We start from the raw sequence: 144,179 nt of genomic DNA, 5'->3' as shown, positions 1-144,179 counted from the left end.
TATGACCTCCAAACAATGGAACAGTATTCAGCACTAAAAAGAAATGATCAAGACATAGAAGGACCTTAACTGCATGTTACTAAGCGATAGAAACCAATCAGAAAAGGCTATATACTGTATGATTTCATCTATATGACATTCTGGAAAAGGAAAAACTAAAGACACAGTACAAATATCAATGGCTGCCAGGGGCTGGGGGAAGTACCTTCCTTGATTCTACATCCTCACCAGCATTTGGTGTTGTCAGTATTTGGGATTTGGGCCATTCTAATAGGTATATGTAGTATTATCTCGTTGTTCTGTTTTGTATTTCCTTGATGACATATGGTGTGGGGAATCTTTCCATGTGTATATTTTTCATCTGTGTATCTTCTTTGGTGAGAGTCAAAGTCCTTGGCCCATCTTTTAATCAGTTTTTTTTTGTTTTGTTTTGTTTTCTTATTGTTGGGTTTTAAGAGTTCTTTGTATATTTCTGATACAGTCTTTTATCAGATGTGGTTTTTGCAAATATTTTCTCCCCCAGTTGGTGGCTTGTTTTCTCAACCTCTTGACACTGCCTTTCACACAGTAGAAGCATTTAATTTTAATGAAATCTAGTTTATCCATTATTTTTTCATGGATTTTATCTTTCATCTTGTGTCTAAAAAGTCACTGTCAAAAGTATTTTAAAAAAACTAAAAAAATAAAGTCACTGTCATACCCAACATCACCCAGATTTTCTCCTATGTCATCTTCTAGGAATTTTGTAGTTTCATGTTTTATATTTAAGTCTGTGATCCATTGGAGTTAAACAATGTCATTTTACCAGTGGACAAGTTGGATAAAAATATCATAGAAGTAATTACTTCCTATGTTTAGAAATAGTATCTATATGTAAACTATGGCTCAAGTAGAAAATCAAACTGAAAAATAATAATGCTATATGTCCAAATTTATAATATATTGTAAAAGCAAAATCCAGAGAAATGTTTGTAGTTTAAAGTATTTTTTATTGAGAAATATAAATGGTAAAAAAGATAGTAAGTGTTCAATTTAAGATGTTAGAAAAAAGACAAAAAAGCAGAAAAAAATCCTCAAAGTGGAAAGAAAGGAAGCAATAAAGATGAGAGCAGAAATGAATAAAATAGAAACCAGTTACAGTAGAGTAGAAAGAGACACAGAGCCCAAAGGTCAGTCTCTGAGAAGAAAGAAAGCAAGAAAGCAAGGAAGCAAGAAAAAGAAAGAAACATTGGCTAATATGACTAAGAAAACAAAAGGCACAAATTAGGAATTTAGGACTTTAAAGGAAGGTGTCATTATGGAAATAGCAGAAATTTAAAAGAAAAGTAATAATAATTGAATAATGTAAGTTAATAATTTTGAACAGAAATAAAATACACACACTATATGAAAAAATGATCTAATCAAAACTGACTTAACTAATGTTTCCATAAAAACTATATATATTTAATTCTGAGTTAAGATTACTTACACTAAGAAAATATCACATCTAAGCAATATTGTCAAATGCTATCTTCAAGGAACATATTCCAACCCTATAACAATTCTTCCAGAGGGAAGGAGGGAATAATCTCAATCTCATTTTGTGAGATTCTTATAGTCATAAAGCAAACCAGACAAGGACAGTATAAAGGAAAGAAAATTGGAGGCCTATTTCATTCATGAACATAGGTGTAAATGTCCTAAGCAAAACATTAGCAAACCTGATCCAGCAATGTTTAAAAGAAATAATGCATCATGACCAAGTTGGGTTTATCCCAGTAATGTAAAGTTGAATCATATTAGAAAATCTATCCATAAAATTCCTTACATTAATAGATAAAAAGAGTAAAACAAAATATCTCAACTGGAGCCAAAAAATTATTCGATTGAGTGCTACATGCATTAAAGATTAAAAAAAAAAAAAAACTATCAGGGAACCTTGAATAGAAAAAGCAAAAAGAAAGAAACTGCCTTAACCTAATAAAGCCTTAAATTAAAAAAGCAATAGCAAAAGCCATATTTCATTTTAAACTGTTTAAAACAGTCCCTTTAAAGACAGGAAAGAAAGCTTGGGTCTTGCAATACTCTGGTCAACATGGGGTCACTCAGCTTAAAACCCAGTCTCCACTGCCCTTGGGCTAGAATTCTAGCACAGGGGTCTCTGGGTGACATGGGCTCTCATGGATTTACCCTCTCACTCTTGGGTGCCTCAGACCTTCCTCTATGACTCTCCTCAACTTTCCTCCTATCAGCTGAACCCAAGTACTTTACTGCTCTGGGTTCTCAGTGATGTTCAAGGGCAGTCAGGGAGGACTGTTTATCCCCGCCAGAAGATGGTTTCTTTCTCTCTGCACACCCACCCTCTACAACTGTTCTGAGGGGTCACAACTGTGTGCCCTCTCATGCATACCTTCGTGCCCTGCCTTTCCGTCCTCTCCCCTCCCCTCCCCAAGCTCCCACACCAAGAATCTACCACATCCTTCTGAAAGGATGTTTGGAAGAGTCTCTGGGGGTGGATGTGTAAACGGACCGTGGAGGTAGTTCCCAAAGGTGTGTCCCAATATCTGTTGACTATTAAGCAAAGTCTCATATATAATAAATATATAGCCTCCCAAGGTGACTGAAAAATAGTATTTATTTGGCTGTTTATTTTCCAGCAGGTTTATTTTTAAAAACAATTCACAATTCCCACAAAGCTATATCCACATAGAAGAAATTTCTCTTGCTTCTTAATGCTTACAGTACTTTGTCTATTTTATCAATGCCTTACTGACAACCCTGATCACTTTTGACCTTTTATTATAAATGTTTTATTTCTAAGTCTTATCTCTCCTGTTAGGCACTAAGTTCTCTAGTTAATCTACCTTTACACATTTCAAATAACCTTACCAAACATGGCCAACATTCAAATCATGTTGACATGAAAACTAATAAAACAACAGATAACATATATTGGATACTTAATATGTTTTATGTGCTGTGATAAGCACATTACCTCTATTACACACAAGCACACCATTTTAGGTGGATACTATTAGCACCCCCCACTATACTGATGAGGCGAAAGACACCCAGAAAGGTTAAAAAGCAACCTTCCCCGAGGTGACATGACTGTAATGATCAAAAACAGTATTTCTACAGCAGAAGCTATCACACAGCAGTAAGCTTAACTCCTATGCTATTTTGTGTCCCTAGCAATGGTCCTATAAGGGATAGCAGTGTGTGTGGCAAAGCCCCCAGCCTTGAGATCATGAATTTCAAATAAAAAAGGAAAAAAAAAAACAAAAAACTGAATCCTTCATCTAGTTCTGCCACATAAGGCATATTTGGGAAATCACTTACTTTAGTCTCCCAAACTTTAAAATGAGGGATATTTAGGCCAGCTTGAAAGTTTCTTTCCCCCATGGCTCTATGTGCTACCCACCTTGTTTACCCATAAATTTCTCCAGCACAAACACACTCTTGCAGAGATTCCACACTGTCCTTCATGCACACTCTAGTTAATTGTACCTCCATCCCTTTTTGCTGTGTCTTCCCATTTTGAAACACCCTGTTTCTTTCTCTTGGCTCCCCATTTCCATTCTCCTTTAAGATGCCATCTCAGCTCTATTTTTTCCTATGAAGGACACAACAGCCTACGTAAGTCATCATTTGCCCTCAAGGATGTAGCACTTCCCATTTTCTATTGCTCTCTAGTTGTTTGCTGTATGCTGTTTTGTGTTGGCATCTAAAGTGTAAGGTCCTTAAGTTTGCAAACTATGAATTTCACTTTTTGTTTTGTTTTGCTTTATGTTCTACAGCATGCACCACAATCATGGACATAGTATAAGAGCTCATTCACATTTGATTGTTTTTTTTTTAGAAAAAAAATCTGCTGCTTATTTAAGGGGAAACTCAGTGGGAAAATTCAGAGTTTACAGAATCAGTTAGAAGTTTTGATACTGTATACTTCAAGGCCAAGATACATCAGGAGTCTGAGTTAAAGTGAATTGTATTGAAGTCACGACCTAGAGAGCAGACCTCGGTCAATGTCTTCTGTTGACAAAGTGAATGATATAAAACTAAATGAGATGAATGCTTATCAAAATCAGCAGTCCTGAAAAAAAAGTTGGCTTAAAGAAAATACACATGCATGCACACGCGCGCGCGCGCACACACACACACGCGCGCGCGCCAACTTATAAAAGGAAAACTAGAGGGAAATTACAGTAAATTAAATTATTAAAATCATAGTACAAGTAGTGATAAGCACTACTTTTGCAAACATAGTTTATGTAGAGAAAAGATTGACAGCCCAGGCTGTCGGAAAGAGCTGGTTCTTGGGTCATTTCCTCTGTAGTCATGTCTGGTTGGATACTGGCCCATGATTCATAATCACCTCTCAAAGGACAATCATTTCCACCTCATCTTCTCCATAACTTATTCTGGGCAGATAAACACACTTTTGGTTCACCACGAAAATTGAAACCAAGAAAAAGAACTTTCTCCATTACGTGGCTCTGTTTCCCCTCTTGCCTCCTCAGAGACATTCCCTCTTTCAATTATCCTCAGATTATTTTCGATTTCTCAGCTATATTTACCTCTCCCACCCTGCTTTCTCTCCTAACAGCATTCAAAGAGTTTCAAAGCCTCTCCTTTCTTAGCGAAAAGAAGTTCCTCCATCCTGTATACCGTTTCTCTTATTCTACCTCTTCTGAGCTTCATTGTCAAAATGAATAAAAAAATTAGCTAAAATTTGCTTTATCTCTCTCTCTCTTTACTCCCCCTTATCTATTTTTTTTTTAATTTTTTTCAACACTTATTTATTTTTGGGACAGAGAGAGACAGAGCATGAACGGGGGAGGGGCAGAGAGAGAGGGAGACACAGAATCGGAAACAGGCTCCAGGCTCTGAGCCATCAGCCCAGAGCCTGACATGGGGCTCGAACTCATGGACCGCGAGATCGTGACCTGGCTGAAGTCGGACGCTTAACCGACTGCGCCACCCAGGCGCCCCTACTCCCCCTTATCTAATTAACCAGTTGCAATCTCACTCATGATATCAACACTCCCCTGAAACAGTAAATAGCACTCTCAAGGTCAATAAAAACCTCTTCTTTGGTCAAATTCCATGGGTGGGGGAAGGAGCTTTGGGTTCAGGTACTCTAAGATGTGAATTCCAGCTCCTTCTAGGCTATTTGACCTTCTGGTGTTACCTCATTGCAAGCTTCATTTCCATCTATATAAAATGAATACAGGAAATGCTTCATCAGAAGACTGTCATGAGGGAATACGTATAATGAATTTAGCTCAGGTCCTAATATGCTGTCATTTACTGAAAGCTTGCTATTGTTGATGTCTGTAGCTTTGATCCCATTGGTGCTTTCCTCCTTGACCTTCTATTTTCCCTCAATGTCTAGTACTGTGAGTTGTTCCTGCAGTGTTAATCACGTACTTCCCCGATGAGTTTTGAAAATATGAGAAATATAATAGGAATCAAATCAGAATCAATACATTAGGTTTACTGCGGGAAAACTATTGGAGGCTTTACTTATGGCTAACATGAGATTTTCACTGCTTTCTTCAAGGTCCCAAAGTTTGAACTCACATGAAATCATAGCTCCCTCTGTCTCAGCCAGTTAACAGTTTATAATTGCAGACCCCTCCCCCTCTTGCTTCTGCCTCATCACAGGCAGCTTGGCCAAGGTATGATGGAGAGAAGACACTTGGCCTGTGGTCATGTCAATCCTGAGAAAGAGACAAAGTCCAGAAAGGCTGAGATGAGCTTACTTTTGCCAATCTCACCAACAGAACAATGAGTAAGGGTGTAGAGGTTCCTGTCTTAGAGGAAAAAGGAGGCCAGGAGAGGAACAAAGCAGTGCATCCCATCATATTCTGCTGCTTTTCTTCCTCCTTTGCTGGCCAGCCCCTTCAGCTTCTCTTCCTCTTTTGTCTGTTAAACATCAGTCTTCTTTAAGAATTTGCTCAGGCCCTCTCCTCATTTCTGGGTGCATGCAGTCTTCATGTTTAATCTCACACACCCTGTGGTTCCAATGATCACAAGTGTTCTGATGACTCCAAAAACTACATTTCTATTTCTGTGTAACAAATTTATTTATTCATTAAAGTGACACAATTTATTAGAGGTTTCTTGGCTCAGAATTCTGGACGTGGCTTAGCTGGGTCCCATTGACACAAAATGACACACAAACCTTTTAGAATTTCTTTAAAAAACAAAAAAGAAAAAGGGAAGAGAGTCTTATTCCAGCCAGAGTGAGGACAGCTGCCCGGGATACACAATCTTCACAAAGAAGAGAGTGTTGCACAGAAGGAGAGTTTAATACGGGGTTATAGATGGCTTAGTTGTTGTTGTCGTTGTTGTTACATCAAGAAGTTACAAACCATCATGACAAAGGATATATCAAAAATTACAAGTTTTATCGTATGCTTTTAGTATGTGCAAGGTTGCAGGTTCGGAGCTATGGGACTAGGACTTGGGGAGATTTTTACTCTTTAGTTTGAACTGTTTCCTATAGGTTATTTGCTAATGAAGCCAATGTACAATGTGTGCTCCCAGCATAGGGTACCTCGGTGGCTCATTCGGTTAAGCCTCCGACTTTGGCTCAGGTCATGATCTCACGGTTCATGAGTTCTAACCCCTGTGCTGACAGCTCAGAGCCTGGAGCCTGCTTCAGATTCTGTGTCTCCCTCTCTCTCTGCCCCTATCCCGCTCATGCTCTGTCTCTCTCTCCAAAACAAATAAACATTAAAAAAAAATCTTAAAAAAAAAAAGTTTGCTGCAGTCATTCCAATCTTGGGAAAAGTTAAAGTATAGCTTCTTGGGATCCCAGGAGTAGGGCCCACAAATATTGAAAGTTGAGAATTTCCTTTGTCAGTCTGACTCAGATTCTCACTAGGCTGACGTCAAGCTGGTGGCTGGGGCTGTGGTCCTACCTGAGGCTCGGTGTCCTCTTCCAGGTACACATGGTTGTTGGTGGCTAAGTTTGATTTCTTGCAGCTGTGGTTGATGTGCCTGTTTTCCTGCTGACAGTAGCCAGGGACCACTGTTATCTCCTAGGAGGCCATCCTCGGGTCCTTGCTCTGTAGCCTTCTCCATAGGTTTTTCTCACCAAATAGCCACTTAGTTCTTCAAGGCCAGCAGGAATATCTCTCCGTTCAGCAAGGACCCAGTTCCTCTTTTCAGGGCTCACCCAGTCTAATCTCCTTTTGATTAACTCAGAGTTAACTAATTAGTAATCGAGTCACAGACTTAAAATACCAGTGGACTCACAAGTCTCACTCACACTTAAGGAAGGGGCTTATACAGGATGTGTACACCAGGAAGTGGGCATCTTAGAGACATTCTAAAGTGGCATCCTGCCTAAAGCACAACTCATGGCCACGAACTCCTCCTGAGTTCCTTTATACATGCACACATCTCTACAAGTGCCTGTTGAATGGCTCCAGTTTGAGGTCCCAATGGCTTCTCAAAGCAAACATAATCCAACCCAAATTGTCTTTCTTCTTCACTCCATTGCAGATTGCAGTGAAGTCCATAAGGCCTCGCCACACCTGTCAGTCACATTCCGCCCTTCTGAGAAGAGTAACTTTGATCAGGAGTGATTAACATTCATGACACCAAAATGGAAGGACACCGCCCTACTATTCTAACCAAAGATGACTGGATGGGGAATTTGTGCATATCCTGAAGTCAAGCCTATACGAACCAGAAGCCAGCTTCCCCTGAAGAGGGTGCGTAGCTATAAAAAGACATTCACATGGTAAATTGACCTTGTCTAAACTATTTATTGAGTAATGTAATAATTATTTCCCAACCAAGGAAATTATCTTTCTGAAAATTATCATATTTAGGAAAATCAGTCTTTAATATTAAGATACCATAATTAATGCAAAGTAAAAGGGAAAGTTATTTCAAATGGACTAAAATATTCATATTAATATGATGGTAAATAAAAATTTCAAAGACTTACATCTCCCTTTAAAAAATCAGATGAAATAGCATTAAAATTTTTCTTCTCTTAGCCATGAAGAATAAAAGCTTGCCATTTGCAAAAACATGGAAAGACCTACAGGGTATTATGCTAAGTGAAATAAGTCAAACAGAGAAAGACAAATGCTGTATGATTTTGTATGATATGTGGAATCCAAAAAAAAAAAACAAAACCAAAAGAAAAAAACAAAACAAAGAAGAAACAGATTCACAGATACAGAGAACAATCCAGTGTTTGTCAGATGGGAGGGGTGGGAGAATGGATGAAATAGGCCAGAAGAATTAGAAGGTGCAAAGTCTCAGTTACAGAATGAATAAGACAGGGAGGTGAAAAGTACAGCATGGAGAATATAGTTAATAATATGTAGCACCTTTGTATGGTGACAGATAGTAGCTAGATTTATGATGGTATTACTTCCTAATGTATATCAGTGTTTTACACCTGAAACTGACATCATATTGTACATCAACTACACTTCAATTTTTAAAAAAATCTCTTGGGGCGCCTGGGTGGCTCAGTCACTTAAATGTCTGACTCTTGATTTTGGCCCAGGTCATAATCTCAGGGTCGTGAGATCAAGCCCCGCCTCAGGCTCTGGGCTCCATGCTGGGTGTAGAGTCTGGTTAAGATTCTTTCTCTCTGTCCCTCCCCTGCTTGTGCATGTGCTTTCTCTCTCTCTCTCTCTCTCTCTCTCTCTCTCTCTCTCTCTCAAAAATAAAAAAAAATCACTTGTAACTTTTTTTGTTGTTTTTTGTTTGTTTGTTTTTCTGAATCACCTTGTTAAGTTGTTTAAGAAACATTGCTTCATATTGCATGACCTGCCCAGGGGGATTTTCTGACAAGTTACATTGTGGGAAACAAACAAAAAATCTTCCTTTTAAAGCTTTCAAACTAGCCTTTCCTGGTTGGAATCCAATGTTTTTGACCTCTATTCTCTTGTTTTGCTTTTGTGACTCATGGAAAAATAACAGCTTGTCCTTTACAGAAAATTTATTGAAGGAGTCTGATCTTCTGGTTACAGCCTAGATCTGGTCTCCAGTTGATGTATAAGCAGGTAGAGCATAAATGGGGCTTTCCTTTCTTCACTATACCCAACTTCATTTAGCAGACCACACACTTTCTATGTCACCCAGCCATGGACACTTGCATTGAGGCTTGCAAGAGTGTGAGGCTTCTGGAGCTTCCAAATATATATATTGGTCCTAGACCTGCCTCTAAAGAAATAAAAGTCCAAAGAAATAAAAAATAAAGTCAGGAGCAAGAAAACAATGCTTGCAAGTCAGATACAATCAATGGGCATCTGCTTAAATTTTATTGAGCTATTTCACTGTAGTGCCATATGCAAAACCTTCTATGGTTTTCTTTTGTTTTTCCATAGCTTGCAAGCAGAGTGCCAATTCTGTAATGAACCAATCCTCAGGCTATCTAACAATATATTTGGTTTATGTTAGAAGCATGCTTCAATTTGCCTCACAGATTGTGTTTCAAAGAACTTCTGTTTGCATCAGAATTTCCCTAATTGAAATATATTTTAAAAGTAGTAGGGATGGAATACTCAATAAGCAGTTAACAGTATCTGAGTACTGAGAAAATAATTCTGGAATAGAAATTATGGTGTTTGTATTCTATTATCCATTCGGACACTACCTGGCTACATAATCTTAGCTATGGACCAGTGATAACCTATATAGCCTTTATTTAATTAAGGGTGAAATAAGAAGTTTTGATAACTAGACTCTATCCAGATTTATAAATTCTTTGACAAAGCATTCAGTGCATACCTATTTAATGAGTTTTGGCTGAGGAATGTGAGAGTGTGTTAAAACCAAGCCTAAATTATATCTTTTTTGCATATATTCTAGAATTGGGAACTCACCTATCCCCCCCACCCCACCCCATGAGCAGAAATATTACCAAAACTTTGCTTCCTAACATTGGAGAGCTGCTTTGTGAAACTCTATCTAGAATATACTACCTTTTCCTCCACTAAAAATTTTTACAGAAACAAATCTTTTGGCTGTAGGGAAACCGACGTCAGCATCAGCCCTTGACCAATTGGGTCAGACCCCAGGGAGAAGGTTCTCAGTAGCAGGCAGCCAGACAGAGGCCTCCTGACATTCACTGCACTCAGGTCAATATGCAATTACAAAACAAAACAGCAGGATGTGGAAAGTTTGGTTTAAAAGTGGATTCTTAATCCCAAATCTGACTTCTCATGGAGGAACAGAGTCCCAAAGGCAGCATTCTGCTAGGTGACTGGGCTGCGTGTGGCCGTCCAGTCCTACTCAGTGGGAAAGAACAGATCTCAGAGCATATGTGATTTCTTAGAGTTTCCCATAACATTTAACATTAAATTTATGACAAGGTTCTTCTTACAATAGGTTAAAAATCATGTCATGTACAGTATTGAAATCCAAACCACTCAGTCAATGGGCATATATCTTGCAGGTGCTGTGTCTGGCACCTGTGGTAAGTGCTCTGGATATAGCTATAACTGCAAAGCTGCAGGCTCCTGACCCTCCCCAGGAACAACCTATAATACAGTGCCTAACATCTAATACAATATTGATACCGATAAATATTTAATGACTGTGGAAAGAACAGATGGATTAGTCTAATTGCATATGACCTAGGAAAGTTACTTAAGCTCTCTTTGCTTTTGTTACTTCATCTGATAAAATGGGGATAATAATAATGCATGTGTTTAGAATTATAGGGAGGATTAAATGAATTAATACAGGAAAAGTGCTCAATAACTGCTAGCCTTTATAATCAGTTGGGATAGAAGATGTGCACATACATAAAACAAATGAAATTCTATAGTGAAATAATACCTTACCCATTATAGCAAGTAGGAAATAAGGGAACTATGTTGGAATGGGTTTTCCTGGGGTGAAATAGACAAAGCATAAAGACAGAATTGAGTAAGAGAAGTGTCAGTAGGGACTGGAGTCCATAGTTGGATGGGACCTGGGAGGATGACTGGGTAGTGGACAGACAGATGGAGCACAACAAAATGGTAAGTTGTGACTGTCGCTTGAGTATCAGTTTACTTTACCCGTGAATATTTATGTATTCCAACTAATGTTAAAGGTGCCATAGAAATGTACACACAGAATATCCTAATGACTGTAATCCTGCATAAGTTAAGTTATTGGAAAGACCCTATACTCTTGTTATTGTACATGCATTCACATAAGAACAAGTGTCCTAACTTTAAAATGCATACCATTTAACAGATCCAAATCACATTCTGCCCAAGATTTCAGGGTCAAGGGAAAAATATGATCTAATAATTGCAAACATTTGATTTTAATAACACTAGGTTGCATCCTAAAATCTGTCCGGATGTTCTCAATGTAATCAAGCATGCAAAAATGTAACTAAGATAAGATAAGGGTGTAATTTAATATTTGCGTCATGTCATAGATTTGGAAGTAATTGCATACCCAGAGAGAGGATCATTTGAAGGTATCAGCAGTGGTACAGGAAGTAGAAGAGGGGCTGTGTGACAAATGATTACAATACTCCTAAGGGTCACCTTGAAGAAGAGAATGGGCTGAAGTGCTAACATAAAAGAGAGTGGGGCTCTACTGGATCCCCAAGTGTCATGATAATGTATTACATTCATATTTATGTGCTGCCTATCAGTGTTTGCTATGTGACTTGATTGAGATCCAGAACAAAGTAGAAATAAACACATGTCCAGCCCAGTTGTTTAATCCTGCCTTACATGATTAAGTGGATGGCACCTTTGTAGACTGTGAAAGGGATGCACAAAGAGCACTGAAGGCCCCTGTCTGTCCTGGGGGTGCAGAGTGAGTGAAGGGTTCATTAGTATAACAACTATGACCACCCATGCAATTGGAAAATCCTCCCGCTCTTTTCTGAGAGGAAGCCAGGAGACAACTTGGCTATGATGAGACCATGTTAACAACCAGGCTTACCTGTGTCATTCACATGTGTCCTTCTGGCATAGCCAGAGAGACTTGCAGGGACCATCTGACCATGCCCCGCTCTCTAACACCTCCTACTCATGGCCGTTTGGATGCCCAAACACACACACACACACACACACACACACACACACACACACCCATCCACCCACCCACCCACACACACCCACACACACCCTCCAAAGCTTTCTCTTATTCTGGTGCCAGTACTGCTCCACACCCTCTTTGAGAACACAGGCAAAAGACAGAAGAGTCCTCAGTTCCTTACAAAAGGATAGGACTGTGTGTGACGCCCTGCAGGAATTTTTCCATGTCTTTCCAGCATTGCCTACTGGTTCTCTCAACATCTGATAGGTAGGGACAATCTTCCAGGCTGGGATGAAATAGTCCACAGGGCAACCCAACAGTATATGTTATATATTCTATGCTCCTCAAGCAATTTCTACTTTCAAATGATAAATCCAAGCAAATACTTATTGAACATCTAATATATCCCAGTGTTACACTTGCACCGAACAGCACAGAAATCAACCAAGGTACATACAGCCTAGTGAGGAAAATGCCCTTTAAGCAGGTAATTAGAGGGTGCCTCACACGAGGGGTGCCTAATGCCTTGAGAACATACGGTAGGGGGATGCTGCAGTCTAGGGAGTGAAGAAGGGCCTTCCTGTGGAAGTGATTCTCAAGCTGCAGGATGAGAGGAGTTTAGTTGAGAGAAAGGCAGAGGGCAGGAATAATGGTGCTCCAAGCAGAGGGAACACAGAGGACAAGAGCAAAGGTGGAGGGTTGGGGAGATGCCCTACTCAAATATTTCATTTCAAGGAAGGATTTTGTTTGGTTATAAATACACTTCCTGTGAGTTTGGTAATCATGAACACGTTCTCCAGCTCAATTATCACTGAGCTGCTGACCATCAAGAGTCGGATCGGGGTACTGGTTGACTGCTTGAGTGACCGTGTGCATGCATCAATGGGCTGGCATTTTCATCTTTCCTCATGTCTTCATTTGGAAGAAGTGATGGTTGATCAGGTGTACATAAATTCAGTCATATTTTAGGGACGAGATGGCAAGGATTTTGCAATAAACCCCTTTTAGCATGAGGACTTATGAAGAGTAGGATGAGGATTTGTATAATATGTTGCAGGCAGCACCCCTTTTGTTTATCCAAGTCTCTTCAGCTAGCCTGTACTTCATTCTCCTTTTCTCAGTGAACCTGCTTGTTCTTAATCATTGCCAATGGCAAATCTCCCTCAGAGGCAGAAATATCTAAATTGTAGCTGATTAAAACATAGGACCAGGGGAATCTTTTCACTCTGTGAAAATGGGGCAAAAAAAAAAAAAAAAAAAAAAAAACAACCCTGAAAAGAAATACAGGAAATCCCCAGCATCAAACAGGGAAAAGACCAGAAGAGGGAACCCTAAAATGTGAGGGTAAAAATCCCGGGATATTTCTCATCTGTGCACTATTCAGAGAAACTCTTTTCCAAGTGCCCCTCATTGGTCAAGAGTGAGCACTACTCTGGTACTAAGGGAGTTGGACACCAAGAAAAATCAAGGCACCTCTCTTGGGAAGTGAAGCAGGAAGTAGCAGGTAGTCCTTTCCTTTTATGAGCAACATTAAGGAAAATTGTCTCAATGGCATTTCCGTCTTAAGAAAGCATTCAGGGCCTACCTGCAAACTGCTTTCAGCAAATATTACCTAGAATTTAACATTCTCCAGCCTCATCCCCAGCTGGATCTTAAACCTCTCTACATTTGATAAATACTGTTAGTAGTTAACCCAAAACTTAGTTGCCCTTCTACCTTAGGATAACTATGACAGATGTCTTCCGTCTGCCTCTCTAGATCCTTTCTTCTCCTGTCTCCATTGTGATACAGGCCTCAGGATACTAACCTATATGGACAACAGCAAAAGGTTTGTCCTCTGGCTTCTGTTTGGTTTGGCCAATAGGGAGCTTGGGCAGATACCAGAGGAAGGGTGGAAGGTAAGAGCAGGTTATCAGTCCCTTCTCTTTTTCTCTCTTAGTTTGCCTTGGGCTGATTATGTCCTTTAACCAAGTTAATGGTTCTTTCAAGGTGGAATTCTTGACTTACTCCAACCCTTCCTGGTTCTTCTGTCACTCTCCCTTCATCCCTTTACACTTATGCATGATCTGTAACCAGTCCCAGGTTACTGTATCAATCCTTCAGAATGCCCTACACTAGCCATCCTATTGTGTGCAATCTGTTTATAGTCTTACCATCTTCATTTGGATGTGCCATCTTTTTCCCACTGGATACTGACTGATACAGTTATAGAGCCAAATTCTGTTCAGGATAACAACGTGATGATCTCATAACCAAACCCCAAACTCAGTTTATTTTCTTGCACTCAGGAGTAGTCATGTGACCACTGAAGCCAATGAGAGGCAACCAAAAGTTGGGAGTGGGTGAGAGACTCTTGGAAATGTCCTTTAAAGGGAGATAGACTCAGCTGGTTTGCCTCTCTGTTTCCTTAGCTTTTTAGCTTCTTCATTCATGGACAGTGGGCACCATGCCCCATTTTCTGCATGACCATATGTTAGGGATGGAGGAGCAAAAAGCTAAGGTATCTGGGAGCCTTAAGACATTGAAGTGGTCACAGCACCAGCCCTAAACCTCCAATTTCCACCTTACTTGTTACATAAGAAAAGTAAATCCACACTTGGATGAGTCACTGTGGTAGGGTTTCTGTCACATGCAGCCAATGCATCCTAACTGATATGTAGCACTTGCTTCCAATTCTGCTTGCTTTATGCAGGCTATTTATATAATCATCCTGACTTTTTTTTTTTTTTTTTTTTTTTTTTTTTTTTTGCTCCAATGTCTCGGGTTTGGAACTGTTCATCAACTTCTAGTTTTTGATTATCCTTCCTTTCTGCTTCCTATTTCCAGGTACCCCAATCTGTGCATTTTCAGACCACCCACCTAGGAACTAGACCCCTTTTCTTGACTACAGGATACTTTCTGATAAACCTCCTTTGAGTTCAGTCCTCTGAAATGGCTCCAGAAGCCAAGACTCTAAGAAGAAAGTGGAACATGGCAAGTTAATGGAGTAGAATACTCATAGGAGCTGAAATCAGACAATGTGTGGTTATTTCTCTATTACTTTTTGCTTTGTGACCAGGGGCAAGTTAATAATCTCTCTTAGGGTCAGGTTTTACCATGAAAAAAATGGGATAAATGGTTTTACCTATGCAATAAAGCTGTTATGAGATTCAAAATCAAATAAAAATGTTTTCAGTTTTGAAAAAAAAAAAACACTGTTCCACGGTCAGCATACTAATTTAGGGGTTATTGGAATCTTAGAGATACAGTACCAGAGGATTGGATGGCGGCCAGGATGCCCAAACAACTGTGAGCCTAGAGGAGTCAGTTAACCTTCTGGTATTTCAGAGCCTTCAATAGCTAAATAATGATATTATTAATATCATCTGCCTCAGAGTTTTAGGATATTCACTACCCCCAAACAAGGCTTTCACATGGACACTTGACTTTTTTTTCCCCTCTCTGTTGAGAGCATAGCTAGTGGTATAATTGGCAGTGGGGGGAGGGTATAGATAAATTAGTTCAGAAACTGCCTCCTTATTGCAGGATAAAAGAATCTGGATATTTGTTGCAGTGCAGTTTATTTCCTCCTATGGAGCTGGAAAAAGGAGGCATCTGGCAGATATTTCCTTTTGTCTGCATCAGGCTTTCTCTTCAGTTCATTTGGTGACCTCACTAACTACCTGACCAAAGTCACGGCAAATTAACGTCAATCCACCAAATCACTGAAGTCCTATGCAATATTTCCTCAGAAATTAATTAAAAAAAGAAACGAAGCTCCATCTAGCTTTTCCTGCAAGTTGGTCACCAAAAGGACTTAACAGAAGTGAGTATTGTACATGCACCTAATGTTCATAGGACCAAGGCTGGTCTGGTTTATGTGAAAGGTGATATGGTATTGCAACTGAAATGTCTGGCTTTGAATCTCATCTGTGCCACTTCTAATTGTCATGACCGTGGGTAAGTCACTTAATCTTTTTCATGCTTTGCTTTTCTCTTTTAAAAAATAAGACTGATGAGAGTTCCTACCAATAAGAGTTCCTCTCTCATAAGTTTGTTGTAAAGATTACATTACTTTATAAACAAAATGCTTGGAACAGTGCCTGGCACATGGTGAGGTTGCATGGGATTTTCTGTTTGTCACCCATTGTAGCTGAAGTGGGAATATGGGCCCAATGTTCTAGATGATTCAGTTATTTAAGAAAAGCTAGATGTTGGGTTTTCATTGTGGTTTGAAATATTGACACCTCATTAGAAACCGTGAACACTGAACACACACCAAAAATATATGGCTGAGGGTAGAATTCAGCCTATAGGCCTCTACCTTTTCTGTGAATTAGAGATACCTATAGTAGATATAGAATTTCATGTAATGATTCCCCAATTCTGGGTCCCTAATCCTTGGAAAAGTTGACTTGAGCCAGGGCCGCACCTAGATCTTGAATGGAGTAAATTGGTGTGGGAAAGAGGAAAGTATCTACTGTGTGCCAGTTCTTTGCCAGCACTTGACAAATAGGCTTTTATTACCTTTTCACACTAATGTGAGTGGTGGTGTGATACTGATTTATAATAAGAAATATACTTTTGGTCATCATGCCTGTTCTGGTACAAAGCTCCTAAAACCCTTGGAATTTCCCATGTGTTGAGATCTTAAGAGCTATAAAGGTGTCTTTTGTCAAGTGAATGAGCTGACTTTCTGGACAGCTCCCAAAGATGGGGGCCAAGAAAACCAGCCATGTAACTAGAGGGTTGGAACTTTCAGTCCCAACCCCTGACCTCCAGGAGGGGAGACAAACAGGAGGTTGAATGGATCTCCAATGGCCAATAAATTTAATGAATAATGCCTATGAAATGAAGTCTTTACAAAAACCTAAAAAACAGAAAATTCAGAAAGCTTCTGGGTCAGTGAACACATAGAGGTGCTGAGAGAGTGGTTCTGAGAGAGCATGGAAGCTTTGTGCCCTTGCCCCATACTTTGCCTTATGTGTCTCTTCATCTAGCTGTTGATTCATATCCTTTAATGTCCTTTGCAATAAACCAGTAATCTAGTGAGTAAATGGGTTTCCTGAGTTCCAAGAGCTGCTCTAGAGGACTAACTAACCTACAAAGGGGATCCTGGGAACCTCTGACTTATCACCAGTCCATCAGCAGCACCGGTGACAACCTGGACTTGTGTCTGGTATCTGAAGTGGAAGCAGACTTGTTGGACTGAGCCCTTAACCTGTGGGAGCTGATGCCATCTCTGGGAAATAATGTTAAAACTGAGTTGAATTGTGGGATCCCAGTTGGTGTCCAAGAATTGGTGATGTGGGAGAGAAACAAACACCCTGGAATTGGTACCAGGCACCCTTCAGGGGGCTTTGTCATCATCCTTTTACAGATGAGAAACCAGAGACTCAGAAAGGTTCAGCAACTTGCCCAAGTTTGCACAGCCACGATAGGCAGATCAGGGATTCAGATTCAGATCTATCTGACACCAAAGCCCGTGTGCTTGACCACTTTTGAAAACTACATGTCAATTCAACCAAAGAAAGGAAAGTAATATGTGCCACAGGTATAATAGATAAATTCCAAAATCTAGTGACTTACCCAAGTAGGAGGTTATTTCTCACTTGTATAAAATCCAAAGTTATGGGGACTCCTGGGCAGCTCAGTTGGTTGAGCATCCGACTTCAGTTCAGGTCATGATCTCACAGTTTGTGAGTTTGAGCTCACATCGGGCTCTGTGCTGACAGCACAGAGCCTGCTTTGGATCCTTTGTCTCCCTTTCTCTCTGCCCCTCCCACCTTCTGGCTTTCTCTCTCCAAAATGAATAAACATCAAAAAACAAAAACAAAAACACCAAAAAACCAAAGGTGTGTATCTGATGAGTGGATATCTTCTGTTCAATCATTCAGAAACCTGACTCTTTCTCTTCTAAATTGTCTTTGTTTTTTTACATGTTGTTTCCAAGGAAGGGAGTGTGGGAAAAGAGCACAGCGTATATCAAATCATAAGTATTTATGGGCAGGGCTTGGAGGTCATGCGTCTCACTTCCTATCACATGCCCTGTTCCACATCCAGTCACATGACCACACAGAGCAAGAGAGGAGTCTGGGAAATGTAACCCATCTATGGCCCAGAAGGGAGAGGAAAGTGGTTGGTAAACATCTAGAAGTTTCTGCCACAGAGGTTTGGCTGTCACTATTCCCATCTGATATGTGGTAATTATTTTTACTCACTTGGATCCAGTGGATTCTTCCTGAGTGGGAGTGGAGGTGGGTCCTCGAAATTAGATGATAGGATTGTCCATAGGATGATGATGAAGTCTCATAAATAATGATTTTCTCAAGAACATGTTTGGCTTCTTCTGTATTAGCATATTACAGAGGCCATTTCTTTCAGATAGTTTATAACCTTAAAAAAGTTATGATGTGGACATTTCTTTAAATCCCATAATCCATCATCAACAGTAGTATTATGTAGTAACTCCCACTTTTAAATTGAATTTTAGTGCTCCCCATTAACAGTTCACTAGAGAGAAATGACAAATAATTTCATGGCTCAAGAGCAGCAGACAGATTAGTTCAGCAAAAACGAGGTCTGGTATCAGTGCGGGGGGTGAACAAATTGTGTAGCCTCCAAATTAAGGGTATTTGCTTTTCATTCTTCCAGCTGCATAATGTAGCATTGCTAAGGGTCATTAGCCCATTGCTTTTAGATGAGCAACCCAACAGGATGTGTCTCTTTGTTGCCATTGTTCCTGGTTGCTCCATGTTTGTTTTACAGCAGTGGGTACAGGAACCTTGGAAATTTAAACTCTCTACTTCAAGGTAGGAACCAGTTTCTCACTCTCATTTAAAAGGAAGATATTCCAGATACCTAATTTTCCCCTCTGAGATTTTTCTTTCTTTTTAAACTCTTCCAGGAAGAACAGCACCTTAGCCTCAGTTTATTGGAAAGATTTGTAAATACATCTGGGATTTGGTTTCCTCACACAATGTCTTTTTTTCATGCATGGAACATCCCCCTAAGACATGGTATGTGCTTAGCCCAGCTGCCTCTCTATTAGCCACAGAGGAAGGGAAGGGCTGGATGGCTGTCTTATGTAAGCTCTATCTTGGGGCCTCTGTAGAAGGAAAAAAAAACTGGTAAAATTTTGGCAATTTATCCTTATTCTCCAGGAGCAAGCCCCCACCCAAACTATAGGGACATCTACTCCAGGGCATACTGTTCCTTGACCTCCAGATACTCTGGCTTCTGTAGGGGCTGAGAGCAGGCTGCCTCAAATTTGTGCCACCTTGGCATATGATAATTTTAAATAAAAGTTGCTTGAGAGACAGACTGTGCAAGAAGGACACTCAGACTGCCCTCTGTCCCCCTGAAAGGAGGAAATAAGTCTCCCCTGTGAAAGGTACCCTCATTGTACCAGGAGGTAAAGAGACACCTTACCACCCAGAGACAGGAAATTTACAGCCAAGAAGGCTGTGTAAATTGACTACCCCAGCCCAAATTCTGTTTAGAATTCTTTCCTAATGGAACCTCCTAAATTTAAGTTTTCTTTGTCTTGTTGATCCCTCACAGATTTATTGTCTCTTTGTCTAAAAAGTGTGAAAACTGCCTACCTTGGTCATTTCTTTGGGTCTCCATTTCATTATTGGGTCTCCCTGTGCACCTAATAAAACTAGTTTTTTTTCTCTTGTTTATCTGTCTCATGTAAATTTAATTCTTAGTCCAGCTGGAAGACCTTGAGGGTAAAGGAAGAATTTCTTCTTCTCTACACAACTGTGTAGGAAAGGGAAGTTTAATTAAACGACAGGAAAAGCAAATGGCATAATTTGTTTAGCACTAGGAAGTAAAGAAACGAAAATTCCTGCCATCCCCTCGAGCCTCCTAAGAAGCTATCCTCTGCATCACTTTCAGTCATGGAGGGAGGTTATGATTTCATCTGAGTCCACAGAGGTCTGTGGCATTGCCATTTTACTGTCCTCTGTCAGAAAATCATGTCATCCACCCATTCCAGAATACCCCAGACCTTCTTTCTCTGTTGCTATACTTCGCCCTGAGAAGGAGAGCTTGGCCCTCTGACTGCTGCAATGTGGTAACCCAAGGATAAAAGCTCAGAGAACCCAAGGAAAAGAGTCTTCCCCCTTCCAGAGCAGTTATGCATCTTTAAAATTATCTACTCCCCCCAGAAAAAATATCCTTGCTCTGAAGAACTAAGAGGCTGGCAAGTCTGAGAGCAGAGTGCCAGTGTGGTTGTTTCCTGGTACAGCCCTCTCCTGCAGACAGCCATCTTCTTGCTGTGTCTTCTCATGGTGAAGTCTCCAACCTCATGCCCTAATTGCCTACCAAAGGCCCCATCTCTAAATATCATCACACTGGGGATTAAGCTTTCAACATGTGAATTTGGAGAAAACACCGACATGCAATCTTAAACAACAACTTCAAACCACAGCGAGATACCACTTCACACTCACTAAGAAAGCCATAATAAAATTAAAAAGAAAATAACAACTTTTGGCAAGGATGTGGAAAAATGGGAACCCTTATACATTGCTGGTAGGAATGTAAAATGGAGCTGCTATGGAAAACAATATGAAGGGTCCTCAAAAAATTAAACACAGAATTACCATTTGACCCAGCACTTCCGCTTGTAGGTATATACCCTAAAAGAATTGAAAACAGGTACTCAAGCAAATATTCATACATGGATATTCATACCAGCATAATTCACAATAGCCAAAAGGGTGGAAATAATTCAAACGTCCATGACTGGATGAGGTCAATGAAATGTGGTTTATATACACAATGGAACAATATTCATTCATAAAAAGGAATGAAGTGTTTGGAAACACTATGTTAAGTGAAAGAAGCCAGATATGGAAGACCACATGTTGTATGATTCCATTTATATATGAAATGCCTGGAATCGGTAAATCTATAGAGACAGAATGCTGAGTGCTGTTTGCTAGGTGCTGGGGGGAGGGGAGAATGAGAACAAACTGCCTAATGGGTATGGGATTTTCTTCCGGGAGGATGAAAATAGTTTGCAACTGGATAGAGATGGTGGTTGTACAACACTAAGAACTCATGAAGTATCACTGAATTGTAAAATTTTAAATGATAATTATATGTTATGGAAATATCGACCTAAAAAAAGAGGCAGAATTAAAATAAAACAGAAGCATTTATTTGAGGCCTTAGAACTACAATTCAGGAAGCACGGATTCGGGTATCAACACAAATCATCTCCTATGTGGGAGCAAGAGTCAAGGGTTTTTTAAAGACAAAAAGGGACAAAGAAGGGACAAATTTTGTTTGGTGTTGGTATCAGAAAACTAATTTTGGCTACCCATAATTGCTTGCTAAGGCTGTCACAAAGCAAAAGGCCATTACTGTAGGAAGTTGCAGGTGTGTTCCTGCACAGCCCTTGGAATATTTGTGGTTTGGGGCAGTTCAAAAGTTAATGGTTTCCCCCAGGGAGGACATGCATAAGGCCCACCTCCTTGGGGTCTCGGCTCCATTTTAAACACTTTCACATAAATGAGTACATTTTATTTCATCTTTCAGTCAAATTTCACTTCAAAAAAAAAGATTTTGGGGCTCCTGGATGGCTCAGTTGGTTAAGTACACAACTTCAGCTCAGGTCATGATCCCATGGTCTGTGAATTGGAGCCCCGCATTGGACTCTGTGCTGACAGCTCAGAGCCTGGAGCCTCCTTCTGATTCTGTGTCTCCCTCTCTCTCTGCCCCTCCCCTGCACAAGCTCGCTCTCTCTCTCTCTCTCTCTCTCTCTCTCTCAAAAATAGTAAACATTAAAAAAAATTTTTTGGAAAATAAAAGGGATCCCGTGTATACTCACAAACCCATGTGAATTTTTCTATTCTGATGCTATGTGACCAGATCTCCCAACACTTACATTTCCTTTTCCTTCCTTTTCCTGTGTGTTATAGGCTGGATGTTTGTGCCCCACCCCCACCCATTCATATGTTGAAATCCTAACCTTAAATGTGATGGTATTAGAAGGTGGATGCTCTGGGAAATAATTAGGTCATGAATTCAAAGTCCCCATGAATGATCTAATAAAAAAAGGACACCGCCAATTAAAAAAAGTGGGCAGAGGATCTGAATAGACATTTTTCAAAAGAAGACATACAGATGACCAACAGGCACCGGAAAAGATGCTCAACATCACTCCTCATCAGGGAAATGCAAAGCGAAACTGCAATGTGCTACCACCTCACACCTGCCAGAATGGCTATTATCAAAAAGACAATAGGGGTGCCTGGGTGGCTTACTCGGTTGGTCGTCCAACTTGGACTTCTGCTCAGGTCATGATCTCACAGTGAGTTCGGCCGGGTAGGGCTCTGTGCTGACAGCTCAGAGCCTGGAACCTGCTTCGGATTCTGTGTTTCCCTCTCTCTCTGCCCCTCCCTTGCTCATGATCTGTCTCTCTCTGTCTCAAAAATAAATAAAAACATTAAAAAAAATTAAAAAAAAAAGACAAATAAAAAGTGTTGGTGAGGATGTGGAGAGAAGAGAGCCCTTGTGCAATGTTGGTGGGAACGTAAATTGGAATAGCTACTATGAAAAACAATATGAAGTTCACTCCAATATTAAAAATAGAACTACCATATGATACAACAATCCTACTCCTGCATATTTATGAAAAATGAAAAAGAAAATGAAAAATGTATGCACTCACATGTTCATTTCAGCATTATATCCAATAGCCAAGATATGGAAACAACCTAAGAATCATCAATGGATTAATGGATAAAGAAGATACACACACACATACACACACACACACACACACACACACACACACAAAATGCAATATTATTCTGTCATTCAAAAGAATGAAACCTTGTCATTTGTGATAACATGGATGAAACTTGAGGTCATACTAAATGATTTCATTTATATATGGAATCTAAAAAATAATGGGGCGCCTGGGTGGCGCAGTCCGTTGAGCGTCCGACTTCAGCCAGGTCACGATCTCGCGGTCCGTGAGTTCGAGCCCCGCGTCGGGCTCTGGGCTGATGGCTCAGAGCCTGGAGCCTGTTTCCGATTCTGTGTCTCCCTCTCTCTCTGCCCCTCCCCCGTTCATGCTCTGTCTCTCTCTGTCCCAAAAAATAAATAAATGTTGAAAAAAAAAATAAAAAATAAAAAAAATAAATAAAACAAAATCCAATCTCATAGATACAGATTGGTGGTTGCCAGAGGGGAGAGGGGTGGGAGGTGGAAGGTGGATGAAATGGGAGCGAAGTCAAAAGGACAAACTTCCAGCTATAAAATACAAAAATATAATATACAACAAGTTAACTATAGTTAATGATACTGTATTGCATATTGGACAGTATTGGAAATAATACTGTAGTTTTCAATTGCATTGAAAGTTGCTAAAAGTGAATCTTAAACACTCTCATGACAAGAAAAAAATTATTATAACTATGTATAGTGATGGATGGTAACTCAGCTTATTGTGGTGATTGATCGTTTTGCAATTCATATTATGAAAATTAATAAAAAGAAACTTCATTCAGAAGGAGCCTGGGAAGCCAGCACAGGGAGCTTTCATGCCTTACCACCACCCCTCAATTGCAGGCCCAAAAGGGAAAGAGACCTTACATGTAGATATCACTTTACATGTGGAAGGTTACTTCTTCCCCCAGCAACAGCCCAGCCAATAAGAGATAGTCACAACTCAGCCAATGAGAAGCCCCTACGCCCCTATACATTGAACTCCTAGTTTACTCCAATGGACTTTTTGTTTACAACAGTCCCCCCTCCTATAAAAGAGCATTCCCTTGCTTTGTTTTGTGGCCTTGCCTATGATTTTGCCATAGCCTGCTTGTCCCAGGTTACAGTTCTCTGCTATTCCTGAATAAACTCACCTTTTGCTGGTAAAACAACTGGCAGTTTATTCATAAGATTACAGTAATATAAAATCTTGACATTGTACACCTGAGAGTAATATAATGCTATAGGTCAACTATACCTCAACCAACTCAAAAGACCCCAGAGAGCTCTCTCATCCTCTAGCCCTCTCCACCGTGTGAGGATAGGAGAAAAAACATCCCAGCAGAAAGCTCTCACCAGCACCCAACCACGTTGGCACCCTGATCTTGGATTTGCAATCTCTAGAACTGTGAGAAATACATTTTCATTGTGGATAAGCCACCAAGGTGATGGTATTCTGTTATAACAGCCAGAATGGACTCAGAACGCCCTGCCACGTTGCTGCTAGCCCCAGTTCCCATGTGGGAGTGCAGCAACTCACCCTCCCATCTTCACAACCTTGACCCACCACTGGCACAGCCTACACATAGTGGGAATGCTAGGGGCAGGACAGTTAACAGTTCCATTGACTGCCAAGGATGTGCACACTGATAAGCAGCCCAAAATAACCAGGGCAGGCAGAATGTTTCTAAATAGAAATGTGATACACTTGCAAGTGGGCATGAAGCAGAACGTGGCAGAGCCCCAGAAAGACAGCAGATGGGTGGTTTAGACACAGCTGCTGTCACGGGAGGTGGGGGGGAACAGACTTGCTGATTACCATAGAGATAAGGGGCAATGAGAATTTATTTGGGGAGAGTGTTTCAGGGCATGAAGAATATAAATAGTCACTTCCCACCTAAAACTCAATACGGAGATTATAACATCAGATTCAGGGTGATGGAACAGGAATTACAAGCTGTTAAAATGCATAGCTTTGGGGTGCCTGGGTGGCTCTGTTGGTTAAGCATCCAACTCTTGGTTTTGGCTCTGTCATGATCTCAGGGTCTTGAGATTGAGCCCCCTGTCAGGCTCCACAGCCTGTTTAAAATTCTCTCTTTCCCTCTCCCTTTGAGCCTTCCCTGCTCACTCTATCAAAACAAAAACAAAAACAAAAACAAAAGCAAAAACAAAAAAATGCATGGCCTGAAGGTTAGGAATACTGGAGCAAGGAATGCAGAGTATCCATAACATTGAGCACACTGCTAAAGTAGTGACTGATCCCACTATAGAACCTGAAAGGATTTAAGAAAGAAATATACATGTTAGAGCCATTGTTTCATTTTTCCTTAAACTGTGGAACAGAGCAGATAATTTAGTCACTTTCAAGTAATTTTCATCCTGTCAGACTCATCCTTCTCTCCAGACTTTCAAGGGGACTTCTGTGGCCTCAAGCTTGTGTGTTTGGCCCTGGGGGGTGGGGTGGGGGGGCGCAGGGTAGGATGGGGGAGGTTGCACAGAGCCAGGTCTGCACCTGTTCTCTGTCCTTGCCAGCATCTACTGAGAGGCAACTCAATGCATCTGATCTTTGGTCATCTGCAAATTTTGTTCAGAATGCTAGCACCTCCATGGATTCTGTAATTTACTTAAAATTGCATCAGCCTAAACCGTGTGATATTATTTGTGCTTAGTTAAAACATTTTAGAGCAGACAGTTGCTTTATTCTGAGCTCACACTCCTAGCCTTGTAGGCTGGTGCAGTTTAGGGGAGGTTGTTAGTTTTTTCTTTCATTTAAAGTGAACAAATCCATGTTAACTTTATGCCATGTACTGGGAAAAATGTTTTGAAAATACCAAGTCATATTAATGCATAAATAATACTACACACAGTTTAACTATCTCTATCTGCCATCAACATCAGAAGCTTTAGGACTTAGCATAATGGATTCTCATAGATGGTGATATTCAATATGTATGTTTAATTTAGCTAGAATATCATAGCGACACCCCTCACTTTTTGCTTAGGCAACTAACCAACCAGCTTTGCAATCATTTGTGTAAGAAAGAGCACTTGAAGCTTGATTTCTCTATGGTCCTGTGACCAGCTTTAGGATAGAAGATTCTGGTTATGTAATACCTACTTTACTGATTAACAGAATCCTATCTCTAGATAGGACTTAATACTGAATTGGTTTGATTAGCTTTAAGGACAGAAAGCTGGAAATTATCACTGTTTTATGCCTACTTGCTAACAAGTGTTTATTTAGTGAATGTGCAAATGTGGGGAAGAATTTAGTCTAAGACTTTCTTTCATTATAATCCCATAGCATGATTGTGGAGCTATAGCTAATCCTCATCCATCTCCTACTTTTTGGTGGCTACCACCATCCCCCAGAAATAACCCAGACTGGCTTAGGGAGGGTCAAAACACCAGGTCTGGATCTGGAAGAAGAATAGTCCTTATACCATCTGCAGCTACATTCTCTCACCACAACCATGGACTTGCCTGAGGCCCTCGCTCGCCCAGGATTGTAACATGGCTTGTCTCAGACACATCGGAAATGATTCCACTCTTCCCCATGGGCATGTGGGACCTTATCTGTAGAATTTTTCTCTTATTCTTCCTTGCTATTGTGGCAGGAGGAGGACTGTAATGGTGGCTGTTTTCTTGGGATCCAGAGAGAACAATTATTTCTCCTCTGACAGCTTGTACTCTGATGGAACTACACAACACATGTGAAGCTCCTAATACCCCATCTTATGCTACATGTGGTAGTCAGCGTCTAAGGCAACCCCGTAATCTGTGTCTCCTGGTAGTCACATAGTTGGGTAGTCCCCTCCCATATTGCTTCAAGATTGGTCTGTGAAACCCATAAAACACAATGAAAATAATGGTATGTCCCTTCTAAGATTAGGTAATAAAAGGCACTGGTTTCCATTTTGATTGCTGTCTCTCCCTTTTATGGTTCCACCAGACAACCCACCAAGGGGAAAATAAATTTCTTGTCATGCGAGTGCAGGATGGTCATGACCCCAGGAAGAGAGCTGTAGAGCATAAAAAAAAAAAAAAAAGTGTCCTGAGGACTGCTGGTAAGGGACCACGGTGGGAATCAAACATTTACCCAAATGGAACTAGAAAGCCAGGTGCCTGAATACCACTCACACAAACTTTCCCCTTCATCAAGAAGTGAGGTGGTTGCTGTCATTGTGTGAATGGCAGTGATTCAGCAAATTCATAAATTCATACGCCAACAATTCCAGTGCCGGCCATGGATAGACTAAAGGTTTCATGTGTGCCAGATGGTCTGGTAGTAGAGGTAGGGTCTTGTGATCGGGTGCAAGTACTGTTATGTGTAATGGGGAGAGTGCTGGCCCTTACAAGTTCCAGGCTTGAATCTGGTCACTTACTATGTGACTTTGGGAAAGTCATATAGTCTCTTTAAGTTTTAGCTTTATCATCTGTAGAATAGATATAATAATCCAGGCTCTTCAGACTTCATAGAGTTTCTAAGAGAATGAAATGAGTTTAAATTGTGTGAAAGTGTTTGATAAACTATGAAATGCTATATAAATATGAAGAATTATTATTATTTACCCATACCAATTCAAAAAACCCAAATGTAAATTTACAAATTAAGAAGTCATTATGTGCTAAAAATATTGTTCCAAACCTAATTAAATTAGAACAATGGTTCATTTGTCAATTTATATGCTAAGTATCCACATAGCAATGGTATGGAATGTACCTAATGAACAGGAAAAGACCAAAATAATGAGTTTGTTATATAGCTAAAGCCACTATCTATATTTTAGCCAAGTCTTAAAAACAATCTTACTCAGAATTCATTTTTTGAAAGACTGAAAATGAGTGAATTATGAACATGTGGGTTGCTTGGGCTCCTTAGACACAGTGTTAAAATGTATACAACCTTTTTATTTGCGTTGCACGTAGTTTTCACAACACTTATAATGCGTTGTCTCATTTGATTATCATAAAATGCTCCGAAGCTAACAAGAACACTTCTTATCCCCAATGTATATGTAAGTGAAGAAATTCAGCTTCAGAAAGTACGAATGTCATTCCAAGGTCATACAACTATTATGTAACTGGTTCAGCTAAAATTCACCTGCAGGTTTTCACTTCAAGTTCCATATCCTTTCTATTATACCTCAGATACTGTGAACTCTATGGATGGGCAATTTTGATTGTTCAGCTTCTCTTCCCACCCTGGCATCTCAAGCAAAGACACAATCTCTTCTCTCTCAGCAAATCGGCTTAAATCTCCACTTCATTTTGGCCCATGGGGAAAGCTTCACTAAGTTCCCTTTGGCCAAGTCTGAACTGAGAAACCTTTGCAAATCATACTAGCTTTTTCTCCTTCTTTCTAAATATACAAAACGAAACTTTGTGCTGCCCCCAGTCTTTGTACTATTTGTAGCATTTGTATTTGTAGTATTCCATGGGGCTGGTGTGGAAATGAATTTAGCCCCAGGAGCTTCAAGGAGCAGGGGTACCTGGATGGTCCTAGAAATACATCTGTAGCTGGTAGGACTGATTCTGTAAACCCATGACACGACCAAAGAGAGTAGCAAGGAAGGCTAATTCCTGGCATCTATCTCCTTGGTGGACTCATAAATAGAAGAGAGAAGCTGAATTTCCTTTTTCTTTCTTTCCTTCACTTTCATTTTTATTGTTATTTTTAATGACTTTAAAATGTGTATTTTTAATACATGGTTTTCTACTAGCCTCTCCTTCTTCCCCTTACCTCCCAGAAGCTAAGATTCACAATTTTGAGAAGAGGTGGGGGTAAAGTCTGTTTGTCAGACTTTTGTTTCTACTGGATTGATCAGCTGTTGCCTGAATGACCCGAGTTTGGAGGGCCATGCTGTGTAGACGTGCACTGAAGTCCTGTACTCACTTTACTGAGGGTTTTCCATCCCCCTGATTGTGAGTTTAATCAGGAAATAACCACATGGGCCCTCTTCTCCCCCATTTCTTTTCTGTTGCTGTTTAAAATAGAAAAGAAATACAGCTTCAATGATTCTATTTACTCTACACAATAGAGATAAAGCCCATGGGTGGCAGATTTCTTCAGGGAATATAATCAGCAGAGAGTAGAAGGTACTGCTGGGAGCATTTATTTCTGGCAGACAATTCTTCATTTGATGGGGGATGGGAAGAAATGGAAATAAGTGAATATATTTGCATGAGGCCTTTAAAACAAAATAATGATTTGAGGATCAGGCTTGTGAAAGAGTGGATATTCACTCTGTGGGACAGTGAGGGGATGTGGGAGGTGCTGGATAAACACACAAGCACACAGACCTGTGTGCAGAGACCAGCAGCTCTCAACTTAAAAATGAACTTGGAGATGCCAGCTGCATATAAATCAGTGTTTGGAGCAACTTTTCATGGAAACAATATTCCACAGCACAGTTAGCTGGCTGGCACAAGTCATATGGGCCTATTTGAGCTCATATGTTCTAAAACACATACGTTCTTGTGATATGCTACAGTGTCCCTAAGGGAAAATGCCTTCAGCAAGGACTAATTACATGTAAACCACAGTGGTTAAGTAAGGTGGTAAAAGTTAAAAGAATTCTAATCATGACGAATTTTAAGTACAATTAGTGTTTGACAAATTTTGGATTTAAATTTAATTTATTCTGGGGCGCCTGGGTGGCGCAGTCGGTTAAGCATCCGACTTCAGCCAGGTCACGATCTCGCGGTCCGTGAGTTCGAGCCCCGCGTCAGGCTTTGGGCTGATGGCTCAGAGCCTGGAGCCTGTTTCCGATTCTGTGTCTCCCTCTCTCTCTGCCCCTCCCCCGTTCATGCTCTGTCTCTCTCTGTCCCAAAAATAAATAAAACGTTGAAAAAAAATTAAAAAAATAAATTTAATTTATTCCAATAAATGTTCATTGACCAAACGTTATTATAAATTGACCACAGCCTGTCCTCCCTCCTCTGTGATACCCAGCTTTGACTTCAATGAAGGCTTTGACTTCACAGTCTGGCCTTCAGGTGGAGGCCAGAAAGCGGTATAAGAATACTTCTTATTATAGGGGCACCTGAGTGGTTCAGTCAGTTAAGCATTTCACTTCGGCTCAGGTCCTGATCTCACGGTCCGTAAGTTTGAGCCCCACATCAGGGTCTGTGCTAGCAGCTCAGAGCCTGGAGCCTGCTTCAGATTCTGTGTCTCCCTTTGCCCCTCCCCTGCTCACGCTCTGTCTCTGTCTCAAAAATAAATAAACATTTAAAAATTTTCAAAAAAATAAGAATATTGCTTATTATAAACATGGATGTTATGTTAATAGTTCAAAGGGAATTTTTTGTTTCTTTTTAGAACTTTTCTTCTCTTATATGTGTGATCCTCAAGATGGTCCCTCAACATCAGGCTCCCTTGGATAAGGAGGCACTTTTATACATGGCCCTTTGCTCTTCTTCTGGGTTCAAAACTATCCTGCACTTGAATTTCAGGCAACTTATTTTCCTCTAGGAGGGCTGTATGGTCCAGCCATAGAAATGTCTCCACGTTGGTGTGCTGTGTAGTCATCTGAAACATATCAATCAGCTACATGGGTTAGTTGTTTCAGCCCCACTGTGAAGCTTCTTCATTGTTCTAAGATGAAGCCAGTAGCTACCCTGTGTTCCCTATGCTTCCTCTGAAACCAACTATAGATGTCCACCTCTTCTGTTTCAGAGTTGGGGTCCCCCACCATAGATTCAATGGAAATGACAGGCATATCTTACTTCATGCTCTCAGCCTGAGGAACATTCCTAATTCCAGCTTACCCACAGATGATTAGTCTGTCTATGGTCCAAGAAATAATCAATTCAGCCTGATCCAATCCCCAGTTCCTTTTGAGGGTTGATTTATGTGTTCACCCACCCATCCCATAGCTTTTAAAATAGTTTCATTTTGAGTTAGCAGATACAATTTTAAGCAAGAGGAGAAGAGGTAACTTCCTCAAAGAAGATTGTCTCCATGATACTCTGGTAAAGCAGGACCATGCCTAAATTGATGCTCTGTGGCCAACCAGGCCTCAGTGTGAGAGGAAAAGTGTTCTGTTGAGTTTGCAAGACAGAGACTCTGAGTGTGTTTGACCCCAAGATCTGCAACCAGTCAGATTGTGACTCTAGCTAAGTATTTGTTTCCTCTCCAATCTGTCAAAACGCCCTCATAATCTCATAGTGATGAGTGAAAGTAAATGAGAATGTGCTTTAAAAAGTTAGAACTTGATATAAATATCAAGTGTTGTTGTTTATGCTTATATCTAGTCCAATATTATAGCTTCAATGAAATTCACTGATCTATTTTTCCATCCACAGCTACATTCCTTTTAGTATATCACTTTATGTATGTGGCTGTGTGTCTAAATGCAGACATAAACATATTCATAAAGAAGGATGGCTGTGACTGTGGTTATAAATGTGCTTTTAGCTTTTTTATCTCCCTTGTGCAGATGACTATGTGTCTTAAACCCCTCAAGTGAGCTATGTTTTGCCTTAAAAAGCTGGTGCTCCAAAAATAAGGCTGGGACTGAGTCATCAAGCCCTGAGTTAGGGAGAGGATGTGATTGAGGAAGAGTAGGGAAGCTTTTTCAGTGAGGATGCACTTAACAAAGTGGGAAGACTGTCCCAGGGATTGGCAACTGATGGCCCACAGGCTAAATTTGCCCCTCTGCCTATTTTGTAAATAAAGTGTTAGTGAACCACAGCCACCTGCATTCATTTAGATATTGTCCATTGCTGCTTTTGTGCTCCAATAACAGGGTTGAGTAGTTGTAATAGAGGCTGTTTTTGGCCTAAAAACCTAAAATATTTGCTTTCTGGCTCTCCAAATAGTTTGCTCACCCCTTCTTTTTCCTAATTTCTGCAAACATGACATATTTTCCACATTGTTCTATACTTTGATTCATTTTAGCAGTGTAATACCCTAATGAGGTAGTTGTGTGTGTCTTCACACCCAATTTGCTGATGAGGAAGATGAAGCTTAGAGAGGTTGTATGACTTGCCCCCCGTTCTATCATCTAGAACTAGCCAGGAGGGACTAGAACTATTTCTCAGTCCTCTGTGCACTCCTACACCACATCAGCTTCTGAATGGGGGCCTTTCTATTATGTATGCTTGGGGTGAATAATCTATCTCATCTCATCTCATCTCATCTCATCTATCATACATCTCCATTTTACTGAGATACATAGAGATGAAGAACTCAAATTCAAGTTATTAGACCTGTCTTAAACTAGAGTGTAAAAGAACATGGTTTGGGAATCTAAATTCTTATTCGACTTCTAGCTAACTGAGAGACTTTGGCTAAGTCACTTGGTTCTTCTGAGTCTGAGTTATCCATCTATAATGTAAGGGGGTAAGTTAAAAAAAATCTTGAAATCACTGACAACTTGAACTTACTACAAAGGACCCTAGTTAATCTCCCTCTCTACTACCATGTACGACAGCATTTCTTTATACGGTGTCTCATAGTGCCAGCAATGCCTGGTACCCACACAGTGGGTAAGTTGTGCAAGGGCTGCAGAGGCAATGGACAGTAGGAGGGGATGGTGGTCCTAGGATTTTCTTCCCCTAGCTTTGTCTCTTCCCCCTTCTCTGGGTCTTCTTACATTTCCTGGAAAACTGCAAATCTGCAAAGAGTCTGGTGAGGGGGCTGGTGTCTGTATAAAAAAGGGACAAAGAGAACAGTCACTTGTTTTGTTACCAAAGAGTCTTCCTTTTTTTTCCCTTTTAATGGAATGTGCTATTTTTAAGTCCCTGTCAGCCTGCAAGTGCATGTGCAGCAATTGCCCTGAACACATTTGAATAATGTCTCCGCATCCTTCTGTGATGTGGTGCAAAACGACAACTTTGTACTTTGCATTTTTATTGTGATGAAGATATTTTATGACAGTATTTGAATCCCCACAACAAAAAAAAATCCTGAAAACAAGACATTTTTTTACCAGTTATAACAGAAGGAAGGTGGTCCAGACCAATCCCCTCTTGGGAATTTGGGTTGGGGGTAGGTCTGGTCCCCTCAGTAGTAGGAAGCCCTGGGAAATCTGTGGAAGTCAGTGAGCACTACATTTGGAGCCTCTGATTGCCTCACTCAGCCCTTTGCCCGCCTGGCAGCATCAGGGTCAATCCGGTTAAATTTGCCTTTTTGTTTGTATCAGGCAGGTGTTAGCCAATAGAAATATTTTAGTACAGGGAAATAGAAAATAGTGTAGAAGCTAAAATTCACAGAGGGTACTGTGAGGTAACCCTGAGATTGGCAATATCAGGACACTACTATCAACCCTAGAGCTGGAGAAACACAGAGAGGAGATGCTGTTATCAGAACTTGGAGCTAAAGCTATTCAGGGAAATTTCATCCATGTCGGGGCCACATGTAGGAGCTGGGCCACAGGGGAGATTTTTGTGGCATGGTGGTACCATGGTGGACACATAGTCACTTCCAGAGATACAACCCAAAGCAGAGGGCATGGGGAGAGATACTCCCTGGCCTCTCCCTTCCTTCTACGCTCCAGTCTTCTGCTAGTGACTCCCATTAATGGACTCAACAAATCAGCAAGATAATTTTGGAAATGTAGTTTTCACATTTCTTGGAATCACGTCATAGTAGAAAAGGGGTGGGAGAATTAATTTAAGATAAACAGGGAAAAAAAGGGTACTTTAGACATAGGTTCATTCTGTCAACTGCTATGACCCTTAAAAAACTCTTCACTGTCTTGGGAAAAGTGCCCTCTGCACATGTCATGCCTATGACCCAAGGTGACAGAAGCAGAGTCAGAGAAACTGAAGTACCTACAAACCTGGGTCTAAGTAATGGTGGGGGGTGGGGGTGTGCAGTGGAGAGGCAGGGGGCACACGGACTTGTCTTGGTATCTGGGGATACAAACCAATAGTATTGGTTAAAAAAAAGAGGCTGCAGCAGAAATAAAAATTATAGAAGATTGTTATGATCAGACATCATGATTACATTGTGCTTCCTGGTGGCCAGATCATATTTGGGCTTGATTCCAGCTAGCAGCTAGTAGTTTAAGGAACAGGTTTCCTGAGGGAGGGATTGACATGCTGTGAACCCAGAATTTTGGCCTCCATCAAACAGACAGGGCTTAAACCTTGGCCCCAGTCCCTGCAGTGCCAACCCAAGCCTGGTCCTTTATACCAAACCAACACATTCATGTACAATAGAAGCCAGCTTTGAAGACCAAACTGCATTAAAACAACTGTCCAGGTTGTCTACGTGGTTTGCCTCTAACTTGTGTTTCTTGGTCTTCATTTTCTGATTCCAAGATTTGACTTTTATATCTACCTCTGGGCCTTCAGACTTCTTTTCTCTGCTGCTTCTGGCTTAGTCCACTTCTGTCACCCTAATACTTCCCATTGTCTTGGGAAGAACTCCTCTGTCCTGGCTCCTTGGCTTACAGAATGCTTCCCCTGCCCCCGTTCTAATGCCCATCCTCTGCCCAGCTAGCTAGCCCTCACCCTGCATGAGGGAGGGTGCATTCTGAAAAGCAAAGAAGCAATATGTCAGGCATAGAGAGGAGAGAGTTTCTGTTGGATAGACTGAAAAAAACACTGTAGAGGCGATGCAAGACTGAGGTCCCTAATATACTCATCCTGGTCAGTTAAGGAAATGTGGCTGTCAAAGCTTAACAGATTATCCTTTTCCACATATATCACAGGTTTCCTCTTCAGTCAGTGATATGTGTGCCTCTTCATCTACCCCAGAAATCCAAGGAAATCTGTCACGTACCCTTTCATTTCCAAAATGGCAACTACTTCCTCTGTTTTCAGGAGTTTCTTTGTTTGTTCAGAGGCACTAATTCAAACCTTCTGTATTTAAATACCATCATTGACTACCCCTGTGACTTTAGAGAATAATTTAACCTCTCTAAGACTCAAACTTCACATCAGTAAGAGAAACATAATCTCCCTTACAGGGTTGCTCTAAAAACACCTAAATTGAGCAATTCCATAAAGAACTTAATACAGTAAATGCTGATTGAATCATCATTATCATCATCATCATCATCATCACCACCACCTTCCAAGACTGAGCAGTAAAACTAGTCTTCCTGGCTCTCCACTCCTTTGATACGTCCCACAATAGCATTATCAGCTTGTTTTTAATAGCTTTTACACATCACTGTTGGACAAAAGATAGCAGGTGCCATATTGGTCACTAAATGAAAAAAAATTCTTAAAAAGTCCTCATTTTCATGATCCCTGGTCAGTAATTCCTACATTCTTATTTCTTCTGGGTCTCAATAGACACTTTCTGTCTTCTTATTTCTTATCTGGAAACATCAGAATGTCCTTGTTTCTCCTTCTAACATATGTTAATTTTTTGCCTCAGAGAATCTGACTCTCCAGTATCCACTTTTATCTATGTTCCAGTTCACATTTTGGTTTCCTTATGTCTCATCTGTAGATGACCACTTGCCTCCTAGGTCTCTCTCATCCTCTTACAAACTCAGCTTCCAAAAGTTACCAAAGAGAATAAAATTCTCCTTTTCAGGAGTTTGAGGCAAAAAAAGAAGATATTATTTATGAAAATCTGAAACATGGCTCATTTGAAATTAGGTGTCCCCTGGCTATCCGCTGAATCACACTGTGGTTGATTTCTATGCACAGATCCTTGTTTTTCCAGCATATTGTTCACCAAATCAGGCCTTGAAAATGTGGATAATGAATTGGCAAAGCATATATTTATTTATATCTGGGCAATCTTGCATTTCTTATTGGTAGTAGAAGAACCCAGAAACTCAGACTCAGCTCAGTGGATTTCTCATGTGATGTGCTCACAAAAAGATTTAAAACCTCAGTATTTTAAAACAGATTGAAAATGGACCATAAATAATAGAAAGGAGAAGGAAAGAAAATGTACTTATGGCTCTGACACGATCTGATCCCACAGTTAAGAACTAAGTGGACATACTACCTAAATTCAAGTTGTAGCTCTAATGCATGACTTTAAACAAGTTTATTAATGGCCCAATGCCTCAATGTCCTCATCTGCAAAATAAATATATCTACCTTGTAAGATCAAAGTGAGGTTTAGATGAATTAATACATGTAAAACAGAACATTTCTGACTGGCTCAGGAAGTAAGTAATCTGGCATAACAATTGCAAAATCTCAGTGGCAGGCAATAAATAATAAGCATTCATTTCTCATATGGCTGTGGATCAACTAGGGCAACTCCAAGCTGCAAGTTACATTGGGGCGCTCCATGTTTCTCTCATCTGCTTTGGGCCAGTTGGGCAGAAATACTCTTCTATGCTTATGGCATGAAAGGGCAAGCCCAAGCAACTAAACACACTAACCCCCTGCTTCTTTCCTATCTGCTTCTTTCTTATCCTGTTGGCCAAACTGTTATGGATGAGCCCCAAAATCAAGAACCAGGAAGATATATTCTCTCTTTGTTGGAGGAACTGGGAAGTTACATGGTAAGGGACATGGGAGGAAGTATGAATAATTGAGACCAATAATTTAGTCTACTACATTGGCATATAATAAAAATATAATTAATATTAGCTATTTCTAGTAGTATTATTCCTAGACAATCTTGAAAGGAGGTTCTGTTTTTCTGCTATGTCTATTTAATACCCTCTTTCTCTTCCTGAGTCCTGCCTTTATATACTCCCACTACTCGCTGTTATGAAGTGACTCCCTGATGGCTCCATCTTGTTTAGGGCCTCTATACCAGTGACCAGGCAGGCTGACATTGGCAATACAATTTCTCACATCAACGTTTCCCCTAATGATACTTAATTGGCCTACATCCCATTTCTCCTCTTCCCCAAGATAGGTGCAAGTTGACAGAGAATCTGAAGAAAAGCTGGCAGCTTTATACATGAACAGTGCAAGTGGTCTATTTATTTTAATAGAGGTCTCTTGATAAAATTTTTAATGACCAAAAATTCAGACATTATGAAAGGCTTGCAGAGGGAGTTATTTAGGGGTCTGGGAAACATGGGCCAATAAGTACATTCAAGAGGATATCATGTTGACTGTATTGTGTCTGTGTATTAATCATTGGAAGTAGCAAATATGTCACATTATATAGCAAAAGGGACTTTGCAGTTGTGTTTAAGTTAAGGATCTTGAAATGGGGGAGATTAGCTTTTCTGGTGGGTCCAATGTAATCAGAAGGATCTTTACAGAGGAAGGTTGTAAAATTGGAGTTAGACAGAAGGCATTGTGGTGATGGAAGTAAGGGGACAGAGAAAGAGAGAGAGATGGGAAAATGTGGAAATGGGAAGATGTCACATGACTGGCTTGGAAGATGGAGGATGGGGCCACAAACCAAGGAATGCAGGAAGCTTGTAGAAGTTGGAAGAAGTGAGGAAATAGATTCTTCCCTGAAGTCAGAGAGAACACTGCTCTCATGACCCTTTTAGTACTTCTGACATTCAGAACTATGAGAGAATACATTTGTGTTATTTATAATCAGTAAGTTTGTGGTAATTTCTTCCAGCAACTACAGGATTCCCATCACTTCGGAAAAATGAAACTGGGAAATAGGCTATATAGTATCTGTTGTCACACGGTCATAACTAAAACTGGAAAAGAACTAGAATTTTCTCTTTGTTAAGCCATAAGACTTACACCTTTCATCAATGACACTGATCCTGTGCTTTTGATAAGATAAAGAGTTAGGGGACCAAGCATCTAGGCACCATAGACTGCTAGCAAGCTGGCTTAAGCACAAACTTTCCTAATGTCTGCCTGTCCCATCTCTCAGCCTATCAACAGCCCAGCAGACCTAGGGGACCTGTGCATAGCCTGCTTTGCTTGAAGTATCATGACCCATGTGATCTGTTTCCTAGTTTCTTCTAAACTTGGGTTTTTAGAATCTTCATTCTCTGGGTGCCTGAGTGACTCAGCTGGTTAAGTGTTGGATTCAGTTCAGGTCATGGTCTCATGATTTGTGAGTTCCAGCCCCACATCAGGCTCTATGCTAACAGCTCAGAGCTTGGAGCTTGCTTCAGATTCTGTGTTTCCCCCTCTCTCTGCCTCTCCACCACTCGTACTCTGTCTCTCTGTCTCTATCTCAAAAATAAATAAACATTTAAAAAATTAAAAAAAAAACATTTAGTATCTTCATTCTCAGGGACTGCTCAGGCTGGAAGTTCTATGACCACTTAGCTCTGCACTATGGATAGGCAATATAAGTAAGCAATGATTTGTGAAGTGTGAAGGCTGCTACCATGTGAGACTTGATTAATCTAAAGATGATAGAAAATACCAAATAGCTGAAATAAAATGGATTTACTTCCTCTATCTTTTAAAAGAAAAGAAAAACTGATCCCACATAAGGAAGATTAATATGTAGGCATGGTTAGTAGGGAGGCAACCTCTCTCTATCTTTCTGTTCACCATCTTAGAGCATTGCATCATACTCAAGGTTGATTTATTGGCTAAACTGATTGGCAGAGCTCCAGCCATTATCTCCATCTTTTTGGCAGGAAGAAGGAAAAAGAGGAAATACAAAAGAGCATGCTTCTCAGAGGAATCATTTCCCCCTTTAATTAGCTTTCCTGGAAGACCCCATGACCACCATTTACATTTCATTAGCTACCCTTAGCTTTAAGGAAATTTGTTAAAAGTAATCTTTCTCTCTGTCTCTCTCAATAGGGCATTGTCTGAAAGAAGAACATTCAAGTTCTGTTAGAAAGAAAGAAGGGGAGAATGAATACTGGTGAGGGAACTGTTTCTGGCATAGTCTACCCCATCCCTATCCAATCAATATCCATAAAGACTATGTGTAAAAGACATTTACCACTTCCGTGAAAGAGCCAGTTCCAAAATCTTATCAAATTGCTCTATCTAGGTCAAAGTTCAGGGTACCTAGACAATATGCAATTCTTCCCATCATATATGGGTGTTTATTCTTGTGGTCCAGTTGCACATAAACCACAAAGCAAGTTATCTTCTCTACCGATGCACCAGGATGAAGAAGAAATGGGATATTGCAATACAAATAAACAAATAATAAGATAACACCCCTCTATTTGGAAAAGCAAAGAATGAGAAACACCAGTCCATAGCAATTTTAAATCTTTGGGGTAAAAATAGCAAGGACTCCTAACCCCACCAGCAGAAGATTTCAGTAGAGTATGTGGTGAGTTAGTTTATGAGGCAGCTTCAGTTCTGCTCTCTGGGAAGAACTCTCTTCCCTGTCTCTCTTCTTCTGTTGCCCTAGCCTGGAATGGTAGAAGTCTTCTTATTGTTCGTTATCCTTTATAACCAACTGTGAAGTACGTGCTGGATAGTATTCCCTTGCGGGGGGCTGTGTGTCTCTCTTAGCCCACTTGCTGCTGGTGCAGTTTTGGATGCCAGAGATTGCTTTGAAGATAGAAAAGTCTCAGGCTGCTGCTGATCCTGTTTAGGTATATTATGTTTCTTATCTTGTTTTCTCTAAGGTTGACCAGGCTCCCAGTCTTCTCACTTCTACTCAGGTGTACACAAAGTAATTGTAGGCTAAAAAGAGCTTTTAAGCAGGAAAGGTCTCTCTCATCTTTTATTTTCCAGCCTCTGTGCTCTGCTATGCCTTGCTTTTCCAAATTAATGGTCACTTCCTGGATTCATCTGAAATAATGAGCTTGGACAGGAGTGTAATGCCTTTAATCCTATGTTTTCAGCAGGTTTCTAACTTCCTATGAAAGGATATCAGTCTTATGTACTATAAATACAGCAACTTTACAGTTACTACTTATAACTGCTTCAATTTGAGGAACAAATCCATTTGGCCTTTTCAACCCTGAAAGATCTAAATTATGAGACTCCTATTCTACCCATATTGCAGACTATAGGCAGGACTAACTCCATTAGTAAATTGATATTTCTCTCGATCTGTGTTTATAGTGTGGCTAGCTCCATTCTAAGCTTTTTTCTTTTTTGTAGGACTGTGCAGAGAGCAGCAGAAGAGACTAGCACATATCAACATTTTAATTTGCCCTACCATGCTCCCAACACTTCAACCTTGGGCAGCATGCGGTCTGATTTCCAAGGTACAGTAGGCAACAGATTGACAAAATTTCCTCATTGCAGTAACAAAGACAGCATGGTTTTCAGACTACAATATTGGACTCCTTAATATCTGCCTCCCCACTTCCTCCATTCAGCTGGGTTGGTATTTTGGGTTCTGTTGTCTCTGGCATCCTCTTTCTAGCAATCAAATTCTGTATCGATTATGAAATATGTTTCAGCTGCATGCAGCAGAAAACCCACATCTGCGATCTGAAGAAGATAGACATTCGTTTTTCTCTCACGTGAAGGAACTTGGTGGTCTAGGATCGATATAGTAGCTCCGGAGATTTGGTGGGACTATATTGCCTGTTCCTTTCTGCTCCATCATCCTCAAGGTTCCTTTATTGCCTGAAGTGTTTGCTGGCTCTCCAGCCATCACCTTCACATTTCCAGCAAGAGGAAGGAGAACGGAAGAGAGGTGCTAAACAAAAGTAAAGCCTGCCAGCTGAGTCAGCTTGATTTAAAATTCCTTCCTCTGGGTTTCGCCAGTGACTCTTACTTACATCAATTTGGCGACATCTAACTACATGGGAGCCTGGGAAACAGCTTAGCACACGGCCATTCAAAATAAAATTGGGTTTCTGTTAGCAAAGAGAAAGAAAGAAGAATAATGGGCAGTCAACTATCTGTTCTTTCCACGTTTTCCAGAAATTCTGTGCTCCCTTGCCTTGTCCTGCTGGGGAGATGGCCAATGCCTCATCTGCATTATAGCTGATTGCCAGAGACTTAAGCTAAATATTTCATGAGTTGGGGGAGGAACAATGATTGTGAGTCATCTGCACCCTCATGCTAATGCATTTCATGTCATTTCCTGATAGTGATGTGATGTAAGAGAGGGACAGAGGTGAAGGGGAGGCTACAATAAGGGCTCCACCACCAGAGTAGAGGAAGGGATAGGAAATGGATACTAGAGTCCATCTCATCAGTTTTTCTCAGGTGTCCTCATGCCATGGCCTTGAGCTTTTCTTTCACATCTTCCTACCACGATTTGGGTCACAGTTGAAAAGCATGTTTTCTCTCCTGCCTATCACCCCTCCCTAAGCAGCCTTCCAGATCACTTTTGCTGCACCATCTTGCCTCTAAGCATTGGAGTGGGGCAAGGGGAATGTTGGGCAGTGCCACAGTCTAGCTCCTTCTTGGCTTGTCAGAGAGAGGTGGTTTGACACAGGAAACATATTGTCTTTATGATGAAATGGTCACTGTACTCCAGGATGTCTTTCACACAGTGCTGTCATCTCTTAGCAAACAATACACCAGACCTGGAATATCTCAGTTCCTTCCAACAATGGATTTGTCCCCAGATTGCATGACCAGATAGTATTAAATGGTCAGAGTCTGTGAGCACCCATTGTTTGGAAGTTCTGGTGCACCATCCAGGCCTAGGACGTTCATTTCCTCAGCTGCTGGGAGTGTTAGTGGCTGAAGGCTCTCCCCTGGGTCCCTCTCCAGAATATGCCTTCAGTCAAAGAAAGTCACTTGTTGTTCCCTGTGGGGTGGGAGGTTTAATAAAGGTCAGATTCCCTTGCCTCAGAGCAAGACAAGTGCAAAGGGCCATTCCAGCTTCAGAGTCTCTAGAAAGACACAGGGTGGTCTCTGTTGCTGGCAAATGATGGCCCAACCTCTCCCGCTGCCTTGTCCTGCTTCCCTCACTTCTTTTAGGGAGTGCTTTTGAAAGCACTTCTACCATAAAAATTCTGCACACAAATTGAAGATTCAGTCTGTTTTTGAAACAGAACTTATCTGCAAACACCTGGGAAATGAGGAGACAAAGCAGAAATTGCCTTTGTTGGTCATAGTCCACCTGGGCCTGTGGCATCCCTTTAATGGCTGTGCCTGGTTATGTTCCCTGATAACAGTGTCTAGTGCTATAGATGACCTCAGGATCCCATTGCTCCCTTTAATAATCTGTAAAGATCTGTCAATAGTTTAATGAGAACTTGTGTGCCCATTACATTTTCAACCTCTATCTCTTATTTGGGAAATTGATTCTATAATTTTGCCTTATAAAGTTTATTAAATAATTTTCCTTAAATGAAACCCCTTTCAAACTTTAAGGGATATCTTCTGCTTATAATGGATTATAAACAGTGCCCTGTGCCCTACCTACATTATAAGTAACATATAGGCATTCTTTCCTAAAATGTACCCCTTTGTTTACACTAAAGTTTATCAGCCCTCTAGAAGAATATTATGTTGTAGGTGTAGGAAGGAAGTGTGGGATGTCCCCTAGGAACTTGGAGATAAAAGAAATAAGATTGGCTTTTAAGGATTCAACTAGTAAAATCCACACACAATGTTTAGAAATCTGGGAGGGTAAATAAAAGCCTGTCTGTAAATATGTGACCAAGGGATTTGCCTTGTCCCCCAATTCCACACAAGGTGACCTGGGTCTTGGAGATGTAGGACAGGCACGCGGTTAGTATTTAGTAAGCAAAAACCCAATCAATTGTATTGCAATGCAAAAGCATAAAGGAACAGTCTGGCTCACAGAAAGTATAGCTCAACAGGACAAAACTTGGCAGTGTTTTTCCAGCATCATCCAAGCTGAGAAGACACTGAATCTGCAAGACACCCTTAATTTAATTACTAGAGAGGTGTTCTGTAGCAAAGGGCAAGAATGATTCATCATACCATGCCATGGTCTGGATAAAATCTCTCAAACTCTCCACTTCCCTTTGCTCTGATTCTGTGCTTACCATGCAACTTGAGAGTTATTATCTTGACCTCTCCAGGAAGGAACTGTCCCCAGGAGGAGAAATGAGAATTCCTTTCATTGGATCAAAATAACTTTCACTGTGTACTAATAAGTTTTCAATCTCCTGATGTGTTTTGATTTTAATTTGGTTAGTGTGAGTCAGTGTCCCTGCTTCCATCTGACTTCAGAACAATGACAAAGTTTGGATCTCATGGGCACCGTGCATTCATCAAGGTAATACTCCCTTCTGAGATGACTTGGGAAAGCACCTTCTAGCTTTCATGTCAAGACCCCTCACCTTGAAAAGTGGGCAGAGACTTTTGGAAAGTTTATCTGATTTATCTGCTTAATAGTTTACATCCAGAAAATGCTGAAAAGCTAAATGTCATTTGCAACTGGGGGGGATTTCTCTGTATCTTGCCCTTCCAGGTGGCTCATAAAAACAAGAGATAAAACGCCTCCCAGGATGGAGAGACCTGTTATATGTATCTCCTCAGAAGCTCAATGTCTGTTCATTTCCACACTTGATATCATAAATATATAAAAATATTACTCTGTCTTTGACAAAATATTTTGCTCCAACCACAGATGCTTGGCTAGACCGGAGCGTGCTTACCAAAAGCTTGCATTACTCTCAGTGTGGGTGATTTCCCTACACTCGGCCCATAGACTGGGTCTTTAGACCACTGCTGCCCAGCAGGGCCCAAACCAGACTGGTCAGAGTGGTACACTGCCTTCAGCTAACAGTCCTCTTGGTATGACTGTTCTTCTGGCCAATTGGCCCTGAACTCTTGGCCTCTTATCCCCATTCTGTCTGCCAAATCTGGCCTGCCCAGATTCAGTGGCCTTCTGGGCCCTCCCTCCGTGCTCTAAACTGTTTCCCAGATGCTGTATGGGCTAGCCTGCTCCCCAACTCTGAACATTATCTCGTCTCTGATTAGCTATCCATGACTTAGTGTCCATTCCTTTCTTTTCTTAAGACTGGGGAGAAGAACTCATTTTCCTGAAACCTAGCCACTCTGGGATTTGGTTTCCCACGTGGGAAAAATGAAGGAAGTTGCTCTTGCTCCCCACACTCATGGCCTGTAGGGAGGCAGGGCTGCACTGTAGAATGGAGGGTCAAGCTGGCAGCAGGTTTAGTAGAGCAGGGGCGAGGGGTGGCGCTGCACCAGGGCCCTGCTCCATGTCCCAGCAACACCAGAGAAATGACTCCAGACCTCCGGGCTTTCCTACAAAGTACCAGCTCTCATGCATTGCATCTGTATGGGAAGATAGTATTTTGAAATAGGTGATGATTCCTCTTCTGGTCCCCCCTCCCCCCATTTTCTATTTGTTTCATTTCCCCTTTTCTTCTCCCAGGAGAAGGATGACACAGCACAATGAAGGTAGGAAGCCAATTCTTGACTTTGGAAGAACATGGGGGAAAAAAGAATAAGTTTTCTGTACTCCTGAGACTATATATGATTCTCTTGGTTGAGGGAGGAGAAGGAATCAAAATGGAAGCCAAGGTAATTTATGTTAGAGATTCCTAAGCCTTGAGAAGGAGGTGACTGAGTCTCGGGGAAAGTTTGGAGACTCTAAGATCAGAGGGGATCGGTGACATCCTTCTGCAGCCCCTGTCTTTCCTTGAGAAGAGCTCGGCAATGTGGAAAAATCAAGGAGAAACAAATGAACATGTGGTGCATCTAGGGAGATGGATCTAAGACAGATTTGCAGTTTCTCACAGCATAGAAAGAATAGGAACAGAAGAATGGATCCCATGTGCACATGGCACAGGGGGTCAGAGCCCACAGGAGGCCTTGCAGCTGGGATGAGGGGTTACAGGGGGGGAACTGTGTGGATAAAAGAAGACACCAACACCACATCCCACCTTCAGACCTTGGCATTATATAAGCCACTATGTAAAAAGTAAGTTTTCATTACCTGGCAAAATTGGAACTCAAAGTAGCAATTAATCTCAGTTACAGAAAATAAAGACATTTACTTTCTTTATTTCTTATCCATCTTATCCATCTGTGGATGGGTTTCTTATCCATCTGTGGATTAAGATTTAATATCACAATCAATATGCTGGAAATCTGGGTTTCCTAGGAAGTCTCAGAGAGTAATTTTTGCCAAGTCATACTTATTGGTGTAGGGGGAAAAAGGAATGATTCTTCTGCCATAATTTGTCAGACACTTCTAAGGACTCTGTGTTAGTCTTCTTGGTCTGCCCTAACAAAATGTCATAGGCTAGATGGCTTCAACAACAGAAATTAATTTTCTCAAAGTTCTGGAGGCTGGAATTCTGATATCAAGGTGCCAACAAGGTCAGTTTCTGATAAGCCTCTTCTCTGGCTTATAGACAACTGTTTTTTTCCTTCTGTGTGAGTGTGTACATGTGAGGAAGGAGGAAGAGAGGGTAATTGAGGGAGGAAGATAGAAAAAGATAGGTTAGAAAGATAGAGAGAGGAGGGGGAGAGAAATGTCTCTTTTCATAAAGTCACAGATTCCATTGGTTTAGGGCCCATAACAACCCTGTGACTTCATTTAATCCTAATTCCCTTCCCAAAGGCCCCATCTCCAAATACCATCACCTTGGAGGTTAGGGTTTCAACATGAATTTTGGAGGGACACAGTTCAGTTAATAACAGACCTGAAGGATTTCAGACCACTCTGCAGAGTATGACAAACAATTCAGAATGTTCCAAATAACCATTCACTATTACTTATTGGCCCCCCCAAATCTGTTTTCCAGCCTTCTCTCCCAGGTCTGGATCCACCCCATGGAGCAATGCCCATGGGTGTTCATCCAGAGATTCATTGCCTTTTGGTTTCTAACAAGTTTCATCCATTCGGAGGTACTGGCAGAATTAGAAAAGGATAAGACAGTTTGAGACATTTAATCTTCCTGCTCCTTCTCTATTGACAGCCACACCTCTTATGGGGCAGAGACCCACTTTCCGGGGCCCAGTAATAGCTTCTTCCTCTTGCCCCTTCAGCTTAGGTGTGATAATGCTGATGTCATGGCTAGTCTCTGGGTATTTCTTGGTCACTTATTAGTTCAATAAACCTTGATACACCTCTGTAAAGCCCCTCCATTAAGCCCTCTTCAGTTAAACCCTTTGAGCATGGCTGGACTCTGATTTATATAGCAACAATGCAAAGTTGTAATCAAGCTCCAGCTCAGTAGCTGAGTGGAGCTATCCAATGTTACTGACTGAGCTTCTTGCAAAGAAAAAAACACACAAAAAAAGGTGAGTGATTGGCCACTCCAGCTTCTCTGAGGGGTTAACATGGCATGACATTATGACAAAACTCTCTCCTGTGATGAGATGGAACTGTGTCTGGTGGTTCCCTGATGCATCCATGTGTCTCTCAGGCCATAGAACAGTGGTAGCATCCCTGGTCGATAAATGACCATAACTCTGTAGCCTTGCTATTAACATTGCTCTGGGGAGGTGGTGTGATCCATAGTTGGAACCCTAGCAGACCAAATGGCAGGTGACAAGGAAGAACAAATTGCAATAAGAGCTACCGAAATGAACTCACCTCTATCCTCAAGGTGCTTACAGTTCAGTGGAAGATAGGCAGGTAACCAGTTATACAGTGCAATGAGTATCAAAATAGAAGTCTCTACTAAAGGCTTATAGAGATGAAAGGAAGGAGCACCTTCCTGCTTCATGCTGACTCTTGGAGAAAGTGTAGGTTTTATCTAATAAGAAAAGGGTGGGAAGGATGCTCCCAGAAAATGAGTGGCATGACAAAGCACCTTGCTGTGAAGCAGTGTAGGACATTCCAAAGCCATGCAAAGAGAAGACTGCAACAGTCAAAGTACTCTTGGAAGCTCCTTAGGAGACTGATGTATCATTTCTTACTAAATCCAACAGAGATTGTTTCCCAATATTGAAACAAGATTGTGTTTCTTCCTTCAAGCAGCAGATGAAGAAGTTGGCTTGAGTTTCCAAGTCGTGTTCAACAAAATGTATTTATCTTCAAACCTTAGGCTGAGTGGTGGCACTCACACTAGGAGAGGCAAAGGAGTGAAGAGAAGAAGGAAGGGGCTGGCAGGTTTACAGCTCCCATCTCCCAACATATCTCAGGACAAATACTTTTCTACCACAACAGGAATGAGGAGCACCACCCATTAAATTATTGCTTCCTCTCACTCTTCCCATTTCTCTCATGGCAAGTCTGTACCACTGAATGTGCCTATGGCCACAAATGGCTGGACTGCAGGGTTTATACCTGGCCTGAGGGGTGGCAGCTGGGAGTAGGATAGGAGGCATCAAAGAGGAGGTGGGGGAGCTGATCAAGTGCCATATGTGATGTGTCTTGTGTATCATGCTGGGTACTTTGGCTGTTGTCTTTTAAAAACTAGGGACCCAGGAAAGGGTCTGCATACCATCCAGTTCAGGGCAGAAAGGATGGATCGAAGAAAGGTGGAAACGGAGGCAGGGAAATCATTTGGCAGATAGCTGGGAAACCCAAACTACCAATAACCAAGATTTCAGCCACTAAGACAATCACTGGAATAGAAACGAAATGTCTACTTCCAGAAATATTTGTGTGGTGTATCTGACAGGACTGAATGACTGGGGATGGTGGGGATTATGGGTACTAGACGTGGATTAAAATGGCTTCTATATTTTAAAAAAATATTTATTTTGAGAGAGAGAAAGAGAGAGAGAGCAGAGGAGGGGAGGGTCAGAGACAGAGGGAGAGAGAGAATTCTAAGCAGGCTCCCCACTGACTTTGAGGCTCAAACCCTCAAAGTGTGAGAGATCATGACCTGAGACGAAATCCAGATGTGGATGCCTAACCAACTGAGCCACCCCTGTGCCCCCATGACTTGTAGATTCTTGACTGAACAGCAGGAGAGATATTGGCCCTGAGTCTGTTAGAATTCTTATAGGAAAACAGATGACTTATCCAATCAGGATATTTTGAGGAGGCTTTCCTTTTGTTTTATTTGTTTTGTTTTGTTTTACAAAAAGTCTACTTATAAAAGTATTGACAGGGTGCAGGGTGATAATGAGGGGCTGTACAGGAAACTAGGGTGAGATTCAAAGGGACAGGGAAGGAAACAGTTATCCAATCAAGGGGGCAAGTCCTATAGAGCAGACAACCTTAAAAGCAGCATTAATCTTCTGCTAAGGGATACTGCCAGCCCAAGTTGACCCCCCAGGGAAGGAGCCATAAGGTCCTTATAAGATACTTATAATAAGGTCATTACCCACCCCCCACCACACACACACACACACACACACACACACACACACTCCCTCAGCCTCCTGCTCAGGTCCCTTACTGACATGCCCAACTGGAAACTAAGTGCCTAGGAACCTGTTGATGTTGTCCTTATACGCAAATCTCCAGGGGACAGAAAACAGAGTGGAAAAGGGTGGAGAGAAGATTTCATGCTAGGAAAGAATGTAAGTCTAAGATCTCCAGCCCAAGAGCCTTCAAACAGGTCAGCAGTTAGGGAGGAAGAGCAGGTTGACAGGAGAAAATAACACATTTAGTTCACATAGGATGAAGATTGGGAGATGTGAGGTCCTATTTCCAACAGGATCCAAGGAATGCCAGGAAGTCAAAATTGGGTGAGCACCTAGTATGTGCCAGACCCCATTCTACATGCTTTGCTCAATTTACCTCACTTAAGTCTTACTACAATAGCTCAAAGAAACATTCTCTCCATTTTACAGATCAGAATCTGATCATGTGACCTGATGAAAATGCGACTACTCTTAACTCCAGACTGGTAAGTATTACAAGGCAAGATCTGAATCCAGCCCTGTTTTACTTTAAAGAGTATGCGTTTCCTGTCTGAAAGTTAATTAAGCCTGTGCAAAAAACAAGAGAGGATGGAAATTCTAATGTCCCACTTCAGTGCCTACAATTATCCAGACAATTTATAAACAATTTCACACACTTCACCTCCAAGTTCGGATCAATGTCTATTTTCTATGGCTTTTTTTTTTTTTTTTGCAGTGGTTCATTTGCCCATCAGTTCCCCCACAGACTTGAAAGCCCCGTTTGATGAGGATATTTGGGGTTTTCTGCAGCCTCAAGCTCCAGTGAAAACAGAGGAAGGGCACAGGTAGAGGTGATGTGAACGTGAAGGGAACATGAGCCGTGTGACAGCACCACGCAGGGAGAACCTAGCCAGTTAGGATTGCTGCAGATGGCTCTGCATTCTTGGCACTTGTGAGTGTCTCCCTTTGATTCCAGTGGCCATGGTGAGTGGCAAGGTGACCTGTGTGTCTCTGGGAGCTGATCATTCATAAGGCAGAAACCCTTGTTGGTAAACAGACACCTGGAATATTCACATGTCCTCTTTTTTTGTTTGTTTTGTAGAAGTGTAGTTATTTATTTTGAGAGAGAGGAAGAGAGAGAGAGAGAGAGAAAGAGAGGATGTGTACAAACATGGGAGAGACAGAGGGAGAGAGGAAGAGAGAGAGAATCCCAAGCAGGCTCCATGCTGTCAGCACAGAGCCCGATGCGGGGCTTGATCCCAAGAATTATGAGATCATGACCTTAACTGAAATCAAGAGTCGGACACTTAATGGACTGACTCACCCAGGTGCCCCCTACTGTGTGCTCTTAATCAGCCTGTGGAGGGACTGAAAGACCAATTCCAATTATATTTGCTTGCTGGTTATGATTCTGCCTACAAGGTTTTCCTCTTCAAATTTGGAAGTTAACACTTAAAAAACAAAAACAAAAACAAAAACCTTCCTGTCCTCTTCGTCCTTTTTCTCTTCCTTCTCTACTTATTCCTTCCTTCTGGTCTTCTTCTGACCCCTCCATTCTCTCTCTTCCTCCATTTCCTGCTCCCTTTTTTCCACCTCATTATATCCAACTAAGTGGGCCAGTGTAAAAGTTTATGATCTATGATATTTAAGCTTGTTCGTCAAAATCTACTGAATTTCTCAAATCTTTGGGTACATGAGGATGGGGAATGCAGATTACTGTCTCCACACCAGCAGTTCTAGGATGGACAGACTGAAAATGACAGTAGCTGAACTCAGTAATGTGTCAGCCCAAAGTGTAGAGGTAGAGGTCAGCCCAGGAAGCGCTCCAGTGAGGTTTTCAATGAAAAGCATCCCTCTGGAAGGCAAAGAACAAATGGCAGGGATTGAGTGGAAATAGAAAAGGCAATATGGTGGCAGAGTACTAGGAAATGGGCTTTTTCATCTTGTTGGGGGGTGGAAAAAGATTTAGTGCCATGGAAATGCATTGGCTAGGCATTGGGAGATCTTTCTGTGGTTCACATATTCTTGAGGATAGCAGCCATAGGACCTCCCCAAGTCAAGCTTGAGAGGTTCTTTGTCCAGCAGTAGCATTTAGGGCATGTTAGAAACCCAGCAGGCCCAGGGAAGGAGGGGATTATTGTCCCCATGGCAGGGCAGAAATGAGAGAGCATAAAGTCCATGTGAGTCTTGAGAGGTGGGAACCTACAAACTGAGTGAAGTGCATCTCTGGGTTTCGAATGGCCACCTGGAAAGAACTACATTATCCATGGAGATGGCTAGAGTGAATGGGTTTCATACCCAAACATAACCAGAAATTATCACATTCTTCTTATAGTCTATTCTCTTGGCATTTAGTGTAGTATTTTCTGTTCACTACACTTCTTAATATTACACTGTGATAAGAGCAATTGTCCATCATTCAGATATTCTCAGGAGTGTAGGGATGGGGTGAGGGATGCTCCCTGGCAATAGCCCATGAAACCAATCACCTGTAGAAATTCGTGTCACACCATTACTGATTCAGATGGTAGACACTTCTGGCATTTTTAAGGAGGATGAGAAGAGAAAGATGTCTCTTGCTTGGATCATAAAACTTATCACTGTCTAAAACACACCAAGTGCCCCTCTTTTTATCTAACTTTCATACCAGTTCAACAGGTTTGGATGTACGGGAAGAGAATTTCTAGAAAGACCAACATTGCTAGTTTTATTCATCATTTTCTACCACCTCACACCAAGTGTTCAGTCTGTAGATGGTACTTAAGACCCAGGAACAAGTGGAAGTGAAATTTGTCCTTGACACTAAAAGTTGTGAGTCCTTTGTCACTGAACATTACATGCCAGCGCATTTTGGCTTCAGCAACCCAAAAAAGATGCAGTATACTTCTGAAACATCATTTTCTTCCCTATCCCAGCCAGGTTGCTCTCTGAAAATAGTTATTTCCCCTACTTTGGTTTCATCTGTGAAGCTGTATTTGACAAGTCTCACATCACATGTCACAGAATCTCAACACTTGAATAGCTAAGAGTCTTGAGGTGATGGAGAGTCCTTTCTGGCCTACATCTGACAGTGAGTCCAGAATGAACATGGAAGCAGCTGGAACAGGAATGTAAAACACTTTGGGATAATCTAGAAGAGAAGCCATGGCCACCAGCCCACTCCTCTGTGCTTAGCCAGGAGCTATGAGCATGCCCTTTTCACCAGTTTCTCCCGGATCCCCTGCCTCCACCAGTACTGCCTAGAGCCACACTTCTCACAGAAGCACCTCTTGCATAAATGACACTGAAGGCCTCAAGCAAGAACTGTCCTTGTCTTGGCTCATATTTGTGCCATCTCTTCTCTGTGAGTTCCTTGGCTCTACCTCCTGTCTTCCCAGGGCTTACTTCATCAACCCAGGCTGCCCTTCCAGCCTCTTTCCTAGGTTTCTGGACTCTCTCTTTAAAAACTGTCCTTTTTTGTCATTTTCCTATTGCTGCCATAATGAAACAATGCAAATCTAGCTGCCTGAAGTAACCCAAATGTATTGTCTTACAGCTTTGCAGGTTAGAAATCCAACACAAGTCTCCTGGGCTAAAATCAAGATATTAGCAGCGCTGAGTGCCTTTCTGGAGGTTTCAGGGAAGAATCTTCCTCGCTTGCCTTTTCTAGCTCCTGGAGACCACCACCATGCCTTGGCTCATGGCTCCCTCCTGCCATCTTCAAAGCCAACAATGGCAGCTTGTGTCCTTCTCACCTTGTCACATCATTCTTACTTGCAGTAATCACCTATTATTCTTTACCTCCTCTCTACTTTTAAGACTTGTGTGACTTCACTGGGCCCACCCAAATAATCCAGAACAATTTCTCCATCTCAACGTCTTGACAGCTGTAAAGAGCCTTTTGCCATGTAAGGTAATACATGCATAGGTACCAGGGATTAAGATGTGAACATCTTTGTGATGCCATTATTTTGCATATGACACCCTTCCTGACCCCATTCCCTGGGAATATTCCAGGTGCCTAACAGGAATTTGATATGCTAATTCACAATCAGGAGTGAATGGGTTTATAACCCCCACACAGGAATACATTGTGTTTACTTTTAAGCTGTAGTCTTCAATACCTAGCCCTAGGTAGTTTATAATATGGGAGTTTGACATACTTTGGTGGGCACAGGGAAGTGCCATTTCCACGGGGTAAACAAAATGTTCTAGCTTTTCAAACCACAACATATTGACATTTGCTTGTTCTGCCTTAGATACACTTCCCACAAGACCTTTACCAGAGCATGTGGCTTTGGGATCCAGAGTAGGCATCATAAACTGGGGCTGAGCAGCATTATTGGAAACCAGGTCATGTTATTTGTTTGCTCCAACGGCCTGCTGCAGCAAGTCATTAGAGTGAAGGAGTTTTTCCATATGACATTAACTTCTAGGAAAGAATAAATCCTTCTGCACTTTGTTCCCCCTCTGGTAGGTTAAGTTCCTTGAGGGTAAAGGGAAGTGGATGTTATTGATCCTTTTACTTGCACGCAGTGCATGCACGCACATGCACACACATGCACATGCTCATTTGTACACACTGTACATCTGTGAACGCGTGCATACCATGGGCAGCACAGCAGCGAATACAAGCCACGTGAACTAGGCACATTTAGGACCAGCTCTTCCTTCTCTGTCCTGAGTATCTCAGAGAGAGCAGACCCAGCCCAGGAAACAAGAAGGGGAAATGAAAAGTGTGGAACCTTTGAGGAAGGTTTACAGGGAAAGCAAGGCTATCGATTGCTACATGATGAGAAAACGAAGAAGGATGTGGCACATTTTGCGATATTGATCTGACCTATTAGCAACAGTGACAGGTCACTCCATTCTCCCCAAATCCTCCCCAAGCTCCAAGCAAGAGCGCTGTGTGTGTGTGGACAGGTAACAGAGACAGGGAGAGGTCTCTCTCTAAGAGAGAGAACAGTAGAGAAGAGCTAGAGAGGGAGGAGTATTTGGAATGGAGTGGAAGTATTTGGAAGTGATCAATTTTCCACCAGGAAAACAGGCAGTTCAGTGTGGACCTGCCAAAATTTTGAGAACTTGAAGACTAAGTAGTAGTCTAAACAAACAGCATGAAGAGACAAGGCAATCTCTCAGAGGCACAGATACTGGCTGACACAGCTAGATTTCAGAAGCTTTTGGAAGCCTCTGTTCTTTCTCCAATGGTTGCCATACATGAAAGTCGACCATTAGAAATTCATCTTGAGAAGGGGAGGGAGCTCTGTCTTTGCAAGACTGTTCCATTTTAGAAGAAAAACAGTACTTCTTGGATGGGGAGCTTACTTGCTCTGAAGTATTAATGTTACCAGAACTGATTTTCAATCGAGGAGAAAGCAACTGGGAGTGAGGAGGTTGAAATTTTGAAGAAGGAATAGATAGTGAGGAGCCCAGAGAGATGGAAGAAAGAGAAAAAGTGATACAAGGAAAGAAAAATAGAATATAAGTCTGGCCAAGGAGACAGAATAGAATAAGGGCTTTGTAATAAAGACTAGGATTCTCAATTTTGTTCTGTCTCCTGTGAGCTATGGCTGGTAAATTTCTTAATCTCTGTGAGATGCCGCCACACAGCTTTTCCAACCCAGAAATTAAAGATAGATCTCTTGGTAGTTGTGAAGATTTAAGTTAATGTTTCTGAAGTTCAGTGCCTGGTGCCTAGCAACTGGGTGTTGCTGCCCTGGAGGGGAGACGAAAGGTCCTCTGAGATCCACGGGGGGAGATTGGAAATGCTAACAGTGACAGTCCCCAGCACTGGTGGAGGCTGCCTCATAGTCCCCTTTCTCATTCACTCTCCAAACAACCCCTCAAGGTTGAATCTGGAAGATTTTTCAGGAATATTCTGACCCCATTTCCACAGAAGGAACATGAGCAAAGATAAGATATTACTCTAGGTATCAACCCGACTCTTTTTCCCAATCATCTGTTTCTTCCTCTCCACTGGATATTTCCCATTATCATGGAAGTATGATGTTACTTATGCATCTCCAAAATATTTCTCTTGACTCTTTTTTTTTCCCCTATCTTTTGTCCCATGGATTTGCTCCTCTTTGCATCAAAAATCCTAAATTAATAAAAAAAAAGTTTGCCTTGCTGTCTGAAATTCCTCTTATCCTGTTCTCCCTGAAAGCCATGCCATTAAGTGTTCACCTCTGCCACTTCATTGAAGTGGCTCTTGTCAAGGACACCAATAACTTCCATTTGCTAAATCCAAGCGTCCATTATCAGCCTGCATCTCAGGTGACACATCAACTGCATTTGGCCCAGCTGATGGTACCCTGTGTGGCTTCCAGGATTGCATACTGTCTGCTGTTCATCCCATCCCAAGGCTATTTCTGTGTAACGTCCTTTGCTAGTTCTTCCTCTTCTTCCAAACCAATTAATGATGGAGAGCCTGAGGTTCTGTCCTTTTTCCTCTTCTCCTCACTATTTTCCCTTACTCCCTTAAAGATTTCATTTAGCCTAAGGCTGTATACATAATCTGTGCTTTTGGTTCTTTACTTTGTCTCAATCCCAACTCCTTTCTCCACCCTCCTTTGCCCCAAGAGGCAGGCCATGGTAGACATTTCCCCCTTGCAGACTGGCTTTCTGACTCTGGCTGGTATAAGATAACTGTAGGAGATGGAGTTTTTCACTGGTCTCCCTCTCTCTGGGTTAGGCACACTGTGCCCTCTTGGTTTCTCCCTCAGACCTAAAAGTGGTAGTGGCTTTCCATCTTTGCTGCTCCTTTGATGCACACCATACCTTGTAAATCCCTTTAATCCTGCCAACATCTCTGTAAATAGCTTATTGTTAAATTATTTTCATTTAAAGCCTTTGGATGTTTCACTCTTTCCTGCGGGTGCTTTCCTGATAACATCATCCATAAGCTGATGAGCCCTGGACTTCATATGTTCAGCTCAGGTGTCTCCTGAACTCCAGGCCCATATATCAAATGGGATACTTCAAAACTTTGTTTGAATGTCTCAGAGAGCCTGGGTGGCTCAGTCACTTAAGCATCCGGCTCTTGATTTCGGCTCAGGTTATGATCTTGCAGTTCGTGAGATCAAGCCCTGCATTGGGCTCTGCACTGATGTGTGGAGGCTGCTTGGGATTCTCTCTCTCTTTCCCCCACCCGTCCCAAAATAAATAAATAAAAACATTTAATTGAAAAAAAAAAAACATTTTTTGTTTCAAACTTAATGTGACCCAATGTGAGTATGTAATATTGACCCCAAATCTGCTAAGGTCATTGTCTTTCCTATTACAGATGACATAACAGCATTCTTCCAGAGTCTCATCCCCACATCCTGGGAGTTATCTTTGGCTCCTCTCCTCTCACATCCCACATTGACTCCATCAAGAAAACTTGCTGGTTCAACCCTTCAAATAATCCAGAATCTGACCAATTTTCTGCAACCCCCCCCACCCCGCTCCCGCCCCACCATTATCTATCTCAGGTCAAGCCACTGTGCACTTTGACCTGGATATGATGAAAGCCTCATCAGAATGGATCTGCTTGCTTCTGCTCCTTCCTCTCTATTGTCTATTCTCAATATGGCAGCCAGAACAATCCTTTTAAAAAGTGAGATCAGATCATGTCACTCTTCTTCTTGAGACTCTGCCATGGCTACCCATTTCCTACCAAGTGAGAGCCAAATCCCTTACAACAGTCTAAGAGAGGCTCTTCGGGACTTCCATGCCCAACATCTCTGAGTTCACTCTTCTCCAGCTACTCTGGCCACTGGCCACATGCTGCTCTTCAGATGTCCCAGATGAGTCTAGTTTCAAGGCTCTGGCACTGTCTAGGTCCTCTGCCTGGAATTTTCTTCTCTGATATCTGCTTCACAACTTCCTTCACTTCCTCCAAGTGTTTTGTCTCTTTTTTAAATCAGTTATCACCCTCTCAATGAATCTGAGTCTATCCTGATGACAGTATTTAAAATTGCCATGTAAAACTCTCATATTCCTGATGCTTTGTCATTGCACTTGTTTTTCTCATAGAACTTATCACTTGTTAACAAACAATATAATGTTGCTTTTATTAAATTTACTTGTGTATTTAATTTGTAATTTGTAATAATAGTTTGTATTATATTTCACAATATATTTATTAGGTTCACTGTTTATCGTCTGTACACTGTGCTGTCATTTAAACATTATGATGACAGGAATATTTGCTTGTTTCATTCATAAAAGCAATGCTTGGGGCATAGAGGACATGCCACTTTTGTGTGTGTGTGTGAATGGAAGATAAGTGAATTAGGAAAGTTTACTAAGGCAGATGTGCCACTTAGAATTCTATCTTCTCCCACTCCTGTGTTCCTTTAACAGGATATTACCTTCACTATATACTCTATATATGATAGAGCCTTCACTATATGCTCTATACATAGTGTAACCTTCAACAGCAGAGCAATGTGGCCAGTGGCAGTAGCTATGTCAGACTGAGAGTCCAGATCCCAGCTACCCCACTTATTTGTGATTTGGTAAGTTACTTAACCTCTGACAGACTCATCTTTCTCATCCATATAATGAAGTACCAGTGCTAAGTCTTAGGGTTATCATGTGGAGTAAGTCAGAAATATGCATGCATGCACAAACACATTACACTTAGCACAGAGCCTCAATAAGAGTTATTGCTCTGAAGTGCAGAGACACACTGCAAGTGTGGGAGACAGAATTCAATTCCATACACATTTCCAGGTTTCTAAAGAGAATGTAACTGTATGTAAACCTGAAGATCACACCACTCCGTTAACACTTGAGCTTTGGAAGTTATTTCTGTTATCAACATTTATCCTCCAAACAGGTTAATGATTTCACATAATCTTATTCTTGGGGATTACTCATTTATTCTTTTCTTAGCCATTGGAATTAGGAGCAGTTGTTTAAAGTCTAAGACAATTCTTCCTATATCCTGAGGCAATCCTGATCCAGATAGAAGAGTTTTAAGGGGATTGTGAGTGGGCTTTGGCCAGCCACACAAATGTGGTCTTAGATTGAACACTGAACTCCTAGATACCCACTGTTCTATAACCCTGATACATAGCATCCACATGTGAGCTCCCACTGGTCACGCCAGGACTGGGCTCTGCTTTGAGCTAAGGCCAGTGATGGAGGGAGACCTGACACCTGCCTGACTCTTGCAAGTATCCCTTCTGAAAATCTTGCTCCTTTAGAATACTAATTGCTGACTAGATTTTTTTTTTCCCAAATGAAGAGCCCATAATGAACCCACTGCCACTGTATTTTCCTGAGAGCCTTGTGGCATGTTTTGACATCCAAAACCTTGGATATACTTGGATAACCGTGCCATTCTGAGTCGTTGACTGTGACCCTTGACAATATCTAGAGTCTGGTTTGAGTCCCAGACTTTCCTCTTTTACCCTCTTTCCTATTCATATCCAGTAGTCCCACCTGATTGGATTATGGGAAGAAGAGATGGACAACCACTCATTCCAATCTGAAAAGAATATTAAAATATCACTGAAATAAATAGGAATTATGATGCCAATTAACTCAGGCTTCCACAGGGACTTATTGGATAACTAGTGAAGTGTTAATTGGTTTTGCATGCCAGAGTGCCTTCAAAGGTAAATTAAAAATTATAAATTAAATACTTGCATGTTGCACATGCAAATCTAAGATAAATCAGATGATAGTCCTCTGAAATTAGCATTCAAAATCTAAATTCCAAATCAGAATAATGCATGTTATAATCCTGTCCACTGAGCTTTCTTCACAGCACAAAATTGGCTTTAGGCAGTAGAAATGAATTATTAGGTAAATCTTCCCTGAGTGTTAATAAAAATATTAATTGCACATGCTTCCAAATAAATATATCACCTAATAAATGCCATAGATTCAATGTTGAATAAATGTTTAAAGAAAATTGATTTAGAGACTCGTGAAACACTTTTTCTGTGTGTGTTGCCAATGGTCTGTCCTGTGTTGGTTTCACCATGCCTCACAGTTAAGAAGTGTTTTCCAAGTGGAAGCCCGGCTCTTCTGCTGTACTCGTTAAACAGCAGATGGCCACCCCAATCTAGCTGTATTAAATCAGAACGAAAAGATGGGTATCTACATTTTACTAAGCCCCCACAAGTAATTCTCATGCATACTCCTGATCTCAAGGGTTGTTATATCAATAATTAAAAGGTTATTAAAGAAGGAGGGGGAAGAATGAATGAATGAAAATGAATGAATGATAGCACCTAATATGCCATTTTTCTTGCTGGTGGAAAGGTTTAAGAAGCATTCTGTCCCTTGGAGGTAACTCACCACCTTCCTCACATCCCCCTGCTATTAGAGTAGACCTCACTTTGGGATATGGGGGTTACTGAGCTAGGAGCAGTGACAATTCCCATCAAGCAGCTAGTGGACTCTCATCTGTCTCTTCTGGTAATTAATTCTAAAATAGCAACATTTAATACAAAGGAGATAAATCCTTCAGGCACAGTTTTACAAGATATTGCAAAGCCTAATTGAAATTCTTTGCCTTACTTTGAAAACAATCTTGCCTAAAAGGGTTTAGAAATATTTAAGAGTAATAAATAGGCAGCTTAGTAACATGAGCTTCTGGTTGTGGAACATTCCCAAGATGTGTCCAGGTCTATAGAAGCATTTTTAATTCCTAGGAATCTTGACACGAACTAAAAGAGCCATGGTAAATTCTGGGTCTAGAGTCACAGGTTTACACAAAATTAGAGCTGGACTAGAAATAGCCAACATTACATGATGTTCACTCTGGACCAGGCGCTATTCTGGGGGCATGGAGGCTCTAAATAATTCGGTAGGAATAGAACTTCAAGTACAAGGAGGTTAACTAACATCCCTCATGGTCATAGAGGCAGTTAAGCCAGGTTGTGGACATGGGTGATTTGCTCCATCCTTGCACTAACTCTCCTTCAGCGAGTCATCCCACCCACTTAGTTTCCAAATGGAGAAACCCAACCCACAGAAATGTGGTGTACAAGGTCACATGGCCAGAGAGCAGATGAGCTGTAGTGACATTGGGCTTCCCAGTCCTTTTCTCCTACCCTCCAGCTCAGTGCCTATCAACAACCAAAACACAGAACTCCAGGGGTGGAAAGAAAAGCCTGGAGCTCCTTGAATCTTGCCTCTACCTCCAACCCAAGGAGGTAGAAAGTCCTCATCTTTAAACTTTTTCTAAATTTCTTAAGGCATTTGTCAGAACTGACCTTTTGGTTGCTTCTATCTAGCATTGAAACAATGTTTTCCCTTTAGCTTAGTAGCACTGCTCATGAGATCCTTTTCTGGTTGGGAAATGTCCTCTAAATAAGGAGCTAGAAAGGTCTACAGTTGGGACAACTACTTAACTTTCTCTCAATAAGGGTTTTGCTGTTCCTGCCCTCTTCACAGGCTGGTTAGCTAGTAGGCAGGGCTTTGTTTCCTGTATCTGGGCATGCACACTGAGGAGAGAGGTTTTCTTCACCCCAGCACTATTGGAGGCGGTAGGGGGTGAGGGTAGGGTTAGAGTCCTCATACCCCGGGAAATCTAGCAAACTCAGATGATTTTTCTCTCTACACATGTTTATTCTTTCATTTTGGGTTTGGTAGAATGAGATCCCCATACTTTCAGTTGGATTTGACCTTAATATTCTTTGAGCTTTTGCTAAGCCTCTCTTATAAGATTGGCAAACTTAATTTGTTACAGCTAAAAGCAAAGACACCAAGTACGAGTTCACCAAAGATTTCTTCATCCCAAGAGAAGCCACTGGCCTATTAACCATAGTTGACTATTTGTGTCATAAAAGGATTCTAAACACTTTTACAATCTATGAAGTATTTATTACTTTAGGTCAAATCTCATTGCTGCTAACTCCAAAATCCTTTCCATACTCTTTAGTGTAAGTGAATTTTGTTGCGAGGGAGAATGTTGCTTTAAAAATAATGAGCTGTCAAATGGAGCTTAGAAATCATTTAGTTTTGTAGAACTGTTCACTGCACCAGCTATCCAAATTCAAGAAACACTTCTTTGATATGCAAATGAATTTAGTTAATTCCAGCCTTATACTTTGGCCTTTTCCAGGGATGAATTCTTATCTTTGTCTGTCCTCTCTCTGCATACTTCCTTGGGTAATCTTGTCCAACAATGACCTCACAATGCACCTGTGTGCTGTATAACTTTCATATGCCAATAACTTCCAAATATATATCTGTCACCCAAACTCTCTCCTTAGCTTCAAACTCATATGTTCAGCTGCCTACTTCATATTTTTACATGGATGTGTCTCATACCCTTCAAAACTGATCTTCTGCCAAAACCTGTTTATCCTATTTCATTTCTTTTCCTGGTAAATCTACCTAATCAGTTTAGTAAATCTGCAAATCATGGTGGCTGATCCCTCCACTTCCCGACATCAAAACAATGACCCAGTTGCATTGAAAAATGTTTGTTGTTTACTACACATATATATTTCCCTCCCTTTTTCTAGAAAACTCTGATTGTTTTCAGATTTCTAACTACTAGCTTCTCACCCCAGACCCCTTCCCCCTACAAACACACATTCAGCCCACTTGTTTTTGGGGAAATGAATCCCATCAACTTCAGGAATGTTCCTGATTGGCCTAACAGTAATCCTATTTTCCTTGCCACTGATTGATTCAGGGATGGGCACGTGACCCAATCCAGGATAATGAGAATGAAGGAAAAGTTTATTAGGAGCTTCCAGGAAAGTTTGTCCTTACTTGCTGGGCAAGTTTCTGGAAATAAGTCTCTATATGAATGATTTCATACATGGATAATCTACAATTGTTATAACCATCTTGCTACTATCTTGAGAATAAAATCAACAGAAAATCAAGTGGGCACAGAAAATCAAGTAGACATACAGAGTAAGAATGATGATAAGCATCTCTGAAGTCTAAACTCTTTCTGAACTTAATATGTTATCAGCAAGGGAATTTATTTATAGTTGAGGCTAGTTTGTACTGTTTATTTTCCTATCATTTGCTGCAAAAAGCTTTCTAAATGATTTATCAAGTTTTATTAATATCTAATGTCTATCTCCTCATCACCATCTTCAAGATCACTGTCTTAGTTCAGACTTTCATCATTTCTCACTTGGATTAATAGAACAATCTTCCTAACTGGTATTGCTGCCTGTAACCTCAATCTGCAGTAATCCATTCTCTGCAGCTGCCAGAGTGATCATCCTAACATAGAAGAACAAGAAGAGGAAGGAAGGAAGGAGAAGAAGAAGAAGAGGGAGAAGAAGAAGAAGAAGAAGAAGAAGAAGAAGAAGAAGAAGAAGGAGGAAAAGGAGAAGGAGAAGAAGGAGAAGAAGAAGGTGGAGGGGCAGGAGGAGGAGGAGAAGGAGAAGGAGAAGAAGGTAGAGGGGGAGGAGGAGGAAGAGAAAAAGAAGGAGAAGAAATAGGAAGGAGAAGAAATGTTTATTTCAAACTCCAGCCCAAAATTTCTTTAGATTTTTCTCTTTTCTTATTTTTTAACCACCAATTAATGCAAATTGGCTTTATGGTTTACACTTACTTGGAAAGCACTAAAAAAAGGCTGGGATTAGAGAAAGAGGAAGGGGTCAACTTTGTTCCAGATCAAGAGAGAGGCTGAGACAAGCCCGAAAGAACAGAAGTTATAACAACCCCCTTGGAATGACTCTGGTCCAACTTGGGTAGGTCTTTCAATCAGACTGTGTGGTCAGAGGCTAAGGCATGTGGACCCCACAGTGTCTTTTTCAACATCAAGGTCAAGGCATGGTCCAATTACAATGCAATAGTTTATCTACATCTTGATGTGCCAACACTGAAGACTTAGGAAGTACTCCACTCCTTCATTCTTCTCACCAGCTCCCCAAGAGTGGGCCATGCAAATCAAATCCTCCAGAACAAACAAAAGAGTAAAGAAATATATGAGTAGGAGATACAAACTTTGACCAATTAATAAGGTTGTATTGCCTATAGAAAATTGAAAGTCCTTGGCATATCATTCAATGTTATTAATGATGGTACCTTAGACTTTCTCTTTAGTAATGATGGACAACTGTTTGTTTTGTTTTGTTTTTTTTTCCTAGCATCTCACTACTCACTTATGCCTTCATGTTCATATAGAACCCTGATGCCCTGCATTCATAGCCTCAGTAAACTGTTTCAGACATGGTCTCTGATTCAAGCAGAGCAGTCAGAGGACTTCCCTGTGAACTTTCAAACTCGAATCAAGAGAGGATGTCAGTCTCTGTTTAAATGTCTAAACTGTATGCTGTAAAACTGCTGGAGGTTGAATTTCCTGCCATATGAACTGAAAAAGCAAGAATGTTGGTAAGGAGAGATGTGTGTGTGTGTGTGTGTGTGTGTGTGTGAGAGAGAGAGAGAGAGAGAGAGAGAGAGAGAGAGAGAGAGAATGGGAGAGAGAGAGGTCCAGAGAGAAACAGAGAGGAGAGAGGGGAGAAATCTTTTTCAGGGTCTAAATTTTCTGATAATAGTTGTTTCTAAGACTGGATATATTTCTGTCCTTAGGCTTGCTGAGATACCACAGTTCTTTATGACAAATAATTCTCTTCCTTCTTCTCCACCTCCTCCTTCTTCCTTAAGTTATTTCTACCTGACATTTATGACAGTTGAAACCAAAATAGCGCTAAATAATATGCCTGTTGTTTCTCTCACCACTTAATTCCAAGCAGCCCATGCTGTGGGCATATGATGCCATGGTTCTGTACATCTCTCCAGCTGGATCCATAGCTCTTCCAAGCTGATGTTCCCTCTCAAGCCCCCATCCAGGACTTTGCCCATGATTCTCTGGGGTTCTTTTCCTGAATTCCATGTCCCCTATTCATCTCTTCAATTCTGAAATCCTTTTTTATACCTCTGACTCAAGTTATGTCCCTCCCCACGTTCTTACAGTGTCCTGTGTGTACCTGTACCATTATTCTTAAAACGCTGTTATAAATGCTGTGCTGTGCCACTAACTTACATGCTGAGGTCTCTTTAGGGCACAGGACTTCACCTGTCTTTCTTTCTCCAGCTTCTAGCAAGCCACTCATTTGATAAATAACTCTTAATCAATCAATCAATCAATCAATCAGTTGATGAAATAAATGCCATATAGCATCCTAAGTGCATTTTAGGGTTTGGCAAATTAGCAACATTTTTTAAATAAATAACAGACAAGACGGTGAGGTTCTTGAAAAACTGGTAAACACAGATAGTGTGGGTGGTCTTGCAAAATAGTGTATCCCTTTTGGAAATCAATATGATAATGTACAGCAAGTGTTATAAACATGTTCATATCTCTAGTCCAAACATGAAAATGTTTCCTAAGGAAACAATTGTACACAAACAAGAAAATTCATACATATACTTATGGCAGCAATTTATAATAGTGACAAAGTTAAAAGAGAAAAATGATTACATTAAATTATAGTACATTATATCGATAGAATATTAGAGTTATTTAAAACTAATAAGTAAAATCTAGAAATTAGCACAAATGCTCTTTATGTATTAAGTTTTAAAAAACAAACTTGAAGAGCAAATTGATGATGGTTTTTAATTTTTCAAGCATAATATTCAAGCCTGGAAAGCAGATGACAGAAATGGAATAGTTGTGTCAAATGATGGGATTACCAGTGTTGTATTCTCTTTCTCAACATTTTATCTAAATTAAAAATATGTAACTGCAATAATATTTATTAAACAGAGGAAAGTTTACTACTGTCCTCCATATTATGAGATCTTCCTAGTAATTCCTACAAGACATTCTTCTGGATGAGGAGGTATGGATACACCTGCCTAAAATTTCCTGACACATGGCATTCAGTACATTCAATTGAGAACCATTATATCAACATAGTCACAGTCAGCAAATTTGCATAATAATTTATGGACATTTGCCCTAACAATTGTGTGGAGATATGGAGCAGCTGTTCACCAGCTCAGCTTTGGCTCTGCTAACAAGAGGCAGACAACAGTGGTTAATGAAAAACAATTGCTAATAGATAATTCCAATTTAGCCTTGAATTGCATTTTGGTGTTGCCAGTACATGGAGTGACTTAAATACAGATCTAGAGACTCATACCTGCTTCACCCCCTTCCTCTCTTCAGATTCCATCCTCCTGGGCTGGTCATTGTGGGGAGATAGTTCCAGAGGCAATCTGGGAGCATGTTGCATGGGAGGGAACTGGATCCTGCTCTGGCTGGCAATAAGAAGATATGAACCCTATGACAGAGATAGTGTAGTTTGTAAGGAGCTGGGGATGGAGAACCACGCTCAGATTAGGGCTGTGACAACTCCCTCCCTGATTGTCTCTCCTTCACTGCGCCACCACCCTAAAACACTAGGACCCTTATTATAGGTTCTCTAGAAAGTGAATGTCACTCCAGAACAGATGTAGAAAGCCAACCAAACCTAGAGAGTGAGTTAAATGCTCAGGATCCATTTCCATCCTTAGCTCTGTTATCTTTGTTGAATGATTCATCCTCTTTAAACCTCAGTTTCCTCATCTATAAGAGGAAGAGTTTGAAAGAACATCTGAGGCCCCTCGGAGCCTTGTGATTCTCTAAGTTAAAGTGGGGATTGGAATTATTTTAGACAGATTGTCTTCAAGTAAGCCCAAATGCATTTGGGATATATTTGTAATTGCTGAAGCCCTCAGTCATTGCTTCTGAGTATAACTTCTGAGTTTTAGTGCAAATTTGGAATGACGATGGGACTCAAATTAGAAATTGGGTAATTGGTGAACTGTGCAGTGGAATATTTTTAATATATTGCAAGTTTCAGTTCATATACCACAACTTAATTGAATTTGCCCTAAAACCCTTCAATTAAAAAAAATGCAGAAACTAGCATTTTCAAGACAAGTGCAGGACCTTAACCAAACTCCAAGAAAACAAAATGGTAAGTTTTTGAAAGGTTAATAACATTTTTCTAATCAAAGCAATAATGGAGATGGAGAGACTATTTTCTTTTTTATGGTGTACAAGAGAGATGGATAGTTCCATCTCTGGAGTGACCTGATATTCTTAGGAATTCAATTGAGAAACAACATCTTTGTAACAGTCTAGAGTAGGATCACCTTTGGCAGAGTGTGTGGGTCAGTCTACTACTCTGGTGAGGTGGGTTAGCACAGCTTGCAAGGACCTACATAACCTGGCCCCCACCTCCTTGCCAGCCCCATCTTCTGCTTCTCTGGGTTTCCTGTCCTTTTTCTATCACAGTGTTCCTGAATTTCCTACCTCTTTTTTTAAATTTAATGTTTATTTATTTTTGAGAAAGAGAGAAAGAGCATGAGCAGGGGAGAGGCAGAGAGAGAGGAGACACAGAATCCAAAGCAGGCTCCAGGCTCTGAGCTGTCAGCACAGAGTCCAATGCGGGGCTCGAACCCACAAACTGCGAGATCATGACCTGAGCTGAAGTTGGATGCCCAACCAACTGAGCCACCCAGACACCCCTGAAATCCCTAACTTTTTATATCCTGTTCCCTTGGCCTGGATTTTGTTCCTTCCTTCCCCAACTTTCCTTCCTGAAAAACTTCCTTCTTCCTAATCCTTTGAGAGCCAGGTCACCTGACTTTGAAGCCAGTTAAATCCAAGTAAACCTCTTGACTCTACTGCATATTATTTGTATAACTTGGATCCAGGCTTTTATGCAAGATTCTATCTAGTGAAAGAAAAGAAAATAGGTCAGCTCTGAGTTGGTTTCTCAAAGGTGTGTAAGAGTTTGCCACTTGGACAGCAAGGTAAATGGCATTCTAAGAAAAGGCAATGGCATGTACAAGACATAGAAGTAGAAAGAATGGAACATTTAAACATAATACAACATAACTGGAATAAGGGATCGAGGAGGAAGAAAGAATTTGGAGATGGGGTGGGAAAGGAGGCAGATAATGAGGGACCTTTTGTGACATACTAAGAAGTTTCAAATATCTTTAAAGAAATGGAAAGACTTTGAAGGATTCCACTCTATGGAATGGATTCCTTGATTTCTTCTACTGGCTCTGTAATAGTCTGACAGGTTTTCAGGATTTCACACTATTAATGTGGCATGGCACGAATTCTGCTGTTTCTCTCTGGGGGCAAATGTTTATGTTGAGGTAACTTTTCATCTTGGCTTGTTTGAAACAATCCTGGTCTCATCTGTTGTCCTGGCTTAATTATTAATAGTGTTGCCCTTTTATTCTCAAAAGTGTCCCAGGTTAGACACTCAATATTATTCTCATCACCTCAAGAGGTTATGTGTGAAGAAATCCAAAATTATTTCTGAAAGGTTAATGGATTAGTTTTGAAAAGAAAGCCAGAAATCGTTCTTAAGAGGAGTTAGAAGACCTCCAACCACTGAAGATCTCAGAAAGGGAGGTAGGTAGCATGAGAGTTCAGGGTGATCGCAGCCAAGCTCACAGTACCCAGGTGCTGATTCTATGCCTGCTTTCTGTGTGTCCTTAGACTAAGTACCTACCCTCTCTGTGCTCCAGTTTCTCACCTGTAGAATGAGGAAGAATTAATAGTGCCTACCCTTGTGAGATTCAAGGGAGTTAAAATAGGTCAAGGCTTTGCAAAGGCTGACATTGAGCAAGAACTGATAGATGTCAGTCTTTATTACTGGATTGGTAGTTGAGTGTGACTTACCTGTGGATAAGATCCAATACATTGTGATTTTGCTTATTCTCTCTGAATAGCCCATACTTTTCTGTGCCCTACACAGATCCAGGAGGTCCCATGTTTCAAAAAATATCAGCACCCTCATTACTTATTTACATGAAGTTTTTCAACTGAGCAGATAAACAAAGACAAAGTTCTCTTAAAAAACAAAAAAACTTCATTAGGGATAATGCAGGTATAGCACTTGGTCACACTCCTGAACCTGTTTCATACTGTAGCCGTTCTCCCCACTAGAAGGAGCTTTCTATGAACACAAGGGTGTTTGACCCAGTTGCATGTCTTTGCACTTGGCCTTATACCTGGTTCACAACAAGAACACAGTACTTTTTTTTTTTTTTTTTTTTTTTTTAGAAATGTTGGGATAATTTCCCAACCTAAGCAAAGCTATACTCCAAAACACAGCTGTGTGACCATCATTAAATGACTTTATGTTACAAGTTTATGAGATTTCTCCCACTGCAGTCAAGTACACCGTGCCCTCTAAGAGCTGGCATCCTTTAGTTGTGCAATATAGAATAAGCAAGGTTAGCAGTTTATGTAGGAAACTTCCAGCGCCCAGCCTTTAGCAAAGTTAAGGTTCGATTTAAGTTTGTAGAAAGGTAGGAAATTGCCGCAATATATTCCGTGGATAAGGAGAAGTTATTTTTATTCTTTTCTAATTTTTGTTTATTTATTTTGAGAGAGAGAGAGACAGAGAGCGAGCAGGGTAGGAGCACAGAGATAGGGAAACAGAGAGAGAGAGAGAGGGAGAGAGAGAGAGAGAGAGAGAGAGAGAGAGAATCCCTAGTGGGCCCCAAACTGTCAGCATAGAGCTGGATGTGGGGCTCGAATCCATGAACCATGAGATCATGGCCTGAGCCAAAATCAAGCCAGACACTTAAACGACTGAGCTACCCGGGTGCCCCAGGAGAAGATATTTTTAAAAATGACATGAACTTTGGGGTACCTGGGTGGCTCAGTCGGTTAAGCATCTGACTTCAGCTCAGGGCATGATCTCACTGTTCATGGTTCAAGCCCCACTTTGGGTCCTGTGCTGACGGCTCAGAGCCTGGAGCCTGCTTCGGATTCTGGGTCTCCCTCTCTCTGCCCCTCCTTCGCTCATGTTCTGTCTCTCTCTCTCAAAAATAAATAATAATTTTTTTTTAAATTAAAAACAAACCAGAAGTTGGATAGGCCTGGGCCTGAATTTCCACATAACAATAATTAGCTGGAGCAAAATAGTGACTTTCCACTTCGGACATGGAATATTTGTCATAGTCGTCACCATATTGTCTTATCTGGCTAGTTTCACTCATTTACGTTACTTTTAATTGTAGACATTCCAGTTTTCAACCCTGAACCTAAAGTTTTCTGGACTGGGATGGCCATTTATCATGAAAAATTAGGCTCTTGGACTCCAAAGTTACTTTAAAAATGATCTAGGGGTGCCTGGGTGGCTCAGTCCGTTAAGCATCCAACTTTTGCTCATGTCATGAGCTCACCACTTGTGAGTTCGAGCCCCGCCTCGGGTTCTGTGCTGACAGCTCAGAGCCTGGAGCCTGCTTTGGATTCTGGGTCTCCTTCTCTCTCTCTCTACCCCTCCCCTGCTCATGCTCTGTCTCTCTCTGTCTCTCAGAAATAAATAAACATTAAAAAATTTTTTAAAAATGATCTGATTCAATCCCTGTGGCCCTACCTCTATCCCCCAAACTTGTTCATTCAATACTTGTTTGGTTTGGCTTTTCAAAAGTGGAATAGCTTTCTGATGTTATTAGTATTGTCATATATTTTCTTGGTTTAAAAAAAAAACACACATCGAGAAAGGAATTAAAAAACAAAACACAAACATGTTATCTATCACCTGACATAGAGATGCATTAGAAATTTCGATACATATCTGTGGCCCGTACTGCAGATGGCTCCCTAAGCTCTATTCAAATTCCTGTAGGTAGTTTTATTTCATTTTAGAAGATGGAAATTCTAAAGTTGCGTATTTCTCAGACTCCCTTAAACCTCAGGTTTCCCATGCAATCCACCTGCCCCCAAGCCAAAGCAGAGTGAGAGGTCTGGAAGGTGGAAATGAGATCAAGCTGGAGTTTCTGATGCATCTGCAGTTTCTCCCGACAACAGCATAATTGTTCATTCAGTAAAGGCAATGAATGGCACAGGGCCCGTGTTGCATTCAGTCCATGCGGGGCACAGAGCACCCATGTTGTAGGCGTGATAGCAGCCGTAGTAGTGGCTTTTGAGCCAGCAAGACCTCTGATTACGACAGCTTCCTGGGGGGCCGGTTCTACAGTGGAGTTTGGAGAGTCATTACTAGAGCTCACAACCCTTTGCAATGACTTTGTAAGTGCTTATTTCCCTGTGTTAAATTCCTCTGAGCCTAAATGGCTAGAGTGGATTCTATTATGTGCAACTGAACCCTGACTAACAGTGTATTCTTCCAGCTTTCCTTATACGTGTTTTCAAAAAGCAGGCTCCCTTTCATATAGTAAATAATGTAGGCATTCTTTTTAAATTAAACTTCCTTTGTGATCATGTTTGTTTCACATTCACTTGTAATAACTAATACAGAGTGACTCCATGTACCTTTCGCAGGCTTCCCCATGGTAACATCTTGGAAAACTGTAGTACAACATCACAATCAGGGTATTGACATTGATGCAATCTACTGATTTTATCCAGATGTTCACTGTTTTACTTGTGGTCCAGTGTGTGTGTGTGTGTGTGTGTGTGCGCGCGCGTGTGTGTGTGTGTGCGTGTGCGCGCGTGTATGTCTAGGTAAACATAGTGTGTAGCTACATGCACAGGTTCATGTACCCATCACTACAAAGTACAGAACAGTTGCAACACAAGAATCCCTCATGTTGCCTTTTTATAACCACACCCACCTCCCTCACCTCTTCTCCAATCTCTGACTCTGTCAATCTGTAACATGTTCTCCACTTCAGTGGCTTTGTTATTTTAACAATGCTTAATGAATAGAACCACACAGTATATATTCGCTCAACCTAAAACGCTACCAAGTTGTTGCCTATATCAAGTACCTCCTTCCTTTTTAGTGCTAAGTAGTAGTTCATGGTACCAATGTCCACAGTTTGACCATTCACCCACTAAAGACATGGATTTTTCCTGTGTTTGGCTATTATGAATAAAGCTTCTGGAATATTCATGTGCAGATTTTTGTGTAAATAGAAGTTTTAATTTCCCTGGGATAAATGCCTTAGAGTCTAATTACTGGTTCATATGGTAATTGCATATTTAGTTTTGTACGGAACTGCCAAACTGTTTTCCAGAGTAGCTGTAGCATTTTACTTTCCCGCCAGCAGTGTGAGTGATCCAATTTCTCTATACATTTGTCAGCATTTGGTATTATCATTTAAAAAAAATTTAGCCATTCTGGTGCATAGATAGTTATACCTTTTTGTGGAGTAGGCATGATTTTATGTCAATTTATATAGCACCACATTGTAATTTCAGTGGTTGTATATAATTTTTATACCATTGTATTCAGAATTGCTATCCCACAGTATTGCCTTTCATTTCCGTAGCATTTTCACATATTTTATCATATTCAATGTTGACTGCTTTATGGCTTCTTATTATCATCATTCCCTTTTATGTGATGAGATGGAAGCCACAAAAATAAATAAATTCTGCAAGGTCAGAGGAATGAAACTCTGTTTATTGAGCAACTACAGTGCACAAAGCACATGGTATCATCTCCTTCAATTATGCCAATATTTCTGCAAGTATACGCTATTATTTCTGTTTGAAAGGGGTAAGGAAACAGGTGCTTGGAGCTACCAATACGTGATTGAGCTCAAATTGTTATGTTTTCTTTGTCAAAAAAGCCCAAAAAAATATATAGACATAGAGACAGAGGGTAAAGAAAAGAAATCCACACATTACCACACGCTAGAGGGAGACCCACTAGAGACGTGTGTCTGCCTGTCTGTGGCAGGCCGCGCACAGTGGCTCTCCAATCTCCCTCCAAACTGCATGGCGGTCCCCACTCCGCTGTAGCGCTCAGCAGTCGCTGAAGGAACTGGTACCGCACCCCGGGTTTCTGATGTGTGTTTGCCCTGCTTTCCTTTGCAACATAGTCACCTTTCCTTCTTTCTTAAAAATGTTTTTAGGTTGATTTATTTATTTTGAGAGAGAGAGAGAGAGTACAAGTGGAGGAGGGACAGAGAGAAGGAGAAACAGAATCCCAAGCAGGCTCAGCCATCAGTGCAGAGCCGGATGTGGGCTTGAACTCAGGAACTGGGAGATCATGACCTGGGCCAGGATCAAGAGTCAGGCGCTTAACCCACTGCGCCATTCAGGAGCCCTTCCTTCTAATTTGAGAAGAAAAAAAAAACAAAAACAAAAACAAAAACAAAACAACAAAAAAAAAACATATGAAATGGAAGTCTTAGGGGATGTTCTAACTTTGTATTTCTACTGAGTGAAATGTTTTCTCCATAATGTGCCACATTTTCCACCTCCCTTTCATGCATCTGCCCCTGAGATAATATTGTGGGCAAACTCGCTGTCTCCTAGCTCATCACCTCACACCCGGCTGACTGTACATCCTGGGGAGGCTTGTGTGATTCCAGAAATCTGTACCTCATCACTTCACACAGTCATGAGTTCTGGGAGGTGGGCTGGTGGGAGGAGACAGAACAGAACAGATTGCAGAGGATCACAGGTTCAAGAATAACCAACCTTGGGCAAGTCAGATCACCACATTCTTAAAATGTAGCCTTGGGCTGGGCGCCTGGGTGGCTCAGTCTGTTAAGCGTCTGACCTGGGCTCACGTCATAATCTCATGGTTCATGAATTCGAGTTCTGCACTGGGGCTTGCACTGGCAATGAGGAGCCTGCTTGGGATTCTCTCCCCCCCTCCCCCTCTCCCCCACCCCACTTATCCTCTCTCTCTCTAAATAAAAAATAAAGTTAAAAAAAAAGAATTCCATAATTTGGCTATTGTTGATAGCACTGCTATAAACATTGGGGTGAATGTGCCCCCTTCAAATCAGCATTTTTGTATCCTTTGGATAAATTCCTAGTAGTGCAATTGCTGGGTTGTAGGGTAGTTCTATTTTTAATTTTTTGTGGAACCTCCATACTGTTTTCCAGAGTGGCTGCCTGCACCAGTTTGCATTTCTACCAACAATGCAAAAGTGTTCCCCTCTCTCCACATCCTTGCCAGCATCTGTTATTTACTGAGTTATTAGCTTTCGCCCTTATGACAGGTGTTAGGTGGTTTCTCATCGTGGTTTTGATTTGTATTTCCCTGATGATGAGTGATGTTGATCATCTTTTCACATGTTAGCCATCTGGATGTCTTCTTTGTAAAAGTCTCTATTCATGCCTTCTGCTCATTTCTTCACTGGATTATTTTTTTTAGAGCCCAAATGTCCATCAGCTGATGAATGGATAAAGAAGATGTGGTGTATATACACAGTGGAATACTAGCTGGTGATGAAAAATAATTAAATCTTGACATTGTAACAACATGGATGGAACTCGAGGGTATTATGCTAAGCAAAATAAGTCAATCAGAAGGACAGATATCATATGATTTCACTCGTATGTGGAATTTGAGAAACTCAATAGATGAACACAGGGGAAGGGAAGGAAAAATAAGAAAAAAGAGAGATGGAGGCAAACCATAAAAGACTTAAATACAGAGAACAAACTGAGGGTTGCTGGAGGGGAGGTGGATGGAGAGAGGGCTAACTGGGTGACGGGCACTTGCAGAGATGAGCACTGGGTGTCATATGTAAGAGATGAACCACTGGGTTCCACTCCTGAAGCCAAGACTACACTGTATGTTAAATAACTTGAAAATAAATAAAAAGAAACAAATAAAATAAAATAAATTAAAAAAGAAAAAAAAATTAAAATAAAAAGAAAGCAGTAAAATTGCAAGCCTGAATTTCAGTTCTGATTATTGGAAGTGATTTCCCCTGAGATCCCTGGGATGATACTGGCTGCTTGTTCCTATTAGTCACTTACGTGGCCATGAGACATGGCCTGGGTAGGAATACAGGCACAAAACAGTGCCCAGATCTCTGTAGTAGATCTGTCTGTCCACCATAATCCTTCCTGGTTTTCCAGTACTTTCTTTCATCAGGATACAGGGGGTCACCGAAGTGTTTAGTCACCAGCCTCCTCTGTGCCATGCTACTACAATGATTAATAAATTATTGTGAGAGCCATGACTACTTCCGCCGATGTGGGATCTTCCAGAGCCAGTTCCTATCCAACTGTTGTCACATGCCTGTAATTAGCCACCAGCATCGCTGAATGTAACCCTTAATTGAAAGCACATAGTGGAAAAATAAAATCAAGCCCTCTCTGGCCTCCACTCCTCCTACTGCTAAAGCCAGGAGGGACTTGCAGATCATTCATGCTAATACATTCATCTTAGAGACAAGTAAATGGAGGTTCAGAGGCTGATGGCTGGCTGGCAAGAAGGCCAGGCTGGAGCTCAGGTTTCTCAGCTGCACGGTTTTTCAGAACCTCACTGCATTTGATCACGTGGCAGCTGCTAATACCAAGCCTGCTATAAAGAAACAGAGTCTGTTTCAGTTTTGTTTTGTTTTTGGTGGTGTGATGGTGAGAGTTTGAGGGCAATGCACCTGGGTGGTGGGGGGGGGGGGGACTACCTGTCAACTACTCCTCTGCTACTGAGGAATCAGATCCTAAATATTGGCAAATTACAGCATAGCAAAACTACACAGATGTCTGTGATTTCCCAAGTTCTAGAAACAATATTTTAAAAATATGGATCAATATAATGATTCTACCACCTTGGGACTCCTTCTATTTGGTGTGGAAGGTCAAGATAAGCATCAGGAAAAAATACACTGGAAAAGTATCATAGGTTGCATATAAGGAAGGCAATTCTGCCAGACACAACACCTCAAGTGGCTTGTAATCTTGTTAAGATTATTGCTTCTAACACATGGGACAAAATAGAAAACAATTTACAACAGGCTAGGGTTGGGTGGTATGATGATGCAGGTAAAACACTAGAAACTCTGCAAAAGTGGAAAATATGTTGCTCACAATTTTATTTCTAGTTCCCCTTCCACCCCACCAACTCCTGGCATCTGGTAAGCCCTTGTTAAACACACTATGCCATCTTGTCTAAGGTAGCACTGTTGTAAGGAACACCATTCTATTTTGATAATGTTTTATACTCTTAAGAAACAAAAGCAGTGCCAATTAAATACGTCATACCAGTTTTAGAAATGTTAAAATTTAAACAAAAAAATGTATCTTAAAATTAATGAAAGATAGTATTTATGCATGAATAATGAATGCCTGACTCAAGTCAGAATCCTGGGGCAGCTACCCACTGTGTGTGGAATTCTGAGCAAATCACTTTAAGTTTCATTATCTTGACATTAGAAAATAATAATAAGAATAATAATAAATCTTACCTCAAAGGTTTTTCATAATGACTAGAATGTATAACTTATGACAAGCACTTTGTAAACTCAGAGTTTTAATAGAAAATATTAATTAGCTAAGTTCCCAAATTAACCCATATGCAATATTCGCAATGGTTTGGAAGGAACCAAACCAATGTTTTGTGTGACCTACAGTGTCAAGAACTATGCTTACTGGAAAGCACAGAACAGTCACTGTCCCAGGAGGATGGACACAATTTGGACTAGCAGACCATGTTCCATGGGCTCTGAATTGTTGGGAAGTGTAAGTCTTTGTTGAAAGCAGATAGAGAGAGACTGGCATTAGGCCCAGACGCAGAATCAAGGGCAGAAAGAAAGGCAATTGCCCCAGATGTCTGTCTATAAAAAACAAAACTCAAATAAATGTGGCATCATTTTACTAATTTCCAGGCAGAACTTCTCATGTAACTGGTCAACCACAAATTTGCTTCTAAACCAGTAGAAATAGACAAGTCTGGAGCAGACTACCATTTTTTTAAAAGTATAGTTGACACAAAATGTTACATTATTTTCAGGTGTACAACATAGTGATTCAACTTCTCTGTACCTTATGTTGTGCTTACCACAAGTGTAGCTGCCATCTGTCACCATGCAAGGCTATTACAGTACCATTGACTGTATTCCCTATATTCTACCTTTCATCTCAGTGACTTATTCCATACCTGGAAGCCTGTATCTCCCACACCCCTTCTTCACCTATTCTGCCTATCCCCCTACTCTCCTTCCTTCTGGCACCCATCAATTTATTCTCTATATTTATAGGTTTCTGATTCTGGGTTTTTTTTTTTTTTTTGTTCTTTTATTCATTTGTTTTGTTTTTAAATTCCACATATAAATAGAATCATATGGTATTTGTTTTTCTCTTATCTGGAGCAGACATTTAAAATATTCCTCTGTAGTGCTGCTTGTGTCTGTTGAGATTTTTGTATCTTTCATGTTGGCAATCCTAGTTGACTGAAGTTCTGAATGAAACAATGCAGGATGTAACATGGCTTGTCAAAATTTAATGATTCTTTTAATTATGCACATTGTAAACTATTAATGTGTCCCAGGGAGTTGTCTGCTCCTGAAAATAATGAAAGTAAACTGGAGAATAAAGAACTAAGGGAAAATAGAAAGCACATTACAAAGTTTGCTTCTTGGTTTTTCCATGCATATTGACTCTGCTTTAGCAAATACAAGTAAATTTAATAAGTGGAAGAGTTTCCTTAAAAATTGGATATCAAATTCTGTCAAGATAGCTAGTAACAGAAATCCCTTTGTTCCTCCCTCTACTAAATAAACAGTGAACATATATTTAGGAAATATTAGCTTGAAGATGGTATCGTGTCTAGGATACCCTCTTGTGTTTACCTGGTGTGAACTGAGCCTTAATTTTTCTAATATGATGTTTGGAGGAATGTTCCTTCTGTTCACTCTACACAGGAGAAAGTTTGAATAAGCACCCAAAAATGTAGATTTCTCCCAAGCCACTTGTCTTTTTCTAGCAATTATCCCTTCAGGAAGCATTTTGGTTTTGTGTGAAACAGTGATTTTGGCCAAGGATAATTCAGGAAAAAAATGGAACCTACCATTTAATGAGTAAGCACTGAGTCCTTCCACCCACTTGTACCCACCTGGTATTTGAGACCAGGGGTGCAATAACAACAGTCTCTGTCATGGAATTCCCACCAGAAGAATCATGGGAGGTTCATAACCCAGTGAATTCTCCATTCTCAAGGAACAACCCAGAACAGGTTTACTCACTCAATTGGCCACTGAAATTCTCTGAAGCTGCCAATTTCTACTTCCTCTGCCATTGTCTTTGTCCACTGTTGGCCATTTTCTTGGCTGCAGGACAAGCACGCCCACTGCACTGCTGGTGTCCCACATCCAAACATGGTCCTTGAAGCGCACCCCTCCACCATCGTTCTGACCACCTGATACTATTAAGAATTAGAGACCTTTGTGTACGTCTTCATGGGCCCCATCTCTTCTTCCCTCTTTATCACATACGTGTTGCACAAAACATTGCTGACACAAGACTATCTCTTCCCCTTGTTATGAAAGAGTTTCCTGGGCATATAGTTTCCTGGGGCTGCTGTAACAAAGGACCACAAAGTGAGTGGCTTAAAACAACTGCAATTTATTCTCCCTGTTTGGAAGGCAAGAAGTCCAAAATCAAGGTGTGGATAGGACTGTGCTCCTTGCGGAGGCTCCGGAGGAGAATCCTTTCTTACCTCTTTTAGCTTCTTGTGGTTCCAAGTATTCCTTGGCTTGTGGCCACATCACTCCAGTTTCTGCCTGTGTTGTCTTTTCTGTGTTTCTCTTCTAGAGACACTTGCCATTGGAGGTGCCTGGGTAGCTTAGTCGGTTAAGCATACGACTTTTGATCTTGGCTCAGGTCATTATCTCATGGTTCCTGGGATCAAGCCTCACATCAGGCTCTGCGCTGACAGGGCAGATGCTGCTTGGGATTTTTCTTTCCCACTCTCTCCGCTCCTCCCACACACATGCACTCTTGGTCACCCATGTTCTCTCTCTCTCAAAATAAATAAATAACCCCCCCCCCAAGAAGCTTGCCATTGGATTACGGTCCACCCAGATAGTCCAAGATGATCTCATGTCAAGATCTTCAGCTCAATTATTTTTGCAAAGACCCTTTTACCAAATTTACCAAATAAAGTCATATTCATAGGTTCCAGGAAAGAGAGCATAGACATATCTTTGTGAGGGCAGTGGGAGGGGGCACAATTCAACCCACTGCAATAAGTGAGAAGGTCTTGTTTTCTTAGTTAATGTCTATATTCCCACTGCAGTAACTCTTACTTATCTCACTTTTTAGTTTCTCACATTCTCTTACGGAGAAAATTCAATTAAGGTTGATCAAGTCCTGAATTACAAGATGGTGAAAGTTAAAACAAATTATACCCTATTTAAAAATATTTTTTTTTTCCAAACTTGACCTTGTTTTTCAGAAAGGTACTGTTTGCAGGTAGGACAGAATGTTTTATCAGATATCATTTGATAAATGACCATGACCTGATGGCCAGGGAATATGTGCACTGCATTGAGCATACATAGAGTGTGTCTGCTGTCCCTCCCACTGGAGGAAGAGAAGGAAATTCTGCAGCCATCACCACATCCAGCTTGTCCTATAGGACTGCAGCTGTGTCCTAAGAGGCTGAGGGAGATATTCAGACTTTTGATCTTAGCTATCTTGAGGTTAACTGAAAGATCTCTCTGCTACCTTCATTATTGTCCAAAATATAAGCTTCTCAGGGGATTTACAATTTTTCTTTACACTCATACCCCAAATTTAGCACACCTCCTTTCTCTTGATCCAACTTCCCATTGCTCCCCTGCCTCTAAAACTCATCTCTGCAATCTTCTGGAATGCACGTTCCAAGAAAAGCAGACTAACCTATATCCTTAATTCTGTTCCCAACGTTCTTGGGTAATGGTCCCTAAACCTGTTGATCATCAGAAATTCCAAGGAATGGTTTAAAATAGATGCCAATTTCCTGTTCTAGGTCTATTGAATTAGAATCTCCTGAGGCCACAGGACAGCTGTGTTTAAAAATTCTCCATAAGTCTTAGTGAGTATATCTGTTGATTACGGAACACAGTCAACAGCCACTGAGAATTATCAATACAACGAATGTGAAATAAAAATAAAATAGCTAGAAGGACAAATTTGGACTTGGCAGAATGACAGAAATATGAAATCTAAACTTAAACTTACAATCTTTTAATGGGAGGAACTGCCAGGTCCTATCTGTTTTATATTCTCAGGCATTTTGCTCGAGTGAGAAATTTCTACCCTACTTGCTATTAACTTTTCATGTAAAGAGCAGTTCTGTATTTTTCCAGAGTAGCTTTACAGCAGGTAGTCCCATTAGGGACTTATCCACAACCATATTTTCTTTTTCTGGTAAAGGTAGGAGCAACAAAAGGAAGGCTCCCACATCAGCAACTATTTTGTACAAGCACTCACTCTCACTTACTCAACTTAAACATCTCTTGTTTACCTTGATCCAACCCATCAAAGGATCGATATTCACACACAAGTTCTTCCAAGGTTCCAACATTACCTTCTACACGTTGGACTTAGAAATCTGCTAAGAAATCTGATTCATACTTTGCTTGGCATTAAGCTATTTATTTAGAAGATGGTTTCTTTTGTTTTTTAAAGTTTTGCAGACAAGCCAGTTTCATCTCTGTATCTCTCCCCACCCCTCTCCCTCATCTCTCTTTTTCTTTCTTATTTTTGCTCAAGATTCAAAGAATGTTTTTCTCGTATTGCCTTACAGCTAATATACAAAATTATTCCACTTTGGGGATAAAGGGCATATGGGTTAATTTACCACTCATGTCTGGAGCTTTTATAATAAAAACAAGATTTAGATAATATAGATCTCCAGGAAATATTTTATATTCAATTGTTCTTCTGGAAAAAGATAAAACCTACTACTAGTGAAAAACACAAAAAGACAACTTTTTGGTTTTCATTTGTCAATTCACTTTCTCCTTGACTTCAATCCTCTCCAAAGATACTACAAATGAAATCCCAGTCTCCATATCCATTGAATATGTCTTACTGAAGGACTTTTGACTTTCAGAAACTATTCAATACCTGCCTGCTCTGGGAATTGTAATGACCAAGTCATCCTATAGCGGCCACTGAGTTTCCACCCTGGATTACTTATTTGTTCACTGTTCATGTTTGCAAAGTTTTTCCACACTCCTAGCAGACAAAGATTATGTATCAGTAAAGATAGTAACAGTGCAGTAGAAAGAACTCTGGATTTTAAGTCAAAAGTCTTGATAAAGGAGTAGAAAATTTGTTGTGAATGTTGCTTTCTATGATATTCAAGATTTTCTTCATCTTTTTTCCATGCCAATCAGATGTTAAAAAAAAGAAAAAAATAGAAAATAAGGGCTTAGTTAAGATTTGAGCAGGAAAATGAGCCAATAAATATTTAAATGGAGATTGGAGAACCAAGCTTATCTTCTAATGGTTCTATCATTAATGAGTTGCATAAATCTTTAACACATGCTTACTTTATGTTTGCATGTGAGACATAGATTTTAGCTTTTTGAAAATTAATTTTGATGCTTTTGGAAGTCCTCCTGAGATGTCTAGTTGGCTTACTTTCTATAGGTAATTAATGTGGTACCCAAGAGGTGCCCTTGAAAGTCAGTGTAAAGCCTAAACAAGTTTTTTCTTGACTTCTAGGATGAATCCTCAGAGGCAATGAAAATTTGCCTTTGCTACCTCTGTTTCTCTTTGTCTCCCTTCTTTCCTTCCTTCCTTTTCTGTGTTTTCTTCTTAACTCTATGGGGTTTGGGTCTTGTTTTGTCTCTGCTTCTGGTTCTTGGCTCAATTAGGTTGTAGTTCTTATTTGCCTATGTTGCCTAAGCTATTGCTCACTGGTGGCAAGGATGACTGGGGGGCTGGTTTTATGACTTGACCATTAGGTACTCTCTATCAGACGGCGATAGGGATCTAGTCTAGATAACAGAGAATTTGGTTTCTTAGATTTTGTTTGTTTGTGTGTTTGTGCAAGAAAATGTCTTGCTTCTTCTGGAAATGAGAACAGATCTTTGACATTGGGATTAGTGCAATTTTGTTTTCTATGTTATTCTGTCCAGTGGCTGCAGTTGTGAAGCATAAACTGCAAGGTTTCTGTGTCTGTAATTGAGAAAAGCCTTTTCCTCTCATTGTGTTGTGTTTGTGTGAATTAATCTACAAAATATATTAATGAGTTAAGTTATAAATTACCTTAAAATAAATGAGCTCTGTTTTTATCGGTTTACAAACGTTAATAAACATTTACTTAAACATAATATTCTCATAACTTCCCCAAAACAAAGAAACTGAACTTTTAATGCTTCAGATGTGCTAACTTTTACAGGAAAAAAAAAAAAGACTTCTCATAAAACTGCTAAATCAGAAGCTATGCTTTTATTATGGAAATGAATCCTTGAGCAGATCAGACTGGTGTGATAAATTTGCTTTCAAAATAGTGATATGTATTTCTCTGGCTTTACCAGTGTGGAGTGTAATACCAATACACATTTTATTTTATTTTTTAAAGGAAGATGTAGGTTTGTATTTTGTGTTTTTGTTTTTATTTTTTTAGTGAAGACGTTGGTGAATTTAATCTCCTAAACTTATTATGCTGGTTTATTTACCAAAGAAGCTTATATTACTCCCATAAATGTTTCACATTATGAAAAGCATCAAATGACGTGTTTAGCTTGAAATTATAACTCTGACAAGTGTTTTTATATCAGTAGTTATTATATTTGGCAGTATGTCAATTTAAGCAAAATTGCTAAATTCCATAGTTAATTTCTTAAACCAATATTGAGTTGATATACATATATATATATATATATATATATATATGATCTTTGAATACTTGGCGCATATATATATGTATATGTATATGTATATGTATATGTATATATATATATAATCTTTGAATACTTGGCTAAACTACCAAGAGAAGATTCTTAGCTTTTTATTTGGATGCATTACAGAGGAGCTACTTCCCTGGGCAATGTCAACAAAATTGTTCATTTTGCCTCTTCGAAAAGATAAAAAGTTGTAAAAAATACATGTTTGTTGGGCGCTTGGGTGGCTCAGTCAGTTAAGTGTCCCACTTTGGCTCAGGTCATGATCTCACCGTTGGTGAGTTCAGCCCCTCATCAGGCTCTGGAGCCTGCTTCAGATTCTGTGTCTCCCTCTCTCTCTGCCTCTCCTCCACTTGCACTCTGTCTGTCCCTCTTTCTCTCTCAAAAATAAATAAACATCAAAAAATACATATTGGTGGCTGTAAGAGTCATGTTACACATGTAAATGAGCTTTGCAGGTCTGTTAAAATGATTGATATAACAGTAGTCACCTACCTCCTAGCTATTTCTGTTAAATAGATGTTGTCTTTGTTTACTTAAGTGAAAAAAGAGGAGTGTTTGGTTTACGATAAAATGAATGGTTGTTCTAAAATGTGAAAGGATAGTGAAGAACAAAATCTGAATTCTTTTGCAGAAGGGAATTTTATTTGTCTTGAATTATAGTATATGCAAATAAGTCTGAAAAGAAGTCATAACATGTATTAACATATTGCCAAAGGTGTCTCAGTTTTAATGAGTTTATTCAAAAGATCTTTTTAAAGAGCTGCCATTCCTTTAGTATCAAATATTATACTGATGCAAAACTGGAATTAGGTTTTTGTCTCTGTTACAATGACATAATTGTCTTGGAATATTGGTCAGTTCTTCCTTACCTTCCTTGATAGATGATAAGAAAACTGGGCTAGTACCTGTTCTATGGCTTACAGTCGAGGTTGGCAAACTATGGCCTGTGGTCCAAATCCAACCCACCAACTGTTTTTGTAGATAAAGCTTTTTTGGAATGAAAGCATACCCATTTGTGTACCTATTGTCTATGGTGCTTTTGTGCTACAACAGGTGAGTTGAGTAGTTGTAACAGAGACCTTATGACCCTCAAAGGATAAAACATTTACAATGTGGACCATTATAGAAAGTTTTCTGACCCTGGCTCAAACCTTCCTATCTATATAGGTGGTAAGGAAAGGCTGCTCTCTGGCCAGAAACCGTAGTAAAGGAGAGCGGATTTCGCCCATATTTATACATATTGCAGATGAAACTGGTAGAGATGAAGGTCTTGAGTTTGATTCCGTGGCTTCAAATTAGAAGAGAAAATAACAATGAAAAGCATCTGTGAAATACTGCAACAATCCCATTTCTCCAGGCAAAAGTTAATTTTCTGGCCTTACAAGTTGCTTAACACCAGGGGACCCTAGATTTGCTGACAGCGTTAAAAAGTGTCTTATATATGTAAATTAACACTTTTTACTGCAATTATGTAAATGAATTAGGCACCAACACAATGAGATCAGCTTTTCCATGGTCGAGAATAATCTTTCGAGATTATTTATGATCAAAAGGGAAACTTTTAAGACAATTATGTAAACTATAAAAATAGACCAAAGGATTATTGAATGTTCTTTTTGAATGTTTTCTGTCAGGCCCACCTGTGGATTCTGATTCTCCAGATCAGGAGTCTGAAAACTTTGCCTACAGGTCAGACACTGCCATCACCTTCTTTGTAGATAAATAAAATTTGATGGGGACAGCCATGTACATTTACTTACACATTTTCTATGGTTGCTGCCATGGGTTGAGATGAATAGTCTCACCAGAGACCATATGGTCCAAAAAGCCCTAAATATTTGTTATCTTGTTTTTCACAGAAAAATTGGTCCAATGTCTCCTCTTGGAATGTTGTTCTTTGTTTGACTTGTTATTTACTATTGATTAAGGTAGTTTTCAACTCTGTAGGAGAGATGATAATTTATGAAAAATTATAGCAATGAAAATGATATTTGTCAGATGGAAATGCAACAAAAAACCTTTTTTGCAAATTATTTCTGTATAAAAGGAGGGATAATTCCCCAAATTGGAGTTTTATTACACCAAAGGATATTAAATACTTTTGCATGAAATCTGACCACCTCATCCAAGCATAAACCACTACAAATTCTTCCTTCTCGCCAATTCTCTTGAACAGCTTCACTATTTTGTTGGTTTTCTCACTAATCAATCAAATGTATCTGTCAAGTGTTGACTTTAAAATAAAAGATGATAGTGTATATTTTTTACCTTTAGCAGAAACATTGATCAAATCCTTATGATATGGCTATTATTTCAGCATTATTACTGATCAGAAAAAAATATATGTAAGTTGGAACCACACAAGAGATACAATTTCACAGCCATCATTATTGGCAAACAATAAATTCTGATAATATTGCGTTTGGGAGAAATTATGGAAAAAACTATACTTATTTATGGTTTATGAATTTGTACACTAGTAAAATGAATCTAAAGAACAATTTGTACTTATCTAGCAAATAAAAGATTTCAGATAAATTTGATAGAAAGCTTCTTCTCCTACATAAAAACCCTAAAAAAACCTATGCACATGTGCATGAGGACCCATGTGTAAGAATGTTCTTATCAGAGTTTTTTGTTATATCAAACAGAAAAATCTAGAAATAAGAATGTCTGCTAACAGTAGGAAAAAAACTGTAGTGTATGCATACAACATTAAAATTAATGTATTGTAACTACATTCAACAATACCAAGGAATCCAGAATATAATGTCAGGTTTAAAAAGCAAGTCAAAGAAGAATATATATACTATGTTCGGATTTACATAAAGTTAAAAATTATACAAAACCAGAATAAATTATTTAGAGATATAAACGTGATAAAATTATAAAGAAAAGCAAAGGAATCTAACACAAAATTCAAGATGGTGGCTACTTCTTAAGGTGTAGAGAAAGGTTTGGAATCCAGGAGAGGCTACAGAGAACTTTATTTATTTATTTATTTATTTATTTAAAATTTTTAAAAATATAATTTATTGTCAATTTGGTTTCCATACAACACCCACTGCTCATCCCAACAAGTGCTCTCCTCCCTGCCCATCACCCACTTTCCCATCTCCCTCACCCCCTATCTACCCTTAGTTTGTTCTTCATCCTTAAGAGTCTCTTATAGTTTGCTTCCCTCCCTCTATGGAGAACTTTAAACAGTCATGTTTTCTTTCTTAAACTGGGTGGCAAATAATTGAGAGTTTGTATTTGTGACTATTCTTTAAATCTTACAAATATTCTTTTTTATATATTCAACATTTAATACACATAAATCTTAGAAAACTTTATTGTGGTGACAACCAAAATGGGCCATAAAAATAAGGAATACGAGGCAGAAAGAACTTCATATATCAGTCAAGATTTTTTTTAACTGCAATATATAACACTGTGTAAGTTTAAGGTGAATAATGGGTTGATTTGATATATTTATATATTATAATATTATTGCCATTTTAATGTTAGCTAACACCTCTATCAAGTCACATAATTATCATTTTTTTTGTGTGGTGGAAATATTTAAGATCTAGTTTTTAGCAAGTTTGATGTTTACAATACAGTATTATTGTCTATGGTCACAATACCATGCATTAGATCTTTAGGATTTATTTATCCATTAGTTGCAAATTTGCACCTTCAATCAGTCGAGATTCCTTAGGTTGCAAATGAACAATAATAACAAACAAAAAAGAGGCTTAAGCAAATAAGGAATTTCTTGACTCAAATAAATTAAAAGTCAAGGGCCTCCACTATAGCTTGATGGGGAGGGCAGGAACGAGGACTGTGGTCAAACTATGTCACCAGATTCTGATTTCTCTGAGCTCTGGTTTCTCTATGTTGGATCCATCATCAGGAGATGGCTTTCCCCTTGGGTTAGCAAGATGGTTGAAGCATCACTATTTCTACATTTTCTGGGTTCAGGCCTTGCAGTTCAGTGGAAAGAAAGAATGCCTCTTATCCAATAGTCCTGGCAAATGTTCTTATGGTATGGCATTGGCTCAGTTTGGATCATGTGACCATCCTTGATCACCCACCAGTCCGGGGTATACAGTGTTCTGACTGGTTGGATCCCAACCACGTGTCCTTGAGCCATACTTGAAAAGAACTTCAGTAAATCTGCATAACAAGGAGTGGAGAAGAGATGACTGCCAGAAGAAAATAGAATTTCTTTCTTTTTAAAAAAAGAAAGCAAATCGGGGCGCCTGGGTGGCGCAGTCGGTTGAGCGTCCGACTTCAGCCAGGTCACGATCTCGCGGTCCGTGAGTTCGAGCCCCGCGTCAGGCTCTGGGCTGATGGCTCAGAGCCTGGAGCCTGTTTCCGATTCTGTGTCTCCCTCTCTCTCTGCCCCTCCCCCGTTCATGCTCTGTCTCTCTCTGTCCCAAAAATAAATAAAAAACGTTGAAAAAAAAATTAAAAAAAAAAAAAAGAAAGCAAATCAATTCCAGGTGGCCAAAATTACATGTCAAGCCTACCATAGAATCTACCTCCTTGGTTCAGTGATCCTGAGCAGAAAGTCCAGTCTAGTGTACTTGAAAGCAGGAAGAAATGGCTGCAGGGGAGTACCTGTCAGTGCTCAGGTTCCCCAAGGAGTGGAGCCCGAAGCAGAGGTGTTCATGCTTTTAACTCACCAGGGAACTTTACACAACAGGACAGATGAGTAAGGACAAGGAGGACAGGAAGGGAAGAGAGACAATCCAAACCACGTTGATGAAAGAGTCATCATTAACATGACTGGTTGCTGTGTCATTGAGAACCATCCACGAAGAAGTGTTATAAATTGCCCCTATCCCTCTCTGGTGAAACTTTTACCCCACAGGTCATACATACCAATTACAAGGCCAAGAAGCCCTGAAATAGGGAGCAAGGCGCACCTGGAACAGGGGTGAAGTGAGATTCTGCTAGGTTGTACTCATGTAAAGGTGTTTGAGACCCATGCAGAGCTGGTTGCTACAATACCAGCTGGGGTAAGAAGTGGGTGAGACAGAGCAGATACAATGCCTTGCCTTGGGTAGGGAGTCTCATGGGTGCAGAATGCATGGCAAGTCCTTGTTTTACTCCAGAGTCTTCTTCATAGTGCTAGCAGCTGAGGGTCACAGTTCCCATCACCTCAGTGATACAACAGGGCTCTCTCCCAGTGAGATTTTCCTCCCTCCTGCCTCAGAGTCTTCAGGTCTCCATCAGTCTGGTTGATGCCCCTCAAAAACATCCAGAGGCAACATTCTTTATCCGGTGTACCAGCAAGGATCAGGTGGAAGGACTCTGTTCTCTGACTTGCTGGAAGACCTGCTAAATTGACTGCCCAACTCCTGGGCTAAGTTTCAACAGATAATCAATACCAAGCCATGGTTCTTGTGAGACCCCTGTCACTTTGCCCTATGTCCAACAACCATGAGCGAAAGTGGAGAGCTGGGGGAAATCAGGGCCATATGGTGAGAATAAAAGGATGTAGGGCTCTGGGGTGATTTGACTGAAAGAAGCAGAGAGGGCTTCTAGAATATGTGCTTCACAGACAGTAAGGAGAATGGCATTTGTGGTAAGGACACTGTTTTCTTGCTGCATGAACTGTTATAGCTCCTTGAAGGTTAACTTTCCATGTAGCACTCTGCACTGCTCTGATGCATAATTGGTTTTTGGGAGGTCAGCAGTACCTCCTGAAAAAGCCCATTTGAAAAAAAAATCAATCTGAAACATTAAAGTGGAAATAATTCCATGCTTAGCTACAGAAACTACAGAAACACATTTCATTGATGAAAAGCTTTTAAAAATAATATAGACTTTCATTTCCTAATCCATAAAATGAGGGGTTGGATCAGGTGCTCTTGGAGGTCATTTGTTTTTCTTTGTCTTGGTTGCTAGGAAGCTTAAGCTTCAGTTGCTGCAGATTTTAAAGAGGAGTTTGGGTTTTGAGTTTGTTTATGTCTCTCTTTTGTTCTGTCCCTTTCACCTTTTCACTCTTTGTTAACAGCTTCAGTATATATGGATATCTCTGTTTATGGTGAGCCATTGCAAATCCCTTTGCTAAGCATTTATAACCAAGATCTCTTCCATTTCTAATACTCTATGATTCTAATAAGCCAATACTTGCTTTTCCCATCTGAAAAATATAAGCAATAATTCTGCAGCTCTCTCTCCCCAACTGCTGAGTCTCGGGTACACTGAAGCATCAGATGTAAATAACAGCTGTGAAAGGCTCCATGGTGCCCGGAGCACCTGGTCAGAGCTCTGACCTTGACTGTGACAATCCTGGAATGCCCAAGACGGTGGCTCGGTGTCCTGACTTTCATCATTACCAGACTCCTTCCTCAAGCACCTCCAGCTCTGGTATCCTGCTTTGAGGTACAGCCACAGAATTTTTTGACGTAGCCTTCCAGCACTCAACCTCATCAGTGGCACAGAGACATATGGGACACCTCAGGCCTTCTCTGCCAGGGTCTTTCCAGACCCTGGGAAGCCTGGCTGACTTGGTAGAAGCTCACTGAATGAAGGACCCTGGGTGGCAGGGCCCCTTCTCTGGGGCCGGGTGGGAGGGGGGTGGGGGGTGGCGAGGGAGAAATCCTGCTCCATGTCAGAGCTGATCACCTAAGCAGGAGACTAGCAGGTACGAAGAGGTGTTACTTCGTCCAGCTTTTTCCCTCTTTCTTCCCTGTTGCCCTATCTTTGCCACAGAGCTCATTTATCTGCCTCCACAGACTTGAACTCTTTCTGTAACATTCTGTTTCAGTCACTGCCCTTGGGTTTCCTTTGTTTCCGTTTCGTTTTGATTCCATCTTTTTCTTCTCTCATCAAATGCCTCTTCCCTTTAGGAATAGCTTACATGCTACTTTATATTCTACAGCCTAGGTCCCCTATTTTTAAACAGAGGGAAACGACTTTCATACATTCTCTTTTGAGCTCACTGTGGCGGTCTGGAAGGAAGGAGGTGAATCTGTAACTTATCACACATGTAAGTCCACAGCTCGTGCCTTTCCCGGATGGTTATTGGTCTTTGTGAACGTATTGTTTGAAGGCTCCACATTGATGCACCTTTTCTTCTTGCCACCTCAGGTGAAAAATCCATTCCTGACTGCAACTGTGAACTGAATGCATGGAATCTTCAGCAAGGGCCTGACAGGCAAATCCTCATTGGCCTTGATAAACTGGTGATGGGGACAGGGGAAATCATCTCCTACATAGGTACCAGATGAGTGCGAGTAGGCTGTGGCAGATAAAGGAAGGGAAACGGCATTTTATGCCTCTAGTAGGTGCTAGATATTTTCCTATGCTCATAATTATCATTTAATTCCGGTGCAACTGACTAAGAAATGATTGTTAAGCCATTAAACAGACAAATAAACTGAACCTCTAAGAAATTATGTCTTTCCCAAAGTCCTACTGCTGGTAGATGGCAGAGCTAGTATCACTACTAGGTCTGTCTGACTACAAAGCCCAGGATTATTTACCAGGCATCATGAAAAGTGCTTTACATATATTTTCTCAAGTAATCACAATAACGACCCTCTAAGATGGATATTAGCATCCTTGATTCACAAATAAGGAAACTGAGGCTCAGAAAATTCCATGCTGTGGGGAAATGGCAGGGAGTATGCCAACTCACTCCTGCGCCAGAGTCATCGCTTTTAAGTACCCTCCTGAACAGCCAAAGTATTTAATCCCCAGGGAGGGTGGAATGAAACACTCAACAGCTTAAGTTCAGAGCAGGCAGGTTTGGGTCCGTGGCAGGTAGGATTTCTGAGACATTCTGTTTGGCTTCCATCAATATGTACTTAAGCCCCAGGGAGCTCCGCAGACAAACAATGCACTGTCTTCTCATGTCAGGCACCATTTGTTCACACGCCCATTTCCCTCAGCCCTGAGCGCAATGCTCTGTGGGGGCAGCTGCACCATTAGCGGCCCATATGGCTGAGCTGCAGCCCACTTATCTGTAAAGGATGCACTGAGAGAGTCTGACAAAAGGCAGCAGCTTAGCTGCCCGCGGACGATCCCATTTGGAAACCAAAGCAGGGGGCCTGGGGTCCTGCAGTCACAGCACCACAGGCCCAGCCAACCCCTGACAGCAGAAGCCAATTGCCAGGGGAGAGATCTGCTCACTTAGGTGCCTAAGAATTGCTAACCAGATTTTCAGTCATTCTCCCCCTCCTTTCAAGCGACACAGCAGTACCAGCACCCCTGCTCTGAAGTAGAACATTAACTATGGAGATAGAAGCCAACAGGGAAAAAAAAAAAAAGAAAAGAAAAGAAAAGAAAGAAACACACAGACACACACACCAAAATCAAAACAAATTAGGACTTTTCCATAACAAAACGGCTTACATCCTGAGTTCTAGAATGCCTGTCCTTTCTGGCGCACTAAAATTTCTATGGTAGGAAGGGATATTTCTTCTTTGCCTCTTCTGCCATGCTCCCATAATTGTTGAACTAGTTCCCAAAGAACCAGGTGGGAAAACCATTAAGTACGTCACTAGGGAGGGAAGAATGTTGAGAACAAGGGCACCGGGCTAAGAGTAGGCTTTGACATGGTGGCCTCTTCAGAGGCCTGGCACTGAGGCAGGATGGCAAGCAACAGATGTACCTTTAATAGCAAAGGAGCCACCAAGAAGAAAAGCTCAGAGATCTCAGTGCAGGCCCAAAAGAAGCCTGCGTATCTGGGGAGTTGGGAAGTACACAACGAAATTTTTTCCAAGATGTCAAAATGGTCTGGATTTTCAGATGAGCTACCCTTAATCCATCCTCTTACGGATCGGGACAATACACTTATCTCTGACCAGAAGGAAGCCACGTGGAAAGGGCACTGTTTACCTCTTGGAAAGGAATGAGCAGTGGTGGTGTTGACAGGGAACAGGTGTGGAGAGTGACAAAGCAAGACCTAAGTGGGGACTAAGGAGCAGGGGCTGGGCCCAGAAACTCCAGGCAATCTCACCTCCTAAATGCCAGTGTTAACTGAGTGAAGGACCCATTCCAAAACATGGTGTCTTTTGGCACAGGGTGAAGCCTTCATTTATGGAAAATATCTTGTTCTCTGGAGAGATGTGTTGTTTCTCTAAGACCCAGAGAAACTTGACTGATAAAAAAGAAGAGAAAAAAGAATGGAATCATGAGAAATGACTGCTTGGGATCATAGGAGTAATATCCTCACAGTCTCTTCTCCACAGGGAGCCCCTGAGATGCATCACAAATGTCATGTTTATTCCCAGATCAACAATCTTAAAGGTTAGGGATGCCCCTGAAACAAATAGGCCTGGTACCTTGAAACTGAGAAATGTGTTCTTTTTACTAATGTGTAGTAACAGCACCTGTCCCAAATAGACCAGATAAATAAGAAACCACTCATTCTTCCTGGTTGGCGAACTCCTTCCTCCTTAAGAGGAACACTGGCTAAGGATGCCAGCTGGGCACTCAGAGCTTCTTGAAAGCAGCTCCATGTATGAGTCTGGTCATCTATCTCAGATGTATAGATGCCATACTTTATTAGTACTCAGAAGATCAGACCGATGCAGTTACTGTTGCTTCAACCAGTCATGTTTGGCAGAAATGATTCCATGTGACAAGTTACAGAAGACCAGGCAGCGTCCACATAATTCTCCTGGAGAGGCTCCCTCTCAGGTCTCAGTGACTATTCTGCAAGAAACTTGAGCCACTTAGAGATGCCATGTGCAGGTCTTTCGAGACTTCAAGGACTCCAGCCTAGGGGTTAGAAGCTGGAGGAGGAGGAGCTGTCCTCCACATTGACAAGTCATGTTGAGATGAGAAAATGAAACAGGCTACTCCATACAGTTCACATGGAGTTTTATTCAGGATAACTTAGCCACAAGGGGATCAGGTGGATGACGATCCAGGCACTGTACGGTTATTCTCCACCAAGTCCAGACCTTTGTCCACAGACTTTAGAGAGCGAGAGGATGTGCAGAAGGGCAATGTAGTGAGATCAAAGAGTTCACACACACCTAATTGACAGATGACCTTTGATTAGATCTGGTGGCATCCACCTGTGCATCAGAAAAGGGTAATACGGTGTTATCTCTGATAGATTCATGGGAGGCCAAAGCAAGCCTCTCCCCATTCTGGCCTTGGCAGGCATTTCTAATTGAGCCTATATTAATCTTCAAGGGGTCCATAACACCTAGCCTCAAAAGATGTCATCAGTTGAATATGAGCAACATAGAGGTCCAAATATGGAGTCAGTATTGTCAGCACTCCTACGCCAGGTGCCAGACATGAGAGTGAAGAAAACCCCTGTTGATTCTAGCCCCCAGCTGTTTAAAGCATTCCAGCTAAAGACTATGGCATTATTGCGCAGACACATGACATCCCCACTGTTGTGTCTGAGTTTCTGGTCCTCAGAATCCATGAGCACAGTAAAGTGGTTGCTGGTTTACACCATTAATTTGGGGACAGGAGTGTTATTTACCATTAGTAACTGGAAACACTGACTAAATGGGTGAACAAACTGGTACCAGCGCACTCAGTTTACAATAGTATGTAGCTCTTTATAGAGACCAGTTGTTATCTAGTCTAAGGTACTAAGAAAACTAATTAGACATCAGAAACTTGCTTAAAAATCAAGGTAAAGAAGATTGGTTGTCTCAAGGGGTATTTTATTCAGGCCACAGTGATAGGGTCTGATGAAATACTTTGACCTTGATTTCAGGTCAACAGTCCCATTTTGATTTTGAGAAAATACTAGGAGCTGGACACTGTACCAAGGGCTCAGTATATAAAAAGCAAATATAAGGTATTCTGTTTGCTAAATATTCTGGAAGAAAATATAGACTTATACACTAACAACAAATTGAAGTCTGTGAAAGGTGTAGGAACAGGATACAGTAAGAAGGTATCACCTGAGCTGACTCTTGAGTAACAAAAGCTTTCTTAATGAAGAAAAGCACCAGGCCAGCCATGATACACAGGGGGAACAGATATGCAAGACTTGGAGAAAGACAATCACATAGTGGATTAAAAGAACCTTAAGATCTTTGGTTCTTTGGAGTGTAAAGCATACACACGGAGGAATAGAGGATAAAATCAGAATGAGGAATCTGTGAAGTGCCTGTTCACAGTGGAGGTGACTCAAAGCCAAGAGATATTTAGAATTAGGAAGTGAAATGGTCAAATTGTGCTTTAGATAACTCACTCTGGTAGGTGTATCAATCATGTAAGTAAGAGAGCAGGCAGCAGAGCACAGAAACTCGCTGGTGGTTATTTCAAAAGCCCAAGTAAGAAACTATGAAAGACTAAACTTGAAGAGTCGTAGTAGAGTTGCCAAGGAGGGAATGGACTCCCGAATATTTTGCAGGTAAAAATTTTCAGGATTTAATAATCAGTTAAATGCAAGCTGAGGATTGGGATGCCTGGGTATCTAGTCAGCTAAGCATCTGACTCTCGATTTCAGCTCAGGTCATGATCTCATGGTTCGTGAGTTTGAGACCCACGGTAGGCTCTGTGCTGACAGCATGGAGACTGCTTGGAATTCTGTCTTCCTCTCTCTCTCTCTCTCTCTCTGCTCCTCCCCTGCTTGCTCTCTCTCAAAAACAAATAAATAAACTTTAAAAACAAATAAATGCAGGCTGTAGATTAAGGATGAATCAAAGATTAAGACTATGGGGTGCTTGGGAGATACCCAAACAGAAATTTCCAGTTGAATTTGAATTATTTGAGTCCAAAAATAGGAAAATTAAAATTTGGGGGTGTATTTAAAAGTTATAAAAGTAGGTAAGATCTCCTAAGAAAAACATGTAAAGACAAAATTTTTATAAATGATAAAATAAGAACTTCGAATGTCATTCAAAGAATGGAAAAATTAATTAAACTATAGTCATGGGATGGAGTATTATACACCAATTAAAACAAATGCTACAGCCACTTAAAACAAATAACTCTTACTAAAAGACTGACAGGAAATATCAGCATGGAAAAATACATGACATAAATTATATAAAGTTGAAAATCTACAAAAAAATCAACAAATCATTAAAGGATATAGAGGGAAGTGAATGAAAAACACAAAAATCAGAATAATGGAACCCCAAAATGGGCAGAAGAGAGAGTCCATTGCAGATAAATGCACAAAGGGCTCCCAGGGTGTTGCTATTTCTTATGATAGGCAGAGACTTCACAGGTATTAATATTCATACCTCCTTTGAAAATTACATATATTATTTTTGAATATTTGAAATATTTCACAATACTTTTTAATGAACCAAGAGGTGACTAGAAGACAAAGAAGTCAAACTTTAAAATTACTCTTTCAAGTAGCTTGACAAAGAAGAATGAGAGAGAGTAGAAGGAGTTTAGGTTAGAAGAAGATATGAGATTGAGGATATTGTTTTTAGAATAATATCTATGGGAAGAGATGTTTAGATCCAAGGGACTGAATACAGAGGAAAGAGAGCAGCTCACATGCAGTGAAGAGACCCCGGGGAGTCCAAGAGGACTATATATACATTTTAACATCACTAATAAAGTAATCATTGGATTGGCCCAGGAAACCTTCTGTTGTTAAACAGTTTAATTTTCAGGCAGAAACCTTATTTTCTGGGAGTGTCCCTAGGGTCTCCCTCTACCACCTCTCAGGAGTCATTTGTGTACGGTAACTTCTGAGCCCCCAGGATAAGACATGCCTGCATGCACAGCATGACAGTGACAGGAATAAGATTATTTCTCTCAAACGCCAGGAAGAAGCAAACACAGACTATCAGTAGGTGACCATATTACAAAATGTACAAAGTTTTTCAGCACTTTGACTCATCCCAGTCATACTGGAATGATGTCATTTTGGTTTCATTTCAATCTCTCCTTTTGCTAAAGAGTTGGGAATAGTCATCTCATTGCAAAGGACTCAGGGTTCTGATCTATGCCTATGTCATTCGCCCCTCACCTGGTTACAGATGGCAGACCCCACTGCACTTACGTGGTATCCAGTTATCCAATTACAGGGGCTTTCTTGGCTTCAGTTCTCAAACAGCCACTTTGTACTTTGGGCTGCATATCTTACTTAAGGTTATTGCTAACTTTCTTCTTTGGGCTTCATTTACTGTTCTCTCTTTGTCTTTTTTTTTAGCTGACTACAGTATGCAGAAATATAGAATGCTTTATAGTGTTCCATGCTCAGTCTTCCTTGTGTTTATTGCCCCAAGCTTACCTATCTATGCTCTCATCTTGAATTATTGCCTCTGTGGCTGGGTTACCCCCCCCCCAAAAAAAAAAGGAGAAGAAGGAAACAAAGATCATCTATCTTAACAGCTGACACACAAATTTGTCTTAAGGATAGGACTATTTTTATTTTGGAAAACACCATCCGTCACTTGAGGGTGCAAGGTAAGACCTTAAAAGGATGGGTAGGAATGATGCAAAAAAATGCTGTGAGGAATAGTTATCTTCTTATCATAACAAATGAAAAAGAATTTTCCTTATGGTGTAAAGGCACACGCCCCTAACAAACTGACCCACTCACAGGTAACAAACAAGAAATATTGAACATTTTACAAAAAATGACCACCTGAAGGCACTGAAAATGAACAAAAGCAGACAGATTTTGAAAGGGAGACCAAAAAGCAGCTATCTGTCTGTCCTGAACAGCAAAAGGGAAGCACAGGAGCTACCCCAGCCACCAAAAGCAAAGAGGGACCTGGGAATGAGAAAAACACAAAAAAGAGTCCCGAATTTCTTACGTAAACTTTGCCTGAGTTTCTGGCTGGTCCCTGACAAGTGCAGGTCTCAGCAGATTCAAAACAGCTTTCTGCTAAGGCTAAAAGATGTCATCTGAGCTTTGAGCTGCACCCACTGTAGGTGAGAAAGAGCATATTAAGTCTGAATGTAATCAAATTAGTTATTTTCTAGAAAAAATATTAACAATCTTCAAGAAAAACTAATGGACTACAGAATTACCATAAAATAACGTTTATAAGGTCTGGTATACTCTAACACTACTTGATTTAAAAAAAATGAGACTCACTCTCTAGGGAAAAAACATGGAACAGGGGCTCATCCTGAGAAGTCCCACATGTTAGAAATATCAGATAAGGATGTTAAGCCACATTATACATGAATATAACAAGGCAAAGGGGAATGCACATGTAATGAATACAAAACAGGACTCTTAGCGAAGAGATAGAAAATATAAAAGAGAATAGAATGTAAACTCTAGAACTGAAAAAACTGCATCATTCTACTACATACCCATTTTAGTCCTAAAACAAAACAACAACAAGCCCCCCTACCCCAAAACCTGACACCGCCAATTATTGGCAAAGATGTAGTAAAACTACATCTTTAATACACTGCTGATGATGTCATAGAACATACACCACTTTGGCAATTTCTTAAGTAAAGCATATGTTAATCATATGACCCAGCCATTCCACATCTAGGCATTTGCCCAAGATAAACAAAACATATGTCCACACAACGGCTTGCACACAAATGTTTCAGCATTTGTGGGACTTGTACTGCATTAGTCCCAAACTAAAAACAACCCAAATGTTCATCAGCTGCTGAATGGATAGACAGAATGTGGTCAATCCATACAATGGGTTACTACTTATATTCTCAGGAGTAAATATGGGTGAATCTTGGAGTGCCTGGGTGCTCATTCAGTTAAGCGTCTGTTGATTTTGGCTCACATCATGACCTCACAGTTTGTAAGGTCAAGCCCCACGTTGGGCTCTGCACTGACAGCACAGAGCCTGTTTGGGATTCTCTCTCTCCCTCTCTCTCCATCCCCCCCCCTTCAAAATAAATAATTAAACATTAACAAACAAACAAACAAAAATCATGGGTGAATCTCAGAATCATTATACTGACTGAAGGGAGCCAGGCACAGAAGAGAAATTCAAAATATTAAAATGTTTTTAGAGAATTCTAGAATATTCTAGAAAATCCAAACCAATCTATATTTCAGGAAGTCACCTGCATGTAGCGATTACAGGAAGCTTCAGGGAGAGAGAGGTTGGACTGTAAAAGGGGGTGAGGAAACTTTTGTGGGTGATGTAAACATTCTTCATCTCAATTGCATCAGTGGTTTTACTATATATACAATTGTCAAAACTCATCCAACTGTGTACTTTAAGTGAGTACAGTTTGGTTTATGAGAAATAAACTAATAAAGTTAATTTTAAAAATGAATGGTAAATCTGGAGTCAGAGCAAGGCAGAGGAGAGAAGAAGACAAGTGACATGGAAGTCTGGTAGAGTCCGGGAAGCATCGAAGGCCATCATTTCTTACAATCAGGGATGTTTATTCAGTCAGAGAGTAATTGGTTTATTGCAGCTTGACTCCGTCTCACCTTCTACGAAACATCTATAATTCTGAGAAACACACAACAGTCTGTGAGGGGTTTTCCATGAAAAATAAGGACAGGAACTTAGCTGTACACATGGTTTGATTTGGGATGCAAGTGGGAGGGCATGAGCTGTGGACTGAGTGGTTTCAGCAGAAGTTGAAGCTGAAGGCCAAAGGTCACCAGGCAAAAATCATATCCCTCAAATTGGAAGAACTCTCAGTGAGACAATGGTCTTTCTGTGGGATTTGTACTGAGGATTTGAGACAACTATCCAGATTTTTTTTTATTTAAAAGAATTTAAAAAAAATGTTTATTCATCTTTGAGAGACAGAGAGAGAGACAGAGCATGAGCAGGGGAGGGGCAGAGAGAGAGGGAGACACAGAATCTGAAGCTGACCCCAGGCTCTTAGCTGTGAGCACATAGCCCGACACAGGGCTCGAACCCATGAACCGTGAGATCATGACCTGAGCCCAAGTCGGATGCTCACCTGACCGAGCCACCCAGGTGGCCCATAACTATCCAGATTTTAAAGGATGGCATGTATCTGGCTAAAAATCTGAGTGATATCTATAAAAGTGCTGAATGCTAAACTTCCCCTCTGGCCACCTGCAACAATGGGATGTGAATGTGGAGCCTCTATTTTTTTTAAGGCAGTGATCCTCAGTTGGGAGAAACACGTAAGAACCTAATGGAGACTTTTTAAAAATTCTAAAACATTTCAACTAAGTCATTATCTCTAGAGTATGACCTAGGCATGTGTAATTGCTCTAAGGAACTCAGCCCTGGCCTCTGGACCACACAGAAATGGCTGGATGGTTCACATGTTTATCCAGATGTGACTTAACCACTTTAAACACAGTTTCCTGACCTCACTGGGACCACAGGTCTCTGTGGTGGGCTGGCCTGAATCTTCCAGGCACACAGTCTGGGTCACTTCCTAATGAAAACTAGTCTTTACCCAGAAATCCAGTGGGCAGAGAAAAGATTTCTTCCAGGATCCACTGGAAAGCTATTCCCTAAGTAACAAAGCTACTCTGTTTCTATAAAGTGCTTCTTGGTGATTCACTTTGAAACTTTCTTTCTTCTGAATTCTAAGCCAAGGACAGAAAGGTCATGCTTCTAAATGTGCCAGCTGGACTCCTGCTGTCCTGGTAGAAATGCCTTTCCACACCTGTAAACACCCAGCTCCTTTCTGTCCACAAAATGAATCATACAAATACACAGAAGTGATGGATTTATAGAAGGAAAACGAAAGAACAAATCTGAATTAATGTACAATAACTATCTGCATATTTGTTATCTAGAATTTGACTTTTTTTTAATGTGCAAAAATTAAAGGGAACTATTATTCATCTTGGCAAATAAGATAGAGGTTTTTTAAAATCTTTTCCAATTTTTTGCATTCTGAATATGATTTTAAAATTATTATGCTAGAATACCTCATTTCTTTGCTACCACTACTTTGATGCTTCCTGTATACCATATAGTGTTCTACACTTTACATATTTTAACGAGTTTAATCATCACGATCTCATGAGTTAGCAATTATTTTTTTTTGAATGTTTATTTATTTTTGAGACAGAGAGCTGAAGCAGGGGAAGGGAGAGAGAGGGAGACAGAAGATCTGAAGCAGGCTCCACACTGACAGCAGAGAGCCAGATGAGGGGCTTGAATTCACCAACCATGACATCATAACCTGAACCAAAGTCAGATGCTCAACTGACTGAGACACCCAGGTATCCCTCTTCTTGCTTTACAAAACAAAACAAAACAAAACAAAACAAAACAAAACAAGGAAACTGAGACATAAAGGGGTTAAGCAACTTTCCAAAGATTTCGTATTAGGTGGTGGAGTGGAGATCTCAACCCTGGCAGTTGGATCCAGACACTGTTCAATGTTTAAATCATTATGCTTTGTGGATTCTCGGGGCTTAAAACACTTCCTCTGTATCCATCATTCCTGCAGGATCATATGTGCCATATGTGCATTTGAAAACAGTCATGGAAATATCTGGAATTGTTTATTCAATTTTAACCTGCTACAGTATATATTATAGGGGTAATATTGTTGAAAATGCATTTTGCTCCATTCTCCAGTGTACCCTAGATTCAAAAGTAAGTGATCTAAAAATCCATGCAAGAAGTTCTTAGAAACTCAAGACTAAAGGTAATCTTTGTTCAACATAAAAAAAAATTGTATATTGTGATTGTTTCCTATGCTCTTTTTTTTTTCCTGGAACATGAAGAAACTCTTACACTGTAAAACAATAATTCAAAAACATGGGCCCTTTTGCCAATAGTATTTGCTCATTGGGCTTGCTTTCTCATTTTTTTCTCTATTTTTACTGATGTGACTTTTTATCTTATATATTTCACTGAATTTACCTATCATTTTATGCTACTTTGAAACCTTTGTAATACAAGGGGAGTATGGAGTATAAAAATAGAAACCTTTTTTTATTGGAAATTTGAAAAATCCCAAAGCCTGTCAGATACCATATTTGGATTTAAAGAGAAAGAAATATTTTATTTTTCTGAGAAAGACTTTATCTAGAGCCAATTCCTAAATGAAAGAAAATCTCTTAAAGTTTCTTCTCCCATCTCCGTGTCCCTGTCTCTCCCCATTCCCTCAATTCCCTGCTTCCCTCCTTCCTGTCCTCCTTCTTCCCTTTGGTTAAAAATAACACTACAACTATTTTACTATTAAACACTGCTTTGCATACTCATGTGAATATCCCTTCAGAAGAAATTATTACAAATAGAATTAATTGAACTCCCATTCTGTAAAAGATTGCTCTTTCTCTTATCAACTTAAAATAATCATATATCTGTATATATAGAGAAAATTAATATTATATGTATAGAAAATCCTTTATTAATGCATTGTAAATATTTTTCGGGTTGTCACTTCTTTTATGATTTGACTTATATGATAATTTTTTATCTTTACCTTAAAGGCATCAAAGAGATTAATTTTTGGTTACATTTATTTTGAGAGAGAGAAAGAGAGAGAGAGAGAGAGAGAGAGAGAAATGTCAGCACAGAGCCTGATATGGGGCTCAATCTCATGAACCATGAGATCATGACCTGAGCCAAAACCCAGAGTCAGTCGCTTAATTGACTGAACCGCCCAAGTGCCCAAAGAGATTAAATTTTTTAATGCTTGCCTGTTTTTTTTTTTTGTCATATCTTTCATTTCGCAATTGTGTAAAGAAATCCACATCTGTTTGCATCTTTTCACATTCAAATCATTAATAAATGTGCCACTAATCTCTTTTTCTAAAGAATAACAGGTTGTCTTAATATAATTTCAATGATATATCTTTCCCCTGCTATCTTTATCATTCGCAAAATCCTCAGTTACGTTAACGCCTATTTCTTACCATTGTATTACAGTGTTTGGCCTCTACCCATCTATTACTGTGCCAATAAAAACATTTCGAAATTTCAGTATTCAGTAAAGTTTATTTTACTTTGCTATTCATCTTTTTTTTTTTTAAAAGAGGTTATTCCTGCGCATTCAATTTAAAATATCATTATCAATTTCCCAAATTCCCATCTTGTTTTTGACTGCAATTTCAAATTCATATTGATTTAGAGGGCATGTATACAGAATTTTTACATGAGTGAACTTTCTCATTTTGACATCTGCATGTCAATCTAATCAATATTATCTTATGAACTTCAGTAAAATTTAAAGTTTTCTGTATATCAATTTTACTTATTTATAAATTTAATTCCCAGATATTTCTCCTATATTTGATGTTGTTACTTGAAATGATGTCTTGTTTTTCTATTATACCTTATACCTGATTGCCAGTGGATATATATATATATAGATATAGATATAGATATATAGATATAGATATATAGATATATATTTAATGTTTTATTTATTTTTGAAAGAGAGAGAGAATGGGAGCAGAGAAGGGGCAGAGAGAGGCAGAGACACAGAATCTGAAGCAGTCTCCAGGCTCTGAACTGTCAACACAGACCCCAATGCGGGGCTTGAACCCACGAACCATGAGATCATGACCTGAGCTGAAGTCAGATGCTTAACCAACTGAGCCACCCAGGTGCCCCAATATATGTTTTTATATATTAATTTTGTAAGCAGACTTCCTATTAAACTTTGTTATTGCTTCTAATATTTTAATAATTATCTTGGATTTTCCAGGTGTACAGTTACATCACCTGCAAAAGCAACTTTAACATTGGCACTATTTCTCTTTTCTCCATATGTTGGATAATACTTCAGAATATTATTAAAAATGTGTTGATAATAGACATCTTTATCTTGTTTCTGACATTAATGAGAACTCAGTCTGTTCATCAAGTCTAATGCTGGCTTTTGCACATAACATCATGACAAGAGAATATTTAAATGGTTTTAATCATTTTTATTAATTTTTATTCCACTTTTATTATTTTCTCATTAGTAATGGTATTATATTTTATTAATTTTCTTTTTTAATGTTTATTTATTTATTTTGAGATGGAGAGAAAGAGCAGGGGAGAGGCAGAGAGAAACGGAGAGAGTCCCAAGCAAGCTCAGCACTGTCAGCACAGAGCCTGATGCAGAGCTCGAACTCATGAACTGAGACATCATGACCTGAGCAGAAACCAAGAGTCAGTTGCTTAACCGGCTGAGCCACCCAGGTGCCCCTAAATACCATTTTAAGATCTGTTAAAATGATACGTTATTACTTCCTTTTGCTTACATAATATAGTTGTTTAGATGACTAATGAATAAAGAAATTGTGGTGTATATACACAATGGAATACTACGTGGCAATGAGAAAGAATGAAATATGGCCTTTTGTAGCAACGTGGATGGAACTGGAGAGTGTTATGTTAAGTGAAATAAGTCATACAGAGAAAGACAGATGCCATATGTTTTACACTCTTATGTGGATCCTGAGAAACTTAAGAAATCCATGGGGGAGGAGAAGAAAAAAAAAAAGAGGTTAGAGAGCGAGAGAGCCAAAGCATAAGAGACTCTTAAAAACTGAGAACAAACTGAGGGTTGATGGGGGGTGGGAGGGAGGGGAGGGTGGGTGATGGGTATTGAGAAGGACACCTTTTGGGATGAGCACTGGGTGTTGTATGGAAACCAATTTGATAATAAATTTCGTATTAAAAATAAATAAATAAATAAATAAATAAGTAAATGCTATCTTGACCCAGTTTTAAGGCCCTTCCCAGAGGGCCTTTGGCTCCCCTTCTTGAGTGGCTAATTAAGTCTGCATCCCCACCACCTCCTGGATGGGGGCTTTTACACTCTGGGCCATCACATACAGTGAATCGCCCTAGGACCGGGCGCCAGAAACCCGCACACAGTCCAGATGCTGCAGAGCCAGCTGAGGTTATTCAAGCAGCCCGCCCCAACTCTGCCTGCCCTGCCCACTCCTTCCTGCAGATCCCACAATAAAGCTGCTTGCCCACGGGTCACTTCTGTGCCTTGTGACCTACCCAGGGCTTCCCCCGAGTGGCCTGATGAGTATGCTATGTTCCCCAGGGAACTGTGAGTTACAAAGCTGTGAAACTCTTGGGGCACCTGGGTGGCTCAATCGGTTGAGCATCTGACTACATTCAGGTCATGATCTCACAGTTCATGAATTCGAGCCCCATGGGGTCTGTGCTGACAGCTCAGAGCCTGGAGCCTGCTTCAGATTCTGTGTCTTCCTCTCTGTCTGCTTGTTCTCTGTCTCTCTGTCTCTCTCGCACGCGCAAAAATAAATAAGCATTAAAAGAAAATACACACATACACACACAAAAAAAATAAAGCTGTAAAACTCTTTCTCGTTTCTCTCCTGATCTTCATTTGGCCTCACCATACCTCACCTAAGATAATATGGTAAAAACAATGTAGTGACATGGGGAACAAAATTGATAGGTTTTATAATAGTCAAGCCTTGACATTCCTTGATGTAATAAATTAATCTTCTAATATGCTACTTGATTCTATGTACTAGCATTTTATTTTGGAATTTGGGGGTTTTATGATAAATACATAATCATAAGGTTGATTGGTGTGTGTGTGTGTGTGTGTGTGTGTGTGTGTGTGTGTGTGTTTTAACCATGTTTTATCAGGTATTATTATCAATACTATGCATGGTCTATAGAATCAGTTTGGAAGGCTTCGTTTTTCTCCATGTGTTGCAACAGCATGAATAGTACAGGAATCACCTGCTCCTTAAAAGTGTGAAAGAATTGGCCTGTGAAACATTTGGGTCTGAAGGGACTGAGGCTAGCAGCTGGCATGTAGCTCTGGCAGTTTTCTTTCTTCTGTGGTAATTGTTCTGTCCCGATTTCCTATGTTTTCTGGGATATATTACCTTTATCATTTCTAACAGGTGCCAAGTGTGTATAGGAAGGTAGAGTGGCTCTGACACAGGCACCATGCTTTCACCCAGTTCCCCCATGCTTCCTGCCAGCCCCAAACTGCCCTCCGCATGTGAGACCCTTCCTGGGACTGAGGAGTCCATGCTATCCCAGCCAAACTTGCTGGGACACTGGGCTGATATTCTCTGATGTGACTCAAAAGCATCCAAAGCATCTGTTCACTGATGGTTGGTTTCACGGTGCTCACCTGAAACCCAAATGGATTATTTTTTTCTTATTTTTCCTGAGTCTGTAATGGTGAGGCCCAAGTGGCATCTTCTGTTGCCAGTACTCTCGTAGCTCAGTGCCACAGGCAGGGCATGAAGGATGTCTGAAGTGAGATAATATTCTTTCCAGAGTCTGAGACTTCTGTGTTCATGGCTGTCATCACCCCTTAAAAGGAAAGTCCTGGAGAGCAGGGGCCCTGGAGGCACTCCCTCTAAGGAATGCTTAGAACCTGGGAGCACAGTAAGTAAACACTTGGCACCAGATGTACCTTGCAAACACTGGATTTGGGGTACCAAAAGAAGGAGAAGGAAGATAGCCTAGAGGAGAATAAGGGAAGGCACTTCCTGCACATCAAATGCTTTGGAAAAGGTAGGGGATTCCTCAGTTCTCTGAGTGCAGAAAAATTCAGCTCTGAGCCGAATATTAGCTGATGAGACTGGCTCATTGGAATTTGATTTTAATTAGCCAAGCCATTATTTGAAATGAGGGTAGAATGCATCATATAGTTCATTATTCAGATGTGAAGCTAGACCTAAGACTTGGGTAATCAATCTTCTCTGTAAATGGACCTCTACCCACTGGGAACCCAAATTCTATCCCACACTCTGAATCCAACAACAGCATCATGTTCCCCAGCGCTGACTTTCCCAGTCACCATGATTTTCTAGAAGCATTGGGTAAGTGACTGACTGAAAACAATGGGAAAGTAATGACTCTGGAAGGGCCACTTCCCTGGTTCAACCTAGTTTGGGGCTCACACAGAAGACAACCTGTTCCAAGGGGGTAAAGAAGTAGAATATGGACAGGGACAGGGGAAAGGGTTTCTTAATAAAGCCTTCCACCCAGAGATAAAAGCTTATTAGTGTCTTACAAGGTGGTAAAATGTAGTTGTTTTCTATGTTTTCTATGTTTTCTATTGAAAGCAAATTGCAATCTAAAATAGACCCCAATATGGGGCGCCTGGGTGGCGCAGTCGGTGAAGCGTCCGACTTCAGCCAGGTCACGATCTCGCGGTCTGGGAGTTCGAGCCCCGCGTCAGGCTCTGGGCTGATGGCTCAGAGCCTGGAGCCTGTTTCCGATTCTGTGTCTCCCTCTCTCTCTGCCCCTCCCCCGTTCGTGCTCTGTCTCTCTCTGTCCCAAAAATAAATAAACGTTGAAAAAAAAAATTTTAAAATAGACCCCAATAAACATTCTCCCATTACAGGTTGTGACAGCTACAATGGCATGTTAAACGTGCTAATCATCTGTGATCTCATAAAACAAACACTTCTGCCAGTAAGGGACTGTTTGGACAAGACACAGGACTGTTGAAGAATCATCCCACATCCCTTCTCATCCTCCTCCACTACTGTCTGGCTTAGGAAAACCCAAATATAGTTCACACATTCCAGGGAAGTCATTTAAAAATATCAAACAGGAGGGTCAACTCAGAGTCAGGAGGCTGGCCAGAAAGTGCCAGCAAAGCACAGTTGGAGCTTGGGACAGAGCTCTTCATGTGAGAAGAAAATTCCCTTTCTCTTAATTCTTAGTTTCTTAAATTTTTTTTTTAATTTTAGAGAGAGAGCATGAGTGGGGGAGAGGGGCAGAGGCGGGGGGGGGGGGGGAGAAAGAGAGAGAGACAGAGAGAGACAGAGAGAATCCTAAGAAGGCTCCATGCTCAGTGCAGAGCCTGACAGGGATCTTGATCCCATTACCCTGGGATCATGACCTGTGCCAAAATCATGAGTCAGATGCTCAACCAACTGAACCACCCAGGTGCCCCTTAATTTCTTAAGAATTTCTATTAATTACCAAGATAAATCCCATCTACAACTTCAGCTTCCTAGGAGCATTTCTATCTTCTAAGGTCATGTTTTTTATTCTCCCTTTGGGCTCCACCTATGATCTTAGGGACAGACTTCTCCATCTTCATAGTGTTTTCTGAGCAATTGATTTTTAGGGTACACAAAAAAATCCTCATGTGCCTCCTTTGGACAAGCAGCACATGAAAACAGGAAAATTAAAGTCAAAGCACAAGTCAGAAGAACGAAGTTGTGGTTCTAGGTCTAGGAATAGCTAATTGAATGACCTCGGACTTGTCATTTCTCTGCTATAGGCCTATGTTTGCTCACCTATTCAATGAAGGTTTATTCCATTAATTCAAGCAGAAAACGTTTTCTGAGTGTCTTTTATGTGCCAAACACGGTAAAATGGAACACAGGAAAATGAAGGTGAAAGTTCAATCCCGATTTCCAGGCAGCAGCTCATTGTGCATTTTTTCCTACAGTAGGATATATATTATAATCGAAGACAGTGCAATGATTTTCTTTTGGAAGGGCATACAAACATTTGGAATAGATAATCCCCAAAGTCCTTTTATTTAGGTGTAATTTTCAAAATATTGAACAAAGTGTGAGAGATTTCACTGCCAAAAAAACACATCGGCATTACCCACCAGCTGACTATCATCAGCTCTGCCTTCATGCACTGTTATTTGCCTACATTTCTTCTTTGCCAAACATGTTCAGTTTTGTTCAGGTGGCAATGTACCAGGTCTCAGGAGGTGAACTGTGGTTGTTCTTAGTCGAGCATTCAGGACCCCATTCCCTTCATCAGTAGTTGATCTAGGGATAGTATTGACCTGGTTCAGGCCAGTGAAATGTAAGGTGATGTCTGCTGGGAAGTTTCTGGATGATTATGTATGAGATGGTCACAAGCAGGACTCTGTCTCAATTGTTCTCTTACTCCTAACTCTCTCTACCTTTTTCTCTGTTGCTAACTGACCTGGCCACCCTCCTAATTCCTACCCTGGGGCACAGTCATACAAAGAGCTACTATCTGAGGCTGAACTAGCCATTTAGCAACATTACAGGAATGCTAAGGAAATCTTATACATATCCACCAGGTCTAGGTTGGAGCTGCTATATCAACCTAGAAACCAACTGCCTATAGGTTTATTATTAAGTATAAAATATATATATATATATGTCATATGATTTGAGCCAGTGTTAGTCAAATTTTTGGTTTTATGCTGTTTAATGCATTCCTAATTCATACAATGATGCAATACTTTCTGCTGCTGAACTTCCTATTTATTATCAAGATAATCTTATACAAAGTAGAGATTATAACTGTCTTTCAGCCATACCAAGCCCAGAGGTTCCCCTGGAATACTTGGAATTTTTAACTTCTTTAAATAAATCAATACAAGAGAACACCCTTTCCCTTCTAGGAAGAAAATCATTCTGTCCCAGTTTCTAACTCAGGACTCCTCTAGAAACATGATCCCTTTATGTCCTATGAAAATACAGTGTCAAAACCTCTCTCTCTTTGTTCATAGGTGGGATTTCCAGGCTCAGGAAGAGACACAGTAATACAATAGAACACAGTTCTCTGTCCCCTTCTTTCTCTACATTTCTTTCCCATACTGATCTCATGTAGAAGAGATTAGTAGATTTTCAAAATTATGCTGGCAGATGGTAAATATCCCACAAAGAATTTGTTTTTAGTTTGTGTTACTTCAGAAAGTAGAAGATCCATAAGTAATATTATAAGTCTGGGGAGAGGACCCCAACCCACATCAGATTGAGACCTATCTTATTCAGGGTATTTGTCTGAAAAATGTAGGACAGGCCATGCATACTGTGCTTGAAATACCTGAAACCCATAAAGCTTATGAGTTTGCAATGGGAAGGGGTAGGGTGAGGGGAGATACTGTAGGTCCTAGTGGATAAGGCATTTGAACTATGGTTTAAATATAACAGGGGCAGGCTCCTGTCAGATTCAGTCGGTTAAGCATCCAACTCTTTATCTCGATTCAGGTCATGATCTTATGGTCATGAAATTGAGCCCAATCAGGCTCTGTGCTGACAGCATGGAGTCCACTTAGGATTCTCTCTCTCCCTCTCTCTCTCTGCCCCTTCCCCACTCATTCACACTCTCTCTTTCAAAAAAAATTATAGATAAAGAGATAGATGGTAGATAGACAAGTAGATAGATGATAAATAGATAGATAGATAGATAGATAGATAGATAGATAGATAGATAAATCAAACATGGATTGGGAAAGGAATAAAATGTCTCTGAGGTTAGGAAATGCAGGGAATTATTGGGAGTTTAGAGGTGGCACATGGAGTAAAAGTCATGAAACTCAAATAGCTGCATGCTTTGGAGCAACTCTTTGGCAGATTAGAAACTGCTGAGGCAGCATGTGCTAAATTATTGACCACCTGGCAGAAAAAGGATGAAAGGACTCCCAGTTTTTGATGAGGCTAGAATTATTTTTACATATGACATTCAAGAGAAGAGGGGGGATGTCACAAGGTGAGGTTCCATGAGAATTTCAAAAGTTCTGGTGGAAAATCCATAAGTATCAGCTCTGCTGACCAATCTTAACGATTCTGAGAGGTCTGAAGGATTCACCCTGTCATATCAGTTGACTCAGGTGGAAGAGAAGAACGTGACGCTGCCCACGGTCAGAGAAACCAACAGCATGGGTGCCTGGATTGTGAAGAAGTTGTGATGGAGCAAATTTACAAGCTTCTACCTTCATGATTGAAGAGTAAATGTCTAGGCATATTCATGGGCTCCCCTTTGTCAAGGGAGGCCCCATCTTCTACTTCTAGTGAGGGAGAAAGCACTGCTGGCAGATGGCATTGTAAAAAAAGTCAGAAGTTCAAGTGCAGTCAAAGGCCCTGGGGCCACATGTGAGAACAAACCTCAAGGAACTCTTCATTTTATTCTATGTGTCTGCCCCTAATCCCTTCCATCAGAAAGGATGTAAGCCCCTTCTCCATGAGGTTAGTGGTACCTCATGCAAACAGAGGGAGAGGTATGCCAAGTAGTCCTGGACACCAAGTATCAGGTATTTACAAATACCAATAATCTCTGAATGATATCTGTGCCACAGTGAATGATCACATTCAATGGGGCCTCTACGATCTGAGCCTAGAAAACTATGTTATCTGGCTCCCTCCCTACATATACTTCCATACAATATTTCACCTAACAAAATTCTTGCATGTTTAATCCATCTTGACATCTGCTTCTCAGAGGGTCCAGACTACTATCTTCCCTAACTGATACAAGAATTTTCTAGACTATGCATTCTCAATGTGGATAACAACAATCCCAAGAAAATGAAAATTGGTTCATTGATGTACGAGAAAGCTTTGATATTGCAATTGTTTATGGACAGTACATAAAGAGATATATTGTATCTGTGGTATTAAAATTTCATGGAGGAGAGACAATTAGGGAAAAAGAAAATCTACAAAAAACTCCCTTATTATTTATTTTAGAAAGACAGAGAGTGAAAGCAGGGGAGAGGGGTGGAGGGGCAGAGAGAGAGAGAGAGAGAGAGAGAGAGAGAAATCTTAAGCAGGCTCCACACTAAGCACAGAGCCCAATATAGGGCTCAATCCCATGCCCCTGAGATCCTGACCTGAGCCAAAATCAAGAGTTGGGCACTCTACCAACTGAGCCACCCAGGTACCCCAAAAACTCCTTGTGGAAGCAATAATTTTAAAAAGGTTAAGAAATTTTTCTAGATGAATCATTCTGTCAGAAAGCAATGATTTCAAAGGTCATATCAAAGACCTCTTTGTATTGCATTAGAGCCAAACCTTAGAATCAGTATGCCTCTCCCATTTGTGATGTATGGATTGAAGGACACCAAACAGATGAACCCAGACTGATTCATACACCCTGCCCCAAGTTCAGGAGGCTTTAGATACTCAGTATGAATCCAATGGTTCTCAACATTAGGCCTAAGAAGTAATAATTTCTTAACATGTTTGTTTCTCTTCATTGTGCTCAAACACATCCCACTACTACCCTCTGGAGGTCTCTTCCTTGGTGGAGATCAGCACAACCCCAAGTCTATAACCATCATTATCTGGCTGGCCAGTAGTACCTTGAATAACTGTTGGAAGACGATTCTCTCTGGGTGTCTTGCATCTCTGTCACATCTTGTGATGAAGCATTGACAGCTTATTTCTAAACTATTTTCCAAACTATGTACAGCGAACCTCATTTTAGCTTAGTAATAGTGTCTTTTTTTTCCCAAGGAAGAAAGAATACCTATTTCCTGACCAGCATAATAAAGAAAATATTTCCTCCAGGTTGGGCACCTCTGCTAGAAGCCTCCTTATAAGATTGGAGGTTTACTAAGCTTGAGGTTCCTCAGCTGAGACAAACCTGTTATATGTGCTGCATCCACCTGGGCCCATCAGCACATTACTCACATCTGACCTGGAGTTAAGAGGAAGCAATGTGAATATGAAGCTCATGCTATTTGCTGGGTCACGAGTAATAAAATCCTTAGTCTCTGACCCAGGAGTCTTGTGTCTTTTTCCAATATCTGTAACGTGTTGGCTTTCAAGAAGAGCAAGAGCTCAGATCCTACATGGTCCTTACCAGAAGCATAGCCAGGGTGGACTTTCATCCTTTCCTCGGTGTGAAAGCAGTAATTGGGCAAGAATATGTAGAGAATTGACAACCCCCTTTTTTAAGGGACACTGGTACTCTTCCTTCTATAACACCAGAAAAGAGGAAGCCACTACCCACACACCTGAACCTAGGAGGCTTAGAATGTCTTGCAAACCCCAGATGCTGTGTTTAGGATGAGAACGTGGAGAAGATAGAGCCTTGTCTCTGCTATGTTTCCCATGTGGCTGATCTTGCCTGACATTGAGGATGCTCTGATGTAACAATCCTTCCCACTCAGCTCTGTCTAGTAACTGCTGTGAGGCAGAGTCAAAGTCCATGGTTATAAAGCTCACAAAATTATAGTAGAAGGTTACAGTGGAAAGGTCACCCTTTATACCCTTCATTGCGTTACATCCTTGAGGAAAACTGTTTTTTAGTTTAATAACATATTGAAGTTATTCTAAGAGAAAAATCCATAAACAAAGGAAAATTCTGTCTATCTTGCTGATGTTCCATGCTAAAGAATCCCCTAGAGCTGGGGATTGTGGCAGAATAAACCTGAGTTGATGGAAGGAGGGAGGGAGTAAACCAAAGAGAAAGGGACCAGTGGGGGCACCTGGGCGGCTCAGTTGGTTAAGCATATGATTTCGGCTCAGGTCATGATCTCGCAGTTCATGAGTTTGAGCATCACATTGGGCTCTCTGCTATCAGCACAGAGCCTGCTTCGGATCCTCTGTCCCCCTCACTCTCTGCCCCTCCCCAACTCAAGCTCTTGCTCTCTCTCAAAATTAAATAAATTAAAAAAAAAAACGAAAAAAAGAAATCTTTAAAAAAGGGGGGGGTGGGGACCAGTGGGGTGGATACCTTGGGCACCCATCCAAGTTTTATCCCACTGCATTTACTAGAAATCCAATATATATTAACTCAGTTAATCTCAATAAGAGCTTGAATTCGGACCATTGTTCTTCTCATTTTATAGATAAGAAAATAGAGTCACAAAGGTGATAGATAAGTGACATGCCAAAAGTCATAGAGTTAATTAACTCAAATCCAGGCAGCCTTATTTCAGAGTTTGCACATTTGACAGCTACACTATGCAGTTTCTCTAATATTCTATTTCTCTCTCCCAAATACTCCTAGGCCTCTTGTTATTGTGGATCCCAAAGTAGTATCACCAGAAGAGAAGGTTCTGATAACTTACTAATTCTTAAAGACAATACTGAATCCCCTTGGGGTGTCTGGGTGGTTCAGTCGGTTAGGCGTCCTACTCTTGGTTTGTGCTCAGGTCATGGTCTCGCAGTTTGTGAGTTCAAGCCCCACATCAGGCTTTGTGCTGGCAGTATGGAGCCTGCTTGAGACTCTCTCTCTCTTCCTCTCTTTCTGCCCCTCCTCTCTCTCTCTCATTTTCTCTCTCTGTCTCTGTCTAAATAAATAAATAAACTTAAAAAAAAAAAAAGAATGCTGAATCCCCTTAAACTTTTCTTTATATTACATAGGCATCATGGTGAATCCCAAATACCCTGATATCATTCACTGAAACTTCACAGACAATTCAGTTGAATGGGGTATTTTGCCAGCAAACCAAGACAGCTGTGCTTGTTGCTCAGTGTCTGCTCATCTGGCAGTTTTTTCTCGCCTTCTTTTTCATTTAGCCGATCAGTATCATTTTTGTTGTTTTGATCCATGTAGCATGGTTACGTGACATGTGAGCATCAGGGGAAGCTAGGCGAAGGGTATATGAGAAGTCTCTGTACTTTATTACTCTTCTGTAAGCCTTGAAGCATTTCAAAATAAGAGGAAAAGGCAGAGACCAAATGTGAATGTGACTGTGACTATGATTCTTGAGTCATTGCTTACGTTTTCCTCATCTTCAATAGGCTCACAGGATAACAATAGTTATATACGGTTATTTTGTGAGGATTAAATGAAATAATGCAAGTATGGGCTTTAGAAAACTGTCTGGTAAGTTCAAAACTTGTAGCTCCAACTGTCCTTGTTATGACCATAAGGAGAGATCCTTGTCTGAGTCCATGGAAGACTTCAGAAAATCTGTAAAACCCCTAAAGCTGCACATAAAATTTCCCGCATAGACTCCTATGCATTTTTTCTGGATGAAACATCCATGTATTTCATTGGCTTCTCAGAGAGAACCGTTGCCAAATGGTTTTAACTCTTGCTCTAAAATAAAAGGTTTGAAGATTCTGAGGCAGGGAGGAGGGGACTTAGCATCAAAATACACTCAGTGTTTTTGTTGTGTGTGCTTTACACGTGGGTGTGTTTTCTCAGATACCGGGCTGCTCAGGTTTTTTCCACATGTAGATTTTTTTTAACGTTTATTTATATGAGAGAGAGAGAGAGAGAGAGAGAGAGAGAGAGAGAGAGAGAGAATGCGCAGGAGAGGGTCAGAGAGAAAAGGAGACACAGAATGCAAAGGGGGCTCCAGACTCTGAGCTGCCAGTACAGAGACAGACGCAGGGCTCAAACTCATGGACTGTGATCACAACCTGAGCCAAAGTCAGATGCTTAACCGACCGAACCACCCAGGTACCCCTCCACATGTAGGTTTTGTTTTGTTTTGTTTTGTTTTTTTTCCTCACAACAGGTTTTGCCTGAGGAAGTGAGAGAGGGCCCCGGGTTCCTGAAAGTGCAGGGATGGGTGCACACGGCCCCTCACAGCCTCTAGGACTCTCTATGACATACGTCCTTCATGGTGTCTATCTCTGCTCTCCGTATCTACTAGTGCATTTGTGTACAGTCTGTCCCCCCAGACTGCACGCTAGTAGAAGTGCCTTCGTTCACCATGGCCTCCTCAGCTTCTAGAATACGCCCTGGCATGTTATAGGCACTTAGGAAACATGAATTGAGTGAATGAAGTTGACAGAGTGCAGGCTGGAAGGAAGCAAGGCCTTCAGAAAAGTCAGAATGGGAGCACCAAGCTGTCTGTGACCATGTGGGGTTTCTGCAGTTAGCTGAGCCTGCCAAACCTCACTACTCAGACACTGCCCCAGTCACACTGCTGTTGCTTTCACCCTTCTCAGCTTTCCATGAGGCCTTCAGAATTTTCAGAGACCACCTGAGGCCTCCTTGGAATGCTGCCCTTTCTCAGCAGTATTTGTGAGGGAGGCTCAGTCTTCATGGGGCTAAAACCACAGAGGGGTGTTGTTAGATGCCTTCCACCAAATTCATCTGTTGATGTATTAATGCCTAGAACCCTAGAATGTGATTGTATTTGGAAATCTTAAAGAGATAGTTATATTCAAATGTGGCCATATGGGTGGGCCTTAGTCCCCAGTACCACTGCTGACAAAAACAGAGGGAAAACCATGTGAAGACATAGGGCAAAGTGGCCTCTACTAGGCATGGAGGGAGGCCACCAAAGAAACCAGCCAGTTTCCAGAACTGTGAGACAATGAACTTCCGTTGTGTAAGCCACCTGGTGTGTGGTACTCTGTCATGGAAGCTTGAGTAAACGAATCACATATATTAGTATTTAGGATTCAATTCCTCCCTATTGTTGTGTAGACAGTGGTTCTCAAAGTATGGTCCTCAGACCGGCAGAATTGGTATCACCTGTGTGCTTGTTACACTACTAACTCACAGGTCCTATTCCAGATCCACTAAGTCAGAATGTCTGGAAGCCCAGGAAACTGTTTTAAAGAGCTCTCCATGTGACTCTCAGGCCCATGTATGTTAGAGGATCACTAGGGAAGAAGTGGTAGGGTGTGGGTTTCATCATCATGACCTGGGCTCAGCCGTTTCCCCTCACATTGCTATAATTCTCTTCATGCATTGCAAAGGGTAAACATAAGAAGAGTGTTGTGATTGGTGCCTTCATTTAAAAATTAGAAATCCAAGGCTGTCTGGTGTTGAGGAAAGACAATGAACCCACCAGGAAGCACAATGACTTTTATATATATGGAAGCAATGGGCCTGAGAAACCACACTGCTGGCAATTCAGTGAAGAGAATAAAAAATAATTAGCCTTTTCCTAAAGGAGATCGATAAAAAATTGAGTTCCATTGCAACAGAATATTCTAAAAATCTCTGGTGCTTCAAGCCTTGTCTAATTGCAGGACTCTCACTGGGTCTCGTTGCCCAAAGAGAGCTCCAGTTTCCTCTGCCAGGGAACATGCATTCGTGTTTGAGCCTTCTTAGACATTTCCCTCTTTCTGGATGGGCAAATTTAATGAGTGATTATGCTGATAAATTTTATAATTCCTGGAAAGGTGAAAAATCCAGTGTAGCTTTTTGGCAAAACTTTGCAAGTGGTAAAGTTTGAAAATGAAAGTTTGGAGTCCCCAACATTACACAGTTACCCCACCCTCAGACATGGATTCTCTTAAGGGACCCAGGACCCAACCCAAAATGGGACCTTGTATCATACTATGTGACATCACTGTGTGCGTACACAAATGGGCTGCATGTCCAAAGGAGTTGAATAATTTTGCTTCTACTTCTCAACAACAATAGAAAGGTCTGATTTCTTTTCCAGACCAATAGGCAGAAGTCAGTACCTCCTCCCTCTCTGGTCTCTTGGACAATTCTGACCACTTCACTCCCGTAGTTTGGTTCAACCTTGTATCTTTAGCCCTGAACTTCTTGATCTACTTCGTGAACCAGTTCTGATGATCTCAGTCTGAATATCTTGTAAGCAACTTAAATTCATTATGTCTTAGACTTGCACACAATCAGCAACTGCAACACTTCCATAATTTCAATGCCAAGTGGCACACTGTCCATTCAGCATTTCCTATTTACTTACTCCCTGCAAGCCTGTCATATTTTTAGTCTCTCTTTACTCTCCTGTCCTCCTTTCCCTACTAACCCAGTTTGAAATAATCCCTCCCTCCATTGACCTTCCACTGCCTTGACCCTTTGTTCCATTGTCATAATCACATTGCTTAAAACCTCAACTTTTGTTAAAAAATTCAACTCACCTCCATTCGGCACCTGCACCTGGTCTCACTTTAAATTTATGAGCACAGACGTCAATGTGACCCTTAGTGTTGTCTAATCATACTGCATTTTATTCTTCTACTTGCTGAGATGACTATTTCATTCCTTCTCTCTCCTCAAACTTCTAAAACCTCCTCCCTCTTCCTGCTGATCAATTGGTTACTATTTGCCATTTCACTGAAGAAAGAGCAGAGAGAACTTCCATAATTTTCTACCTCTCTCTGTGGGTGCCCATATGCCATGCCCTTCTTCCTATTAATGAGGACAAAAAGTGCCTGCTCCTAACTAAGCTTAACTGTCCACTAGTGTCCATGATCCCATTCCTTCTTATCCACTCAAAGACGTGTGTCTAGAAATCACCACTTTCTACTGCATTATCCAATGTTCCTACTCTTCTGGGGTCATTCCCATTTTCCTATACACATGAAATTATTTCCCCATCTTAAGAAAGAAAAAAAATTTTCTCCACTTCCTGCTACAGTTATAGTCCCCATTTTTCTTATTTTCTTCAAGAAAATTCCCAGAGAGTTACATATACTCACCATGGCTCAATCACCCCTTCCTCTTATCTTTTGATCTCATGCCAATCAAGTGTTCATCCCCATTTTCTACTCCACTAAAACCTTAAAGTGTTCTCATCAGGACCACCGTGACTGCTTAGACAGCTGATCCAGGAGGTAACCAGTCTGTCCTCACTACCTACCCCTGAAGCATCACTTCTGAGGCACCAAATTCTTCTAGTGTTTCTTTTACCTCCCAGGCTACCGCTTCTCACATTCCTTCACTAGTTCCTCCTCGTCTTCTGACCTCTTCACACTGGAGGGCTCCAAGATTGGTTGGTTGTCTTTTGTTGGTTTGTTCTGAGGTATAATTGATGTATTACATTTACATTTGTTTTAGGTATATAATACAGTGACTCTATATTTGTATATATTGCAAAATGATCACTACAATAAGTCTAGTTAACATCCATCACCACACATAGTTTTTTTTCTTATAGTGAGAGCTTTTAAGATTTACTGTCTTAGCAACTTTCAAAGATGCAATGCAATAGCACATTGTAGCTATCGCTTACAATAGCCATAGTCACCATGCTGCATGTTACATCCCAGGATTTATTTATTTTATAGCTGGAAGTTTGTACATTTAGATTCCATTTACTCATTTCACCTACCCCCCCCACCCCCCCCACCTCTAGCCACCAACAATCTGTTCTCTATATTATTTATGAGTTCATTTTTTATACTACATATAAATGAGATCATATGGTATTTATCTTTCTCTGCCTGATTTATTTCACTTAGCATTATACCCTCAAGGTTTATCCATGTTGTTCAAAATGGCAAGATTTTTTTTATGGCTGAATAATATTCTGGTGTGTGTGTGTGTGTGTGTGTGTATATATATACATATATATATATATATATATATATACATATATATATATATATATCACATTTTCTTTATCCATTCACCCATCAACAGACACTTCTGTTGTTTCCATATTGTGACTCTTATAAGTAATGCTGCAATGAATATGGGGTTGCATATATATTTTCAAGTTAGTGTTTTCATTTTCTTTGGATAAATACCCAGAAGTGGAATTGCTGGATAAGATGGTAGTTCTATTTTTAATTTGGGGGTGGAGGGAGACCTCTGCATTGTTTCCACAGTAGCTGCTCCAATTTACATTCCCACCAACAATGCAAAGGGCCTTCTCTTCTCTATGTCCTTACCAGTACTTGTTATTCTTTGCCTTTTGGATAGTAGCCTTCCTACTAAGTGTGAGGTGATAATCTCACTGCAATTTTGATTTGCATTTCCCTGATAATAAGGATGTTGAGCACCTTTTCTTGTACCTGTTAGTCATCTGTATGTTTTCTTTGGGGGAAAATATGTCTATTTAGATTATCTGCTTGTTTTTTTAGATTTTGTTTTTGTTTTTGTTTTTGCTGCTGGGTTATAGGAGTTCTTCATATATATATTTTAGAGGTGAACCCCTTATCAGATAATATGGTTTGCAAAGACTTTCTCCCATTCCATAGGCTTTCTTTCATTTTGTTGATGATTTTACTCAGCTTATCTCCTACAACTCTCCCATTTACTTCACTCTGTCCACTATGTCTTCCTCCTTCTTCCTCTACAGGCCAAGTGCACCTACGCATGAAGGTCTTTGCATTTCCTCTTCCTTCTCCTAGAACTTCTTCCTCTCTGAGCCATTCTTTCATCTTCTGGGGGGTATAGGGTCAAAGGTCATTCCTCCATGAGGCCTCTCTTCCTCACCACCTCCACCCCACTCAATATTCACAATTTATGTTTCTTCAGATCCCTTACAATAACACATAATCTGCATTTTACTTAGGTTTCTTGTGTAGTGTCTGTCTCCCTCCATTATGGTATAAACTACATGATGGCAGAGTTTTCATCTGTCTTGTTCACTGCTAGATCTTCAACATCTGAATTAGTGCCTGTCATAGAGTGAAAAATTAGTAAATGGGAGTAAAAAATTTAAAATAACAAACAAATTAAAAGGTAAATTAATATTATTTACTATGCTAAAATAATAACACAAAAATACATAATATTTGTTGAAAGAATGAATAGGTGGCAGAACAAACCAGTATTCTTCCAACATGGTCCTTCTGTAGTCCATGCAGAGCTCCCAGTCATCCCAGAATCTAGGAATCCCATGTTGTTCCCCAGCTCCCTAACTCAAAGCTCCCAGGCAGTCACCAAGTCCAAATCAATTCTACCTTTTAATATTATTGGAATACATACCTCCTGCCCATAACCTCAGTCTTAGTTCAGCCTAACAGAATGGTCAACTCATGGCTAAAGCTTAGGAGGCAGTCCGGGGGTAGAGGCAACAGGAGGGTTGGTCAAGCACCTGACCTGACCAGCTTCCTACTGGCTGGCTGGGTGGGGACTGAGACAATGTCGGGACTACTAGCCAGCTGGACATCCTGCCTTCTTGGAAGCACACACCCTTTTCTTAGTGGAAAGTAAGTATAGTATTTTGAAACCTGGACATTTGGGCTACAGCAACCATCCAGGAAAAGAGATTTGCAGCTTTGGAAAGCTAGAGCCTGCTCTAAGAAGCTGGCTGCCCATTTTCTCTCACTAATTAAAAGCAAAATTCTGAGGCCTTTCTCTGAGTCTCACGTGCAGAGTTGGACATGCCACGGTCTCATAAGAATAAGAGGCAATGATCATGGAGTTTGCACTTACCCCTCCTTTCCAGCACCCTGATAGGGAAAAATTGATAGTGAGAGTAGCATTTTAGATATCCTGTAAATATTTTAAGAGGGAGAGAGAGAGAGAGAGAGAGAGAGCGAGAGAGAGCAATGGTTGGAGCTAGAGTCACAGTCAGTGACTTCACTTGCTAAGGGAACATGAGATACCTTCAGTCAGTGAGTGGTAAGAATTCTGCATGTTGTTTTCCTGAGAGTGCTTTGTGGGATGGGGTGGGGAAACATCTGGCTGACAGCAATATGTCCCTGGAGTCCAGCTTGTATGGTTTTAGGGCTGGAGTGGATAGTTCTCCATCTAATATCACCAAGAAATGTCTACCAATGAAGAGAGTAGAGAAGGGCAAGAAGCCAAAATTCAGTTCACCAAAAGAGAATTTCAAAAGTTCTTCAGTGGAGGCAGCCAGAATCAGTTAGCAAAGCAGGTGAATGTGGCCAAGAGCTGCTGTGCCATGGAGCTAAAGAGCAAACAAATCATGGCTACCCTCAGAGGGATCTAGGACAATGACCCGGTACTGAGCATTGCTGTTGACAATGCCTGGGCATTGTTTGTAGCTCAGTCTACTGATTTTAAAAACCTAGGTAAGGAGAGCCCCTTGACACACAGTGTGGGCACAAAAGTACTACCTCCTGCCTTCTCCACACTATTTCTACTTTTTTTCTTCCTCTTGGCATTGAATGTGGGACATCCAGTGCCACCAAAGCAATAATTTTAAGTATTAAAATTAAGTATTAAAAGTTAAGGTGATATGCAGCAGCAGAAGGCCCTCAGAGACACTGGGAAGGTAGCTGCCCTCCCTGCTGATGCCAGGAGCTGGCCCTACCCAGCAGCTGTTCATAGTTCTCCAGAGCCACCGGGCATTGACTGAACTGCAGAACTCTCCATCAGGAAGCCAAGAGAGCAATAATTCAATTTGATTCCAGTGGATCTTTTTCAGTGATTTTGTGTCTAATGGGGAAATAATTTGACCAGAATGAATGAAGATTTGTCTCCAGATGTCACCAGGAGCTGTAGAGGAAACATACTCTCCCAAATCCATTAGTTACTGAATGAAAAGAATCCCATTTCACAAATGAAGATCAATCCCTTGCATCTCTACTATTCAGGCTGCAGTAAAATGAAGAAAGAATGGCTGTCAATATAAAATGGGCCTATGAGTTTTAACATTATTGGCCACTGAACACATGGAATTGTGACTAGAGAGTTGTCTTCAACAGCTATTGCATTCCACCCAAGCGCCTAAAATAAAAACGCAGCAACTCATACTCTTTCACAAAGGCCCACTCATGTAACAACCCACTTACTTAGTACCTCATTAGAAGATACACTAAATGCCAGATGCAAAGAGTTGGTGCATGTTTTGTTGGGTCTAAATCATTATTACCTGGTGTTAGGTTAGCTGAAAGAAGGTAAGTAAGATTTGAGAGAGCAGTGATAGTCTCTCTTTTTAATTCACAGATCCTATTTAGTGACTGAGTTTCAAGCCAAATAAAAGTTATCAAATTAGTCTTGGACACTATATGAAATAGAACATGGAGTTTTTATCTGACTATATCATGCACCCTTCCTGCCAATATTAGCAGTGATTGTCTCTGGAACTTGGAAATTTGGCTGATTTGTATTTCTTTATATATTTTCTGGATAGCCCAAATTTCCAACTAATAAATATACATTATTTTATAATTTAAGAAACTGTTTATTTTTTAATAAAAATGGTGCGGAAGTAAAAGAGGAAATGAGAAATTTCTTCTCAATAAAGAAGAAATTGACAAGACATTGCCACAATTGTTGGATGAAGGCCTAACGCGCAAAAATGACAATGTTTTTTTTTTTAAGTTTATTTACTTTGAAAGAGAGAGAGAGAGAGAGAGAGAGCATGAGCTAGCAGGGGAGGGGCAGAGAGAGAGGGAAAGAGTGAATCCCAAACAGATTCCAAGCTATCAGAGCAAAGTCTGATTCAGAGCTCGATCCCGCAAACCACAAAATCATGACCTGAGTGGATATCAAGAGTTGTATGCTTAACTGCCTGAGATACCCAGGCACCCAACAGACCAGGTTTAATGACAGCTTCTCACCCATGTCTATGGTCTTGTGATTTGGTCCTACATTTTCTAGCAGGTCTTTGAGGTGCAATAGCTTCTGCTTTCCTTTATTTGCGTTATCAGGAGAAGACAGAAGGCAAGGGGTGATTGACAGAAGAGCAGATTCTGGAGGCTTCCGTTCATCCCCAGGGCCACTTCACAGCAGCCATGCATCCTCATGAATTCCTGCCACAGAAATGACAGGTGTTCATTGATGGGTGTGCCAGTTCCTAAAAGAAAGCTCTTGGCCAGTGGCACTGCATGAATGTCTCCCAACTGCATAGAAAATGATTACATCTAGACCAGTAGATTTGGTGTCTATTAAAGCAAGCTGGTGTTTCTTGCTTGAATTTTAACCTCCTCACCCATCAAACTTTTCAGCCTCTAAAACTCTCTCCAGGTCCAAACCATCCTACCATCATGCACAGAACCTTGTACCTGAATAAACAAGAGATCCCCTTTGTAAACACTAACTATAGACAAAACCAAAGCCTTCAGTCTGATTTATATGCCCCTTCACTATTTATCCTCAATTTATGATTTAAGCTCTACCTCTACCTAACTCATCTGGCAGTTCAATTTTACCAGGCTAACATCTGCCTAACTTTACCATGTGCTTCCATACTCTTATCTCTGCTTACATGTTTTCGCTCTGCCGATAATATAATACCTTTGTGTTATCATTCATTTGGAAAATTTTTACTCAGCCATCTGTATCAAAAATTTTCAGATGTCTCTCAGACCCAAAGAGCAAACCCCTCCCCACCACCTTGTACCTGTATATGGATTATCACACTTCCATCTAACTGGTGGTTTGTGTGCCTTCTATATGTCTAGACTTCACAGGAGAGAACTATTCATTCATCACTATGTTCCCAATAACCAATCACATAATAGCGGTTCTCTGAATGTTTGATAGATAAATGAATGGTTTCTTCTACCAGGCTTTCAAATGCCATGTGATCATGCATCCAAACAATATGGAATTGTTTTTCGTTTTTATTTCTTTGTTTTAAATGTCTTCCACTGTGACTTGATTATTTTGGTTTTGTGCTTCATTTAAAGGAGTGAATGATTATAAATTTAAGCAAATAAATAAACACCATCCATCAACAAGCACTGAAACCTTATTTGAGGCTAGCTTTCTATTGTGTGCTGAGAAGACACATATCTTAGTAGGTAAGAAAGAGAAGGAGCATATGTGCTAAGTGGGGAGACAAAGCTGAGTACACTTAGACATGTATTTATTTTGGTTAATTGAAATTAATAATGTGAGTCTGATTTACATTATATGGCAGTAGTACCTTTCAATAAGTGCATCATTTCAGGGTTAAAAGGTAACACTCTGCACAGGAATGCCAGGAGAAAGCTGATGAAGAATGGTGGGCTGTAGCTGTTTCTCAAAGGATTGAGTCTTGCACATGTGCATGTGTGCAGAATCGTGTGTGTGCCTACATTTCAGAAGGAGAGGAAGCCTTTATTTTCTTTGTGACCGGCTGCCTTTTACACATGTGTGACACTTTCTGTTCAGTAAGTTCATTTTCTATGGCAGGGGTTGCCCACCTCAGCACTATTGACATTTTTGCACAGGTTAGCTCTTTGTTGTGGAAGCTGTCCTGTGTCTTTACAATGTTGAGCAGCATCTCTGGTTTTTACCCACTAAATGTCACAGCAACCTACCCTGTCACCTCGATTATGACAATCAAAAGTGTCTCCAAACATTACCAATTCTGCTCTGAGAGACAAAATATCTCAGGGTAGCTACAGTAAATGTGCTTTCAGACTTTGTTGGAGCATTTTTACATTTTTGCTAGAGTTCTTTCAGAGAAAGAGAGAGAGAGAGAGAAATCATGTGGGGTTACCAGGAAGACAAAGATTCAGTGTTTTTGTTTTGTTTTGTAAATAGCTAGTATTAGGAAAATGAGGAAAACACACACTATTCACTGTCTATTTCCTAGTGTTTATTACTCATCCAGGATGAACTGATAATACTCCAGTGATATGAAAATGGTGCCCAAGGCTATTGAATATGACTTTGAATTAAGTTTTGAAAATATTCCTAGCAACATGTTTAATTAACTAGGATACTTGGTTTATATTAAATCCACATAAACTAATATTAAAAACATATATATTGAGGCTTAACAGCTTCAGAAGGGCTCAGGATCTGATTGTGGTGTAATTCATTTTCAGTGTACAGGTTCACTGAATCTTTCCAAATTGAGCATTGGGGACTGGAACGTTACCACTGATTTGGTAAGCAAAGTGGGGAAAATTAAATTCTTGTTTGTCAATGTTTATATTTCCAAACAATGGGTAGAATAACCTTTAAAAAGAGGTTGGGAAACCTTTCTTCATCGACTGCAGTATGCTTCCTTGCACCTCAAAATGTCTGGGTCCCACTTCCTTAAACAAATGCAGGACAGCCATAGTGATAAAATTGCTATGGGGAGTGGCCTTCCCTGTTTATAGGAGGAAATCTTGCCCTTCTCTGGTAAAGTGTAGTTCAATATCCATGATCTTCATTAAGGCTACTCTTGGTTTGACCTGAGCCTAGAGGGAAAAAAAAAATAGACCAGAATCTGGAAGCAATTTATCCCTGCTTAACTGAGAGGAGATAGGCATTGGACAGGAGGATTGGAGAGGTTACCAGGACAGGGAGGATGGTGGTAGATGCAGAGAAGTGACAAAAGAAGGTTCACTTGATGTTTTACCCAACAAATATGATGGATCTCAGTATAGGTAATCTGATCCATAAAATACGGTTTTATAGTTTAAGCCCTCTTACAACAGAATTCTTTAATATTTTGCTTAATATTGTAACTTTAGCTGTCTTATTCATCATATTCATATCTTGTCGTCAAATGCTCATTAATAGTTTCTTGTGTTAGCTTTGTCATCTCCAAATTATTAGAGTCCAAAAGACTGACTTAGAGAAGGGAGCAGAATCTTCCTAGAAGGAAATCTCAGCCTGATTCCTGTTTGGGGCTCACTGTCAAGAATCTGTTGACTCTGCATGTTGAGAATGGCCGCAGACCTGCCACAGTCACCAATGTGGGGATCTATAATGGTTTCTGGGATCTTAGTGCCCATGCTGGTCACTAAGGCCCTGTTTCTTGGCCTGTATCCACTTACATGAACCTGAGAATGTCAGAATACTGTGATATAGCAAAGGCCCAACACCATTCACTACACGTAACCCTGCCAGCACGCTGGTCCCTTTCCCTCACCAGGTGCCTCTGAGGGCATTTCCTAGACCTGGCCACTCTTTAGACTCTGACAAGCTACAATTTTTTTTAAAGATAACAGTTGTGGGATTGTCCTCCTAATTATAAGAGACAAAGCATTTTTGTGTCAGTAAATGACTATGAACCACAAGATCTATCTGCAATTTTTATTACTGAGTAATACTGTCACTTCCCTACTCATCAATCAGCGTTTTGACTCAGCAGACTCTGCATGGGATCAATACAACTATGTGTGGGTTTGGTTGCATCACGAAAACAAGCAAGTATCTTTGTGCTTGCCCCCCAGTCAGAAGGGAGGAGCAGAATGGACTTCTATTTCCTTTTTTCCTACTTTTTAAAAAAAGAATTAGCCAATACTTTGGAGTCAGTGTAACTCAGTTGAGCCTGATGGCAGTAAGCAGAGAAGGGTAAAGCAATTGGAAAAAGGTAGAAATACCAAGGAAATTTAACAAGAAAGATTGCCATTGTCATTATCATATCCTAACAAACAAGACAAACGTCCCCAGTGTGGGATTCTAAGAGGTTCCTGTCCACTTTAAGATCTTATCTTGGCTGAGACTCACCCATCTTGTTTATTTCTTTAACTTGATGTTTAAAAAAAAAAACTTTGGATAAAAATCAGAATAAGCCACCTTATTAGCTGGACTCACCTTTGTACCTTTCAGCTCTGGTTTCATGATGCAAAGCTCACCCAGGAGTGAGGCTCTCAGTCTTTGTTCTTGAAATTTGCACTTTCCCTGGTTTTAGGGCTGAGCAGTGGACCACTAGGAACACATGGTGCAAAGTGCAGAAGGTGATGTCACTGAGGATAGGACACGATCATAGACAGGGACAGCCCACAGGCATAGCTCAAGGAGCACCTAGCAAGTGTTTTGCTTTCTGTGTCCATCTTTTCTTAATGCTCCAAAAAAATATTACACCTGCATGTGACCTTCAGAAGCCCAAAATTCTAACGAAATAGGAAGCTCTGGGCAACATGTCCTGTTTGCATCCTAACAGGATTTCATATTGCACAGGTAGTCATTTTAACGTTGGCTGCAAGCAATAATCCTGCCTCATGGGTTGTTATAGAAGCAGAGCTCCCAGCTCTGTCCTCCCTCACTGCAAGGAAACTTAAGACTTCACCAAGAAAATTGACATGTATGTGACAGGTACAAATATATTTTTCCTCTCTTTTCCTTTTTCTTAATTAATTTCAACTCCCAGGCTTATACATTGAGATTACCCACAAGCACACAAGCACAGGTAGGTGCACACAAATACAGAGATACAAAGCTACCATCAAAAGGAATGTGTATTTATGTGTGTACCCACTTAACACCCACTCATTAAAACTAGGAGAAGTCAATCAAAAGTTAAATCCCTTTTTATAAAGTGAAAGAATTTGAGCTTGAATTTGGCTGATACAGCACACTGCATGACTCTGTATATATACCACGGCACTCCATACTTCTGGTGTTTGTACGTGCTGTTCTATCTGTAATGCTCTCCCACCTTTAACCATCCAGTGAAAGGATAATCATGTCTCCCAGCTCACAAAAGCCAAGAGCACAAAGGGAAACATATATTAGTAACTGGGCAGGAATTCACATCTGACCAGGAGCAGAGTTGTATACAGGTCATTTCCTTCTGGTTCTCTGGGAGTCATGGGCCTTCTCCCATGTGTTTGCAATTTTCCTGTCCTAGATGCTATGGTGGTCTCTTCCTGTGTGCCCTACTGCCATTCTCTGCTGTTCCAGGTGAGGCTGGGGTGAATTCTGCAGTAACATTCTCTTCTGTCCTGATGGAGACATACTCCTCCCTGGGCACTGACAAGTCTTCAGAGCAGAAGTGCCTTGGGCTCTCTGCCTGTAAATCAGATTTTAGTGGTGCCTTGGTGTTGTCAAGGTGCCCTCTCTCTGCTACTGTTCTTCCTCTCACTCTCTTGTCCCTCAGGGTGATTCCTTGCCTGAAGCTTCTCTCAAACGACTGAGGAGCTCCTCTTAGGAGGCTGCCAACAAAAACCCTTTCAGAACAGCCACATTCCTCCTCTGTTGGGCCACATGGGACTTCATCTCTCCCTCTTCCGTAGATCTTATCAAGGCATAGTGTGCCTATATATATACGTCTCTCCAAACCATGAGCGTGAGCTTTAGAAAGCCAAGTCTTATTCATTCCTGTGTACAGATTTATGTATCCAACTGACTCTCTCACATTTTCATTCAGATATCTAATAGACCTCTTAACGCAACTTGTGCAAAATTCAACTTCTGATTTTCCCCTTAGGCCTGTTCCTTCCCAAATTTTGGGCAACTCAGTAAGTGAAAACCCTATTATCCAGCTACTCAGGCCCAAACCTCTGGAGCCACCCCTCACTGCTCTTAATCTTCATAACCTATGTTAGCAGCATACGTTCAGCAGCAGTTCCCTCCAGTTCAACCTTTAAAATGCACACAGAATACTGACAACTTCTCATGGCCTCTACCACAACTGCCTAGTCCAAATCACCACCATCTCTCTCCTGAACTAATAAACAGCTTCTTGACAAGGGCCCTTGCTTACTTGCCCTCTGAAGTCTATCATCCATGCAGCACGCTGTAGAAGATTGGATGATGTCCCCCAACAGGATGTGTCCATATGTCTTAATCTCTAGAATCTATGAATGTGATCTCATTTGGAGAAAGGTCTTTGCATATATAATTAATCTAAGGGATCTAGAGATTCAATCATCCTGGATTATCAGTGGAGCCCTAAACCCAATGAGAAATGTTTTTATAAGAGATATTCAGAGAAGAGACCTTGGGAGGAGAGATGGTGATGTGGAGACCAGAGCAGAGACTAGAGAGATACAGCCACAAGGAATGCCAACAGCCACTGGGATCCAGAAGAAAGGAAGAAACATCCTCTGTAGTTTTTTGGAGCAAGTACAGCCCTGTCAAAACCTTGATTTCAGACTTCTAGCCTCAAAAAATATGAGAGAATATCTTTCTATTGTGGTCCCAAAGTCTGTGAAAGTTTGTTATGGCATACCTAGAAAACTTAACACAGACCAAGGAACACTTTAGGGTGTCATGCCCTCTATGTTCTACCAATATCCTCAATCGTAACCTTGAAAGTAATTTTCATCTGGCTTCCTTTTTAAGAAATTGAGAAGAAGCCACTCTTTAAGAGAGCCCAATACTCATCATAATACCAGTGGGAAGTCCTTTCTATCTCCTGATAAAGGTAGCATCTGCAATGTCATGGGTACCAGTGCCTTGTCAGCTACTCAAAGAGAATCATCAGGCCAACAATGGCAGGTCAGAGAGTGTCAAAACCAACATCAGATGTTTCAGTGGCAATGTTGGTGGAGTAAGGATGGAAAACTGAAGGGCAAAGAACATTAGCTATAGCAGCACCACACCCCTGTCCATGGAGGGAGACAATGATGGTTCCATCCCAGTGATTCTGTGACTGAACACTCATGTTATTGCATGTGCTTCTTGAAGATTCTCCCTCAGGCTTGTGTGGGCCAGGGAAGGAGGAGAACTAGGGATTTCACTCTACATCTACAAAGCCCTTTCCTTTGTATTAATTCATTTGAAACTAACAGCTACTGAAGAATGATGATACAAAGGTTTTTTGTTGTTGTTTTTTGTGGAAGTGTTTGTTTGTTCACCTCAAACTTGTCTCAAATTTATTTCTTCAAGCCCATTTGAGGCTTTATTTTTCAAGTAGAACAAAGTAAGCAAATAGCTTGAGATACTCAGAGTCAATCTACCATTTTGTTGTTGCTCTTGTCCTGGGTCAGTTAAATATTCATACTAAAAATTGAAATGTCCTAATTAAGAACATTTTTGATATTCCACAAGAAATCCTAAATACTAACCATACTTGTTTTGTTTCTGTTTTTTAAATGTTTATTCATTTTGAGAGACAGAGAGACAGAGCACAAGCAGGGGAGGGGCAGAGAGAGAGGGAGAAACAGAATCTGAAGCAGACTCCAGGCATTGAGCTGTCAGCACAGAGCCCAATGCCGGGCTTGAACCCACAAACTGTGAGATCATGACCTGAGCCAAATTTGGATGCTTAACCAACTGAACCCCCCAGGCACCCCTAACTATGCTTCTTAAAGACAATACTGATTTTCACAGTCAATGAAGTAGAATACTTAGGTAATGTGGTTGGCCCAGATGGAAAACTTTTCACTATGAATTTGTACAATTTTGCTGGTCAGTCTAGAAGAGAAAAATGCACTTGGAAAGAAAAGGATAAAAAGGAGAAATCAATTGCAAATCATTTTGCAACTTTTAGAAGAGTATACATGACCAAACTGGTTCTAAATTATTTTGCTTATTTTTAACCTCTGAGCAGGGAATGAAGGGAGAATGGGCATAGAAGCTAACATTCTTCTATGTTCTAGAATCTTAGTGCTTAGTAGGGCTTTGACTCGTGTAGTCATTTCATTGAATCCTCACCATGATCTACCTGGTTGCATTACTTACTTGTTATATATGAGTTTCTTGTCAGGAGTCCCATTTAAGGTTTCTATGTAGGAAACATTTGTTCACAGATCGTGTGACCAGTCATTATTATCGAGCAAACATCAGCAGCATCTAAATCTTGAGTGGTATCTATGAGACGTAAGACTGTGCCAGCTTTATTAACCCTGTTTGCATCAGGGTTCTTCATTAACCTGCCAATAAAATCAATGATGGAGAGCCCTGTTGTTTTAGAAATGAAACCTATTGGGTTACTTCTTCCTCCAGGCCACTTTCAACATTTGAGTTCCTGGGAAGTTTGAATCTGAATTCTCAGACCTCCCTACTGCCATTTGTGCTTTAGAAAGGCCCTGGCCTGGTACTTTCTCAGTTTATCAAATTTTCTCATGTATTAACTCATTCAAACCTTTGACAGTCCCAAAGCATATATGAATCTATTCACTTTTAAGATCAGTAAACCAAGATCCACAAAATGTTAGTAATTTGCACAGAATCATACAAGTAATGAAGACTCAAGACAGGACCTGAACTCATGTTTTTTAACCTTCATTATGGTCCCCTTCACTGTAATTGTCTATCAAATTCCTTGGGCCCCTGAATATTATGGATACTGGAATTCAGGCACAGTATTCTCTGAAGTCCCACACGGGCTTTCTGAGAAGAATATTAGTGGGGCACACATCCTATGGGGTTAAGTTTAGTGCTAGACCTTGCCATTTATTCATTCCCTCAACCTCCTTGAGACTTCCTTTACTCCTAGCCAAATTAAATAACTCTAAAACTATCCCATCCCAATTATTTTCTATAGTTTTTCAACAGAATCCCAGATTGGCTCTGAAAGAGAGAAGTTCAGATGTTTTCTTTTGACTTTTCATCTGAAGGTGCCTGGTTCCCTGGGGAGGTAGAACACTGTCTCATACTCCTCAGATCTGCATATCTATATATCCATACTTCCCAGACTTACAACAGATCTGCTCTTTTAAGTCTTTATCTATTAAACCTATCTTATCAGAAGGAATTAGAATCCCTGGAGAATATGCTAAGGATTTGGTATTCCACCTCTAACACTGAAAAGTAGTTTCCCCATTAAATGGCAAACCCTTCATGTCAGAGGTTGAATAGCACAGCACTTAAAAAAGACTTCCAGCTGGTTACATTTAAGGGGCTGGAAAAAAGGCCATTCCCAGAATATCTACTGGCTCGAGGCTGTGATGTATTTTTGTTTGATACTAAATTGGAAACATTGCACTTGTTCTCTCTTTCTCCACCATGTGATCTGGTCCCGTGTACGCAGCACATGCGCACGAAAGCAGATGACTGGATGAGGCGCCCCTGCCGTCACATTCCACCAGACTCGTGTTCTCTCAGGGCGGCTACTAAGCTGAGAGGGCCTCCTGATGGACCCCTTGTCTGAGAAGAAACATGCAAAACCAAAGGCTGTTTCCCTACATTATTCGGCTATCACAGATTCTTCCCCTGCAAGAATAGGAAAGAGTAGGGGCACCTGGGTGGTTCAGTCAGTGAAATGTCCAATTCTTAATTTCAGCTCAGGTCACGATCTCACAGTCATGGGATCAAGCCCCACATTGGGCTCTGCACAGGGCATGGAGTCTGCTTGAGACTCTCTCTCTCTCCTTCTCCTTTTGCCCTGCTTACACTATCTCTCAAAAAATAATAAATAAATAAATAAATGAATGAATTTTTAAAAAGAATGAGAAAAAGCACAGCCCCTCTGGGGATTTGTCTCCTCAATACCCCTTTGGGATTTGTTACCTCTGACCACCACAGCTTCACCCTCTCTTGTCTCCCTCGTGTGGCCCTGCCATCCTCCGTCTATGACCTTTCTATTCTTTCTCCTACTTCCCCATTGGTAGACTTTCTCACTGTTCAGGCTTTTAATCTCTAGTTATTTTTAAATCTATTTTTCTCAAAAAAAAAAAATTGAAGAAGAAATAGTGCTCTGTCTTCTCCCAAATATAGCTGCTTTTTCCTTTTAAAAATAGTGTCTTATTTTTAAAAAGACAATAAGAATTGGAGTGTTTCTGGATACAAAGTTTTGCTGTTAGTGCAACTTGCTGACTCATTTTTCCATGTGTATCGGACCCTTTCTTCAGTAAGGAACCATAATTATGTGTTTATCTTCACAGATGATTCCAAAATCTGGATTTCTAACTCTGGCCCCTTGTGTCAGCTTCAATATCTTATGTTGAACTACCTCCCCAACATTTTAAATTGTGAATCACCCCTTTTTCACCAACTGTAACTAGGGGAACAGCCTCAGTCAATCATCTTACTAGAGTTCCAAGAAACCAAGCAGTGAGCTTGTTCAGATACCAAAGACAAAAAGGGCTAATTATCTCTGAAGAAGAAGGACCAAGGCTGCAGCCTCAAACTCATCCCAAGCTGGTGTCTCCGGTTAGAGGTCTGGTTCAGGTGAAAACAGGATTGAATGGCAGCAGTTCTCAGAACCAGGGAGACAGCAGAATGTTGAAGTAAGTAAGCCTAGGTGAAGCAGAATGAGGCAGAAGTCAGATGTAACCCTGGGGAAAAGGCAGCAGAACCTTGGCAAAGGGTCACTGAGGTGAACTTAGCCTTAGATATGAGTTCTAGATCCAATGCAGACCTGACATAGGAACATCAAATTCTGATTGTAGGTGATCAGGCCATGCAGAATGGTTGCAAGATGTCGATGCTGTTGGTAGAGGCCATGAAACTAGCAGACAATGGCAAAGCCTGCTCCCTGGAAAGAAGGGGCTCCAGGGGAGCTTTAAGTCTGGATTCTCTGTGGTGCAGGAATGAGGCAGGACTGAGTTGGCAGGACTTTGTGCTTGTGGCCAAGTAATAGCAGGGCATAGAGGAACACTGATGAATGGGAACATCTGTTTGAATCCAAACACCCAAATGGGCTTCCTATGGTGATAAACCTATACCACCATTTTCTCAGACATCTGAAACCTTGGTTGGATTTGACTCTTCACTCCTCGCTTCTTCATATCTAAGCTGACATTAAGTGCTAATAATTGTGCCTCCATTTCATTATTAGTACCTTTTCTTTCTCCCCAAAGGCGTTTGCAAACATGCTAGTTAAGCTCCTTTTGTTTCAAAATAATGTATCATCCACTTAAAAGTTTTTCTCGCTCCAGCTTCTGTCCCATCAACCTATCCTGTATGGTACCAGTTTTGTTTTCTTAAAATCTGAAAATCTTTATTGTTCAATCATGTTATTCTCCTTTCCAACAGTCCCCAAGGACTTGGCACTATCTATAGAATTAAGTCCTTTCATTCAGCTTTTGAGCCATTCCGTGATCTCTTCCCCCCAACATTTTTCTCTTTTCATGTCTCAGTCTTTCTTTTTAAATTTTATTTATTTTGAGAGAGAGAGAGAGAGAGAGAGAGAACACACAAGCACAGGGGAGAGGCAGAGAGACAGAATCTCAATGAGGCTTCACACTGTCAGCACAGAGCCCATCTTGGGGCTTGATCTCAAGAACCGTGAGATCCTGACCTGAGACAAATCAAGAGTGAGATGCTCAACCGACTGAGCTACCCAGGTGCCACAATCTCTCAGTCTTAACAGAACTCTCTGTATTGAGGTTAGTTTGCCCACTATAAATAATTTCTACTAATTATCATCTTACCACTTCTGCCATGTGGTGCACATCTTTTGGGCAGCATTACCAGCCTGCACTCTTCCTCGTTGCTCCCATTAACATCCTGCTCACATCTTCTCTGAATTTCCATTAACCATCTTCACCCACAAGGAAAATTCCTAGAATTTCCTGCCTATTCCTTTATTTTGGTACACTTAGTTCCACTTCTCTAGTTAACTTTCCATGTTTCTCATACTACATCCTGGTAGCTAAGTATCATTGGAAATCCTACCTTGTGATCATCAATTTCTACCAGAGCACCTACATCCAGAGAAGGTGAGTAATAAATATTTTCTCAATAAATAAGTGTTCTCTTTTTAAATACAGATGTTTTCACACTGTGATGTCTACTATTACATTGAATACCCACAATGCCGTGATCAGTTCCATTTTCCCTATACACGAGTCGTATTTTGAGTTACATTCCTTCTGGTGGGAATGGATTTGTGTGGATGCATTTACACACTTTCATGAGGTTCCCCTGTGACCGATAAAGTGGATTTGTGAGATGGCCTCTTAACTTCTCAAAAGAGGTTTTTGCTTCTTTAGAACTAACTAAACATAATGGGCTTTGAACCCACAACTTTGACTTCTGTAACAGCATGCTTTAACCACCAGAGGCCTATGGGCCCTGGTTTATTTCAGTTTGGTTCAGTTATTTTCTGTGTAAATTAGCCTAATTTATATAAATGAATCTACCATGAGTGTGGGCAATCATGCCCACAAATACACTCAATACAGGCAGACAGCTCATTTCTGTTACTCTATTCTGTATTATTATATTGCATATAGCAGTTCAGCCCCTAAACTTCTCTAGCCCCTTGAGGTGTTCCTTTGTGGGGTGCAGGGTTACAGGTAAGCCGTGAATGCCCATGAATGGTAAAAGTCCGAGGAAGGTCAATAAATAACACTTGTTTTCCCCTGTCTTAGTTCTGAACCAATTAAACAGTTAGGTAAAGGGAAATAGCTGCCAAATATCAACTTTTTAAGGACAGGGTCTAGATGGAGAGCTATGAGTCTCATTTGTGGGCCTGTAGGCTTCCTAAGATTTGAGCTTGAATCAGACAGACTCCCACACATAGTGATGGCCATGCCAGACGGGGGTGACCCTTGATACACTGAGCTATACCGGCTGCCCTGCTAGGGCAGAGACCAGCCCTGGAAATAAATCATGAATATGGGAGGCGATGAAGTGAGCAAGGCAGTTTATTTTTCCCAAAAGTTCTTATCAGGTTAGTCACTCCACCTTCCCTGCGGCAGAGTAAGTGAAGGAGCAGAAAGGATCCAGGAACGTTCTACTCCATAAGGTTCCCCACATGGAGGGAAACGTCAGGTGTAGAAATGAAACACCACATCCATAACAGGGCATGTCCTCATGCCTGCCTGAACTGAAAGTCTGAATCTATCTTGTCCCCGCTGAGGTTCAGGACACTCCTAAGACACTTTTTCTTCATCTCCCCAACAATTTGTTATTCACTGAGTCAAGGTCAAAGCCATATTCAGTTTAGGACTGGAGGCTTGGAGAGAAAATACGTGCTAGATTCCAAAATGGGGACTAGACAAAAACATGAATGATCCAACAATTCCATTCCAAATTCTGGAAAGCAGCTTATACAAACATATGGCAATAACTCAATAAGATCTCTTGGAATTTGAATCCTACACTATAACTACATGCATGTATACAAAACAGGCTTTGAAAGTGCTAATTTTGAAGTACTGGAACTAGAGCAACTGACTGTGTCAGCTCCAGGCTGTGACTTAGTGCTAGGCTAGGGTTTTCAGTTTATCTAAAGGCTAAAGCTTTCTAAATTAGTTTGAAGAAGTAGGAAATAGGATATGTATCGCTACTTCTTATCCAATCTGCATGTGTGTGTGTGTGTGTGTGTGTGTGTGTGTGTGTTTATTCTCAGGTGTCTGTGTGTCTATAGATCCGGACATGAGTGTGGTCCTTCTTATTCTCAGAGATCGAGCCCCTCTTAACTGCCAACCATTGTTCACTAGAAAACTCTTGAAAAATGAGGACAATTCCCAGCCGAGCATCATTAAAGAATTTCCCCAAATTGGGGGCTCCTCGGTGGCTCAGTCGGTTGGGCATCCGACTTCAGCTCAGGTCATGATCTCATGGATGGTGAGTTTGAGCCCCATGTCGGGCTCTGTGCTGACACCTCAGAGCCTGGAGCCTACTTTGGATTCTGTTTCTCCCTCTCTCTGTGCCCCTCCCCCACTCACACTCTGTGTCTCTCTCTCTTTTTCAAAAATAAAGATTAAAAAAGTAATAAAAAAAAAAGAATTTCCTCAAAGTCACAGAGCTGATACATGTTAAAGGAAGGATTTAAGTTAATGTCTTACTGATTCCAAACCTGTTTTCTCACCTTGTATGGTCCCAACCCCAAGAACATAAGAGAAAAAGATTGGCCATTGGAGTCCCATCCTGCCATTAATGTAATGAAAGGCTCAGGGCAGATCACTTCTCCACTGAAGTCCTATTTCTATATGTGTAAAGTCCCTGCCTCACCAGCCTGTTGAGGGGAATAAAGGAGATCATTTATGTGAAAGTGTTATAGGAACTGTAAGGAAGCAGAGGAGTGAAGAGATTAACCAGAATTTTCTTCACTACCTGATCCACACACCTCAGGGGGCTGGTTCTGGATGGCAACTCATCAGTTCCTGTGTGACTCTGTCACCCGACTCCTGTTGGCCCCGGTTCTGGTTCCTTCTAGCTCTGTGTGCCCTGCCTTTCTCTTTCTTGCTATTCCTTCTCTCTGTGTTGACAAAGCAGGTGGGGGAAGGCTTGGCATTTGACAAGTGTTTGACTTGTAGGGGAAGAGAGTGAAACCGAAGATTCGGTATAAATAAATGATCTTAACTTTTCCATGGAAAACGAGTGATATGGGCAGAGGGAGGTCAGGATGGGAAATAACTCAGGGAGATATGACACCCAGGGTAATGAATTCATTGTCCTCATACAAATAAATCAAATATAAAATCCCTCCTGACTTGGGTGTTGGTCAAGTTACTCCCACGTTTGCCTTTGTCTTGGTTTCTGGATGTATTTCCTTGGATTAATGTCCTTTCTAGTTGGGTCTTAAATAACATGTTTCTGATCCTTAAATCCCAGGAGAGAAATAATTCATTTCGAAAGGGAAAAAAAATCACATGTGATAAAAAATATACAGTGCCAGGAAATTCAACAGCACAATGCCTACTGAGTAGCCCTGGGGAAGCCATGTTATTCAGATAAACTGAAGGGTCTCCTGAGGGGAGGCTAAGATATTGAAGGTGACGTGAGAGGGACTGTGAGGCAGATGGTGTGGGACTTCCCCACAAGATGGGCTCAAGCCTTGAAGTAGGAGAACTTCTAAATATCTCAGGTTGAGTTTCCTGTCTGCTTGGTAGGAGGAAGCTGGGAGTCTAAATTAAACAAATTTTGTAATTAAAAAAAATACAGGGTCACCTATGTGGCTCAGGTAGTTAAGTGTTGGAGTCTTGATTTCAGTTCAGGTCATAATCTTATGGTTCATGAGTTCAAGCCCAGAGTTGGGCTCTCTGTAGACAGAGCAGAGCTGGCTCTCTGTCTGCCCTTTCCCCACTTGTGTTCACTCTCTCTTAAAATAAATACACTTTAAAAAATACAATATTCTCTGCACGCCTGGGTTTGAGAACTGAGATCCATATCCATTCCACACTCAAACAGAAAATCAGAAGAGTCCCACAATTATTTTAAAATGGAAATGAACCTGTATGAAAAGTTATATATTATATAAATCAAAAGTGGGATAGAGAAAAGTTCCTTTAAAGACTGAAAATTCTCAAGTGCTGTTTGTAAACAAGGTAGGTATTGAGGGGAGATGCTGTTTTTTTGTCTGGGATGTTTACATTTCTTCATTTGTTTAGTATGATCCGATTTTGCCCGGTTACTGGGCTTCACCTGGTGTTTCTGGCTCTGGTGTTTGGCTGAGTAATGGAGCCAAAAAGCCCCTAGGGGGCAACAAAGAGACCTGGGTGCCATAAGATGTTTTCTAAAAGAATGGCCATCAACAAGACACAGGGGTGGGGGCGGGGGTGGTGGCGGTGGTGGGGGTGCTTCATTTCCCTCATCAGTAAATGACAGACTTGGGTTCATTCACGTTCATACAACTGCACCTCAAAGCACAGGCCACCCCAGTGGGAGGAATATTTCATCACTGACATTGTTTAGAATTACTGGTGCCTGGATAATAAAAAGCAGACTGTTATTCCCTTTTTATTGTTTGGAAGTTCTTTCCAGATAATGTACACCCTTATTGCCCAAGAGGCTCATACCACTCCCTTTGTCCCCTCTTGGTCCACCCCTGCTCCAGAGACTTTTTCAGTTCCTAAAGTCTACGCTGCTTTCCTTTCCCTCATCAGCACGTAAAGGTATCTTCTGTTTCTCCTCTGCCCTCCACCCCCCTCCGGTATTTTCTTGCTGGACTGGGAGAGATAACAAACCAGGACTGTGTGGGTTACCAGCAGACATGATCTTGCAAATTGGCAGGGAAGGAGGCATGCTTTAGCCTGCCAAATGGTGAGTGTTATTGAAAGATGTAAAATACTCCATGACTTTGATAATGTGGAGAAATGGCTTGACATGAACTCTAACTGCCAGCCAAACAGAGGAAGTGACAGCTGATCCATTAGGCCTTCTTAGTTTCCAGGCATGAAGTTTCTTGTTGGTCCCCTGTGGCTTATTCAGAATCTGGCCTGAAGTATTAATTTGCAACCTGCTAAGAGAACAGTGAACTTGGATAAATACAGATAAATACAAGTCAACATGTTTTAAGAAGCTCTTTTCCTTGTTGTGTTGATTTTTTTTCTCCAGTGGGCATAGTATTTCCAAAGAGCTATAAAGTTGTTTCTTGCATTCCTTATGCATGACTTTTACCAGCTCAAAAGCCCCTGAGTGTGTCAGGGTGGTGACACTGAAGCTTTAGCTGCTGAGGCACCAGAGAATGGGGAGTGAAGTGGCCCAAGAACAGAAACCTCAGAAGTGAATGATCTCGTGTCAATTAGCGCCCACATTCACCTCTTCTCTGGCCCACCCCAGATCCTGGCAATGATTTGCTGAAGGTTCATTGCTTAGAGAAGGGAACAGGAAGAAAAAATGGGGAGGAAAACTCAAAACCCACTCCCCAATACTTAACCTCCCATCTAGCTGTTCTTTCCTGTTTCCTTTTTCATCTTTTGGGCATATTGACATTGTTTGGCTTGGTGGGCTGGTCTCACTTGCCTTCCAGGTCATTCTTAACCCACCTATCTTTTGTCTATCTCTAAGTCCTTACTTTTTTTTTTTTTTTTGCTCAACCCTCATGGTACCTTTCTCAGTCCCTTAACTATCTCAGTCTCAAAGCCTTGAGACACCTTAGAGCCCATGGCAAATACTTTCATGTTACAGTGGGACATCACTGCTGGGCCTGTGATGCCAGGAGCCCAAGGGAAACCTGGAGGATGTAGGATGAGAGAGGAATAAAGGAAAAAGAAGGAGGAAAGATGGAGGAAACACCTCAGAGGGTAACTCCCCTCTTACCCTAGGAACGAAGCTTGATGTAAGATGGTGACTGGAACTCCCAGGAATTTCCACAGGCTCATGTGGTTTGGAGAACAAACAGTTCTTTGGGAAAAGTCTTTACAGGCAAAGAATCTTTACACAGGTAGCATTCATATTCGGTTCATACTTTTATTGAGCTTCCATGATATGTCAGACACCACACAGGCAGAAGGTTGAACATGATGATCACAGCTCCTACTCTCATGGAGCTCACACTATAGTGCAGAGGACAGACAATTCAACAAGCCATTGACTGCAAGTGTGATACATATTACAAAACAGAAGGTACAAGAGTCTGTTGGAGTATATACATTTGGAAGAACATTTGACCTCGTTAGGAGATTAGGAAAAAGCCCTAGAAAGTCCTTCAAGTGAAAGCGTGGGGTAGAGTAACGATTTAAATCTCACCAAAGCCACACACTCCATGGCTACTAGAGGCCAGGCTTGCGCTAACAACTAGCCCTTGGTTGGGTCAGTCCTATCCAGAGTCTGGTACTACTTCCATGGTACGTAAGTTCGGTAACTTCTACCTAGATGCCTCTTCCTGACATCCACGTGTTCCCATTCTCCTGCATCTAATTAAACCCAGACCAGTGACACCTCTTACAATATTGTCTCAAGGGTAGAGGTTGCAGGCAACCGACTGCCTACAAACTCATTTTAAAAAAGTCAATATAAGTCCTGTTTGCGGCATGACATTGTTTCAAAGTAAGTGTCCCATTAATGATTAATTCCAGCAGATGAATAATGAAAGACGGAACCATAGTACTGCTGCTGACTCTCCCCCTTCACAGAATCACAGAATGCCAAAGCCAAAGGGGTCTTAGGGAGCGATTTAGTCCAGTGGTTCTCGCCTGGGGAGGGGTATTCTTATCTGAATGGCTGGCAAAGCTTTTCACATCCTGCCTATGCCCCACTCCAATTTTGATACATTTGGGTTGGAATGAGGGAAGGAGGCTGGCATTCTATTTAGAACATGATCCCCAGTAGATACCAGCAAGTTTCTGATGGTCCCTTCCCTTTGCCCCCTCCTGCATGGAGAACCACTGATCTAATCCAGCTCCATATATTACAGACTATCAAGGACCAGAGAGGTTGTCTGTGTTGAACTTTATTTAATAGTAAATCTGGAACTGGAACACAGCTCATAATATTTTTATTGTGTTTCCATGCTTGGGGTTCTAAAAGCAGGAGCAGCTCTGAGGCCTGCCATCTCCTGCCCCTGCCAGGCTTGACTGCCAACTGGTATTTCTAGTTACAACAGTGAACATGGGGGATATTCATGGTCTCCTCAGTGGTCTGGGCCCAGGAACAGGAAGGGTATGATCCTCATATCCTGGCCTGTCTTAATACTGCTGAAGCCATGGGTCTTTGTAGCTGGAGTGGAGTGACCACAACCCCTAATATTTATTATGTGCCCTTTTACAAAAAAAAAGTTAAGTTTGCTGGTCCCTGATATACAGAAAAGATTGAGATATAGATAACAGTCATAATGGGAGGAGGGTTTGTCTTTATTCCCCTGAGGTTGGGGTGTAAAGAAGGGTCTCTGTAGTAGGACCCTCAGGTCTAGTCTGTGTGTCTCCAGTATCAACCTTTGCGCTGCATGCTTTTTCCATCTGACAAGAGGTGGCGACATCAGTTTTTATCACTGAAACAAAAGAGAAAGGAAGGCTGTCTTAATGCTCACTACTACACAAACATTAGGCACTCAGTCTTATTGTCAGGAAACAGCCCTACCTTTGCATGAGAAATCCTCAGTGGGCCAGTGAACCGGGCTATTTTGAATATATTCTGATTTTCTGTAGAAAACAGGAGGATAAGCATGAGGATGGCCAACTGACTACTTAATTAATCCCACCTTATCTCCAAGCTCTGACCTCCTCACCAATCTTCAAGTCCCTGATCGATCACCCACATATCTCTGGTTTAGTGCTGCTGTAATAGGTGATTTCGACTGCATCAGGTGGACCAGAGTGAGCACAGGACTGGGAAAAAGAAGATGCACTTTGATACTATGTGCCCTTGAAAATGAATAACTGCCATTATAATTGGTATTCTTTGTCGAATGACCACTAAACTCGTTATTTCATAAGAATCTGATAAGGCAAGTATCATTAATCTCATTTTAAAGATAAAAAAATGAGGCTGAGGATCATTTAATTTACTATTTAAGATCACCTTTCACTGCCTTCCTAACAAGTAATGGAATCCAGGTTTATTCAGTTCCAAGAACTGTGCTCTTTTTATAAAAAAAAATACCTTGTTTCCTTTCTGCTCCTCAGTCTCCTTATCTGTGAAATAAAATTATAGCAAATTCCTTTCAAGATTCTGTCAGCAAAATAAATTCTGTTGATCCTAAAACCCCTAAAAGTTCTATTTGGCCACTTAGTAAAGCATGAAGAATTTTCTACAGGCTGAAAGAATCCACCGAGATCCTGGGGAAAGAGCAGTGAGTAAACTGGACACCACTGCCTTCATGAAACTTTGTTTAGTCCACGCTGGGTCCCTCCCTATATGCTGTACCGGGGCTTCAGATAATTCTTCCGCCCAATGGAGTAGAAAGAAGTTTTATTTGAAAGCAAATAAAAACACTCATAAAAGAAGAGATGACTCCAAAATTGTACTTTCACTCTTATTAAAAGAATGTGTTCGCTGTTGTATATTTTCTGAGCTTCCAATTAGGTATTATGCCAGAGGAGACGCATATCCTGCAGGGACCCTAGAATGCTGGAGACAAGGAAGGGACAGAGAGAGAAGAAATGAAAAGAGCAGCACAGGAATTGGCATCCAGGGGCGGGAGAGGGTTGTGGAAAGCCAAGCCTGCATAAGCACCCTCGGGTGAAGACAACCTCCATTCCAATATGTGTTTTACCCTTCCCTACCTTTCCACTGGAACAACCTTTAAAATAAAGAAGTCAAGGGCGCCTGGGTGGTTTGGTCTGTTAAGTGTCTTACTCTTGATTTCAGCTCAGGTCATGATCTCATGGTTCCTGAGTTCAAGACCCGCTTTGGTCTCTCTGCTGAGAGCAAAGAACATGCTTGGGATTCTCTCTCTCTCTCCCTCTCTCACTGACCCTCCCCCACACTCTCTCTCAAGAATAAATAAACTTTTAAAAAAGAGTCAAGTTAATTTACAGTCTCTCTGGAGGTAGGAAAATTGGTGATGGTCTTGTACTGAGTAAAACATAGGTAAAGCTTTGAGGTACAGCAATTGACCATGTAGACACTGAGGCAGCTTTCGTTATTCCCGCTGTCTGTCCTTTCTTAAGATGCAAGGGGCCTTTGTCAACCATAAGGCCAACAGCTATGCCTCTAATATGAAGCAACTATTCTTTAGTGGCCAGGGGCTATGTCACTCTTTCATACCCACCCACCCATAAATGCATTCCGCAACTAGTCTCTCTCTCTTGGAATCAGTCTCTCTTAGCATATTTTTTTCTGGGAATGAAATTCCCAGTAATGGGCAACATGGCAAGGAGATAAATAGGAACATTTCACATCCTGGAATAGTAAGAATGTAATAAAAGCTGTGGGGACAGAAAGAACAGTGGGAGTGGCTGTGGAGTGTGCACAGACGAGCCTCACTCTCTAGCACCACTGTCAAATAGAACTTTCTGCAGTGATGGAAATGTTCTGTGTCTGCATTTAGTGCCTATTAAACACTTGAAATGTTTCTAGTACAAATGAACAACTGCATTTTAAAGTTTATTTAATTTTATTTAATTTATAGCTGCATGTGCCCAGTGACTCCTATATTAAACAGGAAAGGTCTAAAGGACACACATTGGACAAATAAATGCCAGGCACCAGAAATTCAGCTAAGGCTTCTAAACCTCAATATTTCCTTCTGTTTGAGATCTAACATGCAAATTCAAAGTGGTAAACACAGGGGAACTAAGAAATTCCATTATTTTTGAAGGCAAACAACAGACCCTAATGCCTCTTGCCCTGTTTAAGGATGAATAGCACTAAAAAGAAAATAAACATTAGGTCAAAGAATATATTTTGAGTCATAAAAGCACAAACACATAGTTTTCATCTTGTAGTGCAGGAAACAAAAATATATTTTGGAAACTATTGTTTAATGTTGCTTAAATTCTCAATAATGTTCAAGAATAGGAACATTCACTAAAAGGGAAGTTGAAAGATGAGCTGTTGAGACAACAAAATGAGATAAAAAAAATAGGCAGCTGAAAAATAAGGATTGGGAGATAAAAAAAAAGTCATTAGGTGAAATAAGGAAGGATTATAAACCGTCAAAATGCAGTCATAGAACTACAATCTGCATGAGAAGTCCCAAAAGACATAATCAATATTGTAAAAAATCAAAAGAGCAATCTGGAGGATGTGCTTTCAAAGCTCCACATGAGTGTAGATTCAAAAAAATAAAAAATAAAATGCACAGGGATGCAAGCAACTAAAGTTAAGATGAATAAATGGAACAGAAGCAATAATCAAATACATAATCAGAGGAAAACATTCATAAATATAAAGAGAGACCCAAGGCACAGATTGAAAGAGGCCATTGAAAGCTAGCTAAACAAGTGAAAAGAAATGAAGAGCCACACATACATTTCATAAAAGGTTTGTATTTCAAGAGTTAGAAACTACGAGAGTGTTCAGACAGGTACGTCTGTGTGGCTCAGTTGGTTAAGCCTCCAACTTTGGCTCCGGTCATGATTTCATAGCTCATAGGTTCGGGCCCCATGTCGGGCTCTGTGCTGACAGCTCAGAGCCTGGAGCCTGCTTCAGATTCTGTGTCCCCCGCCTCTCTGCCCCTCCCCTGCTCATGCTCTGTCTCTTGCTCCTTCAAAAATAAATATAAACATTAAAAAAATTTTAAAAAGCGTGTTCAAACATATCTCTCTTTCCCCAAACCCAAAAGAAAAGTGGATGACAAATGAAAGAATGACCCAGTTAATTTTTGTAACGTTCCTTAATATCACCCTTGGTAGTCAATTGCATATATGTATTCTAGCTACAGAGCTTTCACTTACCCTCAGTCTTTTCCTCAATATATAGAACAGAATCGTTCTTAAAATAATAAAAATATTTTTAAATGTTTATTGATTGATTTTGAGAGAGACAGAGAGAGAGAGAGAGCACAAGCAGCAGGGGAGGGGCAGAGAGAGAGCGAGAAGAGAGAGAATCCCAAGCAGACTCTACAGAGCCTGATGCAGGGCTCGATCTTACTAACCCTGAGATCACAACCTGAGCTGAAATCTAGTTGGATGCCTAACCGACTGAGCCACCCAGGTGCCCCAATAAAAATACTTTTAAAGTGGTATTTAATAAGGTAATTAAAATGCTAATATACTTGAAAGGATATTAATTTTTTTCTCAATAGTCAGTATTTCATCAATATTGTTGGGGTTTTTTTTCCTTGTTCAGATATGGACGGTATCGTATCTTCAGTATTTATCTCACAGACTATTCAAGGCAATTACATTTTGAACCCTCATAAAACTACATTTTTACCAATATTCAGAAATTGGTCCAAAAGAGGCTATAATTTTTCATAGTTAATGCCTTTTATGACTGTTAAAACTGTTACATTTTTATGTATCATGATAAAACTAGATCAGAAGATGCTTAAGGTGAAACCATCCATGGTAATCTTGCTCAGAGTACACACGTGCTTTACATGTGCTTTGCGCGTAGTAGGAACTTCATAATAATTTTAACATGCCCTTATCATCTGCATTTTCAAAGTAACAATGCACAGCAATACACTGAATTGTGTTTATTTTCAAATATCTCTTTCCCCGAAATTCTTCTGAATTTAAGTTCAAATGCTGTGCCTCCCTGACAGTGGTAACCATCTCTCAGCACTGCTTTAAGCTGTCTCCAAGATTTGCCCATTCTCCTTCATCCCACAGACTTTCCCTTCTGAACATCAGATCATAGGAGTGAGCAGAGCCAGGCCTCACCAGTCCCCCAGAGACTGTTTATAAAAACATTACATAAAGTGGGGAAGGAGAAATTCTGTGGGGGCTAACAGCCAACTTCCCGCTTCCTCCCCAAAAACAGACCTATGGCCTATGTGCAGCTCCTCCCCTTTCACCTGCCCCCCCACCCCCCGCACACACACAATGTTACCTCTACCTCGGGACTTTTTCTCAGTCCTGGAGCCCAGGAAGTTCAGCTGATTTAAATTAGAATTCCACCACTTGCCACTAAAAGAGACCTGAGAAATCACTACATAAATAAATACAACTGAAAAAAAAAAACTGTACATAAATTTAGATTTTTAAGCTTTTATTGGTTAGAAAGAGGTACTATTGTTACAGTTTAATTTACTATCTATTCTGCTAGGCAGCTAACACTGCACTTCCATACTATTTTATAATTATCTGTTTATATGTGTATCTCTCTTGGTAATCCATTTCTGTGTAGCAAATTATTCTCATATCCAGTGGCTTCAAATAATCATTTTAACTCACAATATAATGAGCCAGGAATTCAGGTAAGCCTTGCTGAGTGAATCCGTGGCTCCATGTGGCATCCACAGGGTTACTTGGTAGTATTCAGCCTACGGCTAGTCCAGTCCGGCAGGTGCAAACACTTTCACACACAGGTCCACTCTTGGTGGGGATGACAAGGCTCAGCCAGGTTCCTGTTCCTCCCTGAACAGATTCATGGTCTCCCATCGACCACTCAGATCAGACTTCCTCCATAACGGGCCATGCTGCAAGGAAAATGACCTGGAAAGTGGCATTCTGTAGGGCCTGGACCCCAAACTGGCACCTCATGGCACCTGCCATATTACAGTGGTCAAAGCCAGCCCAGATCCAAAAAGGGGGACAGTGTCAAAGAATTTGTGGCCTCTTTTATCCTCTGTACCCAGTACTCTCTGAGCGCCCTGAGAACAAGGTATGTGCTTTATGGATCTTTGTATCCCTAGATAAAAAATTAGGCCAGAGACACAAGTAGGAAAGCTAGAGAAGTACAGTCAAAATCTAGACCCTTGAAAACATGAGTAAGTAGCTGCACTAGCCCTGGACTGCTCCCCCCGCAACTTCCTGATCCATGAACAAACAAACAAGCAAGAAAACCATGTGTTCAAACTATTGTTAATAAAAGATCAGACTGTACTTAATCTTCCTCATCTATATTAGATCTCAGAATACAAGTATACTGCTTAACAATGTTCGCAGTAGGGTTTTCTTGGAGGGGGCAAAAAGGATCGAACTTACCTAAACCATGCTGATTTCTTAATTTCATGTTAGGTAAAATTGATTTTTTAACATCAAAGATTAAGGAAATATACTTTTGAGTATAGGATTAGAAAAAATTTAAATGTATCATTGCAAAATTTAAATTTTATTTAAATTAAAAAAAAAACTAGAGGAAAAGAAAGGAAATACAGCACATGCAACTCAGGGAATACAAAGGAAACACACAAAACACAAAACAAAATGACCTCAAGTTAAATGAGGCCAAAATATATAATGGTTTAATTCTTCTGGTAAAAGACAAAGTAAATAAAAAAGAGAGAGAGAGAGAGAGAGAGAGAACTGAATCCCATAGTAATACACCTTTTATAAGAGACACAACTAAAAAAGTAGTGGGGTGGGGTGGGGTGAGCAAAAATAATCAGATAAATTAAAATTAAAAGAGGGGCGCCTGGGTGGCGCAGTCGGTTAAGCGTCGACTTCAGCCAGGTCACGATCTCGCAGTCCGTGAGTTCAAGCCCCTCCCCCATTCATGCTCTGTCTCTCTCTGTCCCAAAAATAAATAAACGTTGAAAATAAAATAAAATTAAATAAATAAATAAATAAATAAAATTAAAAGAAAGAAAAGTGGGACAATTTTCATAATAGAAAACAAAGCCTGACATATTAACCAAGATAAAGAAGGTTAGTTCATAATGTTAGCAATGTTAGAAATATGATATGGTAAAATATAACATAACATAATATCCATGACACTTCTATGCCAAATCATTTTGAAATGCTTTTGGTAACAATAGAATGCTAAGCACATTTACAAGTACTGTCTTATTGAATCTTCACAACTGTTCTTTAAAATAGGTATCATTATACCTAAGTTCCAGATGTAGAAATCAGTGATCCTGGTCTCAGATGACAATATGGAGGTCAAACTTTGGAAATGCAAATGCTAGATGAAAAAGCACACACAAACCTGGGCAGAGCTGGGGTCATGTTTTGAATGCTGTCCGAAAGGAACCTGCAGGAATAAAGCCAGGTGCCAGCTTTCATTTCCATGGCTGTTAGGGAGGGTGAAACCTTGTTTGAAATGGAATACGGAAGCCCTGAAGGGGGCACTCTCATGCAGGTACTCCTCGGTGCAGCAATGTACCCAACGAGAGGAAGGAAGGTAGAGTGATTTGGACAAGGGAAGACATTTTTCTCATAGGAATTTTATGTCCTGCTTTTAAGAAAAAGAAGGAAGATTCCTCTCTACCCCAGCAACAGCACAGTAACCATCACTTGCAGCCAACCTTGAACT

Source organism: Herpailurus yagouaroundi, unplaced genomic scaffold (genome assembly GCF_014898765.1).
Source record: "Herpailurus yagouaroundi ecotype Mexico unplaced genomic scaffold, PumYag 28, whole genome shotgun sequence".
NCBI classification, from domain to species: domain Eukaryota; kingdom Metazoa; phylum Chordata; class Mammalia; order Carnivora; family Felidae; genus Herpailurus; species Herpailurus yagouaroundi.
The sequence above is the reverse complement of the archived record's forward strand: the minus strand, read 5'-3'. Positions refer to the sequence as shown.